The following is a 111,439-nucleotide window of genomic DNA, read 5'->3' as shown; positions in this document are numbered from 1 at the left end:
AGACATGCCATTAAAATCGCTAGCCATAAGAAAACTGATAAATTGGACTTTATTAAAATTAAAATCTTTTTTCATTAAAAGACATCATTATAAGAGTCAAAAGGCAAGCCACATATTGGAAGAATATATTTCCTATACATGTATCTAACAAAAGACATCACATCCGAAATATATAAAGAATGTCTATAAATCTGTAGGAAAAAAAGAACCTATTTTAGAAAAAAATGGACAAAAAATAGGCACTTCAGAAAGTACATTCAAATGACTAAAAAGCATAAAAGGGAGGTCAACATTATTACTTTTCAGGGGAAAGCAAATTAAAACTACAAGATACCACTAGAATGGCTAAAATTAAAAAGATGAAGAAACTAAATATTTACAAGAATGCAGAGCACTTCAAACTCTCCTATAATTATTGGTGGAAGAGTAAGTGGGCACAAACACTTTGTAATATGTTTTGACAGATACCTGAACATACATATACCCCATGATACAGCAATTCCACTTTTGGTTTCAATATCCAACTCAAATGAATGCTTACGTTCACCAGAAGACGTGTACAAAAATGTTTCTAGCAGTTTTAATGTTCAAAAACAGAACAAGCACACTAATCGATGATGATAGAAGTCAGAATAGTGGCTTTCTTTGTGGTGGCTAATGACTAGGGTGGGGCATGAAGTAGTTTTCTGGTAATATTGATCCGAGTGACAGTTAACATGGATGTGCTCACTTTGTAAACATTCATCAAGCAGGGCACTCCAGATTTGTATACTTGACTGATACATTGTACACTCCAAAAAGGTTTCAAAAAAATTGTCCCCCAACTATCCTTATTCTAATCCATTCTATAAAGAGACAATGGGTAAAGACCATGGTAATGTCCGGCAGTGTGAAGCGCAGCAAGACTGTTTCCTGACAAGAAGGCAAAATATCTTGCGAGGGCAGTCTTCAGAAGGTCAGCAGAGACAGAAATGTCCTTGGAGAAGGTAATACAATATAGAGTGGGTCTGCAAACTTCTTATAGATAAGATTTATCTTTATTTTTCTCAAATAGAAAAAAACTTACTGACTTTCCACTGGGGCAAATCAACGAGTTTCTAGTCACCAACAAAAACAGCCTATGCGACAGCTCGCTGCTTTCAGGAGGTCAGCAGAAACTGACATTGTTTTTCTCTCACACTAGGAAAGTTCAGATTAAAACAAGCCAGGCATGGTAGGATTCTTGCATAATTTGCTACTGTGGCAGTTTCTCCTTGGCAGTGTGAATCTGAATCAGAAGAACACATCAAATGTCTAAAAGTCTTGAGTACTGCCAAGAAGATGTCAGAGTTGAAAAGGCATCATTTGGAAAAGGAAAGGTAAAAAAATGTCCTTTCTTCTGTTAATATCATTTCTTGTGTTTAGGATTTGCAGAATAGCAGTATATCTCTAAAACAAATCTGCAGGGTTTTCTTAACAACCCAAATTCTAAACAGCTTAACAGTGGTAGCTTTGTTAGACGACTACATTACAAAGCAAATCCCATAAAGTGGTACCACTGTGAACTTCCCATCAGGGTCACTCAGTCAACAAAGCATTTATGGAACAAGTCCTTCCAGCCAGACACTGTGTGTAAAGTTTTAGGGATGCAAAATCAAATTGCCCCTTTCCTCAAGCAGCTCATGGTCCACTGGGAGAAACTGAGCCGTCACTGGGGCTTTTCATCTTCAGCAATAACAAACGAAGAAGAAAGCAAGGAGAGTTGGGGAGATAGAACCAGCTATTCTAGGGGGGGTGGGTGTGGTTACCACTTGTTTAGTTCACACTGCTCTATTTTTAGTACCTTTAGTAATAGGTTTGGAAAAAAATTTAAATCAAAATGATTTTAGAAGGTTTTTACGTGGGTTTCAGTTCTCAGAATAAACAAGTAGGTGAGTTTTGCATGTTGCTACTTAAGACTTTGGGGGACAGGAAAAAGGTGATGCCAGCTTTAGGCTCAGGCTAGTAAATTGCTTACTTTAGGTCCAGAAATTAGTTAGGCTTGATGAAACTAAGGAGGCATAAAGAGATAGAGTACAGAAAAACACATTCTCTGGAGTCAGGCTGGCTGCCTTTGCATCTTGGGCAGTCACTTTACCTCTTTAAATCCTGGTTTCTCATCTGTACATCCTGGACCCAGTTCCCACAGGGCAGGATTATTTTAAGGATTAGGAAGAAAACATGTAACCTTCACATAGTAGACACGCAATTTATGGCAGTTACAATAATTATTAGACACTTAACAGTAATCCCTAAAGATTCTCTGGAAATAAGCCAAAGATGTCTGGTTTTCTGTGCAGTGTATTCACATCAAGAGGCACAGAGAGCAGTGCCTGTGTCCCATCCGTCACATGGTGTGAGGCGCAAACCAGTCTCTGATGACAGCTGGGCTCTACACACTTTAAAAAATAGTCATTAAATTTTTATAGATACATAATAGTTGTACATACTTATGGGGTAACTACACACTTTTTTATCTAGGGGGTCACTCCATCCGCTGGGGAGAGCAAATCAACTGCCACTTACGGGTCGAGGGCACGGTCTACACCCAACAGGCTCCAAGAGGCGCCCAGCCTGAAAGTGCTGATCTACAGCAGGCTGTAAACCCAGTTCTAAAATTCTTACATCTAGTGCGAAGGGCGCTGCATGGGGCATTTTTGCCTGCTTTTGAACCCTGTAGTCAGACACTAGAGCAATTCAGGGAACAGAGTGGATAGGGTATTTTTGTGGCAACAAAGAGCTGTTTGTTAAAGGCCTGCTTGGTCCTTGCTTGTTTTACTAGACCTCAACACAACAGTTCTCTGTATTTTTCTTGGAATAAACTGGCTTTTGCACTAGATGCAAGGAAATGTGCCCCCAAGCTTTCTAAATATTAGTGACTTTAACTTGATTAAGTATTTCCATTTCCTATCCTATCACTTTGTGAGGCTCAAGTTCTGAGAAAGGCTGCTTTTTTTTTTTGACCATGAATCTTTAGGTTGGTTATGTTTCAGGTCATTCTGTTCTTATGATCAGGGTAAGTGCTAAAAACCTTCAAGAAACTTTTAACGAGTCTTTAAATAGAAATGTTTTCAGATTTCCAGCACAGCAAACGAGTGTTAAAGGGACTGCAGATTCAGATATCCTCACAGATTCTCAGTATAAGGTTTTGTCAGCATTTCCCTCCCCAAATCCTGTGTCAACTTGCTGACCTCTTGCCTTTTTGGTTTAGTGCCATCTTTTTGTATAGTCTCAGCTATAAAAATATGCTAGCTCTTGCAACATTTCCCTCTTAAGAGGAATGAAAATTAACTATGTTGGATTCCCTTCTTTATGACTACTCTAAATGAGGCCAGTGAGTCATTTTTACCTTAAAGTCCTCAGACACGAAATCAGAGGGATGGCGTACCCTGGTCTCACTTGAGGTTCTAGTGCAAGTGTGTAATTAACCTTAGATCTCTGATGTACTTTGACTGTTACATCTCATATTTACATCAGTCATTTTCTCCTAGCAACTTCAAAAGTGTCTTCTGTGACTTTTATGCTATTTATGTAAAAATGTCAACATGGGATACAGCTGGACCTAAAATCTGGAGAGAAAGTACATATTTTTGACATGTTTTGTAACATTTACTCAGCACTAGCAGCTAGGATTTGCTTACTTTTCATTTCTTAAGCTTTTGACATTTTTTGTATTTGTTTTCATCGAGACATTTCAATTCTAAAACTAATTCTTTTTTAGGGTTTCTCAGATCTAAATTTACAATATGTGACATAACCAGGGTTTTGAAGTCATAGATCAGAAAAAATTTGACAAAATTAACAATTCTTTTAAGAAAAATTATATGACTGAGGCAGTGGCTGCTATTTTACCATCAAATCTATACCTACCCCCCTTTTACTATAATAATGCATTCATTTAGCTGTCTTAGCTGGGTACATGGTCACCCATATTAAAGACTCTATTTCCTGGCTTTTTTTTTTTTTTTAAATAACCAGGTGCAAAGTTCTGGCCAATGAAATGTGAATAGAAGTTGTGCACAATTTCTGGGTCATCTCTCCCCTCCCCACCATCCTCTATCCTGCTGGTTGGAATGTGGTTATGTTGCTCAGTCCTATTGGACTGTGCAGATGAGAGTAACACCTTAAGGACTGTGCAACATCAAGACACCTAACACCTAAAAATGGACACCTACCAGTCTTGTGGGGCAAAGCTGCTGTGCCAGCTCAGACTTTGATGTGTCAGAGAAATTTCTATCTTGTTTGAATCATTGTTAGTGTAAGTTTTCAGCTGTACAAACCAAAACTAACCTAATACAGAGACTAAATGACTCTTTACCTTATGAGAAGTCAATGTTTTTAATAGTAAAATGTAGTCTCTAGGACATTAAATAAGGCCTGGGTAAGTAATTTATTCTGTTAAAAAGGAAAAAAAGGAGGGCCGGGCGTGGTGGCTCACGCCTATAATCCTAACACTCTGGGAGGCCAAGGCGGGAGGATCGCTTGAGCTCAGGAGTTTGAGACCAGCCTGAGCAAGAGTGAGACCCTGTCTCTACTAATAATAGAAAGAAATTAGCTGGACAACTAAAAATATATAGAAAAAATTAGCCAGGCATGGTGGTGCATGCCTGTAGTCCCAGCTACTCGGGAGGCTGAGGGAGGAGGATCGCTTGAGCTCAGGACTTTGAGGTTGCTGTGAACTAGGCTGATGCCATGGCACTCTAGCCCGGGCAACAGAGTGAGACTCTGTCTCAAAAAAAAAAAAAAAAAAGGAAAAAAGGGCTAAAACTGCATTAGAAAGTCTTCTGCTTTAGAAAGTATCTGTGGGGATCTAAAACTGCTGCCCTAAGTATACTTATGTGTGGGGTTGGCTGTTTTAAAAAAAAAATGCTCTGTCACACCAAACCACAGTATTACTGAAGCTGCCTTAGGACCAAGAACTCCTGCTTGTGCCAGGACATGTGGAGTCAGGAGTTCTGGGGTCTGCTTTGGAAGCAGCTCACGGGATCTCCACCAGCACTGAGCTGATGTCAGCTATGCGAAAGAGTAGAATGGATGATTCCAAAGACTGATAGTTTACAAGACCCTTTACTAACAATGGCAAACACTTAAATGTGATTATACGCACTTTACATATATTGACTCTATTATATCCTATGACATAGGGTCTGTAATAATCCTTGTTTTATAGATGAAGAAACAGGCAGAGGGAAATTTAGTAACTTTCCCGAAGTTCCCCAGCTAGAAAGGAGCAGAGCCAGGCTTTGGACAGGTGGTTTGCCTCCAGAATCTAGGTTCTTGACCACAACCTATTCTGCATTCCAGCAAGAATAACAGTAATTATATATTGAAACTTTATCACATGCCAGATTATTTTCAATGCTTCCATTTACTAATTCATTAAATACAACACTTCAATGAGGCAGGCACTATTATCATGCCCGTTTTACAGAGGAAGAAACTGAGGCACAGGGAGAGTATATAAGTTGCCCAAACTGGAGTTTAAACCCACAGCATGGTGCACAGTCCGCACCACTACTGCTATGCTGTACTGCCTCATCAAGCAGAAGTTGCTTCCCTCAGTGACGGAGATGCTCTCCAAGAGATACGAACTTCTGCAAATTGTCCTCTCTGTCTATGTTCCAGGCTGTCCATCTGCCTTTCCCCTGTCTCCTACCCCATATCATCTCCAGTCCTAATCACTCGGCATTTTCCTTTCTCCCATTGATTTTGCACCTGATTGTCTCTCATCTTTGGCCAGTTCCTCTAGCTACAGCTCTCAGGGCTTAAGTTTTGCTCATGCTGGAGGACTATTTTAATAGTTTCTTGGCCTGTGTTTTCTCTTGTCTCCCTATAGTCCATTCTCAATATAGCAGCCAGCATGATCCTTTCAGCAACGAAAGTTTTTAAAGAATCTTCTGCTCAATACTTCCAGTGGCTTCCCAGCTCAGAGAGAAATCTAAGTCTCAGCATGGCCTAGAAAGCCCTGACCCACTGCCACCCCTGACCTCGGCTCCCACTCGCTCATTTTGCCCACGCCTTGCTGGTGACCTCGCTCCTCCCAGAGGGGCCACGCAGGGCCTTTGCTCGCCCTCTGCCTGCCTATGTGGGGAGAGGAGCTGCTCTCCACACTGTACCATCTGCTTGCTAAGTCTCTGTCCAAGGTCACCTCATCAGAGGTCTTCCTTGACTTTATCCAAATGGCACCCTACCCTGCTCGCATCACTATCTCTTCACAATGTTATTCTCATAACACTCATCACTTTTCATAAAACATTTGTTCATGGCCTACTCTCACAAGAAAATAAACTCCACAAAAGCAGAACTACTGGCACATCAAGGGTACGCAACGTGTTGAGTCAATGAACAGTTAATCTGCTTTCATCTTAAACTCTTCCTTGGCCAGTCTGTATGCTTTTTGCTCATTGTCCTTTACCTCTTTCAGCTCATAGCCAAGCTTTTTGATCCCTCTACATTTTCCCATCTTCTCAATTCCCTGTAATCTGGCTTCGGCCCCTGACAATGCCTGGGTATAGCTAGGGGCAAGGTATAAGTTCCTAATTGCTGGACCCAATGGGCAGGTTTTGGTCTTTCACTTGTGTTGACCATTCACTACTTCTTCAATGATGTCTTTGACATCTCTTCCCTGGTTCTCCTTCTCCAGTTTCAACTGTTCTTTCCGGGTCCCCACCCCTTAATAATGGGGTGTTTTCTGGGACCCAGCCTTTCTTACTCTGGCACATAGTTGCTCCTTTGGTAATCTCAACCACTGTGATGGGTAGTCTTCTTGTACGTGGCTTTTTCCATACTTCAGACTTCTTTAGATTTCTGGAAAGGGGATAACAGGCCAATACAAACATTTTTATGACTCTCTGAAAGGGCTGTCCAGTCTACAGTGCCCCTTTAAAAATGATCAGAGTTGCTAGTTTTCCCTCCCACGAAAGACAGAATTTGAATAGGCAAAATAGGTTAAAAACAAAGAGGCAGAGAATTCCAGAGTTCTATAAGAGGCAAGGAAAAGAAAAAGAGGCCTGAGCAGAAGCTTCAAGAATGGAGGATGAGAAAGGTTCCAATTGTTGTAGCCCTTGAATATTTGATAAACAGTGAGCCACAGGGACACACTGAAGGATTCTAGCAGTTAAAGCACAGGATTCGGGGGACAGCTTGGAGCCAACCGGACACGTGAACATCACCATGTGGTAGGTCACCCTGAAATGGAAACTTGGTGAAACATGTACGTTAAGTCACGCAATCAAGAAACCATGCCTGAAACTGCCTGATAGATGAAAATAAAAATGCCCTGTGGGTCCTATAGCTTCCTATCACACAGGACAAGGGACCTGGGAAGCCCATTTATCTCCTAAATCTCCTATAAGACAATAAAATAAATGTTGATGAATGGAAGGCCCTCCACTCTATTGAGTGACTGATAAAGAATCTTGTTCTCCTAAGCCTGTTGGACAGTAGTCCTCCTGTCTGCAGTAGAGACCAACCTTCCCCAAGGGAGACTATCTTCTTCCCTTACATTGGCCTGAAAATCAGCAGAGGCTGGTAGTGTAGACTGAGCTCTAATCTGGGATGACAGCAATTAAGATCTGCATTGAGTCTTTATAATTGTCTACTATCAGCAGTTGTCAACTGACCTGTGAGACCAAGGCTGCAGAAACGGTCTCAAAGGGTGGCTTTAGTGAGTGATACATCTGTTAACCTGACTTCCTATCCTTCGACATGGATTCCTGTTTTTAAACTTACGTGCTATGCAGTAAAATTCAAGACAAATTCCCAAGCCAAACTCTCATCCCCAGATTATTTCTCTGCATAAATTTTCTAAATGTATTTAGGTCATTAAATATGAAACGTTTGATTCAAATCAAAAGCGTAGTTTATTATATCTCAAACAAGAAGCAGTATAATTAATCAAAGTATGTGCCTAAACTATCAATACAGTTTTGCCATCTTAATGGTAGCTTATTTATGACAGCAGCTAAGAAGCTTTGAGAGTGAGTGGTGATGAAATCGAAAGGTGGCGTTTCCACAGCTTGTTGAGAGTTGATTATTTTTCCTTGCAAGAAGTGGTCCAAAGCACGGAAGAAGTGGTAGTCAGTTGGTGCAAGATCTGGTGGATGACAAAGAGTTTCCAAGACCAGCCTTTGTAGTTTAAGCAGCGTTGTCTGGGCGACATGTGATCAAGAGTTGTCTTGCAAGAGGACTGACCTGTTTCTATTGACCAATCTTGGCTGCTTAGTTGCAAGCGTCCTCATCATTTCTTCCAATTAGTTGCAGTAGACATCTGCTGTAATTGACCAGGTTTCATGAAGTTGTAGTGGATAATACCAGTGCTGGACCACCAAACAGACACCATTAGCTTTTGTAAATGAATATTCGGTTTTGGACTGTGTTTCGGCACTTCATCTTTATCCAACCATTGTGTCAAATGCTTGAGATTGTCAAAAATGATCTATTTTTCATCACACATAACAATACAGTGTAGAAAAGGTTCACCTTTGTCATGACAGCAAAGAAAGGCAAGCTTAGAGACGATTTCTCTTCTGATGCTCGCTTAATTCATGTGGAACCTATCTATCCAGCTTCTTTACCTTGCTGATTTGTTTCAAATAGTCCAATATTGTTGGAATAGTAACGTCGAACTAATTCACCCATAGGTTGTGATGGATTTGTTTCCACTACAGCTTTCAGCTTATCATTATCTACCTTGGTCTCAGGTCACCCACGTGCCTCGTTTTTGAGATTAAAATCACCAGAACGGAACTTCTCAAACCATGGATGTATTGTGCGTTCATTAGCCACACCCTTCCCAAACACTTCATTGATATTTTGAGCTGTCTGCGCTGCACTGGTTCCACGACAGAACTCATACTCAAAAATAACATGAATTTTTGACTTATCCATGGTTTCACAAAAATTGCTCTGAAAAATTTTTGAATGATAATCACAAGTCAAAATTTGTGTTTGAAAGACTGAGGATGTACCTGCACAATAAAAAATAAGAAATGTCAAAGTGAAATGTCAGAAATATCTACTAACTTAGTACTTAAGAAAATCAGACATTTCATATTTAATAACCTACAAGAATTATTGGGTTAAGGGTATGAACTCTCAAGGCTTCTGATTATGGCCAATTTCCATACAAAAAGGCTATACTGGTTTATATTCACCTCAACCTTAGATAAGTAATCAAATTCTATGCACTCTAGCCCATACTGACACATACACACATGCTATTTGATAAGCAAAATGGCATTCTATACTCCAGTATACAGCAGTGGTTAGGAGTAGACCATGTAAGTTCAGGATGACCATGTGACTTATTCTCTGAATCTATTTCCTCATCCTAGAAAACAGGTATAACAAAGGTGCCTCCTTGACAGACTCGATTAAATGAATATACACATATAAAAGCACCTGGTGAGACTAGGAGTTCGAGACCAGCCTGAGTAAGAGAGAGACCCTGTCTCTACTAAAAATAGAAAACTTAGCCAGGTGTTGTGGCACATGCCTGTAGTCCCAGCTATTTGGGAGGCTGAGGCAGGAGGATCACTTGAGCCCAGGTTTGAGATTGCAGTGAGCTATGATGACGCCACTGCACTCTAGCCTGGGTGACAGAGTGAGACCCCATCTCAAAAACAAACAATAAATAAAAATAATAAAAGCACGCAGAACTGCTTTACACTAGGAAAGCACCACTGTTGTTTTTATTTGAATTTTTTAGTTACTACTGAAGATGAACTTTTTTCATTGAGCATTAGTATTTCTTCTTTGGTAAACTGTTTTTACCATACTTTCCCCCTTTTCCTATTTGACTGTAGCTATATAGTTGTATAATTTTCTTACTCTCTATAAATTTCTTACATTTGCACTCTTTAATCCATTTGGAATTTATCGTGGTTTGTTTTGGAAGGAATCCCCTTGCCCTTTTCACAAATAGGAATTTGGTGCTGGTAAATTGGCTTATTAAACAGTCTATCTTTTCTTTTTACCTTAATCTTACTCTTTGGAAATGCTATTCTATCACATATTTAAACACCTGACAGTTATTAGGCTTACTATTTCTTTCAGGCCAGTATCCTACCAGTTTAATTTATTGTACCTTTGTAAGATGAAGCTCCTTTATAAGGAACCCTCCTTCATTTCTATTTTGGACCCACAATGTATATTCTGTCCATGAACAATTTTAAGTTCTGCACATCAGTACAGTTGTAAAAGATTAGCTTCTAGTGACAACTATTATGAACACCAAGCAGTGAGCGCAGCAGTGGTCCTTGCACCTACCTCAGACCAGCTTGCCAGACTTCTTGGGCTCTCCCACTGAGTCTCTTCCCTTCTGTGGCAGTGCCTCTGTCTCCTTCAGGCCCTTGAAGCCTACCTTCAATAAGTAATTAAATGGAAGTGGAGAACATTTGCACTCCTACCCTACTTCAGGACAACAACGATCAGAAAGTTGCAAATTTCATTTTGTGCCTTTTAAGATGGCCACTAGGCTAGCTGGCAGTGCCAGTGTGGTGTACTTGATGCTTGAAAGGCTAAGGAAATCAAACTTCCTGGACATCCTGGAGTCAGGGACTGCTTACTTCTGTATTTTCTTCCCCACGGTCCCAGTCAGGAGCATGGTAACTCAATGTTTGTTTGTTAGGAGCCTAGGACAGCCACCAAGTGCCCTATACTCAAGAGAGACAGGTAGGGTACCTGACTAGGGAGGCTCAAACAGGACAAGGTTTAGCTATCAAGGAAAATCTCATGTAATTTTTATTTCAAATCCAACTTTAAATTAGCTTTTGTTGCAGATAAAATAAAAAAGCTGTTTTGAACAACAGCTTATTAGGAAACAAAGTTTCCATAAAACCTTCCTAAGCCCACATTTCTCTCCTAGTTGTCAGCCTAAAATCAGTTTAATCTCTGCCTCACTAGTTACATCTGCCCCAAAACAAATACCAGAGAAAGAACTTTACACAACTTTGGATAATGTGGACAGTGTCACACAGCGTAAGAACTATATCTGCATCTTACATTAACAAATGAGACATTTACTAAGTGTTTATGCTAAAATTAGACTAGAAATACTAGCTAGAGACTTAATAGAATATTACCTCTTAATAGTAACAAGAGATCAGTTTGAGGTTTTCTGTGAAAGACTGAGTGAAAAATGATCAACTGTAGCCTTTCTTTTCAGAGGCTATTCAGACAGCAGAATTCCAGAAGGGCTAGTCACAGACCCCACAGAAGTTTGGCAGAACAAAGATCTAAGCTGGTTGCAGAGGTCACTGATGGAAGCTGTGAAACCTCTTTTCTGGAAGGCAAGTGTAAATTCATCTGGCTAAGCACTGTGGTCTCTCCATACACTCTGTGACCCAGTCACTATTAGCACACAGGAGCCACACTCACTCTGAATGGATAGATTTTGTTTTTCTCCATGGAATTTTGTAGAATAAGCATTTGCATCTGTACCCTGAATTCTCAAGAGTTTGGAAACATGTTTGTGGATGATGATAAACAAGAGAAGAGCCTTGAAATTATTTTTAGTTCAGGGAAAAACATCCCATAAAGGCCTGTTTTCCAGGAATCACATTTTGTTGGCTTGTGGAGAAGCAAAAGATTCCTAGTCTAACATAAGGCCTCTTCCTAAATATGGACTCTCATAGTCACTGGTTAAGAAAGGGATGGTCTTTCTTAAAATGCTGAATGCTAATGAGATGTTAAATCAAAAGCAAAAAATTAATTTTGAAAATAATTTGGGACAGCTATAGTTGCTCTCAGTTAATAATCTTATAATATTTATCTCTGCAGCCACTATCAAATTGCTAAACTGGGTAGTATAATAAAATGGTATGGGGATGTATGAGTTTATAACCTGATGTAGTTATGCATTCAACAGCTGATTTGTTATATTTTGATTAGTTTCTGTTATCATGTGTTTTCATTCTTCGTTGTCAATGACCTCTGGGAATCAGGGCTGGAAGAGGCAGGAAATGTATTTCATAAAAGACCACCTGGGAATAAAGAGTGGCCATCAGTCTAGACTACAGAGAGAAAAAAAAAATCTCTGTTTCAGTTTATATATTTGATTTAATGACAGCAGGTCACAGAGAGAACAATGGACCATGAAACCGAAGCCTTGGCTCCTCCACCTATTAGCTTAATTGATCGGGGCAAGTTCCTTCTTTGGTGGTTCCTGATTCCTATCTGTAAAGTGGGAAAAATGTGGATCACTATCTATCCAACATAGCCCAAAAGCTGTCTGAATAATTAAATGGAAATGGTTATGAAGCACTTCACATACTCAAACATACTTAAAAAAAATAAAGGTAATAGGAACGAAACAAGCCACAAACCTTAAATGTAACACCACCTCAAACACCAGAAGAGACAAATCAAAATTTGTGATGTTAAGGGAGGTAACATAAAAGTATAATTTCCCAGTTTATATGAAAATGGTTTAATAGTGAAACTTGAAAACTGGTAAACTTAACAAAACATACTGGCTAAAGCCTATATACTTTTTCCAACCATGGCAAATATTATGTAGTCACTTATCAATGTAAAGCTTTTAATTCCTTTATCATGTACTCTGAATCCTACCTACTTACTATTCAGTGGGCAACAGGATACAATCAAAGGTTTCTTTGGCAGACATAATCATATGCACCAATATGTCAAACTCCAAAGACTTTTCTCCCTTAAACTTATCTGATAAAGGCATCTGATCAAAAGACTAAAGTGAACAATTTTAATGTACTTCAGCTTATCAATAACAGTCTAGAAGGCAACAAAAAAATGCAAAGATAAATCTTTTTAAAAATTTATATACAACAGAAATAAATCTTACATTTTATTAAATCAGTAAATATAATCATCTGGGTATACTTTTATTAGGAAAGGATGATGATACTGATGATAAAAAGAAAGAAGGAAAAAGAAAATAAATGCACCTCAGACCAGAATACCATAACAAAAGTTTTGTGGAAGCTGCATTTTATTTGAAAATCCACCCATTTTGCTAACATACATTTTAATATTGTAAACAAAAATAGAATCTGCAGAGACAATGCAACAAGTATGCTTAAACTCATGTACAGAATTGCTTTCCTACAATGAACTGTCCTTCTTAAGGCCCCTCTCAACCCAAATGTTAAGATGTATTTACACAAAGCACCGATCAACAGTGCAGTTTAATTCTTTGTTTACTAAACTCTTGGCTAGGCATTAACTTTAAAGATACTATTTCCCCTTATTTAAAAGGTACATGATCATAACATGGCACGAGCCAAATAAAGGGTTCAAGGATTTTGTCCCCCGTCCCTCCCCCCGTAACACCTCCTAGAGTTTTACTGAAAAGAAGGAAAGTCTTGAAGTGAAAGCAATTCCTCACATTCATTTTGGAAAGGCCCTAATGTCAAATGGAAAGTAATGACATGCCAAGCACAAAGCAGTAAAGATCCTTCCCAATGCACTAATGCTGAATTTAAAATGTAGTGCTTTTCCTAGTCAGTGAACTGTTCCCTGGCAAAATCCTAGGCACAGAATTGACTATAAGGATTAATGCATTTATATAATGCTTCCCTAAATCCCACAGAGACTGAGAATTCTTAAGAGATTCAGACCTATGGACTTGCCTTAAAATATTTAGTGCTCTGTATGTCAGCTGAGAAAAGCATTCTGAATCTGATTCATTCTTGTGGATAAAAATCAAACATACTGTGTACATCCATACTCATTTTCATAAGGAGGTTCGATACAATATTAATGTTACGTAAAATTGATAATCATAAATAAATACAAATACTTAAGGAATGTCTACTGCAAACTGAATATAAATTTTTTTAAAAAGAAAAGTTAATTTCAGTTACCATTTCTAGACCTGTGAGGACTGGAGAAAAGAAGGATAATACATAATTATGATTTTGATCCCCCAAAGAGTCCTGTTGAATTATAGTAAAGGACACAACTCTTCTCTCCAGGCAGCTTTTCCAAATACAAATTTCACACTTTCCAAATAAGGGCTTTTCTTGGTAGGTTACTGATTACGGGAATTAACAGGAGTTGAGAGAACTGAAGGGTTAGTCACCAAAAAGACAGGTCTTAGTCTTAAATCATGGCAATTCTTGGCTTTATAAACTGTATTGATACGTTCTCCTATTAAACTAGTCCCAAATTCCTTCATGGGCCTTCACTGAGTTACTGTAGCATTCTAATGGAAGAAGAGAGTTTAACAGACAGCAGTTCGGATTTTGCTGGAAGTAAGGATTTGCCATTTGAGCGCTTGTCTTTTTGGAATAATTCCATTCTCTTCCATCTAGTTACATAAACTGTATCTGAAAAAAAATAACAAGTGTGTAAATTAATTCATTGCACTGTAGGATGTCTTTTCCAATTAAAAATGCTTTGTGACCTTTACTGCTTAATTGGCCCAGAAATGATCACAACGTGCTTATCACAAACCATGATTACAAAACAAAGTCAGTATTATCAGCTTATCATGTGCCAGAGGCTCAATATTTGAAGCATAGCTTTAGGGACTTCCAAATATCTTTCTAATTACTAAAAACAGGGGGGTATTTGTGGGTGAGGGAAAGAAAGAAGACCAATGACCTATTTTTCCATGGTAAGTTTGGAAAAATCTCTCCATAAAGCATAAATATTCCATATGTAAAACCTCATTTGGGAAAACAAAACTTAAAGTATTATTTTCAACTGACATAAAACTAGAGATAATACAGGTAACTGTAATATTATACTAAGTCATTTCTTCACTAATATAAACCAAAATCTGAATGATCTATAAAGAAATGCTTTTCAATAGGGTGTTACTGTTTACTCAAAGACACTTCAACTCGTGATTTCCCTTAAACTGCCCATTGAAAGATTTATTACTGAAGTAGATGTGCTAATACAAACTTGCCAAATCACAAGAGTGAAAACTCCCAAAGGTCTAGAAGGTATATCTGAACTGAGGGCCAGAGCACCAAGAAGAAATTACACTTTACACTGTCTTCTAGCAAACAGAGGCAGAATCCTAATTGAAAGGGCTTAAGTATTCACTGGCCCTTAATTAAAAAGCAAGCTTTTTAAAAAAAGTTATTGTTTTTAAGTGAAAAGGCATACATAAAAATATAGCCCTTTAAAGAACCAATGAATTTTTCACAACTAATACTGGCCATTATACTAAAACTAAAGAGGCTCCTGGTCACGCTCTACATGCAATGGGTAATACTGCGTAGTTCTCTACAATTATTTTAAGATTGACTAAAACACTTGGTTTTTAAGGGTGGTATTCAATCTCATCCGTTTGTTATGAGGAGTGGATGAAATTAAGTTAAATAATTATGTAAAAGATATTTTCCAAAAGTTGTTCTTCCTTATGTCCTATCTTGACCTATTTTTATTCTTCACATAAAGAAGAGAGGAGGAGGAGAAGGATGAGATGGAGGTTGATGAGGTGGAGGAGAGGGAACCTAGAGTCCCTTAAAGAAACAAAGAAGGAGAAGAGTGAATTGTGCTTAATGTTTGGTAATTTTTAAAAAAGTATTTAAGTCCCCATCTCCCCCAACAAGCAGCAATACCTAAAGTGATTTATAAGAAATCCTCCAAAGAGAGCTCTGCAAAGGGGTCCTTTCCTGAAGCTCTGTGAGGACTGTGACTGGAGGGGCTGGATGCTGCCGACAGCTGGGGGGAAGAAGACAGAGAGAGGGAAAGAAAAAAAGATCTCAGAATGACAGAACATGAAAGCAGAAAATGTATGAAAGAAGAAGTGGTTTTTGTTTTGTTATCTTTAATAAAGGCAGCCTTTATAGAAAATGGAACTGTTAAAACAAAAGTTTTAGTCACATGTCAACTCAAAAGGTATCCAATGGTATGTGGTTTTCAGAAAACAAATTCTTGTTTCTGAAATTCCAAAGGAATAAAGTCTTTTACCCAAAAAGGTCGATATAAGCTGACCCATGGTTAAGACTTTTTTAATGTGTGTGCATGGAGGGTGAGGGGATTATAGAGGAGGGGACACATAATTATGTATTCTTTTTTCAAATGGAGGAAAGATGGTTTCATGTGTCCAGGCTATCTGTCCAAAGCTGTGCAAACTGTGACCTCAGTCCAGACCCAACACACATCTAACTGCAATATTCTTTCCTTTCTTCTTCATAAGGGGCAGAAAGTCCTGTCCTTAACTCACACACCTTTTTTTTTTTTTAATATGGAGCTGTCCCCCTGCTTATCTAGACACATCCCAGCTGATGCACTGTAGGAGGTGAAAGGGACCTTAGGTCACCTACTGTAACTGTCCACATACCGCTCTGAATATGGGGAATACTTAAGATCTTTGATCCTGCTTCCTGTTTGAATATATTTGCTTGGTTTTAAGAATCTGCTATCATTTAATTTGAATACAGCATAAGGCAGGTTGACCACCGAACTCAGTAATATATCTTTAATATTCTCCTAAAGAAAGACAGCTCCCAAAGAACCAAGATGTTGATTTTCATACATGTATCTCCTTCACCAAGTATTTCAAACACAACATGAGGCATTTTACTTTGGAACAAACTTTTAACTCTTTTTTCTCCCTCTGGATAAAACTGCAGAACATGCAAACACAGGGCTGTTGTAAAATGAGCTATCCTTTTAGGGATGTTCAATTAAGTATTAAATCAAAGTTGACTAAATGAAAATAGTTTCAATTCATACTCAAATCTTATGAAGGATTTCAAACTGCAAAATCGGTCTTTGCTGGTCCAGAGTGATCTTATTGCTTTCTACCTCTTTCTTTCTTTTAAGAAAAGCACTATAGAGAATGAATAGCCAATGAGCTTCAGCAAATATTACATTACCAGTATATGCAATTTGTTGTTCTGGACGCCAAGATCAATTTACAGGTTTAGAAATCACCATCAGCTATACTAGTGGTTGAGCAGTTTTCCTAATCCATATCTTGTTCTCAGAAATAAATGTGCAAAGACAATGGGAAGAGTCAACGGGAGGGATGGTGGAATCACACAGGTGGCTACACATAGGAGAACAAGGTAGCATGCCCAGTCTTGAGGTTTCAAATATCAATCATGCAGAGACAGATTAAGGTAACTTTATTGGAAAGATGCCCCTCTTTCTCCCCCTTCAACCTAACAACAGATAACCATTCAGAAACAGATTGATTTCAAGTAAAGTGATCATCAGTCACTGAGCTAGAGAGAGCCCAACATCCACATTTATCAACAAGATTAACAGGGTTTTTCTCCAAAGCAGACTTACTCTTTCACTTGAAGTTAGAACAAACTCTGCTTACTGCATGTAAGGTTGCAACCAAAATCTCAAACTTCCTATGAGAGCCCCACACTAAAATGTCTTCTTAAATCTGTTTTCATGAGGATAACAGTCTGAAGACCTGACAGTCCCAAAGGAAAATGCCCCTGAAGAATACAAAAGAGACACTTCTATACTTCTCAAAACGTGAGCGTACTGCTAGAGAAATCCCAGAGGCTTATGATGTTGAAAAGGATCAATTTTCCCTGGGAAAAAAGTGCCAGTTTTTAACTAAAACTTCTACAAGTCTCTTAAATTGGTAAAATACATACACATGTCTTATATCTATAAATATATAGCCAAATTAAAACATGACAGATACCACTAATGAGAAAGTAAGATAATATTCCTGGAATAAGTTTCTTATCATCAATATCCATATGTAGCAGATGAAAGTGCAGCCAGCACAGGCTGGCTGATCTGGCTGGTTGCACACCTCCAAGGATTGGCACACTCCTCAGCTCCTGATCATCTGGTCCCCCCACTTCCCAGCACCTGCACCAAGGCATAGACACACAATGCAGTGACAAGGAAGTAGTCAGCCCAGAGAGAAAGAAGGAAAGGAATTATGCTGTAATAGCCCAATTACTGCTCAAGGAAATCAGCATGAACAAAAAAGCACGAAGGCGCAATGGAATCCTGGCAAGTGAAAAGCCGCAGGATTTTAAAAGTCTCAGAAATCACCTCAAATAATAAGAACTGACCCTCCCTCTACTTATAATTTCTGTGAATAAATTAAAGAACATAATGTAAGACTTCTGAGGAACAGAAAAAGGCAAGGTTAAAGTACTAGAGAATAAAAAAAAAATGAAAGGTAAAAAAAAGAAACTATGAACATTTATCACAAAAATCACCAAATTTTACAAGCCAGCCCAAGACAAATCATGATCATTCAAGTCAAATCCTACTAAAAGTATGTCATCACTAGAAATCTATAACAAATTAAAACAAAAGCAAAAAAATAGCCTTTACTCCATTTATAATAATATTATCTATCCAAAAATTCCCACGGTGTTTTAAAAAAAACTCGTGCAACACCTATCAGTTTGTTCAAACTAAAGTGATCTATATCACAACAGAAGATGTCTTGTGAACAAACTGGTCAGTCTTAATGGTCCAGTCCAGATATACTTACTTACTTAGTCTTCTTTTCTCATTTATAAGAAAATGAAATATTGAGAAGAGCAGCATATAAGTAAAAATACTAAAATTTGCAAGTAACTGATGATGGTAACTTAGTTGAAATCCCTCCACCTTTCCTTCAAAAAAGTTGAAATGAAAAAAAAAATTCTAATGTTTACCTCCAGAGCAAAGATTTTTTGGTTGTGCAGTGTGAGGCTTTTTTTGTTTGTTTGTTTTTTCTTTTGGGTAAAAATTTAAGAAAAAAATTTTTGTAGACACAGGGTCTCGCTGTGTTGCCCAGGCTGGTCTCAAACTCCTGGCCTCAAGTGACCCTCCCACCTTGGCCTCTCAAAGTTCTGGGAATACAGGCATGAACCACCAGGGCCAGCCTAGTAGAGTGTGCTTCATATAGTAAAAACAGAGTAGAGAAATCGTAAGTTATTAATAACTTTAATAAAAGACAAACATACCTAGAATAAAGAAATTTAAAAAAATTCTATCAGTAGACTAAACATCATAAAACAAAAATGGTTACTCTTTCATTATACTCCTGCTTAATACCAAAGAAGGAAAATTTCAGGTTAGAACAAGAAAATAGCAGCAGTCTCAGAAAGTGAGGCTAGTGCAATTAAAAGCTTATGAGAAAATAAAAGATTGGATATTTAGGGAAAAACTTCTGACATGTATCATTAGCTGTACTTAAAATTCTTAGTGAAGCAATTTTGCTACATCTTTACATTTTAATTTTTCAAAGTCTGGATGACTGAAAAATAACATTGCATATAACAGAATGCATCTCCACAGCAAGTAACAATGCTGTACAAACTCCTTTTGTCTTCACTGGAGAAGCAAAGTCAACACCCTAAGAGAAAAATGGGTATACTTTCTTTGCCTGGAATGACAGGGCAAGAGTTTGTAGAAAGATGGAACTGAATCTAATCCTGGCTCTCTTATAAAATGGGGTCCAGAATATCGAGGCCCAACACCTGTATCCCCCTCTTTATGACTATTTCGAGGATTAAATGAACATAAATACCCAGCATGTTGCCTGGCATGTATTAAGTAGCTCAAATATTAGTTCGACCTTCCCTACCACCTATTATTAAATGTTCACCTATCCTTATAAGAGGCCCAGCTCAAATGTCATTGAATCTGTGTTGCTCTTGCTCTTCTGCTGTGCCCTCAGCATTCTTTGTCTCTCTTACGAGGGCTCTCATTCTACCATCAACCAGTCACTTGTGCTTCCATATTATACTCAACTTTTAGGATCCTCAGGTGCAGAAAACATATTTTACCTGTCTCTTGTTCAGAAACCAGCAGTGACTTACACATTGTAAGCATTCTAAAGTGCATTAAATTAAAATGCCTATTGGTGATTAAACAAGCTCTATGTAAGAACAGTCTCCAAAATGGGATGTTAAGAAATTATTAGAACTTCTCTCTTAATTTAAAAAATTTATATTTTTAATGTACATGGTGGTTTTTTCATGTACCTAATATATTGTAGGAATATTATGAATATAATATATAAACATACACACATTGAGGGCACATGCTTGCTAGAGTCTGAATGTTTGTCCCCTCCAAAACTCATGTTGAAAGTTAGTTGCTATTGTACACAGTATTAATATGTGGGACCTTTAAGAGGTGTTTAGGTCCTTATCAAGGGAGTGGGTTAGCCCATTCTTGTTCTACCCATCCCCGCCATGCCTTCTGCCATGTTACGATGCTGCAAAAAGGCCCTTGCCAGGTGCCAGTGCCATGACATTAGATTTCCCAGCCTCCAGAACTGTAAGCCAATAAATTTCTGTTCATTATAAACCAAGACAATGCTAAAATTATATTTTCTTAATAGTGCTGTGCAATCAAAACATTTAGAGACCACAGCACTACTCAATAGGATTCCATAATGACATTAGCCATAAAACTGAGTCACAGAGCAACAAGTTGCTTTTGAATAATGTTTAGAACACAGCCAGGCACTAGTGGTATATCTGAATCCAGCTGCATAGGGATATAAACATACAGTGCTGCATTTCATTTATTTTATATTAAAGATAATGCTATTCCTTAGCTGTCTCTGTGAGATATGGGTAAAAGAAAGGATTTCTCTACTGTATACATGTAAATGGTCTGTACTTTAGGTTGAGTCTAATGCCATTAATAACTGCAACTTGCACCTCATCTTGGGCTTCTGCCCACCAGTAACATCACAAAGTTATGCTAACGTTAACCCTATACCTTCAAAACACTACCCATCTGGTTTTAGGGGATGCCACAGTGACCTCAGAGCATTCCTCTTTGAAGGTATGCTGAAGGTATCTGGACCTCTCTAACACTGAAGACTACCGCTAGAGTCTACAATAACTTAAAAATGTTAGCAAAGAAGCAATGTATCTGTTATTAAAAAATGGCATCTTAAGTCATCTCATTAGAATCATGGCAACCTAAACTGACAAAGAATTAAAGAGAACCAAATTTAGAGGAAAAGATCACAAGATTTCCTAAATTCATAGGAAGAAATATTATTAAATGATCTGAGCTCAAAATAAACATCTTCCATATATAAGGAATATTTCCAAGGATAAGAGAAGTCCTTTTGAAGTTCCATTTGATGGATGGAAATCATAAAAACTGGCTCAGCTTATCTGAATCAAATGTTTTTTGCTGATTCACAGAGATTTCAATTTGTGATCCCTCAAAAACCAAAGAAAATGAAAAAGCTAAGGTTTATGTCAACCGGTACTATAACACAAAATAAAAATTAGATGCATCTAAAATGTATCACTTATTTGCCATTTATTAGAAACACGGCACTTTTGCTTGGTTAAAAAGAAAAAAAAAACAAACCTCTAACTATGTTCCATGTGCAATTTTGAGGCTACCTGCTTTTTCCTGATTATATAGTGGGCTTTCACTAAAAATGTCTAAGACAGGTTCATAATTTTAAAAGACGCTGTCAGCTGTCAAATAACAATGAGTCATAATTAAGATTTCAAAAAGTGAACTACAAATCAAGAAAAACTGTAATGCATGGAAAAAAATATAAAATTGTAATAAATTAGAAGTGAAAAATAAGCACATCAGGGACTAGGGACAATTTCTGAAAATAAGGCAACCTTGTTAAATTTTCTTCTAAAAACAAAAAATGTTCCTTATAATCATCAATAAAAAATACAACAAACCTCTATTTTCCTAAATCAATTTCAAATATTTTCATTTGATCCTTACAGCAAACCTATAAAGTACAACAAAGCAACATCATAATTTTACAGATAAGGAAACTGAGGCTTAAAGTTACATAGACAATTTTTCTCTCAAACACATGGTGAGAAATCAAGTTGAGACTCTGATGAATTGTATCCCCCCCAAAAGATATATTGAAGTCCTAACCCCTGATGCCTATGAATGTGATCTTATTTGGAAATAGGGTCTTTGCAGATGTGATCAAGTTAAGATGAGGTCATTGGTGTGGCCCTAATCCGATGACTGGTGTCCTCATAAGAAGAGGCCACATGAAGGCAGAGACAAACAAAAAGAATGCCTTGCAACTGTCAGATTAAAGGGCTACAGCTGCAAACCATGGAATGATTGGGGATACCAAAAGCTGGAAGAAGGAAGGAAGGATCCTGTTCTAGAGGATTCTGAGGAAGCACTGCTCTGTCAACACCTTGATTTCAACTTCCAACCTCCAGAAGTAAGAGGAAATAAATTTCTGTTGTAAGCCATCAAGTTTGTGGTATATTTTTATGGCAGCCCTGGGAAACTAACATAGACTCTAATGCAGAGCTGCTGACTCCAAAGCTAGTGTTTTCCCTCTCGAAAATCTGCTAACCCAATTATTTCAACTCTGCTAGAATTTATGGCTATATTTAACTTACAGGAAAAAGTTAAAGTGAGAGTAGAGAAATACTTTTTAAAAAGGGACTTTTCTAGTAAATGTTATATAGTCAATACATTCCTGTGCTTTCTATATACACAGTGATGAACATGGTCATTGATGTGTATCATGAAGATTCTGTAGAACTTCACAGTCACCCAAGATTTTAAGAATACTTTGTTTTACTTATTAAGACAAAAATTAGATCTCCACCTTTTAGAAATAATGTCACCAGCAAAAACCTAGTAAGTAAGCTCTTATTCTCCAGGTTATCTTGTTAACAATGAAGGTCAGCAGATAGGACTTCTTGCATTTTTGTTTTGACTTTTTCAGGCATGCACTGGGGGCTACAGAACTAGCTTTCTCACCTTTAGTACTAAATCCCAGTTCTCAAAGTAAATTCCCTCATGGCAAGGATGAATGAACACAACACACTGCTGTCCAGGCAGAAGGCCTTCTTCACAGAAATCCAGCTGGGCAGATCAGCTGACAGAAGAGGCAATGCCAATACCCACAATTAACACATCAAGAAAGTTAAAAAAAAAAAAAAAAAACCACTAAGCCTAAAAGGAAAGAGCCATTAGTTCTTAAATACAAGAAAGTCATTAAAAGGGGCATTTTTTGGTAAGACTTAAATTATTCCAATATCTAAAGCCAACAGTGCCTCCATTTAGAAGCGTAAAAAGCACTCACAACCAGCCATTGTTTCCTTTCAGACTCTTAACTGGTGTCAGAGTTACTTAAAATTGGACACTGCAAACAAAAATATAGCAGCCATTTTACATCTTTAGCCATATCCTCCATAAACAAAATTGGCAATCCTCCATTCAAAATATTTTATATTTATTTTATAAAGCACCAGTAAGATAAAGTCTAAGAGTCCCCATTCCCCCTAAGTTACTAAACAGACACTCTAGCAACCTGTAACAAGCAATCAAACAAACAGTAAGACTGTGAGGAAGCACCGAAAAGTCAAAACTAGAGAGACCTAGCATTTCATTTTCCATGAAACATCCAGGAGGATGCACTTAATATAGAACACATTAAAAACAGCCAAGTTAGGCATGAAACAGAACAACATAATGCACATCTTTAAACTAACAATGCCATGAAAATATCTAAAAAAAAAAAAAAATACAGAACAACGATGTAGCAAGAACAATGGAGAGAGAACTGGGTATGTGTATAGGAGGGCATAATTTCAAAATTACAGTGTAGTCTACTAAAACCTATAATGATAGTTTCCTAAAGAACAATACAAAGTCTGAGCTAACAGCCATCTGGAAGGTATTAACTGCTGTCTCATAAGCAAGCACTAATGTAGCACTTGGAGTAACAAGTACTAATGTAGCACTTAGAGTAACCTAGATATAAAGGAGAACCGCAACACACTGTTTGTAATGTCTCACTAAATGGCAACATGATAAACATATCCGGGAGGGCTGGGGTACTGTCGAAAATATTAACGTGGCTTAAAAGTAATCAGGCAAGAGACCAGCAGCAACAAGTTATGCCCTAGGTGAGTAATGGCTCCCAAAAGAAATTATTTCAAGGAACAAGAAAGGATTTTTGGCAATAGGTGTAGAACTGAGACTTGATTAAAAGATTCCATTTTGATGAAATTTCATTTTTCATTTAAATTACCATTTACTTCAATGTACAAAAGAGATGGTTTCTGTTCTCAAGGAATTTTAAATCCAATTGGAAAAAAGAGACCAAAACAATGAAAGAACAATTAAAAAGTAAAAGAAAAATTATTTTGGTTATAAGCTAACATTGTGTGGACAAAATTAATCCAAGAGACTGGCTAAGGATCATTTAACATTAAAGCATGAGAAAAATGTCATCTACTTCAAAGATAAACAGTTTAGTTTTTAAATTATTAAAAATAATCATAAAGTCAAAAGTGTCTTCAATACTTAGGTAAGCCATCTAGTATTTTAGCTTATAGTAACTATTAGCCCACAAATCAAACCAATTTTGAATACGTCTATAAATTATTAAATGGTTATAAGTGAAATGAGAGATTAAAGAGGCACAGAGTAAATTATGAGATGAAAAAGGTAAGTTTTTAACGAGATTCATTCGTTTGACAAATAATGTCCCCAAATTATTACATGTCAGGCACTGTTCTAGGAACCAGGGACACGTAAGTAAACATGCCACGTAGAAGCCTGCCTTCATGAAGCTTACAATTTAGTGAAGAAGTCTCTTGCTAGATTGTATGGCTAGATGGATGCCAGGTAGTCATAAGGTCTATAAAGAAAAATAGTGCAGGATAAAGAAATTCCAGATCTCATAAGGACTTGAAAGGGATACAAGATGACTGAAGAATGGGAAAAGAGTAAATCCACTTCATAGCAGATGAAGGACTTTTGGAAAAGACAAATTAACAGCAGAACACTGGATACTTATGGGATTCTGTTCACTCATTATTACTCTTAAAAATAGGGAGGCTTCATGAGGTAGTTTTAAGATGGAGGGAAGCTAAGGGCATGTTTTAAATGTTCATTAGATTCACCTCCTTAGATGTTTGAGTATAGAGATAACATGTTACAAAGATTGTCTACAGAAGATTATTCCAGTATCTACGTAAAGGATTAAATCAGAGAGGCAAAAAACATGAGCCACTGTTGCAAAACAAGCGTGAATAAAGAGGTTCCAACCTGGATAAAGGCTGTAGAACACAAGGAGAAGGACCTAATAGCAGAGGAACAATTAGTGGGACTTTGTGATTAGATACATAAAGAACAAAGGAAAAAAGGAATTAAAAGTAACATCAAAAGATTTAAGATTCTGACTCTTAAATGATTCAAAGGACTGTATGAAGAGACCAAAACTTCTTTGAGCTACTTCCTTGCCAGCTGATTTTTTTTCTAGTTACCAATTTGCTTCCTTCATTTACTTTTTCAGTAAGTAATATTTAGAATTAAGTACTCCAAATTTTATCTCTCAACAAGAAACTTAGTACCCTAATGTTTTCATTCACTTCTCTTCTGGCATAAAGTAATTATTATAGGAAAAGGCATTTCAGTCACTGTTTCTTTTCATGCACATGATAATTCTTGCACATTTTTAGTGTTTCAATGAAAGGGTTATGTTGATTTTAGAAGGCAACAAGATATAAAACCTGGGTCAAGAGTAGCTGCTGAGGGGCCACAAATTTTTTTAAAGATAGATTTTTGTGAAGATTTTTTTTTTTTTGGAGAGAGAGTCTCCCTCTGACTCCCTGGCTAGAGTGCAGTGGCGTCATCCTAGCTCACTGCAACCTCAAAACTCCTGGGCTCCAGTGATCCTTCTGCCTAAGCCTCCCAAATAGCTGGGACTATAGGTACGTACCATGACGCCTGGCTAATTTTTCTATTTTCAGTAGAGAGGGGTCTCCCTCTTGTTCAGGCTGGTCTCCAACTCCTGAGCTCAAGCAATCCTCCCGCCTCAGCCTCCCAGAGTGCTAGGATTACAGGCATGAGCCACTGTGCCCAGACTTATTACTAAGATTTTTAAAACTTTTTTTTTTAAAGAGAAAAACTCATATACAATGTTTCAAGGTTGAAAGTTTTACCCCAAACTGTAGAGGATGTTCTTGACAGCTATAGTAGTTACATCCTGAATATTTAAATGTGGTTTATAATCCAGCAGAAAAACACAAGGAATTTACGGAGTGGTTCAATGCTGACGAAAGAAGACAGTGAGCGCTCCTATAGTGGCCATGAGGGCTTAGTTCCACTAGCAGAGAGACAGACAAATTAGCACTGGACCAGGAATCAGGGATACCTGGGAATAAGTTGCATTTCTCCGCTTACATGGCGGAAAAATCTTTCCAAGTCTCAGTCATCATCTATAAAATGTGATGGTGACAGAAGACCTATTTACCCTTAAAGATTATTTTGGGAATTGGAGAAATTAATGTATGTGAAAGTGCCTGGAAACTGTCCACTGGTATTCAAGCTTAAGGTAGCAATATATTCTGACAGAAGCCTGCAAAACAAGATGCAGACTGGGTGAAGGGTTTAAGTACACATCAGGAAAAAAACTTCTGTAGTCAGTGGTTCCTTTAGCTCTGGACTACAATTGGTTATTTTTTTTTTAATATGTTGACTTATGCATTTAGGTTCTTATTGCTTAGTCCTTTACAGCAGAAAACTAAATTAATTTCAAAAAATAAATGATATATATCTGAAGTTAAAAGTATGAATAACAAAAAATTAAAGAACATGAGGAAGATTTATAATCATATAATCTCAAGAAAACATCTACATTGATAGGGAAATCATCAATATACTTCTTGAAAGGTAGTATCAAAATCTACTTTTCTTTAGCAAGTTATACCAATAATCAGAACTATTGCTGGTAAAAGACAGAAGAGAAAGAGGGCTGTAAATATCCATAATCCATTTTATAAAAACAAATGCATAAAAAGTAACTGACTTATAAAAGTAATGACTATGTCAATTACCCTAACCCTAAGCTATAGTCATTGTAAATACTTAACTGATTAAAGAGTAGGAAGAAAATGTCACTTTAACATGGACAAAAAAAAAAGAAAAAGAGGCGTGTGCAGTCCAGGTGAGGTGGCTCATGCCTGTAATCCTAGCACTCTGGGAGGCCGAGGTGGGAGGATCACTTAAGGTCAGTAGTTTGAGACCAGCCTGAGCAAGACCCCCGTCTCTACAAAAAAATAGAAAAATTAGCCAGGCATGGTGGCGCGTGCCTGTAGTTCCAACTACTCAGGAGGCTGAGGAAGAAAGATTGCTTGAACCCAGGAGTTGGAGGTTGTAGTGAGTTATGAGGACGCCACGGCACTCTAGCTGGAGTAACAGTGAGACACCCTGTCTCCAAAAAAAAACAGGCATGTGGACAAATGTTTGACTTGCAACCAACATGGATTTTACCTCCTAATCAGAACTAAATTCATTATCCACTGTCAACCAATAGAAATGTCAATTTATTAAATGATTTCAATACTCAAAAAGGCTGAAAAATGAAAGGATCTCCTATGCTTCACTAAGTCCATGAAATACGTCCCTTCTTATCTGTGGTTTTGCTTTTCGTGGTTTCAGTTACTTGCAGTCAACTGTGGTCTGAAAATAGGTGAGTACAGCACAATATGATATTTTGAGAGAAAAAGGAGGGAAGGAGAAGGAGGTTATAACTGTTCTATTTTATTATTAGTTGCTGTTAATCTCTTACTGTGCCTAGTTTATAAATTAAACTTTATCGTAACTATGTATGTCTAGGAAAAAAACATAGGTATATAGGGTTCAGTGCTACCCATGGTTTCAGGCATACACTGGGGGTCTTGGAACATATCCCCTAAGGAAAAGAGGGGACTACTATACAGAGACTAGATTCAAACTGGATCAATACAAATTAATTTTGGCAATGTAACACTGAATGCCTTGGTGAATAACAAATCCATTACCAAATGCTCACTCAAATGTTTTCAAATAAGCATTAAATACAGGAGGCAATTAGTTGGTACTGCAAACCATTTAAGAAAAGGAAGGGTGCTTTAATAATTGCGTGTAGTCAACTATTTCTAACTGTTAATAGTATGAACAGAGTCAGACACAGAAGGATAAGCCATCCTGTCACTTCACAAGGGTCTGATCCCACAGTATGCCACCAGAGAAGTAAATAACAAAGGAATTTCCTATTTCTTTTCCTAACCATAACAAGTAAAAGCTTTAAAAAAATGCAGCTTCCTCTAAAGCCAACAATAATGAAATAAAAACAAAAATTGAGTATGTAGGGTGAATTTTCAGGAACTGGGAGAGGGAGCCTTAGAAACATCTGAAGAGGAAAGTCTCTCATTTAAAGAATTTAGGATGACATGACACTTCAAAGTTTTTTGCCCTTTTTTGGTTTGTTTTTGAATATGATCTTCAGTGGCAGAAAGTTATCTAAGGAAAACATAGCATCCAAAACTTTCTGGAGACTTGCCAAGAGTTTTACAAACATCTGAAGGGCAACACCCTTGTTGTAGCATCATTTAAGTCATTAGCCAAGGATCTGAAAGTCTGAGTTAATGGTTTTGAGGGTTCACAAAGGATAGCATTCCAGAATCATGAAGGGAGAGGTTCCTTAACCTCAGAAAAATCATCCTCTGGAGCCACCAACTATAAGTTATCAAGAATTTTCCATCTTTAATATCTGTAATCTACTTGTCCTTTCCTTCCAAATAATCAATATTCCTAAAAGCTCTTATATGAGAAAGATACGATGCAAGCAGCATCTATGATGAAGGGGAGAAATGCTAATAACTTGTTTCTCCAATCGTATAAGAGTTTTTAAGTATTATATCCCTTCCAAATCAAGCACATTACAACAGTTACACGTAGCACGTAATACCTGTGCTCCCGATACAGGACCAAAGGGGTTTGGTGGTCTCATAACAGGCTGGCTGTATATTAAGGTTGGTTGTGTCATTACAGGTACACTTCCCATCTGTGGAGGCTAAAAAATAGAAGAGTATCAAGTTAAAGGATACTGACTTGCATATTCCTTATTATGACTAAGTAAACAAGAATGATAACAGGAATGAAAGGTCCTAGTATATTTGCTTTGACTCAAGGGGAAGCTTTCTCTGAATGCAAATAAGAATAGCTATAAACTTTTAAGTGTATATTTTGGTATGAGAAGTCTTTAATATGCTCATTTTTAAAAGGTGGTAACAGAGCCTAACTTTTTCTCTTCAATAAGCTGCAACACTTAAACTACTGTAGTACCACAGACAAAATGATTTAGCCCAAAAAACTTCCAAAACTTCCAAATTTGTCAGGTTTACACATAGAGAAATCGTTAAGACTACATGCATTAACCGCTAAGACATTTCTAAGTAAACTGCCTTTGTATATCAAAACAAGTTCTTATGCCATTATGCAAGTGATCACAAATGAAGACAGTTGATTCTCTGAAGAACGGTTTACTCTCTATAGTTCTTTCATTTTATTTCAGGTAATTTTAGGGAGATTCAAGAATGGGCTTATTCATACTTGAGTGACTGAAAATAGAATCTCAACCAACTATCTGTTTCTTTAAAAACTACCACTCCAAAGTATGAAATTAACACAGTAAGTGACAATACCCAGTGTGAAAAGAATGCACATAAAGACAACTATATTATTTTTGTTAAAATGCAATGCTCTAAAATTGTATCTTTTAAGGAGTTCTATTTGACCTTTCAAGTAGACCATTATTTGCATCTGGAACTTTACGGCCTGAGTTTTTGTGCAGACGTTTTAATGCAATGACCACCAATATAGAAGCTGTGGAATTTCTCCACATATACGAAAGGAGCTATTTCCGTATCATATACATAAAGAAATAGTAGGGCAGCCACAGAAGCAATACCCAAGGGACATAGTGCTACCTTCTACCAGAAACAGTTCATCAAATATATACCAGTGGGTTGAAGCTACTACCTTCATTTCTTATCTAAACAAGTCTATATATTGAAAGAGTTGGGAGAGTAAGAGTAGTCTAGAATGTGCATTGTGGGCAAGCTTAAAAGGCTAAAAGACTGCTTTGGCACTGTAACAACCACTGTCATAGAACAATTTCTCTGGCCTTTACCAGATAAATTTACTCCTATACAATTCAAGAAACGTTAATTCCTCCCCTCCCCTACAATATCAAGGTTATAAGACCTCATTAGTATTTAATACAAGGTCACAGCAACAAAGGTTTAGAGTTAACATTAATGTTTCCGTGAGTCTGTAATTAAAATATAAAATGCCTAGCAAAGTTATGAGGATAAAAATAAGTAATACGAGAACATTAATGAATAATATCTCTTACATAATGATTATTCTAAAAATACTTATGAAACCAATGCTGTGGTTTACTATGTTAGGCACTAGGGCTAGGAATATGTAGAAAATTCTTTTCTAGGTTAAGTCTGTAATAAAAGCATGTTAAATATGAATCAATATTTTTTCTAAAAGTTGTACCTGGAAAAATACTTACAATTCCATATCCTATCATGCCTGTTGGTGTAGTAGCAGGATAGGCCATTACGGGGGGTGCCTGACATGGTGAAAGGAAAAACAAACAAGGAAGTAAAACTCCTGTGTCAAATGAGTTCAAGGAATTAATAGCGGTAGTTCTACTAAAAAGAATTGCTAGGACAGCTGTGATTAAGTGATACTTGTGATCATTAATAACTGTCAATTAATGCTCAATGAAAAAGTGTCATGACATTAGCAGAAAAGCAGACTTATTAGACAAAAAAAATACCACTTAGATACAACGATCTAAGATTACAACGTGCTTTTACAGCTTTAAAAATCCCTACATTTAAAAAATTATTTAAAGTTCTAAAATTTAAAGTCTATCACTATCATAAAAAAATGTTCACCCACAAAAAGTATTCCTAAATGTTTTCCTAGGTACTTCATTTCTTTAGCACTCAAAGAAAAAAAATTAAAGTTCTCAAATCAATTAATAACCTGATCTTCCAAAAAATAGTTTCTAAGGACGTCTTTCACTCTTTTCAAAGAACCCCAAGGGATTCAAAATCACTATTGAGTATGACTATTTCTATGAACCATAGTTCTTACATAAAGAGTATGTATGTTGGATTTCTTTCTAATTTATTCTCAAAATTATTTAAGAGGAACAGTCAATCTTTAAGCCTGTGTTTCTCATAATGAAAACTGAAACTGAATACAGGTGAAAGACCAATAACACTGCTGGAACATAAAATAATTTGAAATTATATGGCAATTTGAACATATGCATGGAGAAGTTAAATGAAGCATAACTTTTAAAAAATAACACTAAAGTGAACAGTTAAAAGTTTAGCATTTGGGTGAAGGCTATAGGGCTTATTGGTCTCCCCCTACTTAAAAATCAAGATCTGCAAGAGCAGTAGACAAACTGCCAAGTACAGCAGAAGCCTGTAAGATTTCATGCAGTTGTTACTTTAAACATTACCACAATCAACATTTCCCTTCATTCAGAAGTCATCAAGTGCACAGTGGCAGCACAGATACACACACAGACACCCAGCCATCTGGCAGCAAATGGCAGAATATTAAGCAAGGAAAAAAAATTGGTATTTCCCATGCCACCATCAGAATCGATTCTGCAACACACCCATGAAATCAGTAGATGCTAGGAAGAATTTCTGCACATTGAAAATCTGAATGTGAAAACAAGTAATAGCTGAAAGGTTATGAGATTCTGCTACAGCAGTGGTTAATAGCATGCCAATTTATTGCAAAAAGGCTAGTTTTTGGTCACTTACGTATTGTGGAAAATGCATGCCATTCTGTTTTTCCCAGGGAGAACAATTACATAATGCAATAACACTGGATTAGAACAAGTACTTACACAACAGAAAATACACAGAGAGCATTTTAGTTCACATGTACACTCACTAACTACCTAAAATCCCTTGTATTTTCAGTATCTAATGAAAGAACATCTATACTAAAACACTATCAAGGTTGACAAGGGAAATTTAGTCCTTTGGTCTCATCTCTTTACATACACAATAGCTCATTACAAATATCATTAAAATATAAAATGAATCAGTAGTGTCAATAGTGCAAAATTCAGTGCATCCCATAAACAGGATTGCATCAGAGGTCTACCACAAGAAAAAAATCAAGCATTAATTAAAAGAATTTGTAGTATAACATATATTTTAATAGAATTCCAATAAATTTGTTACACTAAAAAAATTTTAAAAACCTTGACAGTGTTTAAGGATTAATAAAACGGTTAGAAATGTAAAGAAATGTCAAAAGCAGTAGTTTATCTTAAGTAGTAAATCACATCACCAGCCCCAAATGTTAGCCATTAAAAAGAAACTCTATAAAATACAAATATTTTAACAAAACCCTCAAGAGATGATACACATTACCATACATAACACAGCACCATAGATTACTGCTATCTTATCATCAACTTACATACAAATTCTACATGGTTAGATATCTGTTACATTTTAGTCAATATTAAGTCAAGTGCTATCTAGAAACTTCTAATATTTTATATAGATTAATACTAAATATAAGAAAATAAAGAAAATATTCACTGTATTTTAATATTAGCATTTGTATTTATATTATTCCCTACACATTATCAATGTGTAATTCACATTGGAGACCATAAAATCCACTAGCCTAAACTTTCCATCCTACTCTGCATAGTGGGAAAAACACTGGTTTCAGAGTCAAAAGGGATAGATTTCAGTTTATTTATTTATTTATTTATTTATTTTTGAGACAAGATCTCACTCTGTTGCCCAGGCTAGAGTGCCGTGGCGTCAGCCTAACTCACAGCAACCTCAAACTCCCGGGCTCAAGCAATCCTTCTGCCTCAGCCTTCCGAGTAGCTGGGACTATAGGCATGCACCACCATGCTCAGCTAATTTTTTCTATATATTTTTAGTTGTCCAGCTAATTTCTCTCTATTTTTAGTAGAGACGGGGGTCTCACTCTTGCTCAGGCTGGTCTCATACTCCTGAGCTCAAACAATCCTCCCACCTCGGCCTCCCAGAGTGCTAGGATTACAGGCGTGAGCCACCGCGCCCAACCTGGATTTTAGTTTAAATCTGCTTTTCAACTGCTTTGCACTTGGGGAAAAACAATCACATAGTTTTATCTTTAAAATTGGGATGACATGAGCTCAAACTCTCCCAGAGAGCACTGTTTACAGGCTTAAGATAGTGCATATGTGCGTGTGTGTATACGCGCATAAATACCTAAACATGTCGTATTATTAGTGATGGTAGTAAACACTATCTGTGAAAAATTACTGCCTTAAAAAAGTAGCTAAATTTCAATATTATTTCCTATTTATGAAGTCTGAAGCTAATAAAACTCACAAAATGTTATCAACATACTATTTTTAGCCCAGCCTTATTAATTTTAACATACGATTAACCCAAAGGAATCTGGACAATGCTATGGAAGTGGCTATACCAAGGACAATGGGGGTCTCTAACAATAGGAAGGCTATAACATGCAGCCTGTGTAATCAAAACACTGCTACTGACCCACTGTTAGAAAAATGCATGTTCCAAATTTTTTCACAAGTAGGTGTTTTCTCTGACTGAGAGAGACTTGTTGGATTGCTAAAATATCAGCTGACCAAGGACCGAGGAATAGCCACAAAGCTACTTTGGGCCTATTCGTAGCTTATAGTAATTAAAAACATTACTAGAACCTCTTCAGTAACAGATGCTAACTACTTAATTGGCAAATACAGTTACTACTTGTTATTCATGGATTCTGTATTTGCAAATTCACCCAATTGCTAAAATTTGCAACCCCCAAATAAATACCTGTGCTTAAGTCATTCCTGTACATGTGTAGAGTGGCAAAAATCTGATTCACCCAATGCAGCTCATTTCCAGCTGAGGTAGAACAGGTGACATTCTGCCTTGTTTCAGCTCTCATACCAGACCAGAAGATGGAGAAGGTAAGGGGGCAGTCCATCGTACTGCAAGAAGCTCTGGCTCTGGGGCCAGTTTGGACAAGGCTAGCAAGGCACCAGTTAGTGGGATAGCCTCAGGCAAGTCCTTTAACACTTCTGAACCTTATTTTTTCTTTTGTAAAATAAAGAAAATACAATCTTCCAGAGATGTTTTTAAAAATAGGACTTAAAATTATAATGTATATATGTGTATATATGTATGTATTTCCCCTAGTAATAGTTCAGTGTTCACTAGTTCAGTGTTAGGGGGGACTTTAAGTACTTAACTGCCACAAATAATGAGAATCAACTGTATAAATTTTAAGATAATATTAACAAACCAAGCAAGTATAAATTTCTTCACCAATAGTGATATCAGAAGAAAATTAAAGATTTTATGTTTTAGACAAGTAAGTAATAAATTTGAGACCAGTAGTATAGTAACTAAGAGCATACACTCTGGGTTAGCCTGCCTGGGCTCTAAAAATCTACTTAGTCACTTAAAAACTCTGTAACCTTGGGCACATTACTTAATAACTCTGTGCCTCCATTTCCTCATTTGTAAAATGGGAATAATAATAGTTGTTAACACACAGGGTTAATACAAGAATTGTCCAAAATAAAATCACATTATTATTTATTAAATGATGCCTACCACAAAGTAACCCTTTAATACATGTTTAGCTACTAAAATCTACCTGGCAAATATAGTCAACCAGCTACCTTTAAGAGAAATACAGGCCGGGCGCAGTGGCTCACACCTGTAATCCTAGCACTCTGGGAGGCCGAGGCAGGAGGATCACTTGAGGTCAGTTCAAGACCAGCCTGAGCAAGAGCGAGACCCCGTCTCTACTAAAAATAGAAAGAAATTAGCCAGACAACTAAAAATATATAGAAAAAATTAGCTGGGCATGGTGGCACATGCCTGTAGTCCCAGCTACTCGGGAGGCTGAGGCAGGAGGATCACTTGAGCCCAGGAGTTTGAGGTTGCTGTGAGCTAGGCTGACGCCATGGCACTCTAGCCCCGGCAACAGAGCGAGACTCTGTCTCAAAGAGAGAAATACAAATTACTCATACTTCTAAAACTCAGTAACAATCTTTCCATTTATGCCTACCACTTTAAAAAATGTTTTCACATTACACATTTAACTAAATTATTCATGTGTTAGTGTATGAGGAGCTTTTCCAACTCACCATTGTTGCAGCATTCCAAGCAGTTGTTGGTGCAACCTTTGGTTGCCAATTAGATCCTCCAGTTAACTTCTTTTCACCTGGCTGACTCCAATTTACATCACTTTAAATAAACATAAGTGAGAATAGTAAATGTTTCTAACTATAAAGTTTCTTTAACTATATATAAAGCATATAAGATGCAGACTTGACATCTCTATACATACATTGGAGGTGAAAGCCCCATCAACCTCTAAATGACACACAGGGCAAGAATACCAATATAAAACACTCACTTCTTAGTGGTTCCATTTCCAATGCCAAGATCTAGGAAAGGAGATTTAAAAAGCATTTTAAAACTAAACTCATTTTAATAAAACTACTTATTTTAAAGAAGATTAAAGAATCCAAAGATTACTTACTGCCCACAAGGTTGGCTAAAGATGAATCCAGGTCATCAGATACTAACTTGTTAGGTGGGAGTTTGGCAACAGGAAGACTCTGGTTCTGAGAGGCCACTGTTGGTTTGAGAAGTCCACCTAGTTCATCAAAGCCTTAAAGTTACAAACAGACGAAATAGAATTTGTAAGGAACTTTATGGTGCTACAGCTTTCTAAAGGAGGTCTTTGCCTTTTCTCCTTGTTTGTTCACTGGAAAAGTTCTCCAAAAAATAGGCATAAGTAAACGCCTTTAGATGGAAAAAGGAATAATTCACCTGTTCATAGTGAACTGAGAAAGCTATGCTTGTCTTGACAGAAATCATTTCTCTTACATCATAACAAAATTATACTAAGGTTAAAGAGTATTAAGAGAAAAGCATTATGAAAGGGAAGAAAAACAGAATATAATTCCCCCCCTCAACAAGCAAAACTTTCTGAAGACTCCCTTATACTTAAAGCAATATAGGCTGAAAATATATCTCTGCAACTCTGAAAAAAATTCCTTTTATTTTAAGAAGTAATATTTTATAGACCTTTTTATACTCTTCAAAGTGCAGAATATGAAGAGCTAATCTAAATTATATCTAAGAAATTGCTAAACAACTCCAATTGCATAAACTCATCTAGCAAATGAAGATATTTCTTAACACTGAAAATAAAACATTCAAGGTTCTTTACTAAAGGGTAGAAGGTAAAAAGCAAGTGCAACCAAACCAACCCTCTAAGGCTGCAGTCTCCAACCATCCCTCGACCCCCCTGCTGGGCCACACCCCGATAGGGGACCCAGCCACAGTGGTCTCCATACCCCACCCCACCACCCCTCCCCCAGAAAATTTGTCTTCCATGAAACTGGTCCCTGGTGCCAAAAAGGTCAGGGACCATTGCTCTAAGGGACTCAATAGCATGATTTAAAAATACTACAGAGTTTGAAAAAGCAAGTCACCAAAGATGGTAATTTAAAAATATCAACAATTGGTCTCTATTTCCTTTTTCCCAGGTAAAACAAACTCAAAAGGAAAAACTCAAAATGCATCAAAATAAGTGTAATTATAAACCTACTAGTATAAAGATAAAAAATAAATTCTTAGTCCATACATATTCTTTATAAGTTTGAGTCTTACTTTTTGGATAACTAATTATTATATGCTATGAAGTTAAGAACACCTCAATATATTCTCTTTACATGGCTAAAATTTAATTTTTAACCAAATCAAAGGCCATCCCATGGTAAGAATAGAATTAATGAGCATCAGAGTTTTCTAGGAACTTCAAATTAACAAGGTACTAACAAAAACACAAGGCGAAAACCTGGCCCTACAGATTTATAAAGGTTTTTTAAGATAAATGAACTATAATAATGATCATTCTTAAAACAATAAAAAGCCCCTCTAGCCACAGGTTTGATATTTAATATATTCTAGTTGTTTATATATAGACTATCTAAACAAGTCAGCGTACCACAGGTTATATGTTATCCTAGTTTTCAAAAACAGCCAATTTCATACATTAAAATAATAATGTTATTATCCATTTCCATAAAGGTAAAAATTATATGCCTTTTTAAGGCACAACACTATAAATAGTTTCTAGCAACTCAGCACTCTATTAAGTCTCATTTTCTCCCTTTTATTTTACTTTGAGACAAACAAAAGCTTCCCAGAGTCTACACGGCCACCAGGAAAAGGATAGTGACTAATAGTTCCTTTAAGAGTTCTCACCTGGTGGTTGGGGAGAAGGGAGGATGATTTCTTTGGCTACCCCAACTTAATCTACTTACACATACTAGAAGCAACATTATCTTTCCTTACACAGAATCTAAATTATTAATAGAACATTTTAGTACTTTTAATAAAAATTTTTCTTACCCCCAGAATCTACAATAACGTTTGTAGATTTATTTCCAAACACAGATTCAAAGTCAACATTAAGGCCAGTTGAAGGATGTGGCTGTGCAACTGGAGAAGGAGTGAATCCTGAGAAAAACCAAAATGGAAAAAAAGCTCAATTCTTTAAAAACTCTACACTTAAAGCTTTTTAAAAATGATGACAATATAATGGAGAAAACAATAAATTCCCAAAACAAAAACAGCCAATTCCTCAAACAAAATGTTTTCTACACCACATTTCCTGTGGTGATTACATTTTCCATAACAAAATCATCCCACCAATAAAACTAGCAAATGAGCAACTGATGTTGAACTGCAAGTTTTGCTTCATTACAGAAACAAAATTTTTGCTTATCTTTTCTTAATTTTGTATGCTGATAATCTTCTAAAAACTAAACAAAAATAAAATTGCAAGATTTTGCATGCAGCAAAATATATATGCAATGTAAGGGATCATTTGATAATAAAATAAGAATTCTATGGTGCTTAAAAATAATATGAACCTTATTAGTACGTCCAAGATAAAAGTCTCTCCTGCTACCTACCCATTTTCCATATTTCTCTCTCCTTCCTTCTTTTCTACGTTCCTACCTTCAATAATTAATCAAAAGCTAAATGGTTTAAGGTTCACCTGAGAAGTGACAGGATTCTGAAAGCTGTAACCTATCAATAATTACATCCACCTGTACAAGTGCTTTCAGAATATCAAAAAAATATATACCATTGTCAACTCTCAACCACTCTCTAAACTTCAGCTTACTACTTCCACCAGTGGGGCTGACAAGTATACTATCAAACATGCTAATTTACCTACCTCTAGCCTAAAACACCAAACTATAAACAGGAAACCTTATTCTTTCTAGCCTGTGTTACACTGATGCTAGTGGTATAAAGCAGACATACCAGGCTCGTATGAACCATATAAGGTGGTACACATCAAAGATACTACTTTAAAAGTAGCATCTTATGTCCTATAATAATGAATACTCTGTAGGGCACAAATTTTTTGAGAATGTACCAGTTTGATCTTATTCCATAATTACTTAACCCTTAAACTACTCTTAATCAAAGACACTGGTCATACAATGAGAACACAAACACTATCAAAATACAAAATAATCTAGTATATAAATCTCCTGGCTATTCATCAAAAGATTCCTAGAATTCCAGACTTACCAATTTAGTAACATTTTAAAGTGTACAAGCTGTTTAAGAATTAGACCATGGGCTTACTGGTTCTTCTCATAACTCTTTACCTAAAAGGCCAATGTATCTACTCAAAATGCTTAATTATGTGCTCATGCTACCACTCCAGTGTAAGTAGTATATATATTTTGTTCTTTAAATCATTCTGGTAACAGTCTTGGCTATGATATCACTAACTTTTAGATCATACATGAAACAATTTAAAACTGGACCAATATATCATATTTCTATTTTCTATTTTTGTCCCAGCCTTCCAGAATATGGCTGATATCACAGAAATAAGCCTATCCTTCATAGTAATATAGAAAGGACTTCATTTCTTTCTATGAAGAGAGGAGCCATCTCCTGAGCCACCTACGGGCACCAATCTGTGATATTACAGTATTATTACCTGAAAATACAAAAGATTAAAAGAATATAAAGTAATCCAGAGCTCGTATCCAAAGTTTTAAAAGCCTCTACATAGACAGGGAAAAAAAGTAAAAAGGATATGTTTAATAAATTGCAATAGCTAATTAGCTACCAAGGAAGGAATCAGCATATTTCCAAAGTAGCAATCTTTTAAGTAATTAATGAGTGCTTGTAACACACACACACCATCAAGGTAACAGTTTTGCATTATTGTTTCAATGAACATCATCAACTTAATGGCCTTTTGTCTGGAGTCACTTTTGGGAAATAGGACTGTCAACATTTAATTTTTAAAAGTTACTTAAAACAAAGATCAAACTAGTATCACTTCAAAGGGGAAAATTTAGAAACAAACAAAAAAAATGAACAGGCTCTCTGAGTTAGGGTTAACTTTATGACAGGATCATTACATTGTCCTGCCTACTCTTTCATCTCACCAAGGCCCAGAGAACACTTTGTCACTGACCAGCACCAGTCAACAGATGAACATTTAGAAACCACTGTCCTGAAGGGTAAATCTCAAGGGACAATAATAAACTAACTGAAAGGTACAAGACTGTCAAGCTTTGGGGACAGAAAGGCATTCCAAACACCTTTAAGAAAAATTAGATGGGGCTGGGCGCGGTGGCTCACACCTGTAATCCTAGCACTCTGGGAGGCCGAGGCAGGAGGATTGCTCGATGACAGGAGTTTGAGACCAGCCTGAGCAAAAAAACGAGACCTTATCTCTACTAAAAGTAGAAAGAAATTATCTGGACAACTAAAAATCTATATAGAAAAAATTAGCTGGGCATGGTGGCGCATGCCTGTAGTCCCAGCTACTCGGGAGGCTGAGGCAGAGGGATTGCTTGAGCCTGGCAGTTTGAGGTTGCTGTGAGCTAGGCTGATGCCACGGCACATTAGCCTGGTCAACAGAGTGAGATTCTGTCTCAAAAAAAAAAAAAAAAAAAATTAGCTGGGCTGTTAATGGTAGTTTCACAGTAAATTAAGCTTCCTACTTTTTTGTAACAGTAACTGCTATCATTTATTAAACCCTAATAAACACTATGCAAGCAAGGGCTTTATAAACAGGATATTATTTAAACCTCACAAAAGCCCTACGAGGTAGTTATTACCAGATTTCATAGATGAGGAAACTAAGATTAAACAATTTACCCAAGGTCAAAGTTTTAATAAGTGGCAGAACCAAGACTTGAACCACAACTTGCTTGATTCTCGAATCTACTAGTAGTTTTCATTTTAATCCTAAGTATTTTGCCTTAAATAAACTACTATGTAGAACAATAAATTTTTATTATAGCTATAATAATTATTATTAATTTAAAAAGATTCAAGTTTTATAAACTTCTTGAGCTTTGCATTGCTAATGCTAGGCCAAAACAGTGAATAACCCTTGGAAATTTTAAAATCCAAAAGCAATGCCAAAATAATCAATGTTCAAAACTCTACCTGATAATTAAATAATAATTTACGTTAAAAAGTCCATCCTAACTATCAAGTGGCCCACATATACAAGATGAGTTTTAATAGTAGTTTAAATGATAATTTTATGTGACAGGCATAGTGCTGTTATATAATCATATACATAAACCTCATGACAACCCTGAAAAGATACTTTTTTTTTTTTTTGAGACAGAGGCTCGCTCTGTGACCCCTGTTAGAGTGCTGTAGTGTCATGATAGCTCACTGTAACCTCAAACCCCTGCGCTCAAGTGATGCTCCTACTTCAGCCTCCCAAGTAGCTGGGGCTACAGGTACAGGCCACCACACCTAGCTAATTTTTCTATTTTTTGTAGAGATGAGGTCTCGCTCTAGCTCAGGCTGGTCTTAAACTCCTGACCTCAAGCAATCCTCCCGCCTCAGATTCCGAGAGTGCTAGGATTACAGGCATGAGTCACTATGCCTGGCCTACAAAGCACTATCATCAATCTTCACAGGCTTTGAAGGGTTAAATAAATGCTTAAAGTCACACGGTTAATAAAAACAAGAATTCAAACCCAAGTTCATTTGAGATCCAAGTATACTCAATAAAATACTCTTATAAATTCTGTTTTTAAATAAATTTAGGCATGTCCAATTCTGTCGCACACACTTCCTAATGCCAAGTTAAAGGAATAACTACTTCGCACACACACAAAAAAATTGAGTAGACTTTGAGGTTTTATTGCTATTGTACTAGCCTAAAATATATTTGGAAAGACAGATGAATACACAAAGAACTTCAAATTCCATAAGTTTGTAATATTAAAATGTATATACTTTTCTAAAAATTTAAAATCCTGACTGTGAAGTAAAGTAAGAAGATGACCACGTTTAATTAGAGGTAAACAAAATTAGGCAAAAACTGGTGTGTTCTTCAAAAGCAAACAAGTACATATTTTTCTTACCAAGTTTATAAAAAACACATTTTAAGAACAAAAAAAGAAATCCTTCCTACATAAACAGATAAATTTTAAAGATACTGTTACCTACCTCCAAAAAAGCCAGCTACAGCAGAAGTAACATGGCACATAAGGGTAGTATTAGGATAAATCTGAGTGCCACAAAAAATCCTGGTAAGGCATACAAGGCACAAGGCACAAGGCAAAAGGCACGAAGGGGGTGGGATGGGGGGAAGGAGGGAGGCAGGCAGGGAGGGTGGAGAGGAAGAAGAGAAAGTAGAAAAAAGAAGGAGAAGAGGAGGAACAGTTAGGAGTAGGATGGGTAACTGAGAAAAACAAAATAAAAAACGGGGAGTCTAAGCACTTGGCATTCTTCAAATTGTAACTTACTAAAGAAAGAACTTAATGCTCCATTATAAGCATTCTATTTTTTAAAAAAATATATATTATGTTTACAACAAAATTTTTTAAAAAACCAGCACATTATTGCATCTCATCAGAAAAAGAAATATGATGCTGTTGGATTTTTAACCAATACTAACCTGTCCTATAATGTGTGGTTTTACAGATGAGGAAGCAGGCCTAGACCCTTTCATAGACACTCCCATATGTGGCATAGTTAGGACAACCCACTTCTCCACTTACTATTCAGTGTTCTTGAAGCTTCAATGGGGACAAGCTACCTATTACACTGATCATCATGTGAAATACATGTCTTCCTTCTGGCACAGTTGGAGGGTACCTAGACGTGGCTATTCTATGAATTTACTGCATTGTTCTTAATCCTATAGAGCAGGAGTTGGTGATCTTGTTATTAAAATGACATGAAGGAATTATTGCAATCAATTATTACACTTTGAGTGTATATATATGGTTTAAGCTATTAGACTAGTTATATATAATCAGGACACCTGACTTGGAACTGTCTCCAATCTCCTTCCACTATTAAATTGTTTTCTAGATATTTCCCTCCCTTCTTTCCTGTCTAACAGAATATTTACCATGTGTTCACATGATCTGTTTAGGGTACATATATGACTTTCTGCATGTTGCTTTAATCAAATATTTAAATTCACATAACTTTAAAAGCTGTTTCTCAGAACTGAATAAAAGCAGTTTTACCATCTTTTGAGAGGCAGTCAGCATCTTTTCTGGCAGGATTCAAAAACATTTATTTCAGTTTTAGTATATACTTAAGAACTTATTATTCCCTGTATAAGCTTGGTGTGAAATTTTGCCTTTTTATGGGATTTTATGCTGCAATCACAGGATATTCAAAAGTCAAGGTGCCTGCACATGTGTTGCCTTCAGAAAAAAAAGAAAAAAAGAAAAGAAAAGTCAAGGTGCCTTCTCATTTTACTAGTTAAAAGGGAACATACACTTCCTACTTTTCATCTATCTCCAGGCTAACAATAAAGTGAAACCCTTAAGAATGAGATGATGGGTATGTATGGATTTTAGACAATAATTTAGACAATAAAAAATAATTTTAGACAATAAAAAAAATTGCAATGTGCAACATTTAAAAAAGAAAAAAAAAGATTAACGATCACTGCTAAAAGTGATAACCACCATCTCTCCTAGCACCAAGGAAAAAATTAAGCACTTATGAACATGTAAGTTTAAGAGATGTTACTTTTCAACCAACTTTTCAAACTAAAACAGGATGCTGCATGTGATGTTAGACAGCTAGAGTATTGCACTATAACTTGATAGAGAACAAAACACTAAAAAAAAAGTTCAACATCAAAGCAAATTTTCTTTCCTAAAAGCTTGTTTTAAATAAAATTAGGGATGCTAGTGTCAAAGAAACCTCACTACATTATTGCTGTTTAGTTTATTTTAGACTTTGATATTAAAATCTAATGTAATTATTGCAGTGCTTTAAAAGTAATTAATGGATACGTAAAAGATACTTAGGCAGTATAAACATTAATTGGAAAAAAAAGGTTAAATGGTACTTTACCAACAAACATTTCATGAGTAGGTGTCCTAGTAGTAAAAGTGGATACATCTGAAGAAATGGGAAGGTGAACATCACCACTACTTTTTGTGAGGAAAGGATTTAAGCTTGGAATGGCATCATCAACAGCATCTATAGTAGCAGAGAAAGGATCTGTGCAGTCCAAATGTATTACAGCAAAATGAAGAAAGGAAGTAAATAAATTAGTATTGTAATTAGTCAAAAGATGCAAAGTGAAAAGTTGTAGCTATATTACTGTTTATTAATCTTAAATGCAAAAATATCTAATCACCAAGATGAAAGAACTGCATTTAACATATTTTAAAATGAATCTTCAGAACAAAACACTAGGAAGTCAATAGTCAAGTAGTTTAAAGAGAGAGAATAATAACCAAGATGCTTTCATAAATAAAGACTCACCCACCCTGCACCCATCTTCCCTGCCTCAGGTGGGAGTATATTGGCTTTGCTGGTATAGCTGTTTACTCAAATAATTGATATAAATAATTGGTATGTGTGTGATATAATCAAACTTTCAAAAAAAGATGGGAGCAACCACCAATTAGGGGCAAGAAGCTGTTTCTAGTATATACAGATAACTCCTGTACAGGTTGTTCAAAGGTAGGAAATAAAAAACAAAGATCTAAGGATGGGAAAAGAAATTTGACAATTAAGAACAGAGATGGAAGACTGTCCATTTAATAGACTTGGAACAGCACTGAAGGTCTGGCTAAGAGCTTCAAAGTCTTTAAATGATTTGCTAAAGGAACAAGTGCTGTTCCCTACTAGAATGATACCAAATATATACTATTATCAAATCCTATATTTAATATTCTAGAATCAGATAATTTCTGCACCTATACCTCATTCAAGATAATCGTCATTCTAATGACTGAAAGCTGTTTTTCCTACCTTCTTAAGATTTAGAGTTAACTGAACAGACAGAGGAATACAAAGCAGCAAAAATACAGTGTCATAATTTTTTCATTGTAAAAGAAGTACAAATGAGAAGATACACCTATAATTCCAACCAGCAGCCTATTCTTGTCTATACTAATCTAGTTCTGGGCTGTCACTGAAATATACTGTAGTACCTTCACAGTATTAGGCTTTGTATTTTACTCTTAAGACTATCACTGACCAATAAGAAGGCAACAATGGCCTCAGGACCAGCTCATTTACTATACGCACACTTCCCTAAAGTCAATAAATTCAAGGCAAGTGTTCCAACAAACCCAAATACAAATGTTTGAAAAAGGAATACATCAAGAAAATACTAAAATCACGGTTTAAAACATAATTTTTTCTTTATTTCTTGAGACAGAGACTTGCTCTGTTACCCTGGCTACAGTGTAGTCGCATCATCATAGCTCACTGCAACCTCAAACTCCTGGACTCAAGCAATCCTACTGCCTCAGCCTCCCAAGTAGCTGCAACTACAGGCACGTGCCACCACACCTGGCTAATACATCTTTTAAATAACTTTAATTTTTGTATCACATGAGAGCTTTTCTAGGAATTAAGCATTCCTATGGAACACCAATTCACATTCAAAAAACAGCATCAACAAATGTACCAAAATTTGGTGATTATACTATTCAAACTCAAATGGACATGTTTTAACATCTTTCCCACTCAAATCCCCAAAAAATGGAACACTGGGGAAAAAAGGATCCGAAAAAATAATTCAGAAATAAAAAGTAGAAAACAGTGAGATATACGAAGTTGATTTTTTGTACTAAAATAAAAATGTACTGATGTCCACTCTAATTCCTTCTTGCATAAGCCGGGAACTGCATTAAGTTTAGAGCTGACCAGTTAGGTTGAAAGTGCTATTTTTAAATATGTGGTAGTGGCATTGAGTTTCTAAAGGACATTATATTTTGTCAGATATGTAAGTAACACAAAGCAAATCTCTAGTCTTTCATGCAAAAAAAGCCATGAAAAAAATCATTTTTATAAAAGGACACACATTTGTATAACAGATCCATTGGTTTATGATGAGCAATAATCAGGAAAGGTTACTAGTTATCTGCTGTTTTATCAATTGATACTGCTTTATCCAAGCACCTAATTTCAATCATTCTTATTACATAACAGCCTAGAGAAGAATACGTAGAAACACGTACAAGTGTATCTATATTTAGATCAATCAGACAATAAGGAAAATCAGCTTCTAGTCTACTTGACAAAACACTATGTAATCTAGATGATGTTAATATATTAATGGAAATTATACTGTAATAACAAAAACAAATGCATTAAGATATGATGATAATAATAATGTTCCACCTATTCCAACTTAAACTTTATCTACTAGACTGGCAACTCTACTGTAAATATCTTAAAATTTTTAAAATAGTTTTGCCCATTGTTTTTATCATTACTCATTTGAAAGTGTAATTTTATGTTATACTAGAGTCACGGAGAAAAAAAATCCAAAAAAGTTAAAACAAGCACTAAAAATAGTACCACAGTGATATAGTCTTGAGGTCCTAAACAATTAATATCTACATTTACACACAGAAAGGTGAATCTTTTTATAAAGTGTTGTATGCTTCATGCCAGCTAAGAATAAAGTAAATTAAACTTCAGAATGAATAATTCTTTTACACTAAAATTAAATTTTGAAATCTTGCTTCAAACACTCAACAGTGCACTGAGCTGATAATATTGTATATTTTTAGATCTACTATAACTCGAAGTTTTCAAGTGATGAAAACCTAAGTCTTCTCAGATATTAGTATTCAATACCAAGTGCTTCTTTAGACTCCAGACCATTTCTTGAAAAACCAAAGCCTCATTAATAATGCAATGAGGCAAACAGGAGAGCTTGTATCCTCTTTCAATTTCATTTTTAGGTGGAATCTTAAATGTCTTTCCTATAAACACACAAACTTTTCTTCCCCTTAATTAAACCTTATTACTAACCAGTCTCTGACTAGAAATACACATCACTTCTGTGATGTTTGTAAGAAAAAAATTAAATATCGGGTCTGTTAATGGCATCCATTTTTAACTAAGGGAAGCAAGAGAAGCATAGAGCAAGATTTGGGGATTATAAAAAATCATACCTTTGCTTTATCACATACTATAAAAGCAACATGATATAAAATGTTACATATTTAAAGTGTTCAGGTAAAAGGTTAACTTCAAAATATCTCAAGCATTTACTGTTATGATCAAGTCTTCTAATATCTAAGATTTATTTATCTTAGGCTAAAATTAAAAAAAATTCTCAATCTGAACATCATGGATATGAGCTCTGAATGAATTAGGAAAAATTGAAAGTTCTTGGGTTAAAATACTCTTCACTTATCCAATCATGCAGAAGCCAAAATCCTGAAATTATCACCAACTCAGAAGCCAAATATCTTTGTATAAAAGTCAAGACATGATTTAATTTTGCTTAAATTGAGGGGCTCAAAGTTAAGATCACATTCCTTCCCTCATATGTAACAATAAGCTTTTAGAAAATAATAGTGCGATTTCTATTGCCCCTGTTCCCACTGTACTTGATTTTGTACTTTTAATCTCACTACTTGTATACAGTAAGTTGAATGTTAAAATATGGGGGAAATTTTTGTGGAAATAGCACACAAAGCAAAATAACCTAAAATAGAAAAATAGAACACTATTAAATGTATTCCAACATACTGTATTCACACACAGACTTAGAAAGAATAATTTCTTCTAACAAGATATAGAACAATTCTTAGACTGAAATTACTTAAAATTAGTCTCCCACAGTAAATCTATTTGCTTTCATATATGAGTTCAACAAGTTCAAGTAGAAATCTTAACTTGTCATTGTTAGAATGAATTGTACATGGTGTCCAGATAAAACAATTAAGAATTTCACAGTTCGGTTTCTTTGGAATGTTAAATATATTAATTTCATCAAGCTGACTGTAAAACTTTTATTTTATTTAGAAAAACAACTCCTCAGCCATAGTTTTAGAAAGACAACTACATTTTTTTAAATAAATCACAACTCCTTAAATAGTCATGTTAATTCTACTAACCTTAGATAACACCCTTGAAGCAATTTACAATAAGGTAGAAAATAAGCACATAGGTTTGGCTGATTAAAAACCCTAAAATCAGGACTTATTAGGATATTTAAAAAGTCCTTTCTTGGTTGGGCGCAGTGACTCACGCCTGTAATCTTAGCACACTGGGAGGCCGAGGCAGGAGGATTGCTTGAGATCAGGAGTTCGAGACCAGCCTGAGCAAGAGTGAGACCCCCCCGTCTCCACTAAAAATAGAAAGAAATTAGCTGGACAACTAAAAATACATAGAAAAAATTAGCCAGGCATGGTGGTGCATGCCTGTAGTCCCAGCTACTTGAGAGGCTGAGGCAGAAGGACTGCCTGAGCCCAGGAGTTTGAGGTTGCTGTGAGCTAGGCTGACGCCATGGCACTCTAGCCCGGGCAACAAAGCGAAACTCGGTCTCCAAAAAAAAAAAAGTCCTTTCTTAACCTTAATTTGCTGCCTACTGTTCCTTATGAAATAATTCTAAAATACTTTTTGACTTAAACTATCTTATCACCATTGGAAATTACTCTAGGTCGTAAGATTTAGCTGTACCTTGTAACCTGGCCAGAAGAAGAGAAAATGTTGACTTATTCTACAAACATTTACAAACTATCTATTATATACCAAGAAGTGTTCTAGGCACTGGGGATACAGCAATGAACAAAATATTTTAAAATTCCTGCCTTCACAGAACTTACATTCTAGCATAAAAGTAGCACCTTAAAATAATAAATAAAACAAAAAATGTTCTTAAAATTCAAATCATTAAAATTAAAAAAGCTCACTAGAATAATTAATTTACCTTGCTATGAAATGTAAGCCTATTAATTCAGATTTTACATGTGAGCCAATAATAAATTTTATGGTATCTTGCCATTCTCTATTTAGACAGTATCCTTCTTAGAATTATTTCTGTTCCCTCCCTAGCAATTTTTTTAAGTGTCTGTTTGTAAAATAGTACTTACATACATACAAATAAAAGCACCAAAATCAACCAAAGGAGATGATCTGAAAACATACTAGATGTCTAAGCAAAGCTATTTAAAAATAGACATGGATTAAGTTCTCTCCTCTTTCAAAGATGCCAGGCCATGGTCAAGATCCCATTGTTGTTACCATAAGATCAAATAACTGGTCAAGGGCAGCAAACATTGCTGTTGGTACTAGGGGAAAATTCTTTGAATACCAAAATCTCATAGGCCTGAATTAAGTCAACATTAAAATACAAGCAGCACAAAGTCTGTCATGAGAATCCTGGTCACAATATAGTTCACTGCCTGATAATACCATCTGAGTTTTACTAGCACCTTACTATATACTTACACAAAGATGAATTTTTTCCCCCAAAAGTAAAAATTTATTTTTCTATACCAAAGGCAAGATAGCTACTAAGCATTTTCTGATTATGGAATAGAAATTCAACATTAAAAGAATGATTTCATATTTATACATTTGGTCTTTTCCCATACATTTAATTTCATCTTCATTAAACTTGATTTCATAATTTAATTGAACATAAATTCCAAAATTACATTTATAATAAGTGAAAATGTCTTCAAGGGATAAAATTACCTCACTGCCATTTTAATATTTCTCAAGTTATCACGTATCAAGTGTAACCAAAAACTATATAAATAAAACACCACAGAATGGGAGGAGAGATGCCTATTATATAACATCATAATAGACTTCATTAATACTTACCTCCCCATGTACTTGCTACCTGAGAAGCAGTTGACATAGGATGTACAGATGGGTGAAAAGTTGGCTGCTGCAAATCAAGCAGATCATTTGGCAGCTTTGATGTGCTAGGAAGATATTTTAGAAAGGTGTTTTATTTACTAGATAAACTTTGCTACATTAGTCACCACCCCCCCACACACACTGAAAATAAAAGCATTCAAAAGACAACTGAAAAAAAGCCCAATAATGGAAACCTCAAAAGTCTGAAATAGTTTCAGCAAGATAACAGTTGCATGCCCCTCATATAACAGCATATTACCAAGGAGGCTTGGAAAAATCATCAAACACCATATCTTAGGTTTATATGGGACTCAAATAACAATAGCTCTTCTGGAAAGGACCAATGGCTTCCTCGGGAAAATACCGATTTCCTTATTGAAATGAACCCAATCTACAAGATACATCATGGCAATTTTAATTTTTTTAAGGAAAATTTTTTCCTATTTTTAATCGTCAACTTAAATCAATTTTAAATACCAATACCAATACCTACACAAAGTTAGCCTCACCGTACTGCCTCAATATCCAAACATATCAAAGACATAGGGAAAAGATTTTACATGCATGTAAAAACTTAAAACAGAGCCACCCCACCACATTCCAGGAGGCACTATTTACATAATGTATTTCTGACCACAAGCATTTTATATCATTTTAAGGAACAACAACTCAAAAAAAGATCCTAGAGTTTCCATGAATGGAGGCATTATGTCTACCACAATATAATTTTTTTCTTTTTTTTTTGAAACAGAGTCTTGCTACCTTGCACAGGCTGGACCAGAACTTCTGGGCTCAAGTGATCCTCCTGACTCAGCCTCCCGAGTAGCTGGTACTACAGGCACCTGGGTCCTACTTTTTACCTTACACGTTCTCAAAAACAGAAGTTTTTTCCTTATTTTTAAAATTGATATGCAAAACCTGTAAACATTTATGGGGCACATGTGATATTTTGATATTATGCATGCCATGTGTAATAATCAAATCAGGGTAATTAGGACATCGATCATCTCAAACATTTATTATTTCCTTGTGTTGGAAACATTTTAAATCTTCTCTTCTGGCTATTTTGAAATATACAACAAATTACTGTTAGCTATAGTCATCCTACTGTGTGTGCTATCAAACACTAGAACTTATTCCTTCTAACTGTATTTTTGTAAAAAACAAGTTTTGAAGACATGTCTTTTAGATGTAAAGTGGTTTTGTAGATAGTAGCTATACATATAAATAAATTTAATGCTTTGGGGAGAAATAAAGAATATACATTAAGCATTCTGTAAATGGGCTGTAAGATTTGTCCTTAATTACTATTAAAAAGGTGAAAACTTTTAGTATGAGATAAAAATCTGGTGAAATTAGTTCTTTATCCAATAATTTGTTTCACCCTCAAACACTCAAAATTCTTTCCATTTATCTCTCCTAAGACAGACTTCTTTTCAGGGTCTCCAAATTGAGAATTTGCCTCTTAAAAAGGTCAATATTATTTTATTGGGGATTAAGGCAGGCAGCATACATAAGTAAATAAATAAGATGCAAGAAAAACGCAGAACTAAATTCAACACCTACTAAGATTTTAGGGAGCAGGTAGCAATGGAGAATGCATGAAGCAAATAGCAGTTCAGTTATCAAAACCTAAAGTGAGCTTGTTATAGGAGTCAGTAGGCAAGAGGAAGACCTTTCAAGGATAAATTAATAAAATAAAATAAATAGCAACAACTACAAAACGAAAATTCTTGGGCCCTACCCCTACCTAATGAATCAGACCTCTGGGGTTGAGACACAGACATCTGTGGTTTAATGAATTCTCCAGAGGATTTTTATGCTTGCTTAAGATTGAGAACCACTGATTTATACCATCTCATTTGGAAAAGGGTTTTTAAAAAAAGGTTAAGAAATAACAGATCCAGGATCTAAACCAGAATCTGACTTCTAAACTACCTTAAACTACTCTCAGGTAAAAGACAGAATAGATTTAGAAAAAACTAATTATTCTAATTTGCCTGGAAATATATTTCCATATTAAGTAGCTTAAATTTAACAACAAGGTTTATTAAAGTTGGTCTGACAGGCGTCAGTACCAAGAAATCTGGCAACCAAATTCTATTACTGTGTTTCACATGGCAGAATTTAACACCAGGAAATAGTAATGAAAGACATTTAACAGTCAATGAAATGATATTTTGAAATACATATCATAACATACAAGAGCTATCAATGGTCTTAAACATTAGATGCTTCATAATTGTGTTTAATCGTAATTTTTATACAATGAAAAATTTGCCCAGAGATTACCACTTTATTCCAATTAGTATAAATTAGTAATTCAACAATCTTCCATTTCCTAAATATACAAAACATAAACTCTCATCATTTTGTATTTAGGTATTATACCAATACCACCATTTATCACCACATCTTTTGTGTGAATCAATGATTATAAAATCACAAATTAAAGTAAACCTAAAAAATTTGAACCTGAAAACCCCTGCGATATTTCTATTAGAAGTCTTAAATATTCAAAGGTAACTTCTTCCCCTACCTGTTAGAAGAACTAGGGGTAGAAAATATGTCAATGGCTGGTGCAGTCATTATCCCCCCTGCTGAGGTGGACACAGGAGAGGCTGCAGTTGTTAAAGAGGTATGAGGTTTCTTTGCAAGTTCTTTTAGGCGCTGTTCCTGTTGAGAAAGGGAACTACCATAAGGATTCCAGAAACCAGATTTGTTTGTACAGCCTCTGAAGAAGAGTATTTTCTAATTTTGTTTTGATAGCAGAAAGATATTCACTGCTTTAGCCAAGTCATTCTATGTCAAGATGAAAACAAGACTGAGTTTCAGCCCATTAAATACTGTAAGTCTGTGTAGAGGCCCCATTTGCTTTATGAACACTTGTACCTGTTTTTCCAAATAAAGGGAATTCCCACACTTACCTTTAAAGCTTTTAAACGTGCCTGTTCTTCCTCTAATGCTGCCTGCTTTTCCCTTTCATCCACTTTGGTCAGAGATAGGCCAGTGCTTGCCAGGGAAGAGACTGCATTGGAAAGTGTTGTCGCCCTAGGATAAATGGACAGAGGTAATCTGGCTTTTTGTTAAGCACTTCAAATTACATCCATGTCATAAAATGGTCTGGCAACCCTGCCATGGATAGGTATTGTAATCACGAACTTAACTTATGGACGCAAAACCAGTACTTCCGATGAAATATTCTACTTAGTTGCCTAGAAGATTACAGCAATTAAAAGAATGCTGACTTACATGTCCACTGCTTTTAAAGTAAGGGTTAGACTTTGGAAAGGGTTCACAACAGAGTGGGTCACATTGCCTCTTCCAAGCCCCAAGAGAGGGAACCAATGCAACTGGGAAAGAGCCCACATATTCTCAGAAAAGCCCTAGTAGGAAAAAGTGTTGAGTTTCTCACAGGGATAGACCCTCTGTTAATTTACAGCCTGGGTTTTGATAGTGCTACTACAGGAACACCAAAGGATGAGTACTAGTAATAAGAAATGTTTGTCCAGGTGTTTTCTCTGTAACAACACCCAAAGATGTCATCCTAGAGGACTTCTGGTTTCTTCAAAAGAAGACAGGTTTCAATCCATTCACCAGTCCATGTGGCACTTCCTTCCTATGTGCTGCCCTTTTGTCAAACTAGAATTTCCTTTTCAAACATACTATACATGCACAATGCATCATCTCTCACTGGCAAGCCACTTCCTTTCCCTTTTACCAAAAACTTATCCATACCATAAACCCCAACATGAAATTCCCAAATGTTAATTCTAGGCTAAATAAAAACATGTGGTAAAGAATTCTAACCTGAAGAACTACTCTGACCTTTATTAAATTTCCTTTCGGCACACACAAAACATCATTTATTTCTACTCTAAGCACACAAAGTGGTAAAAACTACCATTTAAATTTTACGTAAAATCAGTATTATAAATGAGCTAATAAAAAAATACAACTCCAAAGACAAAGTAAGAATAATATAGTTGTGATAGAAATGCAAGGAACCCAACAAAATTGAGGTAAATTGGTGCACCTAAACTACATGGCTATAACTTTTAAAACTCTATTAGAAAATTCAAAGTGCAAATCTGGGATTAAAAATAAGTATTAAAATCCAGTAATGGCATTATCCTTTAAAAATCATTTAAATTTATTACTAAAAAAGCGAAGAAAGTTCTAAAACAACTATCAAAAAGTCTAAAAAGAACTAAAGGAAGGTTCTCATTATCCTTTATACAAATTCTTTCTTCATGCTGTTAAAAGGAAATCTTCAGAGGAAAACATGAGAATTACTAAACCCAATGCAAAAATCATGTTACAAGACTTGTGAGATAGTTGTGTGTTATTTTCAATTTGCTAGGTTAACTGGGTTTTAGTCTGGGAAATTAGCTGAAAACTTTATTAAATGGTTAAAGTATAACATCGATAATCAACCCCATGAACTGGTGTAAGAGAAAGATGATGAAAGTTGATGTCAGATAGTCTACGTTTGAATCTCAGCATTACTACTACATACTTCACAGGGTTATTGTAAAGGTTGAGCAAATTAATATAAAAGTATCTTATAAAACACCACATAAATCAATGCATTATCATCTTTAAGAGAAATTTTGACATTATAAACACAATTCTAAACCAACCAGTATTGTCATCATCTTAACAGATGCTGGCCTTTCTTGAGGGTAAGAAGTATTCTAAGAATTTACATTATTAACTGACTTAACCCGGCTATTAATTCTATGAGGTTGATACTATGATCAAACCCATTTTATAGATAATTAAATCAAGATAAAGAAAAATTAAGTGGCTTAGAACTTGAGCTGGATTCATCTACTCCCTCAGAAATATCACTCCTCCTCATTTTACAATGAATAATGTACCTGCTTGCAGCTGTAGAATCTTTGATTTTCTTTCCTTCCAAGGAAGCTAAATGTTGTTCCAAAGCATCAAGAAGACTGCTGGGGGCCTGAAATTGTACAAATATTAAGAATTTCATGATAATCAGGCCTCTGATTAAAATAAATGAAGTATCACTTAACATACGAGAGCAACGAAAATAAATAGGTATATTCCTCATGCACTAATTAACAGTAGAGTTTTAGTTACTCAATGAGAATGATAATCTTATTTTTGTTACATAAATATGACCTAGTCGGAGGTATTAATAAACATTATAAAAAATATACAAGCTAAAGACCATGTAAACATGAAATATTAAAAGGATCCTACAAGTACTTTAAATGATTTTATATTTGATTTATTAGGATTTTAAGCAAAAACATACTCCTAAAAGCTAGACACATATTATTGAGCATGCAGCAGGTACTTAGTAAGTACCTGCTGAGTAACAAAGTTTCTAAACATTACTCTCAAATAGTTATTGATAAATGATACTGAACACTAGCATCAAAGAAATGCAAATGACAATCACAATGAGATATACCTTTTCACCCACTAGAATGGCTAAAGCGAAAATAAATGAGCAACATCAAATGTTGGTGAGGATATGGAACAATTGGAACTCTCATACACTGTGGTGGGAATATATCATCACCTTGAAAAAGGATCAGTTTTTCTAACAAGTAAAATTAAATACACACCTACCTTAATGATCCAATTCCACTCCTATTTACTCCAGAGAGAAGATAACTTATCTCCACAAGAAAAGACTTAAGAATGTTTTAAGCAGCTTTATTACAATAGGCAAAAACTGCAAACAATCCAAAAGTCCATCATTTGGAAAATGGATAAACAAAATTGTTGTAAATTCACATAATGGAATACTATTCAGCAATAAAGAATGAATTAATGGCACATTTAACATGGACAGATCTCAAAACATTGTGATGAGCAAAGGATTCCAGATACAAAGGCAAATATCGGTATGATTTCATTTATATTAAGCTCAAGAACCAATAAAATTATGCCATTAGAAGTCAAAATGGTGAACTAGTATGGAAAGGAGCTTAAAGAACGAATGGAAGGGGGCATGAGGATTGCTGTGATGGGCGTGATCTATGTTTTGAACGGTGTGTTGGTTACAAAAATGTTTGCACTTATCAAACCTCATGGAAATGAATATTTATCCTCGTTTTTTTTTTTAATGGGAGACTAGTTTTAAACTCTCAGGCTATAGGTCAAATCTCAATATGAAGAAACAGTTAATTTCTTTCAAAAGGAAACCTTCTCAGTGTGCAGAGCAAGAACTGTTCACTATCTTTAAGTGAAACAAATGTATCAGTGGCATTTATTTACCCCAAATATTCTTTAGGATTTGAGATACAGTTTCTACATTACAGGATCTAAAAACAGAAGAGGCAATATTTGGCTAATTTCTCTATCAATTAGGACTTAAACAATTTCTTTCACTCAGTATCTTCTCTATATAAACCAAGACCTTAGCACAAAGGGACATATAGTAGAAAACCATTTAAAACCAAATACGAGATTATAAGATTGACTTCTATGTTGAGCGGAGAACACATGTACACTTCCCACAGCCCCAGGAAAATGTCTGCTAGTCAGCAGGCAAAGCACTGTCTCAAGAGCTTTCAGAGGAGATCATGAGGATGTTGATGATAGCAGTTAACATTTAAAAAGCTCTTCTAACACAATGGGCACTGTGCTAACTACTTTGTATGTTACTACTGAATCTATGAGGTAGACACTGCTAATATATCCATTTTACAGGTAACCTGAGACAGTGAAAATAAAATAATTTGTTCAAGATCACACATCTGATACACAGCAGGAGCCAAGATAGGATCTAAGGTATGTCTGACCTTAAAGCCTAGATATTTAACTACTATGCTACCAAATCCTAGACTGAACTGTGGTCATTTAAACTGTACTTTACTTTTTTCTGAAGGACTAGCCCCTGAAAAGGCCACAATTTCTAAAATCCCTTCTAAATATATCTGGCTCTTCTTCAAACATCAAACCCACATTACAAAGAGTGAAGAAAATGTGATGCTTCACATTTTAAAAGAACAATATATAGCAACGACAACAAAAAATACTTAATTTCAAGTTTCCATTCTTCTACATTACACCATCTTCCCTAAAGTGTAAACAGCTTTTAGTTCACTTTTGAACATTTTCTGAAGTTCCCTTTGCTCAGAGATCACTAATAAAAAAGGAAGGGGGAAGGAGGTTGACCAACACTACCCAATTACAATGTCATGAATATTAAAGTACAGACACAGGAAGACAGCCTGTAACTTCTACATTTGGCCAGAGGATGATGATTTTTAAACAAAATATAGAGCATGTTGGCATGACAAATGGGTTGGAAAATAGGGGAATCTAAAGCTAATAAATCATTTTATACTATACATTATTGAAGCAATGACTCTTCTATATTCAGCCTAGAATAATTTGCTCGATCTTAACGAAACCAATTTATCTCAAGTGGACATGTGTAAGAATACTTTATATACATATAACCCATAACTAGATTTATTGCATATTCTTAACTTTGTGAGAGAGGGATGAATCAGAACAAGTAAGTACCATTAGCAAGAAAGTATTTAAAAGATGTCCCAGAACAACTCAAAACAAGGTAAAAGAGATTCCAACTCTTAAGGAGAGAGTTGATACAAGTGTTATAAGGATAGTTATGCGAAGTACTTTTATTCTTAATACTCAGTTGACAAAACACTGAGAATAAGCCAGAAAAAACTGCAAGTATGAAGTTTATTTCCTAGAAGTATTTTTGAAGATGATGATGATAATAAAGACAATGTAACAATGTATAGCTAACATTAGTTGAGTGTTTAATGCTCTAAATGTTTTTGTAGGTATTAACTCATTTAATTCCCTGAACTACCACCTGAGGTAGGTACTATAATATAATATCTCCATTTAACAAATAATGAAACTGAAGCACAGAGAGTAACTTCTCCAAAGTAACTGGTTCCAGCTAATGGCACAGCTAGGATTCAAACTTTGACATCTCACCCCAAAGCCTCCTCTATTAATCCAATATTATGTTTTGAGGTTTATTCCTATTTAATACTTCTACCTGAGTCAAATAGTCAAAATGGTTTAAAACAGGAAAAATGAATCCTGCATAATTCCCTACCAGTAGCACAGTGAAAATTTTGTTTTTTAAATACCATTCTCTAAGTTCACTTCCCAAAGTTTTCTTTTTCTTTTTCCTCTTTCTTTTTTTTGATAATGATGATGCTATGAAAGCAAGATGAAAGGGAATAAAAGAATGGTATAATAGTGGGTAGGGCCACCAACGTAAGAGGTGAGCAGATCATTTTATGCGGTCATATTGTTAGAACAATCTCCAGCAAATATCAAAATGCTAAAATCTGTCAATAAACTACACTGATCTCTTGGACAGCAGGGGCTATATATTACTCGTCTTAGTACTCTTCACACCCAACAGTACACAACAGAGAGTGAATTGACATATTAACAATATACTTACCTGTGATAGGTCTGGTATATCACCTCTGTCAATTCCAACTTGCTATAAGAAGAAACACATTGTATTTAACAGATCAAATTATAATAAAGATGTTTTATAAATAAAATTTGAAAAAATGACATTTATGGCTAGTACTGCTAATATTTTAAAGAGACTTCTTAAAAATCAGAAGAATATTTAATCTCTAAAGATATTCAGTATTTCCAATGGCTTAGATATTATTTGATGGCTCTAAAAGTTGTAACAGTTGGCGAACTAGCGTACGAAATTCAAGAAGCCTATTATAAAGATACCATCCTTTAACACCTATCACAATCTGAAAAATCCATCTCTTCTATGTGTCATAAGATAAAAACACTATGGCAAGAATGAGAAAGGCTAACGATGAACAAGTTCTCTCTGGCATAAAAGAACTTAAGAAACAAGCCTTAACACACTGACTTTGTCTCTCCATAAAATATGCTTTCCTTGGCAATGACCATGTATAATACTTTTTAAAACCTATGTTCTGTCAGGCCAGGTTTTATACAAATGTCAAGTGATACCTAACAAGGATATGACTATCTCCACAAAGCAATCCCAATACATTTTCATGATGCTCAGGCCCTAGGCAATTTCCAAAAAAAAAAAATAGATAAAAATGGCTCCTGCCTATTCAAGCACCCAAATTAGAAAACTTTTCTCCCATGGCTATATTTCATTTTCTAATCATTTTCTCTTCCTGTTTTCAACTTCTTGGTGGCCAGTCCCAGAATTATGTCAGTAGAAAATCTGGGCTGGGCGAGGTGGCTCACGCCTGTAATCCTAGCACTCTGGGAGGCTGAGGTGGGAGGATCGCTTGAGCTCAAGAGTTCGAGACCAGCCTGAGCAAGAGCGAGACCCTGTCTCTATTAAAAATAGAAAGAAATTCTCTGGACAACTGAAAATATATATAGAAAAAATTAGCCAGGCATGGTGGCACATGCCTATAGTCCCAGCTACTTGGGAGGCTGAGGCAGAAGGACTGCTTAAGCTCGGGAGTTTGAGTTTGCTGTGAGCTAGGCTGATGCCACGCTACTCTAGCCCAGGCAACACAGCAAGACTCTGTCTCAAAAAAAAAAAAAAAAAAAGAAAACAAAGTCTAATAAATTAATTCATACTCAGATGTTAACACCTAATAGCTAATCACTACTGATACATCTGTCCCCTTTAAAACACATTATAATAGGTTACTTTTGTCTTTCTTCCAAGAACTAAGGTCTTTTAATGAAACTGCAAACCCAAAGGAAATCTCATTACAGCATATTTTAGGGTAAGGAGTCTTTACATTTCTTAGATCATATGGAACAGTCTATCTATCTCAATACAAAGTCAGAACAGCAGATCTGGTGTTAAAGAAGGGGACTTAAAACTTAAGTCAGTAACTACCACTACAAAATGCAAAGAATGTAAGAGGCCAAAGGGGAAAGTCAACAAATTAAATTCATTTAAAGAATGTACTGGAATCACAGCATAAACACTATCTTCTTCTGGTATCAGTATATGACTGACCCTGAAGAAATGGAAGAAAACCATTGATTCTCCTTGAAAGATCCTTAAATCCAAAATAAATCTCAGTAGCCTTGATAAAACAGCTGATTAATAACAAAGCTATTTTCTTGAAAAGTCTCATCATCCTGTTCTATCCTATTCCGTGTACTACAGAATCATATATCACTACAGTAATAGAGCCATCACTAACTTGCTAGCTCCAGAGTAACTCCTTTGATGTAATGGATCAAATTATCCAAGGAAGACATCTCTGGAAGAGATGGGAAGAGGCTGGAGAAAGGAAAAACAAATAAAAAAACCTTAAGAGCTGCCTCTGTGCTAGCAAGATAATGCCTGCAAGAATTACCACACTGCCTTCTGTGACAATTTCAGAAAATTATTTTTAAACAGATCTGCAAAATTATATTATCTTATAATCTACATTCATAGCTTTCATAATCAATGATAATAAATATATAAAATTTCTTTCTGTAGGGGAACAAAAACATTTTGAACTATATGGCTCCAGTCTCACTGGAAGAAAGGGACTTGCACATTCCCAGCCACATTTAACAGAATAAACCTTCTCAAATACATGGTTCACTCTAAACATAAAAATCTCTGCTACCACTGTATGCCACCTACTTAATTTTATAGAGAAATAAATAATTTAGAAATAGAGTACCTTTCAATATTCAATATTGAAGTAAATATATTGCACATATTTTACCCAATATTATATTCATATTTCACAGAATTCAATACAGTATATATTAATTCAATACAGTATATATTGAATCCCTTACTATATTTAAGACATTTCTTTCATTTGGATAATAAGTGACTTCTTCAAAATCCATATTTAGAGACAAAAAAGCAAGTTAGGAGACATAATAGTCACTTAAAGACACTTTACCTCTGCAACTTTGAGAAACTCTGAGATTCTTGTCATCCTAGTCAGGAACTTCTTATAGATGTCAAGACCTTCTTTGCACTGGTTCTTTTTCATATCAAAATATTTTTCTGCCAAACAGTAATACTTTTATTCACATCAAAATATGGTACTCAAAAAGAAAAAAGATTAATAGCTCCAAAGAGATTTTATAGGTCTCTCAAAGAAAATACAAACCCTACTAGAAAAATACCAGTGTTAAATTAGCCTAGATATTTAAGGCAAATTAGAATAGAGGTACTATTATATTAAAAATAGAAAACTTACTTGACTTTATACTCCGATTACTAGTTTGTTTCACAATACTTCTTCCCTCATAATTCTCTAAATGTATCTTTGTGTGTAAATACATATCATACTTTACTCCATTTAAAATAGCATTAACATCTATCTTAAAATATTCTTACTGGTAACGTGTTCAAATGTCACTTGGAAAACGTATTTACATTTAAAATATAAACAGTGCAAAGAGGTTAACTTATACTAATCATACGGTGGAAGACTATGGCTTCCAAAGTTCTTTAGAAAAGGAAATCCTCATTTTCCGCTTGTGAAAAAATAAGCCAAATTTCTCTATTGCCATCGGTTAAAGCATCCTGAATAAATTCATCTTACCCTAGACTATAAAAAATAAGAAAATGGGGATGGGGTGAAAAATGAGGAGAGAATGAGCCACTAGAGTACACATACTTAAAATCTGACACTTGATACTTCAGTATCCTTTGCAGACAGTTACTTGTCTACTCCATCCAAATCCCACTACAATAAATGATTATTTCTAGGCAAAATTAACTACATTCCATATATACTGAATACATAATAAATAAAGCACCTAAATTCCTAAAATGTGGCCAGGTGCCATGGCTCATGCCTGTAATCCTAGTAGTCTAGGAAGCTGAGGCAGGAGTATCACTTGAGAGACCAGCCTGAGCAAGAGTGAGACCCTGTCCCTACTAGAAATAGAAATATTAGCCGTAGCCTGTAATCCCAGTTACTCAGGAGGCTGAGGCAGGAGGATTGCTTGAGCCCAGGAGTTTGAACTAGGCTTGAGCTAGTGCCTGGGCACTCTAGCCCAGTCAAGAGTGAGATTCTGTCTCAAAAGAAAAAAAAAAAATTCCTAAAATGCCTCAAAAGTAAAAGGCACCGTTAAAAATAAATGTTTAGAAAAAAATACCGATTTTACAAAGTTCATTATAGGGTAAATTATGAGAAAATAAGATTTTCCAGGGACAAAAAATTTTGGTTCTTTTCCATTGTTTTTTATTATGGTGAAATACTTATAACACAAAATTTACTGTCTTAACTCAACTAAATTTTTAAGGGGTTTTTATATTTCAAAATATTAATAAAATGGATAGAAAAAACATATCTAAAAAAATAAAGTTCATCTAGCTGAACATTCTATTTATAAAAATAAGTATTTAATCAGTTGCATATATAACTAGGCATAAATTTCTTTTCCCCAAATTAATTGTTACAATGAATGAATAATATCATAATGAATTTTTCAGTAGCTTTAAGTAACAACTCAGTCAATATTATTTATTCATATGACACAAAATAAAATGTCATTAGGCTATAGCAGTACTTACCCAACAGGTTAATAATTCCTTCATTGTATGCTGCAAACAGTCTAATGGCATCTTTAAACAGGAGCATGAAGGCAGCATTTATTACCCCATTTGTAAGTTCATTGCTATTAACCTGGGGAAAAATCAGAAAATAACATGAGATGACCTTATGCTTTAAATGACACTGACAAAAAGACTAACTTCAAACTGACAGAGAACAAAGCAGAACTAGTTCCTGCTCTGAAGAAGCTTAAAGCAGTTAGTTCAATTTAAAGGAAAAATTAATTTCAGCATGAAATTGTCACTGTTCCATTCACTAACTGACACTTACAATCTCTAAAATAAAACATCTTAAGACAGATGCCAAAAAAAAAAAAGAAAGAAAAGAATGGAGTTGAAAATGTTAACTTCTAACATATTACAAACAAATGATAAAGCTGGCAACTGGTTCAAGTAATAGAATCACTTTTACAGAAAATCCTCAGCCAAGGAGGATACTAAAGTGAAATCTACAGTCTATGAAATTTGAGAATAAATACTATTATGAATTATAATAATCTAATTTTAACATCATAAACATAAACAACTTACATTAAAATCAAGAAGTGCATCCATTTGATTTTGAATAATTGGTACAGTTTTTAAGAGTTTTTCCGTGTTCATTGTTCTCATAACTCCATCAGCCCTGTTATTAAAAAAAGGAAACAATTGAATTTGCTATTAAGTCTACATTTTTAACTACCATCTGGTTCTCTACTTCAACAGAGAACAAAGCTGCCATGAAATGTCACATATTTTTAAGTCACTGAATCTGAAACCTCAAGCAGAGATTATACAGAAAAAACAAAAATAGGCAACACTGTATTTCCAATATCAAGGTACTCATTTAAAACTAAAAAAGAATAAGAAGATGTAAAGCATGAGACACAAAAACAAAAGTTTACGTTATACAGCCAGGGAAATAGTGTACTTTTCACATGAGGGAATCAGCTGATCCTCACAACCACTCATGTGTAAAAAGCAGCTGTACTGATCTTTTTAATTACAAATAAAAAAAATCATTTGCCTCAAAGTCACATTACAGTTAAACACTGTACAGTCAGAAGTTGAACTCAAGTCTTGGAGCACTGCTTTATTTAAAGTATTTTATTCATGATTCAAGCAGCAATGGCTTGTAATACAAAAAATTATAACTAAAACCACTTCATTACAAAATAAAGAACAATTTTATCAAGTCATTCTAACCTTTCTAATCTGGCTATTAAACAAGGACTGGTTTTTCGTTTGTTTAAAGAGACAGGGTCTCACTCTGTTGCCCAGGCTGGAGTGCGGTGGCATGATCACAGCTCACTATAGGCTCGAACTCTTGAGCTCAAGCAATCCTCCTGCCTCAGCTCTTCCCAGGAGCTTTTAAAATTTTTTGTAGAGGTAGGATATTCCTATGTTGCCCAGGCTGGTCTCTGATTCCTGGCCTCACGTGGTCTTCCTGCCTCAGCCTCCCAAAATGCTGAGACTACAGATGTTCAGCCACTGAGCCCAGCCAGAGTACTATATTTAATACTCTGTTAAATATTTCCAAACAGATTAGAGATTTCTAAAGATAAAGAAATACAAGAAGTATCAAATAAACTGGAAATTTTCAAAACTGATACCAAAAAACACTAGATAAAAGGTATGTTAAGTGCTTACCATGTAACAGGCTTGGTATTATATTAAGGATTTGAGGTAGGTTTCTTCTTTACAACACTTTCTTTATTCTCGTACACATCACACTCTCATTTTGTCAGTCACTATTAGTTACCTTCTAATTTTCCTTCTCTCTTCTTGCTGAAGTCATTTTTTGACCTCTGGTCACTTCATCATCACAGAACACTTGAACACTGGCTCAGTCTTTCTTGGTTAACTTCAACATCTACATGGCTCCGATACTAAACTTATTGACTCCAGAAACTACATCATCCCATCTCTCACCAATAAATTAAAAAAAGACAAATTCAACTTATACAGACACCTTACTCTCCTATTCTTTTAACCTTCCAACTGATTTGGTCAAATATTCCCATAGTAAAAACTATTTGATGTCATCCAAAAACTTCAATTTAACAACTCTACCACTACCCACGTTGATCTCTTCTCATTTTTAAGTTTCTTCATCTAGCTTAGAATTCCACAGACCATTATTATAATCGCTGCTTTGCAAATACCCTTAACTTTATTGCACCTCTCTTTTTCCCTTTCAGTCATCTGGCAAATTCACAATCCTGGCTAAGCAAAGATTTAATTTATCCATGCTTGTACACACACAGTTGAGTGCTAGTAAAGAAAACCATAAAAATGGGCAAACTAGCAAAACTAAAAATTCATGACCATCAACCTCAATTGAGTACACAATATGGCCACCAGCATTTTAGCCTTCTCTAATGAACTTCTCTCCTAAACATCTTCAAATCTCTTTCTTCTAATCCTCCATCCCTGACTCTCCACACCCAACACACAAACTCTCAGCTCATAACTCTCAAAATATTTCATTCAGCAATAGAAAACAACAAAAAGAGACTGGCATTCTTGCCATCCAAACTACATCTATCTGGTCTGCTCCTGTTACAATCGAGGAAACATTTCTATCAAATGTATCACCTCGCACAGGTCTTCTGGATCCCACTCTGTCACAGCCATCTGCTTGTCCTTCCTTTCTATAACATGGCACTGTCCAACAGAGCTATCTGCAATACTGAAAATGTTCTATATCTGCAGCATTCAATATGGGAGGGCTGGACTAGCCGTATGTGGCTTTTGAACATCTGAAATATGATGCAACAGAGGAACTGTTTTTTATTTCATTTTAATCATCTCAATAGCCACACATGGCAATTAACTGCCACACTGGCCAGCACAGCTCATTAATCTCTTCTTTTATACTAGATTATTCCCATAAACATGCAAGCACAGGCTCTAGGAGCACCATTCTTTAAAAACGCACGCACACACACACTCCACTTATTCCCACTTTCCATCCAGCTACCACTTCCCTTGCAGAGCCAAATATACTTTTCAAAAGAGTTGACACTTCCTCACTTTCCATTCATTTTTCAGTTCATTCTGATATGAGCCCCACTCCTAACACCCCAGTTAAACTTCCCTACTTTAATCTAGAAATTCCATATTGCCTCTCCAATGGGCACTTTACTTTATCTGACTAGACTTATCAGCATCATTCAAAAGTTTCCCTCATTTTTAAACTACTCTCTTACCATCCACTATACCTCTCTTTCATTTTCTTCCCACCTCACTATCATTTGTTCAGTCTCTTTTATTGGCTCCTCATCCTCTACCCATCCTCCAAAATAGATGTTGGTATACCTCAAGGTGTTTCTGGGCCCTCTCCTCTCATTCTATACTCACACTCCCTGAGTTATATCTGTCATTCTCAAGGCCAAAATTACCAAAATGCCATTGACATATTTCTATTCCCATACTAGAACTCTCAACTTTCAAGTTAATATATCTAATTGCTTACTTGATATCTCAGCCTGTATTAATTACAGGCATCTCAAAACTAGTATTTCTAAATTAAATCCTTAGTTCTTTGTCACTACACCCTATACAACCCTTAGAACTCTCACCAGTAAAAGGTGCTACCTTCTTGGTAACTTATGCCGTCCACTTCAGAAACATTTTCAATTCCTTCCTCTCCTTCCTCCCCACTAGCCTTCAAATCATTTCTTCTCAGAAAACTTTAAATGTCTCAAATTAGAAAAATCTTATCATATGCTTATGATACCATATGCTCATATCAAAATTCAAAAAAAATAATTTACAAACTCAAATACTTGAATATGATTCAGACCAAATGCATGACAATTCATATACTCTATGTACAGGCTTTTATGATTTCTTAAATGGATTATAATTAAATTTAGATACTTGCTTCCCAAATACAAGAGAACAATGGATTAAAGGTTTACCTTCCATGTACTTATTCATAAACAATATCTGGATCATTCCTGCTTTTTCTTGTTATACAACAATGTCTTATCACTTTGGACTGTACAAATTTAGAACATAAGGTAATTCTACATGATGAATACTACCAAAAAATGGAATGTTAAACAAAAAGAAAATGAAGGGACCAGTGTTTAACAAACAAATGAAAAGATAAACCCACAGGCAATTTACTCAATCTATTCTTCACAGAACCATGTAATGTGCTGTTTATGAACTCATCTAGTCATCTTTTCAAAAACTATTAGGCATATACTATGTTTAGACACTGTAACAAGTTCTGAAGATATAAATATGAGCTAGAGTATATTGTCCTCATGAAAGTGACAGTGTCAGATACAATCTAACAACAGAAATAAGGCTTTCTCAAGGAAACGATGTTTAAACAAATTCTTGAAGAATGCCTAAGAATTTGCCAGAATAACAAAAGAAGGCTTTTACAGAAAGAAGGAACTGTATGAGTGAAAAGCCATCTAAAAGGGCCAGGCAGCGGTGACTCACGCCTTTAATCCTAGGACTCTGGGAGGCCAAGGCAGGAGAATCATTTGAGCTTAGGAGTTTGAGATCAGCCTGAGAAAGAGCAAGACCTCTTATCTCTACCGAAAAAATTGAAAAAATTATCCGGGGTGTGGTGGCGCTTGCCTGTAGTCCCAGCTACTAGGGAGGCTGAGGCAGGAGGATCCTTTAAGCTCAGGAGTTTGAGGTTGCAATGAGCTGTGATGACACCACTGTACTCTAGCCAGGGCAACAGAGTGGGATTTCATCTCAAAAAAAAAAAAAAGGGGCCATTTAACCATTATCTGATAATAATTCATTTTGATTTTTCAATATCCTATATTTCTATTTAATGACAGTTGGCTTCTACCTCACTTTTTTTAACCAAGGTAGAGTAAATCAAAGATTAAAATATAAGACACTGAATCCATAAATATATCTGATGAAAACATCAGCAGGTAATTGAGCATTCTAAGGTAGCTCACTCTGAGCTTGCTTGAAAGATAAAAGCCACAATTTTGATCACATAACGTTTTAAAAATTTCAACAATGTTAAAAAACAGGGAAAAATACTTGTAACCCATGATAATTTACTTTACTAATACACAAAGAGCTAATTTGTTGAGTGTTTACGTGTTGAGCATTACATATAATATTTCATTTAATTCTCACGATCATCCTAATAGATAAATACCATTAATATCATCATCATTTTACAGATGAAGTCACTCAGAGCTTAAATTGAGGCTTCCCAATTGTGCCACAGTATACAAGTATGGTAGAGAAGTGTTTTATGTGTTCCGAGATACTGATCCTTTAGCCCCAAGGTCCCCAACTCCCAGGCCTGTTAGAAACCAGGCTGCTGTGCGCATCACTGCCTGAGCTCTGCCTTCCCCTTCCCACCCCCTGCCCCCATCTGTAGAAAAACTGTCTTCCATGAAACCAGCCCCTGACACCAAAAAGGTGGGTGACTGCTGCTTTAACCATTAAGCCTCAAGCACTCTTCTCCATTTATCCCAGTATCCTGTATAAATAGTATCAGTCTGTGTACCATGTGAAAAAAGTTAGCAAGCTGATGGATATGTAATAAAAGATAGTTGTTCTTAGGAAATATGCACTGAAGTATTAAGGGATATAAACTATAAAAAGGCTGGAGGTATATAACCCGCTCTTAAATGGTTCTGGGGAGAAAAAAGTGTGTGTGTGTATGCCAAAATGTTAAAATGTTAATGGCTGAGTAAAGTGTATGGGAAATTATCTGTAATATTCTTACAACATTTCTGAAGTGAAATTACTTCAAAATAACATTATTTTTTAAAAGTCAGAAAACTGGCTAAAGTATGTCTAAAGTCCCTCATCTAATTGGAATGAAGCTAGAATTCAAACTTAGATTCATCTGACCGAAAAAGCCTGTGAGTTCTTACCATTTTTCAAGACAACAAAAAGAATGAAAAACCCAATAAAGAAATGGGCAAAGGACATCAAAAGACAATTAACAAAGCATGAATGAATTTTAAAAAAGAAAGAGAAAGGCTCAGTATCACCATTTATTCAATTATTCATCAAGCAGTAATAAAATGAACACCTGAGATCCATTTTCCATGATGATGGAAGAATACAGAAAAAGAGGTATTTATAACTTTATTTAAGTCAATAATTTGGTATAACTTTTAAAAGGGGTAATTTGGTGTTTTCTACTAAAATGTTAAATGTATACGTACCTTATGACTCACCAATTCTAAATTTATTCTACAGGAAAACTACTTTAGAATGCAATTATATGTAAAAGAATGGTCAATCCATTCTCTTTGTAAGATAAAAAATCAAATGTACATCTGAAAAAATTCTATAGTCACTCGTAACAATGAGATGGATCTATGTGTACAGATATCTGTCTGTGGTGGTGGTGAGTAGCATTCAAAGAATGTGATCCAATTTTTACATAATTTTTATTTCTATTTACACACAAAGAGAAGATTAGATACATTGAAATGTTAACATTTCCTACAAGTTAGGTTGCTACATTGCCTGAATTTTTATTATTTTATGTTTTTACATTTTTTTTTTTTTTAGACAGAGTCTCACTCTGTTGCCCAGGCTAGAGTGCTGTGGCGTCAGCCTAGCTCACGGCAACCTCAAACTCCTGGGCTCAAGCGATCCTATTGCCTCAGCCTCCCAAGTAACTGGGACTACAGGCATGTGCCACCATGCCCGGCTAATTCTTTGTATATATTTTTAGTTGTCTGGCTAATTTGTTTCTATTTTTAGTAGAGACAGGGTCTCGCTCTTGCTCAGGCTGGTCTCGAACTCCTGAGCTCAAGCCATCCTCCTCCCTCAGTCTCCCTAGTACCTGAGACTACAGGTGCACACCACCACACCCAGGTAACTTTTTTCTATTTTTTGTAGAGACGGAGATCTTGTTATATTGCACAGGCTGGTCTTGAACTCATGACCTCAAGTGATTCTCCCACCTTGGCCTCCCAAAATGCTAGGATTATAGGCATGAGCTACTGTGACCAGTTTGGAGGCCATTACCTTAAGTGACACAACACAAAAGCAGAAAGTCAAATACCACACGTTCTCACTTATAAGTGGGAGCTATTAATAAATAATGTGAACATATGTACATAGTGTGTACAAATGATGGCAGACTAGGAAGAGTTGAGGGTGGGTGGGGCGGTAGATGATGAGAAATTACTTAACGGGGACAAAGTATATTATTCAGGTGATAGACACACTAACAGCCCAGACTTAACCACTATGCAATATATCCATGTAACAAAACTGCATTTGTACCCCTTAAATTTATACAAATAAAAAAAGAAAAGAAATATGAAGTTCTTTTAAAACTGGCTAAAATTTCATAATTCAAAATCTAATAATTCCTGTTTTATATTTTTCAATATTCAAATCCATTTGATATCAAAAAAAGAGAAAGCTTAACTCACCCTCTCTTCACTTTTGTGAAATCAAATGCAACTTGTCTGTATGAAACTGCTTTTTCATTTAAGTATCTACTATATCGCCTAATAAATGTAGACATGTCATATCCTGTAAAAAAAAAAAAAAAAGGAATAAAAGTTTTCATAAATGATGAATATAACAATTTGTCCAAAAAAACTTATTTTATCCAATGGCAATAATGTTTTGATATTCCAACTCAATTTAGTGATGTAAATTAAGTAACTAATGAATAATATCATATATTAAATTCTCTAAGACCACAATTTTTAAGTGGGTTATGTTGCATATGGTTTTAAAAGATCTTTTCCCTTAGGATTTCACTAAAACAGGAAGTCTCTTTTGCTTCTGATCAACATTCCTATACTTTATTCATCAGAAATTGGAAAAACATGTTTTCTTACACAACTTAACCTCACAACTCCAATTTAACATTCTAAGGAACTATTAATACAATCCCATTCCTCAAATCAGCAAGCAACTCTATATAATTTTCATATTTAATACCAATAAAATATTTAGCTGTGTACTATTTAGAACCATAACTTACAGATGCCAACCTTATAAAAAGTATGGAAAATTATTGCCTACTATAATGAAAGAAATGGCAACATGCAAGTTTTAACACATTGACAGCCACACTAGAAAAAAAAAATTTTTCCTTGGGGCCACAGTGTTTTAGTATGAAAACAGAATAAAAACTTCAAGAACAAAACGATCCTTGCTAATTTAATGAAAAATTTGATATTTTTTATTGTTTTCTGTGCATGAGTTATATGCAATTAAATTGTCAATATTAATTGTAACAATAAGAAAATCAACAAGTAAGATTTTCACGAACCAACTACAGTTACATATGCTTCTCAAGACCCTGGGCTCAAAATTAGTGTTAGTTAAATACAACTCACATGGCAGTTAATTTGTTAAGGCATAACAAAAAACAATTATACAAATGTTTTCAATAAAACTTTCTAAGTCAATACAAAAATCATTCTAAGATTTTGTTTCATCACAATGAGATTTAAAAACTTCAACAACATTAAGATAATACTATTTTTAAAAAACACCAAAAACCTTGTATTTTAATTATCACCTGGATTTGCCCCTCATTGAAAAGTGGGTCTATTTCATTTTAACTCATCTTCATCTAACAAAGTCAACTTTACTTGATGATCTCTACTACTTTAAAGTGAGAATACCTACCAAAGCAACCAAAAACTATGAATGAAGTAACTGGACTTTAACATCATCACCAGTTCGTTTATTCAGCAAATATTTACTGAGTGTCTACTAAGTACCGCTGGAAAAAACTCAGTAAACAAAACAGAAAATAATTACTGCTTTCATACAGCCTCATACCTACTAGTACACTTTTATCATGTGTTACATACTCACATTCCTCAGCTCTTTGGTCCACATTGTTCCCACTATCCACTCTATCCCATCCACTCTGATAGAGGAAATACCTCTCTCTCCTTCAAGGCTCAACCTCTTTGAAACATTCCTTGAACCCTCTGTGCTCCCATATTATTCATACCCCAAGTACAACTCCAAGCTATTAGTTGTACACAATGTCTGCCCCACTCACTAGATTATAAGTTTACTTATGTGTATACACATTCAATATAATATCCAATATGTATGTAATGTGCCAGACTCCATCCCACAGAATACATCAGCAATCAAAATTATTTTTCAAAAACACCATTGAATTATATGCTTTTAACTACTGTTTAGTTTTATCTTTATAATCTCTTTAGAATATGAGCTTAAAAAACAAAGCCCTAAAAACTGTCCTTTACATAAAAGGAATGAAATTCTTAAAATGGTATCACTGTAATAGCTTAAGAAAATGGGAATCAGCTTAATCAAGACACCATCTCTACTAAAAATAGAAAATTAGGCACGCATCATGGTGCACGCCTGTAGTCCCAGCTACTTGGGAGGCTGAGGCAGGAGGCTCGCTTAAGCCCAGGAGTTTGACATTGCAGTGAGCTACCATGATGCCACTGCACTCTACCCAGGGCAACAGAGCAAGACTCTGTCTCAAAAAAATAAAAAAATAAGAGAAAGAAAGAACAGAGTAAGAGAGAGGGAAAATGGGAAGAGGAGGGGAGGGAAGGGTAGGGAAAGAGAAAGTGAAAGAAAATGGGAAATTATAAGTTAATAAGACACAAAAAACCTACTTAGACATAAGCAAAAACTGCTCTGGAGCAGTGCTTTGTATATTATTTTTCACAGACTTTTAAAGTTCAAATAATTGAGTAAGGAGGAAGAAAGTAGAAATAAAAGTCTGAGCAGACAGTTTCTTCCATGGCCCTGAAAACAGAGAAGCTCCATTTTTATTTATTATGTGTATATATATGGCTTCTGTTTAAGATTTTATTTCAAAAAAGGGCTGGGGGCCTAATGTTTAATTTTTTTTTTTTCTTATTTAGACCACTGTAACTCTCGTTATAATGAATTTTGTAACACTGAGTCCTAAGTATAGGTGACTGGCCTACTAGATGTCTGAAAGATAGGCTATGAAATTCATTCTAGATAATAATTCCACCTGCCAATATGAGACAAGGATTGAACTAGACAGCTCCTAACCCAAAGGCGGCCAGGCACTAAATTCCATTGATTTTACCTCCACAAGAACCACAGTTCAGTCCCTCATTACCTCTCCACTAGATGACCAGAATGATGACTAGAACAGTCTCAGCATCTTCAGGACGTGGTTCACTGGGATGCAACTCGACTGAGCTATGATGCTTTCTTTGTAACACATACTCCCTCCCTCTCCCCTCTTCCCTCTACTCAAAACTTTGATAGTTTCCCAAAGCATTACAAAATCCCAACTCTACCAAAATCTTCTTTGCCTGATTTTTTGGCTCTGAACAGCTTCTCAAGGGCTATCTGCCACTACATGTTCTCTAATATACCATTCATACATTCTATTCATACTCATTTGCTCTATGAATCTTAAATATTCCATGTACTTTCACACCCACGTCTATCTGTGTTCCTGTGCTTAAGCCATTTCATCTCCTCATCGTTCAGAGCCCAGCAAATCTCACCTTCTCTAACGGCATTTATTTCCCAGATTGAGCCTCGCTGTTGAATATTCCCAAATCATTTGGTACATCCTTTATGACTGCAGTACCCCCCCAACCCACAGGGGGCACAGAGCAGGAGGTGAGTAGTTTTATTTGTATTTACAGCTACCCCCCATTGCTTGCATCCATCACGGCCTGAGCTCTGCCCCTGTCAGATCAGTCACTGTCTCCCATCAACCCCAGATGGGACCGTCTAGTTGCAGGAAAACAAGCTCAGGGCTCACCGATTCTGCATTATGGCCAAGTTGTATAATTATTTCATTACATATTATAATGTAATAATATATAGAAATAAAGTGCACAATAAATGTAACACATCTGAATCATCCAGAAACCATGCTCCGCCCCCCCGCCCCTCCCCCCCGCTGGTCTGCAGAAAAATTGTCTTCTGTGAAAGTGGTCCCTGATGCCAAAAAGGTTGGAGACCGCTGCTTTATGAGGTTCTTCCTGAAGCTGACATTCTATAATGCTAACAGCCTAGTTCTGGAACTAAGTTCAACAGACCCCATTAAGACAGAATGTGCATAGATGGCTACAATCAGATTATGGCAATTTCAAGTTACTGAAGTAAAAGTAAAGTTTTTTTAAAAAGTAACAGGTATGGGTATCAACGAGAAATTCAGATAAATAAACTATATTCACCTTAGTTACTAAAACATATACTATTACAACTACAGTTCTTGAAAGGAAGCATAAAATAATATAACAATAACAATGAAAAGTAGACACTTACATAGTGTTTCTTATATGCCAGGCATTGTTCTAAGCACTTTATAGTAATTAACTAGGTTTGCCTTCATGAGAACCTTATTGGGTAGGTACTATCATTATTCTAGTCTACAGACGCAGACAGGTGAAGTAAATTGCTCAAGTTCACACAGCTGGTAAGCAGTGAAGAGGGGATTCAAATCAAGGCAGTCCAGCTCCAGAGTCCATGCTGTCATATAACTAACCTGTACTGCCTCTCCACAAGCTTTGAGCGTCAAATAGTAAAATCAATTGTAATCTTCAAATTAAGACAGTTTTTTCTTTCCTACAACTTTCACTAAAATATGAGGTCTAAAAGAGTTCAATTCGACAGTAATCACCATGAAAATCACTCTTTTGGTCTTCAATAATGAATAAGTTATCTTTACCTTGCAATCCACTCTTATCCAAAAAATTGCTTAAGTTAAACAACGTGTTTCTTGAAGCCAAATACTGAATAAAACGCTGGAAAAAAACAAACAAATAATTACATCAAATTAAGGTACTGCCATCTCACAAACTCTAATTTGAAAATTAGGAGGAAAAGTTATGGTTAACACATTCCATTGAGCTTATCTAGTTTAAATTTCTCATCCTCACTCCTCCCATGAACTAAATACCAAACCTAAAAGCATAATACACATTCTTCACTAGCATGAGAATTTATAAAGTCAAAATTTTAAAAGAGAATACACACTTTTAAATTGGAACCAGTAATTTTGGTTTCATTGTAGCATATTAGGACTACAGCAGATAGGTGGTATTTGTATTTTGTTTTATTTATTTATTTGTTTGTTTATTTATTTTAAAGTATCTTGCCAGAGGAGGCACCTGTATCTTAAACAGCTATCTGGTGTCCCAAATTTTTATGACTTTTTTGTAAACAAAATACTTTTAACCGCATAAGAGAGCAGTATTATAGAGATCATCTTACCGCTTGCCCAGATTAATACATTAACATATTCACTTCAGATCTTGTTATAGAATTAAAACATGACAGACTCCTCTGAAGACACACACCTTCAATTTCATTCCCCTCCCTCCCCCTTCAGAGGTGACTACTCTTCTGAAGCAGGTACATACCATTTCCACACATTTTAAAAATTTAACTAGATGTATAAGTTATCTATAAGCCATACTGAATTTTGTTTTCTAGTTTAATTTTACAGAAATATCACAGTATATTCTTTTGCAATGTACCTTTTAACTCAACTTTTTCCCAAGATTTATCCATTTACTATATGTTAGTCTAGTTCATTCATTTTAAAACATGTTTTAGTATTCCAATAGACTAATACATCACTATGAATTCATTTATTTATGGATAGTTAAGTTCTTCCTAATTTTCACTATTAATAACAATGTTTTATTGACATTTTTGTTCTTGGTCTCCATGCACAATTATATGAGTTTCTCAGGATATATACTTAGGGGTGAATTATTAGGTTGGGATGTAAGTAAAAAGTTCATCTTCTCAATACTGTCAAAATGCTCTCCAAAGTGCTTACCGTAGTACATTATCTTAACTTTCTTTTACAAACAACCTCTAAAACAGCCACAGAAAGACCTTTCAACTTCACTTCTCCTTAGGATTCCCTTTCTTTTTTTTCAAATGCATGCAGAGGCTTACTATCACCTAGGATGTACACCATCACCCTAACAACTCAATCTTGTTCACCTGAGATCACCCCAAACCAACAAACCAGGATTTTGAAAACCAGTTGGTAAATTGAAGGCTCATGTTCTGTCATTATTCTAAAACAATCTGTTTCAAAAAGGTATTAAAATATAAGACAACATTCAGACTATGATTTTATAGGCTTTGATACGATGATTCTTCTTAACCTCTGCATTCTAGGAATAAATGTAAATACCAGGCCATTTCATCCATGACTTTAGAGATAATAAACCTAAATTTTCCTTTTCATTCCTAATATTTAGTAAGACATATGGCTTTAATCAAGTTTTGATTTTGTTCTCAACAGCATCCTAATGATATTCAAAATGGTATTAAGCACCATGCCACAAATCTGGCAAGTAATAAAGCTTCACAGGTCACCATTTTGGGTCATAAGAGGTAATTAGGAATGCTATCACCCTAAAACTCTCATTTAAAGAATGGCAAAATGCTGATAAATGTTGAAGCTGGGTGATAGGTACACAGACATTTGCTATACTATTCTCTCTACTATTGTGTATGTTCAAAATTTTTCATAACAAAATGTTTAAAGATTATAGTTTAGATTATTTTGTCCAAATACTTTATAGTATTTATAAATCCATGTGTGGCTCTACATTTTCCTTTTTTCAATTTCATCTATTAACTCTACATTTTCATTTACTGATCACCTGCAACTTTTCATGTTGTAATATAGGAGCCTTGATCAATTCTATTCACTCATTAAGGTATTATCATATTATTGATAAAGAAACTAAATCTCACAGAAATGACTTGCTCAAGTCACCCAGTCAGCAAATGGGCAATGGTATAGGATCTCCTAGCAGCCTGACATCAAGGGCCTATGACAAAATGCCCACTTGGCCTTAAGCTTTTGAGATTTTTCTCTGTGGCCAAGTTGCTTAACCTTAGAACTACTGACAGTTTGAACCAGATAATTCTTTGTTGTTGGGGACTGTCCTGTACATGACAAGATGTTTAGAAGCAGCCCTGGCCTTTACTAAGTACCAGTAAGCATCCCTTCCAGTTGTGACAAATGTCCCCTGAGAGTAAAGAAATCATCCCACCTTCCCCATATAGTTTGAAAATCACTGCTCTATGGTATTCCCATTACCATTGCATAGTAAAATCCCATGCGTGCCCTTTAAAAGACTAATGACACCTGCCAATGGGAAAACCTGAGAGTTGTACAGACCACCATAAAAAACAAGCCGAGTATGGGATTTCCCTTAGCTGCCTAAGGGAAGCTAAACATGAGTTCATCAGGCCTGGCATAGTGGCTCACACCTGTAATCCCAGCACTTTGGGAGGCCACAGTAAGAGGATCAGTTGAGACCAGGAGTTTGAGACCAAGCTGGGCAACATAATGAGATCCTGTCACTAAGAAAATATTTTAAAAAATTAGCCACGCCTGGTGATGTGTGCCTGCAGCTGGGATCACACCACTGCACTCCACCCTGGTAACACAGTGAGACCCTGTCTCTTTAAAAAACAAAAACAAAAACAAAAAACACACATTTAAAAATAAATAAAAACATGAGTTTATCTAAAAACCACACTAAAATGCTATCTTCCTCTGCCTGTGAGTCAATTCTATGGAATGACAGTCAACTCTGTTTTGCCTTTATCAACATTTTGCCTGTAGTACTGTCACCTTATATTTATAGCCTCTGAAAGCCACCATGGATATTTTGCCTCTTTATCTGGAATTATAATTGGTTTCTTTTCAAAGAATAAACTACACACAAACACACACACAAGAAAAATACATACAAACCTGAAATTCTTTAGAATAAAATCACCACGCTCTTAGTAAACACATTCCTGATAAGAGCAGAAACTATATCCTAGTTAAGATCAAAATGTTTCAAGTTACACTTAACCTAGTATACCCAAACATTTCTACTAGTTCTGTCAACTTGTCGTAACAAATTAGAAAGCAACTGAGTAACATATGTCCTAAAAACAGTCATATCTGTTGACTTAATAATCACATTTCAGGTAACATTTATGTTAACCATTTTAAAAAACTAGAAACTACAAATAAAATCACAACATGGTGGTATTAACATTGAATAATCAAAAAACTAAATTTCCAGCAAGGGGAATAATTTAAAAAATTGGACTATATGATCAATTATGTTATTATTAAAGATGATAAATATAAAGAGAATGCAGAACATGGTGAAGTTGATATTATGATAGCATATAAAAAGCTAAAGATAATATTTTATCTAAATTATGATTATAGCTATTAAAAAATTCAAATACTTTTGGACAAAGACCAGAAGGGAACACCAAAATGTGCCAATAATAAGATCCGTAGGAATAATAAAGTTGTAGGTAAATTCCTGCTTCAATTTTGAACTTTAATAATGCTGTATTAGCAGCTGTCAAAGAAGAGAGTAGAGTCTCTTACCTGAAAAGCTCAAAATAATGAGCGAAATGATGGATGTCAGAAAGTCACAATATGCTCAGAAGACTAATACCAATGACTAAAGTCCCTTTTTATCTCTATAAGGGCTATCTTCCTAGGCTGCATTTTTCTAAGGCACATACCAATGTAGATTTACCTAGTTTTTACAAATAAGTATTGAGCAGAAGAAATATTTAAGGTTAAGAACCAAAATATTAGCTGCTAGACCATCATGGAAAACAAGAGGATTCTCTCTAAACAGAAAACTGCAAAGCTTACATGTCTTATTTTTTACCCTTTTGGACAACAAAGAGTTCAGACACACCTCTCTGCTACAGAAGGCACGCTTCAATCAGTTCCTCTCAGCAAAATGTCATCAGAATCCTCAGTATCACAGCCTTGAACTAATAAAGCAAAGTGCTTCCTCAGACAACTATATGAGATCCGACAGAAATCTGAGTGTGCTATAATACAAAAGCAAATGGATATAGACAAATACATAGTCTATAAACAAGGCCTACAAAGAGTAGTGTTATTATAGGCATTAATCTTTTCTTCTTGATCCCATTATTAAAGTCCTCTGTGTTCTGACCCATTTTCTGCTTTCTGGCTTACAGGCCACCTTTCCTCAAATTACAGGGTCTACAATTATATTTCTGGCTAGGCACCTTGCCCTTTTTACCTGTATTATTCAGTTGCTGAAGCTATTCCTGAAATTTCAATGAGAATTGACCTGAATAATCAGTTATCACACCAGTATACTTATAAACTAAAAATTCTGCTTACCTCATTTCCATACACCATCAAATGATGAGTTGTAATAAGAGACTTGAAGACCACCACCCAACTACTGTTAGTAGTTCTTTCAAATAAACTGTCTGCCAACTGTGGGATGTTCACATTCATCTCATTTGTGCACTGAATTAAGTCTGAAATTAAAAATTTTAAAAACATTAATTTACTCTCTGGTTTCCATTTATTGTTAATGCCAGATTAGCATAATAACAAGTGAAAGATCTAACAAAGTAAAGTAGCAACAGATAGTTTGCAAAAGTTGTTAAAAATCTCTCAGGAGAGCAATGGAGACCACCGTAATCTACCTGAGAAGCAGGATACTAATTAGGATCACATAAATGATTAATAATACCAGAAAGTAAATCAAACTCCCTCAGGATATAATTCATTCTGAAGTGCTTTATTCACCCCAAAATGAATTATTTCAAGGCGTCAAGGAACTTTTGGTCTTCTTACTACTCACACAGAGTTACAATACTGGTATTATTCATCTCTTTGAAATTGAATTTAAAATTTTTCTTTAAATAAAATCTGTTTAAACAAATCATACACATTAGAAGCACAAACAACCTGAAGGTCAAACTACCTTTATTAATATCTACCCTAGAATGCTGTGTTTGCACTAACAGGAAGATAACAGAGCAGAGATATGGTCTGTGATTGGGTAGTATCTCAGTTTGTACACAAAAAATATTTCTCCTTTTTCTCTCCCTATAGTTCTACTGACTAAGCTCGGATATTAGTTAAATATCAATGAGGTAATACTGATAAACAAAACTGAAAATGGACTGAAAATTCTTACTGCATGAATTCCAAATCAGAAATGACCCAGGAACTCTATTACCCAGTAATACTCTTAACACAGTTACAGCAATGTAACTCCCAACTTTACATTTCAAAGTCAAAAGTATTACTATAAAATAGTCTAATATACAACTATTTCAGCATCAAAACTGAAAAAAGTTAACAGACCTGGAAGTTTTACCTACAATCTGCTTAAGAGATATCATTGGCAGATTCAGTGAAAAAAACACAAAATACAATTTAGAGAATAGAGAAGACAAAGAAATGGGTTGTCCTACTTTTAAAATAGATACAAAATATAATGTATAAATATCTCAGCTATAACTACCATAAAGGAAAAAAATTAGTTATTCATGACTCATTAGTAATTTGTTCACTTTTAATCTTCAGTGTATTAAATACGAATTCAAATGATCTAACTTGGCCTTGATTACCTGCAAGAAATGACAATGTAACTATGAACATTTATCTGCTTATTATCTTTCAAAATGCGTGCTTTAATAGGTCCAATTATTATACAAAGTAACATTTGATAAGCAAATGCATTTTAGATAAAAGCAGCTACCCCTGGCCAACACTGCCTTAAGAACAAGGAACAAAACAGTCAAATAGAATGCCTCATGAACCACAGAATGCCTCATGAACGACAGAATGACAGAAGGCTTTCACAGTTAAGACTACTTGAAACAAAAATTAAATAGTATGCTCAACTTGGGGTATATCATTCAGCTTCTGATAGTAAAAAATGGAATTTGATTTCTGCCTTCTCTAAATTTTCATAGTACTTTATACTTGTCTTATGGCACTGAACATATTCCAAATATAATAATATAATATAATATTCCTCATTCCAAGTATAATCCACTCAGGGCAAGGCCTATTTTCTTCATTTTTTAATCCTTTAGAACTTCAAGCACAGTAGTAAAGTTCTGAACTTAATTATAGGAAACTATATTCCTAGCTTCCTTTCCTTCCATATTTATCTTTATATACCTAAATTTTTCTTCTCTACCCTTCTAGAAACTGTCTTGATAAACTATTCAATTCTTAAATATAGTAGGCTACTTCCTCATAATGGCATCAATAATAATTTTACTCTTCTGAATCTTGCTTTTCAAAAATCAAACCTGTCACAAAAGTTGTCACAATACTGCCCAAAGATGCACCTACTTCTGTGTATGTCTATACACATAATATACAGATACATACACACACACACACACACACACACACACACACACACACACACACACACAACACCACATCTTGATCTCATCAGTATCCAAGTCTTTTTGACCTCCTAAGCCTACAGTAAATCTGCCTTTTTCTCTCCATCCCATCACTGGTGCCAAAGCCAAAGTTCAAACCATATTTATTTAACTAGGCTGTGCCACCTATCCTGGAGGAATTCAGAAATTGGAGAGGGGGATTATCATGCTGCTTGATGGGTTTTATGGGTTTTACTGGCATTTACTATCAAGGCAGAGGAAGATTATCCAGCAATGCGCAATCAGTACTCCACAATTAAGGTTGTCCCCAATGAGATCTGATTGGCCTCCTCACTTCTGATGATACCTGAAGATTGGAGTCTCACTCACCCTACACCCAAGACCATTCTCTAAAGTGGCCACAGAATGATCTACAACACTGTCATTGCCTAACTTCAATGATGTCCCCATTGCTTACAAGATGGGGAAAATATATTCCATCGTTGCCCATATCTTCCTTTCTTGCATCTTAGCCCCCAACACAGAACCACTTTACACTTTTCTGTGATACACCTTGCTGTTTTATACCCAAATCTTTCCATTCCTGCTCATTCTTCAAAAAGTACTTCCGCAGTGAAGTCTTCCACAGACTAAGGTACCCTCCTTAACAGTGACTAAAATTGGCATATAATTCTACACTACAGAATTATTTCTCTACATTACAATCATTTACTTCCAAATCATTCTCTTGTACTAGAGAGACCTTAACAGGAGTCTGCAAACATTTTTGTTAGCAATTCCCATATCCTTCAAGACAGAGATAAGTAAACTGCTAGGATTAGTCAGACAGTGCCTGATCTGAAATGAAGCCAAGGGTACAGATTTCAGTTTCAACAACTACATTATTTTACATATATACACACACACACACATATATACAGGTATTATATCTTTATTGTATTCCCTCTATGATCTGTTCTCCCTCCTGCATGACTGATGTCTCCTTTGCAATGCCTCCCATATGCGAAGCACTCTTACCTCAGGTGCTTAGCACTGTTCCTTCTGTCTAAAATCCTCTTCTACATACCTACACTGCTTGCTCCCTTCACTTTCTTCCTACAGATTTTTCCTCAAGTGCCATCAACAAAGCCTCAGGATGCTCCCCTACCTCCAAACCCTCATTACTCTCCCTTACTCTGCTTTATTTCTCTCCAAAGCATTTATTACCACCTCACTCATCTTAATTTGTTTAATGTCTTTCTCTCTCAATAAAATGTTAAGTTCCATGTGGGCAGGACTATTTTGTTTTCTGTCATAACCTCAAAGACCTAGAATAGTGCCTTGCATACAAGTATCACTCACAATATTTTCTGAATGCATTCTTTTTTATATGTACATTGACACTCTTAATGACTTTTTTTAAAAAGCATGCAAAATGGTATTTCTTACATGGATTAAATTCTACAACTATTTATACAACCTGTTATTCCCAAAAGGTTGAAAAGCTGAGCACAATACATGTGCAATTTTTTAAATTTCAACTAAAAGAGGATCTAATAAAGGTTTTTATTGTAAGGCTTAATAAAAATTATAGTATGACTTAGAAATGATCACATAAAAACTGAAGGATAGCTCCAGAAGATAAAAAATAATTCTTTACATCTAAGAGGAAAAATGAAATAAGAATTCAGGCTGAGATTATGAATACAGATAGAACAAATGTAAAACCAAAGCTATACAAATATTACTTGGGGGGGGAGGAACTATAGAATAAAGTCACAAACTCTGCAGTATTTACTTCCCCATAGTATTTTAACTCAGCCATTTTCTCCATGGAGTAATTTTCCTCTGCACAATGTTTCTACTATAGTAGTAACTTAAAATGCTTCCAAGTTTGAGCTCCAAGTCAGGAAGGAAAATGTCTTCTCCACCTCTGACTAACCAAAAGCAAAATTGCTTCAAACAGAAGTCACGCATATCACAAGAATCTCAATAGCTGCTGTTTTCCCCACTCAATCCAAGAGATACTATTTCTTAAAAAGCAAAAACTCTGAAACAATTTCCCTTACCAATCAAAAAGGTATCAAAACGAGGACACATTCTTTTAATTATTTACCTTGAGAATATAAGAACCAATGTGCCTTCTTCTTAAATGTTTCCTTTTTAACAATTTCTAAACTTCACACTCAAAAAAAACAAACAAACAAAAAAGGAGTACCACACGGCATGTAGTTCGTCGCTTTAGGTCTGAGTGAGAATTCATGTGGATTTCTAGCATTTAAGGGGAAGAAAATAAGCCTACCACAGAAATGAAAATGACTTTTCCAGATACGCAAAGTGGATGGAACCAATATACAAACAAAAATGCTCTCATTTTTATTACTTCATATGCTCCTCCAACAAACAATGTCTGAGTAGATAATGTTAATTGTATTTACATAGGTACAGCTCTTCCCACAGGTAAGGTTACAGGAGCTCACTAAGTGATAGATTTATGACTAGAATTAAGTTTTTGTAAAGGATAAGGATACTTTAAAACATATACCAAGTAAATACCCAACTGGCCAATTTAATCCAAGTCCTCAATTTAGAACTAATTAAAAACAAAAACAATAAGAAAAATAGTGAAATATGAAACAGTATTTTTGTATTCTGGGGAAACTGTTCACCAATGTACCAAAATATTTAGAAGTAACTAGTTATGAAATGGTTTCATTAACCTTATATTCATATTCCTTGTACAGGCCGCCAGCCTGTATAGACTTCCCAAAGGCAAAGTTCACTCAAATTAGGACACTTAGGGTTCACTTCTATAGCAAGTCAGACAACTCAGCCAGTGGCCTGCACCATTAGAACACAGAGGTATAAAGTTCCCATCTAAACAGGAACTCACTAGGCTATACCAAAACCATGCTGATACTCAAGTCAGATTTTCTAATGAACTTAACTAAAAATATTAGGTTTTTAAAAAATAAATATATAATCACTTAGCCAAATGTTACCATCCCTTTCAAAAGGGTCATTTTGAAAGATATCCTTTCTTGCAACTGCTCTCACAATCAATTTTTATAACATAAGACTGTTTTCTTCAATCTAGAAAACTGGTGATACATTCAATTTGTTAGGCAAATTAAGTGGTTAACCAAATGCTGCTTCACTGATCAAATCTTTAAAACTTTTCCTGGGTGGGAACAGAAATATAAACAACAGATAATCACCAAGAAATAGTAACTAGTTTCTGAACTAAACTAAAAACTAAACAGAAACTAAAAAAGTTTCTGAACTTTTGATATGAAGTATTAGCGTCAGCAACATTTTTTTCATTTAGCAAAAATGTGAAAGTATTTAAAAAATATGACAGTTGAAATTAGATTTAAGCCAAAAGAAATTATATACACATAAGCACATTTGCCCTAGTCATAAGTGTCCAAATGTCTGGGAATTGCAATGAACAGTTTTATGTCTTACTGTATCCAATTTTTTGTGTAAGGGATCACAAAGTATGGTCCAAAATAAGATGTAACTGCTAAAATTTTATCTTTAAAGTTTAGGGGGTCCTCTGTGAAAAACACGATGTTGTATTTTTATATGATTTCCATTAGAATTAACTCAAAAATATGTTCTTGCTTGAGGTCAGGAGTTTGAGACCAGCCCGAGCAAGAGCAAGACCCTGTCTCAACGAAAAATAGAAAAAGTTAGTTGCGCACAGTAGCATGTGCCTGTAATCCCAGCTACTCGGGAAAGCAAGAGGATCTCTTGAGCCCAGGAATTTGAGGTTGTAGTGAGCTCCAATAATGCCACTGCACTTTAGCCAGGGTGACAGGTTGAGACTCTTATCTCCAAAAAAAAAAAAAAAAACTTCACTGATTCACTAAAAGGTGGCCTTACTAATAACCTACCTAATAGAGGATAATAACCTATCTAACAGATAGTAAGGGAAATAAACTCACAACACAACTACCTTGTTTAATTAAAACACCTGTGACCTAACTTGTTATTTCTAAGAGTTCTTTTTCAGCCTTGAAAAGCCCTAAGTGGACAGTAGGGGTGCGAACCCCCTGTTCCAGCTATCTCAATTCCTGTCAAAAAACCAAATTTCAAGGACTCACAAAAAGTAAGCCTCACAGAAAAAAATAAAGAGCTCCCTGACATCTCACCACTCTTTCTGTTATCAGTCTTGTTGAAGCAGAGACAAACAAAAAAAAAAGCCATTTTTACCCTTTAAAACAACAAACAACTTTCCCTCAGCTGCCTAGCACTACCTTCTACCTTTTCTTCACTACTATAGCCACAGTCTCTTTCCCTATATCCCTCTCCCTCTGTTTCTTCTTTCTTTCTTGAGAAAGTAAAATGAAAATTCCTAAAACCATTCTACTCTTGGTGTGAGAATTCTTTCTCCAACACACTGTGAGCACCTAATAAGTTTCCACCCTAACATTCGCAGACTGATTTACACCTTAATAAATCTAACCAACATATTAACTGGACTTTAAGGTAATGATTAGGGACTCTTAAAGATAGAATATGTAAGGCTCAGTAGAAGTGACAGGGATTGAGTTAATTTGAAAAGAGAAAAGAAGGGGGCATTCAGGGCATTAAAAAGAAATGACAAGATACCCAGATGGCTTTTATGAAAGTACTAATGAAGCTAAGGGACCTAATTCATAATGTAAGTGGACATGTCCAATAATGGAAAATTAGTTAATGAAATGACAGTACACTCTGATAATGAAATACTATGAGGCCAACAAACTCATGACAAAAAAAAAAAAAACTGTCAGGAGAAAATGCTCACCACATATTAAATTAAAATCCACTGTAAAGAAAAATACACAGTAAGATACCATTTTAAAAAATTATATTGTTGGGGGGGGGGCATGGGCAATATATATAACCTGAACTTTTGTACCCCCATAGTGAGCTGAAATAAAAAAAAAATTATATTGTGTAAGTGTATAGGTCATTAAATATGAAATCTCTGATTTTGAATCAAAAGTTTAGTTTATTGTATCTCAAACAAGAAGCAGTACAAAGTATGCCCCTAAACTATTGATGCAGTTTTGCCATCTTAATAGTAGCTTATTTATGCCAGCAGCTAAGAAGAACGGAGAGCAAGTGGTGATGAAATTAAGAAAGGCATTTTCCACAGCTTGTTGAGAATTGAATATTTTTTCTTGCAAGAAGTGGTCTAAAAGTGGTAGTCAGCTGGTGCAAGATCTGGTGAATGTGGTAAATGACAAAGAGTTTCCAAGACCAGCCTTTGTAGTTTGAGCAGTGTTGTTTGAGTGACATGTGATCAAGCACTGTCTTGCAAGAGGATTGGCCTGTCTCAATTGACCAATTTCAGCTGCTTAATCCTAAGCATCCTCATCATTTCATCTAACTGGTTACTGTAGACATCCACTATAATAGATTGGCTAGATTTCATGAAACTGTAGTGGATAATAACAGCACTGGACCACCAAACAGACACCATTAGATTTTTGTGATGAATACTTGGTTTTGGACTGTGTTTCAGCACTTCACCTTTATCCAAACCATTGTGCCCAATGCTTGCGATTGTCAAAAAGAATCCATTTTTCAACACACATAACAACACAGTGTAGAAATGGTTTGTCTTTATGTCATGACAGCAAAGAAAGGCAAGCTTTAAGATGATTTCTCTGCTGACACTCATTTAATTCATGCGGTATCCATCTATCCAGCTTCTTTACCTTGCCGATTTGTTTCAAATGTTCCAATATGGTTGAAATAGTAATGTCACACCTTGCTGCTAATTCACACATAGGTTGAGATGGACTCACTTCCACTACAGCTTTCAGCTCATTATTATCCACCCACCTTGGTCTCAGGTTCCCCACATGGCTCATTTTCAAGATTAAAATCACCAAAATGGAACTTCTCAAACCATTAATGTACGGTGCATTCATTTGCCACACCCTTCCCAAACACTCCATTGATATTTCGAGCTGTCTGCACAGCATTGGTTTCATGACGGAATTCATATTCAAAAGTAACTCGAATTTTTGACTTATCCATGGTTTTGCAAAAACTGTTCCAAAAAACTTTGAAAGATAATCACAAGCCAAACCATGCATTTGAAAAAATGAGGATGCATCTTCACAATAAAAATAAAACAAGAAGTGTCAAAGTGAAATGTCAGAGATATCAACTGTCAAACTTAGTACTTAAGGAAATTGGACAGTTCATACTTAATAACCTAACTTTTTGTTTTTCTTATATGTACTATATTTGCCCAAATCCAAGGTGATGCAAAAAGAAGTGAACACTTCTAAAATGACTCAACAACTAAGTTGTATATGAACAGTCAAAACCAATTTGTTTTTGTTTTTGAAAAAAAATTAAATTTTAAAATTTAGGTCTGTATAAATTCAAATAATTTAATGTGAAATTCAGAATCAAACTTACTATGTAATGGTGACCTATAGAGAGGACTCAGTCTACCTATGGCACTGAGCAGGACCCACTCAAAACCAATTTGTAAAGAAACTATATCACTATTATTTCTATAACCTCACAAACCTTAGTAAGTACTTCTCATGTCACACAGCACACACCAATTCTGTACCATAATTCATCCCACACTCTTTGGAACATTATCCTGATGCACAACAGAAAAGATAGCTATAACACATTTCTTTATTTCCTCAAGGATGTGAGCAAGAGGTGGTACAAGAATAAGAGTTGCATGGTATAACAGCTGAGAATTTGGTGGCCACCATTCAAGAAGTAGATCAATATTTTGAACACAAGTTCAATCTCTCACCATGGTAGATGAACTTTAAGGAATCTCCAAACCCCGCAATGAAAGTAAGTCAAAGTCCCATGTCACTAAAAAAACAAATTGCAGCTATAGGAAAAAAAAAAATCGGTGTGTTAGCACAACTAGATATGCTATTTCTGTCACTGTGTCTCAGCAAAATGAATGGACTAAGACTCACACACATAAAAATTAAGAAAGGAGGGCAAGGTGGTATGTATCTGTAGTCCCAGCTAATCAGGAGGCTGAGGCAGAAGGATCACTTGAGCCCAGGAGTTCAAGGCTGTAGCCATTGCACTTAAATGTAGGTAATATAGTGAGACCACACCTCTTAAATTAAAAAAAAAGAAGATAATTCTACAATTTTTTAAACTGTCATGTAAAACGAGATGGCTTATTCAACTGCCATGAGTCTTCCCAAATTCTTTCCTTATGTGACTTTATATTTTAAACAAAGTTTTTTTTAACATATATTACCCTGAAAACATCTCTATCAATGCTAGTTTCAGGTACTTATGAAGGTCACCTAAAGAAATCAATTTAAAAAAAAAAAATTTAACATAGATGTAGCAAGTATTCCTGGGTAAATACCATATAATTGCAAGAATTTCAAGTGTTGGGCATCTTCAGAACACTTTAAAAAGCAACAAGATAAAAAGTTATGTTGCAGAGATCAGAAATATACATGAAGAATGAAAGAAAAGTCTTGGTATTACAAGAATGTAAGACGATGGCCTGGGAAAAAATTTCCAGTGCAAACTAGAAAAGTGCTTCACCTGAAAGATCTCACATAGAAGGAAAGACATAACTAAAAAAGGAGGGCTCTGGATGACCAAAAATCACTACTGTCCAAGATGTACACAAATGTAGAGTATGAGTCAAATTTTTTTGAGATGTATAGATGAGTGTGGGAATAAACCACTATTTTAAAATCATATATTATTTTTTATAGTCATCTTTACTGGGTATTCTAACTAATGAGTTTTAATATTACGAGGCTGATTGCTTCATCTATATCCCTAACATTTATAGATTAAATAGGTAAAATAAATAGAACTTTAGGGATTATGTCATTGGGAAAATGAGGGCTTGCTTTACATTTGGGTTGCCTCACATTCAGGTACATACAGTACATCAAGTATATACAGTAAGTGTGTGTATGTATTCCAAAATACATGTGAGACAAAGGATAGTGCCACATACTTTCAGAGCTCTGTTGTATTTATTCTATCCCTCTTGCTGGGAATGACCTGCATACAATTCAAATGAACAACTGTTTGATTCATCTGATAGAAAATACCTAGATATACAAAGCTGTGAAGACATGAAATCTCTCCCCTACTAAGATATAGCTTCACAATACATTGTGGTGATTGTAATCTATACACATGGGGTTCAGAAATGGCACAGAGGAGTGAGTGATTATTTTGGAAAGGAAAGCAAATTTTCCCTGATTCCAACTTCATACTCCCTTAACTCATTATACCACAATTATAGCAGTTATCACACTTCATTATAATTACAGGCTTATATATCGGTCTCTCCCATGAGACTGAGCTCACTGACAGCCACACCATGTTACTCTTCATCCTTATACTGCCAGCATCTAGCAGCATAGGCCCTAAATATTTATTAAATTAAAATTAATAAATGAAATGTAACTTAGAAAATGTCTATAGAAAGCAATTCTATTTACTGAGCTGTGGTGCAATGATAATTTGGAAAAAATGTGTTAGCAACCTGGAATAGCATAATTGCTTTTTCAAGTTTATACCACCCTACATTCCTTCTCCCTGCCCCCCCTGCCCCTCTGCTACTACAGTGAGGTAGTATGAACTACCTCAATAGGAAGCCTCTACTTCAAGAACAGAACACAGAATGTTTTTCTTTAAGGCATTTTCCTGGCAAAGAAAGGGTTAATATCCTTTTTCTCTCTAGCAAAGGAAAGAAGAACAACTGAAAAGGGGTATCTAGAGAAGAAACAATTCAGATGAAGCTAGATACATAAAAGCCAGCCCCTAAGACACTCTACATTAATGTTTGAAATTTAGCCTCTTATGTCATAGTTGAAACCAAAGCCAAATTTACTGAACTGTCCAAACTTTAATCTTTAAAAGTGCAAGATGTTTCAGTTAATGAAGTCATTACGTAATTGCCCTAAAATTTTAGTCCACACACAAAACACCTTTTTCAAATCAGCCCAACCTACTGTCTCTTAAATTTCTTCATTTCCCTCCTTATCCATTCATATGTTATAAATACAAAAAATCTTACAACTAAAACAGTAAGTTTAGGTTATGAAATTGCTCTACAGAAAAACATATACTCTTGGAACACTCTCAGAATTCACTGCCACTGACTCATATTTCCAAGTAAAAGAGTCATTTCCCCACTCCCTTCATTATCAAAATGTTTAGCCTACAACGTAAGCATTCCTAATATAAGAAAGTCTGAAAACCTAGAGCTTCTCCTTCGTGGTCTGTAATACTCTGCATTCCTGCCACTAGATGGCAGACTGCACAGAGAAACAGGATTCTGGCAAGAACAGAGATGGGTTCAGGCTCACCTATAAGCAACCTCCTAAAATTTGAGATTGTTTAGCATTCTATTCCAGTACTACAAAGTGGTGATTTCCAAACCTAAACACCTTAGTTCCATCCCAGATTGCCAATAAGAATCTCAAGGACGACGAAAAGTATATTTTGGTAAGCACCACCTCAAAGATTACTTTTATGTTAATTTTTAATTTATCAGAAAATACAAGATGTAGAGTTACTCAATGGAATAAAAACTCATCACTTAATATAAGAATTAAAAAATTTATTTAAACTGAAAACAAAATGAAAGCATTACAGTGCTCCAACATCAAAAAATAATGTTCTCCTCTTCTTTGAAGATCCAAAATTTCATAACTATAATCCCACCTATAGGAAAGAAAACATATTAAGTATCAAGTAATATAAGAGAAAGTGCCAAAATTACAAACCGTTTTTTGTATTATATTGTAAGAACTTACTTATTAATAGTAAGTTCATTAGCCCAGTTAAGGAGATATCACCAGGATTCTCAAAAACAATCTATTACTGGATCAAAAACACACAAAACTTGACTTCCTAAGCAAAATATTAAATAAAAAGTTGACTAACAACTTATATATTGTAAGTACTGTACTTACCTCTACCAATGCTGTGAACCAGAACAGTCCTGGGAGTGGGACAGAAAAAATTGAAAGAATTCTTTCATTCCAACAATGACCAGGGAAAAGGAATCAAGCTTGAAAGGCCCTGCAAATACAGACCAGAATACTATAAAGGGGGCAAAAAAAAATCTGAAGAGGTTAAAGGAATTGAGACTAAGTCTGAAGAAAAATATGTTATTAATTGGGAAAGACCAAGTGTCCTGGTTTACCTGTTGTCCCAGTGTCCCACTGGTATAGCATACCCATTCACTCTTTTTTTTTCCCCCTTACTCTGTCACCCAGGCTGTACTAAAATGGCATGACCATAGCTCAGTGCAACCTCAATCTCTTGGGCTTAGTGATCCTCTCACCTCAGCCTCCTGAGTAGCTGGGATCACACATGCATGTCATCACACCCAGGTAAATTTTTTAAATTCATTTTTTTTTTGTAGAGGTGAGATGTGCTATGTTGCCCAGGATGGTCTTTAACTCCTGGCCTCAAGTGATCCTCCCACCTCGGCCTTCCAAAGTGCTGGGATTAAAGGTGTGAACCACCACACCAGGCCCCTTCCACTCTTAAAAAGTGACCCAGTTGGACATTAAATTATATGTCACCCTAGTTATAAGTGAGCTAATAAAATTTATGTGTAGCTAAGAAATTAATACACTACCACCATCTACTCCTGGCGTATTTGCATTTTTCTTTTATGAGTACTTATCCCGGTTCCCAGCCTTCCTAAAACACACACATGCTTTTATTCTATCCACTTTGTCCTCTCACTCCCTACCCATAAGCATTTTTTAACATTAATCTCTGGTCCTATTTTTTTCACACTGGGAAAATCATCTAATTTCTTACCTTCAAAGAAAACCTCTATGCAAATGTTTCATAAATTTCTTCTCAGAAAATCAATCTAAAATCTTCTGGGGAGCTGGAGATATTATTAACAGAATTTTTCACCTCTATGTCCAAAATACTGCATATTTAAAAAACAAGAACATTGTCTCAACTGTAACCTGAATGTTCCATTTTTATTTTAATCAATAAGACTAATTCTTTACTTTGTTAAAATAAATTCTCAGGAATCTTCTGTCTCCTTGCATTTTCCACAACGGGTGACATAGTGCCTTGTACGTGTATGCATATGATGGTATAAATATTTGCAGACTTACAGGTGAAAATAAAAGCCCATTTCTCTGCTTATAAGATATAGGGAGAGAAGAGAGAATAACAGAGGGAAAGTCCTTCCTGTAGCTACGTTAATGTTATTCGGTAATAGCTAAGCCCATGTCTAAAAAATAAGCAGGGATCTAAAAGAATTTTCATGCTTTCTGTTAACAATTTAAATTCTGCCTAGTCAGAGGTAATAATGGATTGCAGTTAGCTTCTCTACGAGAATCTCCCTCACCCAGAAAACACAAGTTTCGTTTCATGTCCCCAATGCACTTAGAACAATGAGAATCTTCATATTTCACCTTCATGAAGCTTTGCAAACCTCAGTAAGAACAAACAGAAATCCTAGTTACTCTACAAATATTCACTGCTTATTATAATATGCCAAAATAGTGCCTTAAGAGTTAGATATTACAAATATATAATAATGGACAAAGTTTCTGTTACCATGAAACTTATATACTAGTGGGAGGTTGCGAAGTACAGTCAGTAAACAAATGAACAGACATATGTCAAATGGTGGTAAGCGCTAAGGATCTCTTAGCTCTTAGAAGGGATGGGGGTATGTGTTTGGGGGAGGTTGCTATTTATACATGATAATCAGGGAAGGAGTACCAGATGAAAAGACTTTGAGAATTATGGCAACAGTGGTACTGTGTCACCAGTGGCCTGGACACCAATGAAACTGATCACCCCAATCAACTACTACAGAGGCATGTAGGCATTAAGATGTCCCTCTAAGCCACTGAGTAACAAGTGAAAGCCATTTCTGAAAAACCTTTTTTCAAACTGCTGTAAACAAACTGCAGGTATGACAGCTGTAGCTGGAAATAGTAAGTGCCAAATAATACCTTATCTACATGGCTTTAAATTTTGAAATAATGCTCCATTAATAGAAAATATGAGCAATTAAATACATCATTAATAAATCACTATAAAATAAAGCCAAAGTATTTTTCCTAATAAGTTTAATAAGCCTTTAAGTTTCTACAGGAAGGAATAATCGCTAGGATGATTTCACAAGAAGCACTTCATAACCACACAACTATTCTTATAAGATTCCTAGCCAAGTGTAGTGGCATGTACCTATAGTCCCACCTACTTGGAAAGCTGAAGTGGGAGAATGGCTTGAGCCCAGAAGTTCAAGGGTGTAGTGCGCCATGATTGAGCTGATGAATAGCCACTGAGCTCTAGCACAGGCAGCATAAGAGGACCTCATCTTTAAAAAAATTCCATATAGCCCACATTCACCTATTTCTCAGCACAACCAAAAACTGATCATTTCATTCCTTGACAAATACCTTCCTTAAAAGACATTATTATAAAATATCTCCTAAGATAAAAATCTGCTTTAAAAGCTGCCACAGTTCAAGTGATGTTATTTTTTTAACTTAAAAATTCTGTGTAAATTATACCTCAATAACATTAAAGGAAAAAAATGTATTTGAATCTAAAAATCCAACCTTTGGCTATCAAAAAGTGCTTGTTAATCTGAAAATAACTTTTTCAGTCTATACACAAATATAAAGAATTTGGTATGTTTTATTTAAATTCCAAAATTGAAAAAAATAATTATTACTTGATTCACTGTAAGTTTAAAAGCTATCAACTTATGTATACTACAGCAGAAATTTAAGGGGACTCAATATTTTCAAAAACATTGAAAGAACAGCAAATTACCTCTCTTCTATTAAAAGTCAGACACTACAGAAGCACTGAGAAAAGAAACAAAAAAAAAGGTCAGACATGATCACAACTTATTTTGCACACTATACTGTTGATTATGAACTTATTTTCCCTAAATATAGGTTTAAGTATCTCTCAATACAAGGCATTTTGATAAACAGACCTCTGCTGCTAATAAATAACACTTAATATATATTGTACATAACACAGCAAGTTTTTATTTAGTTCTTCTGCTTCTACATACCACAGTAACAACTGTAGTAATGCTAATAACAAAAGACCTTAAGAATAAAAAGTTGATTACCCCACCTCTGCAAAAAAATTGAAAACTTAGCCAGGCGTGGTGGCTTGTGCCCGTAGTCTGTAGTCCTAACTACTCAGGAGGCTGAGACACAAGAATTGCTTGAGCCCAAGAGTTTGAGGCTGCAGTTAAGCTACGATGATGCCACTGTACTCTAGCCTGGGCAATAGAGTGAGACCCTGTCTCAAAAAAAACAACAAAAAAAAAAACGCTTTTTCTTGGCTTATATGAGAAAGTAATATAAATCTTAAATGGTCTAGAAAAGTAGCAAGGAATATTTAACCACCTTTCTCCCATCATTCTACAGTACAAGTCTTTTATCAACTTCTTTTTGCTGTGATGCCAAAGGATCCTCAAATGAATCTTTTATCCAACTAAAATGCTACTACTGTAAATACTACTACTTCTCAAGTTAATCCCTACCTAAATTTCACAAATACTAGAGAACATTAGCTTTCTCTTTCACTGCTATATGAGATAACTTAGAGAAGACTGGTGTTGGCAGGGGGTGTTTTGTTTTTAGCTCTTTCTATGAGATATTCCTTTAAAGTTCATTTCTCCCTATTAGAAAATCTTTTGGCTCACACTTACTTGACAGCCTGTCCTAAATGCTATCCATTTCCAATATCTGCTTCAAACAATGAGTAACAATGAGGATGCTAATTTCACTATCACTGAAGTTCTGCTCTAGGCTTTCCTTCTGCTTCAATGCATGGTCCCATCCATTTCCACGTGCTAGTATACAGTCCTAAGTGGACATATCAGAATGAGCAAAAGATCTAAAATCAAATTCCAAGTTTACTATTCACTATTATGATGTCAGGCATGTTATTTAGCCATGCAGTTTCAATTTCTGTATTTCAAAAATAGGAATATTAATACTTGCACAACATTCTTGTTTGATTCAGGTCATATACTTAAGGTACTTTATAAGCCTTAAAGCACCATTACAAATATACAATATTTTAATTTTTACTTAGCATCATTTGATGAGTTTTCCCTCATTTTAGAAGACTATTCTTCCACCACTTTTCCAATACAGTATTATGAAAGTACCTCAAACTCAATGACTTCTATAAAACCTCTCTGAACCCCAATTTCTTCATCAGCTGGTGGTGATACAGTTTGGATGTCTGTCCTCTCCAAATCTCATGGTAAAATGTGATCTTCAGTGTTGGAGGTGGGGCCTAGTGGGAGTTGTTTGGGTTATGGCAGCAGATCACTATTAGTTCATGCAAGAGCTGGTTATTTAAAAGGGTGTGGCTTTTCTCTCTCTCTCTCTCACCCCCCCCACCTTCACTTTCTGCCTTGGTTGGAAGCTCCTTGAAGCCCTCACCAGAAACAGCTACTGACACCATGCTTCTTGTACCATCTGCAGAACAGTGAGATAAAGAAACCTCTTTTCTTTATAAATTATCTAGCCTCAGGTATTTCCTTTACAGCAGCACAAGACAGACTAACACAACTGGAAAGTGTAATTTAATGCCATAGTTACCTGCACTCAATCTTAAGAGTGGCAAAATCTTTACAATGCACACAGGGATTTCTTTATACATTACAAAGTTCTCTCATATCTTAGTCTTCTGATTAGTACAACAGCCTAGTGACAAAGCAAGAAATGTTATCTCCATTATAAAGACTTAAATATTTGCCTAACTGAAGTAACACAAACTAATGGTTGTGTTGGAACTAGCTTCCTTTTTTTTTTTTTTTTTTTTTGAGACAGAGTCTTGCTCTGTTGCCTGGGCTACAGTGCCATGGCGTCAGCCTAGCTCACAGCAACCTCAAACTCCTGGGCTCAAGCAATCCTCCTGCCTTAGCCTCCTGAGTAGCTGGGACTACAGGCACACACCACCATGCTTGGCTAATTTTTTTTTTTTATTTTTAGTAGAGATGGGGGTCTCACTCTTGCTCAGGCTGGTCTCAAACTCCTGACCTCAAGCGATCCTTCCGCCTTGGCCTCCCAGAGTGCTAGGATTATAGGTGTGAGCCACCTTGCCCAGCTGGAACTAGATTCTACAAACAGTCTTTGCAGTAGGGTAATAGATGGAGATAGACACACACACACACACACACACACACACACACTCTCTCTCTCTCTTTCTCTCTCTCTCTCTCTCTCAACTCCCTTCCTCTCTCTCTCTCCATTCCAAGTGGTACAAGATCACATTCTCTAATTATTCTAAAATCCACCTTCTCACAAATCCAATGCTTAGTTCTCATGAATCTAATTCCTTAACATGTATAATAAAATACCTCTGGTCTGGTTTAGTATGTCGTTCTCACTGGCATCATCATCTTCATTGTGACTACAATGAACTAAAGTCCACAGAACATAAAGAAGGTAGCATCTTATTCAACCCAAGTTCACAAGGAAAGGTTTCAAAAGGTCTGGGCATTCTGGGGCATAATGGGGACTCTAAAAGGAAAGAAAAAAAGGTGCTGGGTATTCCTCATCTCCAAATGACTCAAACCACAAGCCTTAATTTATGAGCAAGTTTAAAAGAGGCAAGAATGTCACAGAACAAAGTTAACTCACTAGATGTTAGGTGAACAGGTCTTATGTGATTTTATATGACAAGAACACATACAGCAGTTTTCCAGTCATCTTTTGCACCAGAGATGTAATCATTTCCAATTCAAAGTAAAAGCAGGAGGGGCCTCAATAGTTACAACACATTCTTGGTTAGTCACTAAGTTAGGAAAACATAACTCTGATGAAGAAAGTCAAAGGAAAATCAATTCTAGGTTAAGTCTATAACTCCAAGGATAGGAAGCAGCTTAAGCTTCTCTTAAAAGGTTTCAAATCTCCTGATGGAAGTATTTCTCTCCCTGCACATCACTTTTAGGCAGTCAGTGAAGTCTCAGCCTCCTGAGCTGCTCTATAAATAGCTTTCTAACTTAGCTACCAGTTACAAATCCACAACTAATTTTTAAGTCAGCATCTATGGTTGTCCTTTATTGCCACTCAGCTGTGTTATGCAGTGTTTCTGGGATGAGCTACAGAAATCACCTGAAGATAACGTCTTGATCCACTCTAGGTCACCAAGTCCAAACAATATTTTGCAAAAGAATATGAAGAACAAAAGCAAATGAGGGTTTATAGTTTACAAAGTCTAAGATGTTATATTAAATTAATGCCCAATACAAAATCCAAACCTGATCAACACACAACTGCATAGTTCCGTGAAAAAAAGTTACAAAAGCTAATCTTGAGAAAAGAAAAATAACCAAGGAAATACTGCCTGCTAAACCTTAACTTCTCAGTCATTAAACAGCTGGTTTTGGCCAGGAACACAGTGGCTCATACCTGTAATCCCAGCACCTGTGGGAGGCTGAGGCTGGAGGATCACTTGAGGCTTGGAGTCCAAGACCAGCCTGAACAAGAATGAGACCTGATCTCTACAAAAAATATTATAACTATTTATTGAAGTTATATTTCTCAAAGAAAAGCTCTCTCCTAACCATATCCCACTCCCTAAAAGTTTTCTGTGAGCTAAGAGGCTCTCCCAGATTGTCTGACTTCCAGGCAAAATTCTTCACCACCATCTAAATGTTATTCTCCATTTCCTCTTACTAACAGCATCTTAGTTTAAGTATCTGTAAAACAGTGCTAACAAAACCATCTAATAAATAGGTTTTTTCTAAGTGTTCTGTTAATAATATATGTCAATTGCTCAAAACATAGAAAGGATTCCTTAACATACTGACTGCCACATTAGAAAAAAAATTTTTTTCCTTGGGGCCACAGTGTTTTATTATGAAAATAGAATAAAACATTTGAAAGCAAAATGATCCTTTCGAATTTAACAATTTTTTTTAAATTTTTTATTGTTTTGTGTGTGTGAGTTATATGCAACTTGAAATAGTTCGTGTAGCTTCCAAGGTGAAGAGACATGTGAGTTACATATGCTGTGAGAGGCCTCGGGCTCAAAACTAGTGTGAGTTAAATACAAGTCACATGGCCGTTAATGTGTTAAAGATTAGCTGTTCTCATTTTGTATATGTCCTAACTAAACTAATTTTATGTAACACTGAAGACTGAAATGTTTCCTTAAACTTTACAAAATCTCTACCTTAAGATAAAAGTTAGGTGTACATTATTTCTGTTGAGAAGACTTTTTCAATGATTTTTGTGCAATCTAGAGATTTAGAAATCCCCCAAACCTCAGTTAATGCCACTATCCAGTCTATAATAAAGTTAATATATAAAAAGCTTGAAGCAGCAAAATCTCACCCTCAGTTTCAAGATCAGCAAAACTCCTTGTTCTCTCTATTTTCACACTGGCAGGAGAAAATGATGATATGGGGTAATTTCGAAAAATTGGCTAACGATGGTCCAACATTTTCAAAGTAGCCAAAAGCTACCTGGTAATAATCTGTATCTCAAGGCCATATGATTAAAAGTCATCATACTTTCAACAATCTAGCCTCAGACAATTGCTCCAACTGTACTTATTACATACAACCTGTCCCTCTCATAGCCCCAAAGCACTCCATTCACAAACAGATTGTTTTGTTCACCAAACACCATTCCAGCCTTCCTACCTAAAAATGTTTGCCCATGCTCCTTCCTCCACCTGAAATGCCTATTGCTCCTAACTACTTATCATTTAAGGTCTAGTTCTTCCCTTATCAAAAGCAGTATCTCTCATCTCTGATTTTTAATGTCATTTGATCTGTACTTATCTCACGTAGCCTGGCAATACAGCTATCTGTTTATTTCATCTTCCCTGCTAGACTGAGGACATGATCAGTGATTTTACTTCTAAGATTTCCCAATTATCTCAACACAACAATTTGGATATATAGTAGACAGTGTTAAATTAAATTTGGCCTAACGCTGCCTCTGTAAGCAGTGAACTGCAACTTAGTATGTAAACAAACTACAACCTAACTTAAGAGTATATTCTTGTAACAAGTAGTTAAGTCTCAGCCAACTACAGCAGCCAAGCTTTCACCTAATCACAGCTTGCAAACTGCTCAGACATGTTCAAATAAGGCAAATGCAGAGCTGTAACCAATAAGGCTATTTCTGTATATAATCTTTTTCTATCTATAAATACTGCCTGCCCACATTGCTGGGTAGAGCTCTCTGAACTTTTACTGGTTCAGGTGCTGTCCAATTCATGAATTGTTTCTGAGCTCAAATAAACTCTACTATTAACAAATTTAACTTGTCTACAGTTTTTCTTTTAACACTCAATATGTAACTGCTAAGGAGTATACTAATTTCCACAAGACTAAGTAAGTTTTGTTGGGTAGAGATCCAACTTTAAAAATGTAAGAATGACTAATAACTAATGAATGCATCATTTGCAGATAAACAGATGTCAATAGTTAAACCACATGTCAGTCAGGCCATCAAGATTCTTACTGACTTTAAATTGGTTTAACAAATCTTTTTTATTCATACTATCATCTGATAATGAGATGACAGTATAAACAGTTTGTGTTTAAGTTTATAAACTTGGAAATCAAAGCTCAATTTCCAGACATGTCTAAAAAGCCATCAGATCATAGTATACCTGATTTTATTTAGAGACCCAAACCACGACATATAACAATATTCAGATGTCGAATTTTGGGTGCTAAGGCACATTTAGCCCTCTGCACACCTGCCAACAGAACTGTGCATTCCTTCCCTATTATTCTCAAGAACGCTCCTACAAACTACCAGGGAAAAGGAAAAAATACTTCCCCAGTTTCATGGCACTGGCATCTAAAGCTAGGAAGGAAAGCAGCTAAAATAAGAGAAAAGGGGACTCTAAAATGCAGATTTGGGGAAGAGGTGTGAAGAGACCAGAGTCTACCAAGGTAACTCCTGCTCCTTCAAGATCTCTAAGGGTTCCCTCTCCAATCTTATCTCCCCTTACTCCATTAACACTTTGCATTCCACTGTAAAGAACTATTTAAAGTTTACCCCAAACACACCATAAGGCTCTTTCTTGCCTCCGTGTCACTGCTTATGCTAATTTAAAAGGAACTCATTTTGTCCATATGCAAATCACTATTTATCCTTAAGATTCTCATTTTTCCACTCAGGCCTTGTCCAAGAAAAATAAAGTCTTACAAAATAATAAACTCATGGGTCTTTGTAGGTCTCAAAAAAAACAGTGTGGAGAGTGGGAAAGAATGAGCATAACTGAAGTAGGAAGAAGCCCGCTCCCCCTCATTCAATATAGCTTATTAAAGGTAATACTTCACTTCTTACTATCTTCATTTCCATTTTAAATTCTTTGCCAATGTCCTCAACCAAAACACGCAAGCAGTTGGCAAATAAGGCCTTATAGCATCCTGCCATAAGACGTGGACTATGTGGCCAGGCATGCTGACTCACACCTAAAATCCCAGCTGGGAATGGGTGGCTGAGGCAGGTGGACTGCTTGAGCCCAGGAGCTCAAGACCAGCTGGGGCAATACATTGAGACCTCATCTCTACAAAAAATTTAAAAATTAGCCTGGCATGGTGGCATGTGCCTGTAGTCCCAGCTACTTGGGAAGCTGAGGCAGGAAGATCATCTGAGCCCAGGAGTTTGAGGCTCTAATGACCTATGACTGTGCCACTACATTCTAGCCTGAGTGACAGAACCAGACTTTCTTTAAAAGGGGTGGGGGGAGGCCGGGCACGGTGGCTCACACCTGTAATCCTAGCACTCTGGGAGGCTGAGGTGGGTGGATCGTTTGAGCTCAGGAGTTCGAGGACCAGCCTGAGCAAGAGCAAGACCCCCATCTCTACTATAAATAGAAAGAAATTATATGGACAGATAAAAATATATATAGAAAAATTAGCCAGGCACGGTGGCGCATGCCTGTAGTCCCAGCTACTCGGGAGGCTGAGACAGAAGGATTGCTTGAGCCCAGGAGTTTGAGGTTGCTGTGAGCTAGGCTGATGCCATGGCACTCTAGCCCGGGCAACAGAGTGAGACTCTGTCAAAAAAAAAAAAAAAAGGGGGGGTGGGGGGGAGCTTGTGAACTATCACAGATAACACAAACTCTAAAATCAAGGACTGTCAGGAATTGACTTTTAACAATCACACATTACCAAAGTAATAATAATAATAACAATAACAGAAAGAAAGAGAAAAGCAGAAGAAAACCCCAAGATTTGACAAACAAACTCATTTGTTTTACGTCAAATATACGAACAATAGTTAGGCCTGGAATAAATATGTTACTGTGACAAATTACCCTAATTGTACACATCCTAACTCTGGAAGTTTATTTCCCAACTTCCATAATTCTTCACATTTTCAATCAATACAGAATAAAAATTTACTTAATCATGAAACACAAAGAAGTCTAAAACCACTACCCACTACTCACAGCAAAGACTATCACTCCTATAGTAATCTTCCTCTTTCTTTATATTAAAGATCCCAAACATTGTTTGATAACACATTAGAAACCCCCATGAGAAATTAATTCCTCCTTGATTCATTTAGCATCTTTTTATTTAATACTTGTTATATGCTGCATTTAGCATGGTAAAGAAGACACACAAGAGCCCTCTATACAAACACAATTATAGAAGCTATTATATAAAGAATTATAATATATGAGGCTGGGTGCAGTGGCTCACACTTGTAATCCTAGGACTCTGCGAGGCCGAGGCAGGAGGATTGTTTGAGCTCAGGAGTTCAAGAGCAGCCTGAGCAAGAACAAGACCCCGTCTCTACCAAAAACAGAAAAAATTAGCCGAGTGTGGTGGTTTACACCTGTAGTCCCAGGTACTCAGGAGGCTGAGGCAGGAGGATCACTTGAGCCCAGGAAGTTTGAGGTTGCAGTGAGCTGTGATGACACCACTGCACTCTACCGAGGATGACAGAGCAGACCCTGTCTCAAAAAAAAAAAAAAAAAAAAGAAACAGTCCCATTCCCCATAATAAAATAGCATATAACACATTAAAAAAAAAAACAGAACCCAAGAAACTAAAACTGAGAAGTTTAAAAATATTAATTCATTTTAAAATAATACAATTGTTTCATGAAAAATAACATTTCCCCCCCAAAAATTATAAGAATGGCATTGTTTCACATTTTTGCAAAACTCTTTACTATGTGGCTTAATAGGAAACAGTTGAATTCTTATTATCCACTACTGCAATCTGTTGCAATATCACACATTACATAGCCTCTGGAAAACTCCATTGTACATTGGTGAAAGAAGGAAAGTGGAAAAGGCTCAGTACACAAATATAGTTTTGACCTCACAAACTTGCTGAAATAGTCTTGAAGACCCTCAGGAGTCTCTGGCCCACACTTTAAGAACCACTGCCAACAAAGGAGCAAAGGCAACACAGTGGAGCAAAGATAGTCTTTTTTCTTCTTTGTAATGAATGGTACTGGCACAAGTGGAAATCTACAAGCAAACAACTAAATCTAGACACAGGCCTTACACCCTTCACAAAAATTAACTCAAAAGGGATCAGAGACAAAATGGATTACAGACTGATAAAATACAAAATGCAAACAATAAAGCTCCTAGAAGATAACACAGAAGAAAACCTAGATGACCTTGGGTTTGTTGATGACTTTTTAGATATATCACTGAAGGCATGACCCATGAAAGAAAAAACTCATAAGCTGCACGTGATTAAAATCAAAACTTTCTGCTCTGCAAAAGACACTGTCAAGAAACTGAAAAGACAAGCCACAGACAGGGGGAAAATATTTGCCAAAGATACATTTAATAAAGGATTGTTATCCAAAATATACAAATAACTATTAAAACTCAACAAGAAAACAAAGAACTTAACTTTTAGTACAAGCCAAAGAACTTGACACCTCACTAAAGAAAATACACAGATAGCAGGCACATGAAAAGATGTCATATCTTTTAATTTGCATTTCATGTCAGGGAAACAACAATGAGATACTACTATACACATATTAGAATGGCCAAAATACAGAACACCTCAAATGCTGGTGAGGATATGAACAATAGCATTCATTGGTGGGAATACAAAATGGTATAGCCACTTTGTAAAACAGTTTGGAGGTTTCTTAAAAAACTGAACATACTCTCATCAAATGATCCAGCCAAACAAACTGAAAGCTTATGTCCACACAAAAAACACACACATGTTCACAGCAGTTTTATTCATAAATGACAAAACTTGGGAGCCCCCAAGATATCCTTCAGTAGGTGAATGGATAAATAAACCATGGTACATTCAGAGAATGGGAGGTTATTCAACACTAAAAAGAAATGAGCTATCAAGCCATGAAAAAACAAAAAGGAAACTTAAATGCATATTACTAAGTGAAAGAAGCCAATCTGAAATGGCTACATACTGTATGATTCCAATTTCATAACATTCTTGAAAAGACACAACCATAGAGACAGTAAGAAAAAAGATCACTGGATGCCAGGGTTCTCAGAAAGGGAAGGATAAATAGGTGGAACACAGAGGCTCTTTAGGGCAGTGAAAACTACTTTGTATGACAGTGGTAGATACATGCCATTATATATTTGTCAAAACCCATCCACATGTACAGCACCAAGAGTGAACCCTACTGTAAACTATGAACTTTTGGTGGTAAAGATGTGTCAGTGTCGGTTCAATTGTAACAAATGTACCACTTTAGTGGGGGATGTTGATAATAGCAGAGGCTATGCATGTAGGAGGGGTGGAGGGTATACGGGGAATCTCTGTAACTTCCATTCAATTTTGCCATGAAACTAATAAAACCGCTCCAAAAAATAAAGTCTATTTTTTAAAAACCCACTGCCATGAATAAATGAATATAGTTTATTCACTTTCTGGAATAAAAAATTATGTAAAAAGTCACACTAAGTTAATAGCAGATGCCAGTGCTACACTACTAGAGTTCAAAATCCCAGTTCCCTTCTTCCCAGCTCTGTGACACTGGGCAAATTACTGAACTTCTTACTGCCTTAGTTTCCACTTCAGCAAAATGGAAACAATAGAATCTCTCTCACCAAGCTGTTAAAAGGAAGTTAACAAATATAAAGTGTTCAATACAATACAGTGCCCTGCACAAAATAACCACAAATATTTGTTAAATATAAAATCCATCTAGGCAATCAGCACAAAGAGTACTCCTACTCCTACCTACATACCAATTTGACTTGAGAAATCCTTAATTTTCTGATAATCTGGCAAATCATAATTCTGAACATAATTTCTAATATATAAATGTTTAGGTTCATCAAGATTCCCTTTTAAAAGAATATCATTAGTCAAATATAACTGCCCAGAATGATCTTCCACAAAAAGAACCATATACACAATAAACATACAAAATTCTAAAAGGTCAAATCCAAAATTTTGATTCTCTAGACATGTATTAATGCAGTTTAACTCAGAACATACTGAGACAGAACACAAAGTAACGGAAATGCCACTGTAGCCACCAAAAGAACAGGAAGAACAAATACTAAGCCTTTACTTTAAAAGTCTAAGGCTAACTCTTCCTGGTAGGGCTCTACCCTCTTGCCAGGATGCCTTTAAGTTTATTTTTCTTACTTCTTTGATTTTGACAAATCATGAAATTAAGCATTTTGGAACTGAACAAAAGAAAAGAGAAGTGACTTTCTATACATTATGGTGAACTTTCACATAAAATATTCTAAATGATGAACAATGGACAATTTTAAATTAAAGCAATTCTCACTATTAAAAGTCCCAGTTACCTTATTTCTAAACAAAAGACATCCTGGGACAGATCTTCCACTTTATATTTTCCTTACATGCATCATCTTAGAAATCAGATCCCAATTATCAGATACCTTCTTGACAATATTCAAACTAAGCACCTCTAAGATATCATTAACTAAGATATTAAAAACCAATACATATGCTTAAAAAGTAAATTAATTCAGGGACATTTCAGTATTTTATACCTTTTCTTTTCTTTTTTTTTTAATTTTTTGCAGGGATGGGGTCTCACTATATTGCCCAGGCTGATCTTGAATTCCCAGCCTCAAGCAATCCTCATACCTCAGCCTCCCCAAGTGCTGGGATTATAGGTGACAGCCACCTCATCCAGCCTATATATTTTCAATGGTCATAAAAACCACTAACCCAAATACAAATCCCACCTTCTACATATGCAAAACATTTACAAATCTTACTTTTTAAAAAATTGTTTCCACAATTAAAATTAAGCAGGGTTGGCAGGGCGTGGTGGCTCATGCCTGTAATCCTAGCACTTTGGGAGGCTGAGGCGCGTGGATCGCTCAAGGTCAGGAGTTCGAGACCAGCCTGACCAAGAGCGAGACCTTGTCTCTACTAAAAATAGAAAGAAATTATGTGGCCAACTAAAAATATATATAGAAAAAATTAGTCGGGCATAGTGGTGCATTCCTGTAGTCCCAGCTACTCGGGAGGCTGAGGCAAGAGGATTGCTTGAGCCCAGGAGTTTGAGGTCGACGCCATGGCACTCTAGCCCAGGCAACAGAGCGAGATTCTGTCTCAAAAAAATAAAAAAATTAAGCAGGGTCTAGCTTTGGTTCAAAACATACAAATACCGATGCTATATCTACCCAAAAAAGATATGCTTATAATGGATGCTTAGTAAGAAATTAATCTTGATTTTATGTTAGAACAGATAAGGCAGATTGTGGTTGAAATGAAGTATCCCTGGAAATTAATTGGGAAAAATATTGATTAAAAAATTAAGACATTATAGTCATTAACATAAATATTACATTTCAGTGAAACATGTCAAAAAGTAAATGTCTGGGCAGGAGAAGTAGCTCACTCCTTTAATCCTAGCACTCTGGGAGGCCAAGGTGGGAGGATCGCTTGAGGTCAGGAGTTCGAGACCAACCTAAGCAAAACCAAGACCCTGTCTCTACCAAAAATAGAAAAAATCAGCCAGGCGTGGTGGTGCCCGCCTGTTGTCCCAGCTACTCAAGAGGCTGAGGCAGGAGGATGGCTTGAGCCCAGCAGTTTGAGGTTGCAATGAGCTAGGCAGACACCACTACACTCTAGCCAGGGCAACAGAGTGAGACTGTCTCAAAAAAAAGGTAAACGTCCAAGGATAGTAAATTAAACTAACATAGAAAAAGAAAGTTAAGAATTCATATCAAAAACAGGATAAGATTAAAAGGTTGTGAAATCAGATATGTTAAAAATAGTATTTTCCCTATACTTCAATCATTATGAATGTTTTAAGCATTCTATACCCTTTAAATGGACTTAGAAACTACTTTTTATACATAGGAATTACCCCCACCCATCACCTATGAGAGAGGATTAAATGATATAAGTGCCTGCAAAACTGAAGTTCTTCAAATATAAGTGCTACTAAACAAAAAAAAAAAAAAAAGGAAAAAAAAAATACAAGTGCTACTATTCTTCTACCTTGATTATGGCCATTAAAAGCCTGAAATTTATTGGAAATCATGTTTATTTTCACTAATATGTTTCAAGTTTGACAACTCTTTTCACACTAGGGACACTGGTCAACATTATTATCCACTAACATCTACTGTATAAGCAAAGCAAAAAGACCTTTTTTCAACTAATATATAATGTAGTATGAATTAAGCCATAATTCATAGATTATAATAATCACTTCCTGCTATGGAAAGATCTTGGTAAGGAAATGCACAGAAACTACCTCCAGTTCTAAGGCCTATAGTTAAAACAACAAACCTAAGCATATTTTTGTTAAATGCTGCCATTTTAACATAAAATCGTTTTCATTAGGTTCTTATAAGTAGGTGTTAGTTGTTGGGGACATTAAAAGGTACAACAGAACTAAGCTTTCACTATAAAGAAAAAATCTTAAAAAGAGGAAAAATTACTTGAAATGACAGATCTCTATATTAAACCCTAAAGTTCATGATGTCAACACTAAGAACCTTTTTAATTTTCTTAAAGCATCTTAGTGTGGGGGAGGTGTTTGTCTAGTAAACCATTCATTGGTCAGACTTTACTTAAACTTATTTCATTAATGAGAACTGGTTACACGGGCATTTTAAGCAACAGTACAGAGAAAATAGTGTCACTGTATTTTAAAACCTTACTGAAAAGAAAGAGGCATAATGTTTACACATTTTTTTTAAAAAGTCAAACACTACCAGGTATATTCAAGCTTTAAAAAAGGTAAGAGCTTATAAAAACAGCAGTGGCAGAGAAAAAGAACCACAAATGTGAGATTATCCTCCAAACCTAATCCCAGCTGGCATCTGCAGTAGAGGCTTTTACAAGAGAAAAGGCCAATAACATTTATAAAACCATAAGCAAATATCACTCCTTCTAACCCTATCTAACCTATTTTCTACCCTTTTTGGCACTGTGTTAAAAGAACCACTGCTACATTTGAAATAAAACACAATATGTATAAAGACTTTTAAAAGCTTTATCTATTCTTGTTATAATTTATCATTTTGAGTGAAAGGAGAGAAAAATAGTTCACACAGTCACTTCTTACCCCCACATCCAAAAAAAAAAAAAACTAATAAAAGAATTAATACAGTGGTAGGGGCAAACTGTAAGATGTGGTAGGGCAAACCAAGTAGTCATTGGAAGAGAAGAGTAGAAATGCCTACTCCCCATATCAAATAATCAAAAAAGCATTTACAGCTCCATGATGCAGTTTAAAGAATTTTCTGTGCGTAAGTGTCACCATTTAAATGTAATCTCCGTTCTCTAAACAGGCAAGGACTGGTAAGTTAAAAAGTAGCCTGCATGAGCATCATCACTGAAAACCAAGCACTAATGATTTTTTAAAAACTTTTCCACAGTAGAGGAACAAATCAAAATGAATAATGGGTTTGTTCACAGCAATAACTTGTTCTAACAGCACTTCAAGAGCAAATATCTTGGAAGAATTCACATTTTGTACATTTTTTTAAATGAGCAAACCTTATTTATGGCCAAAGTCCAGATGAGAAACCATAACAGGCCTCCTGACAAACGAATTCCCTATCAAGACATCTTCATTCTTGCTTCAAGCAGTAAAGCAAAGTAACTTTACGTTTAAGTCAGTCAGACTAATGTGTCCACTAGTCATTTAAAAAGGAACTTACTATTGTGACTATTTTCCTATTTTTCCCTGAAAAGTTTCAGGTCAAAGCTCCATTGACTCAAAGCCTGAGTGATCCACTGAACTTTGTACCCTGAGGTAAAGGAGCATAAACAAAAAGGAGGACATTAAAGGTGGCTTCCAGGTTTCAAAATAGTTGGGAGGAGTTAGTTCTATTAATTGTATCTAAGTTAGTGAATGCAGCAATACTATGCCGTATAAGAAAATCTAGTTCCTCAAAAGATAATTGACATATTCTGTTCAGTTCAGACTTAGTTTAAAAAATAAATAAAACTACAAAGATGTATTGGCATAAATTAAAACGTATCCAAACTCAAGCATCATCAAACGTCGTTGTAAGCTATTTGTAGGTAAATTTATTAAGCCATTTTGAATTCCAACAGTCTACGCTTCACACTTAAGCTTCTAAATTCAAACCGCCAGGGTTAACAGTTCCAGGAACGGATACCAATATCAGCAAAGCCTTTTTCCATATTCCCATTTGAAAGTGCGGGGCGGGGGAGAGAGGCTAACATTCATAACTCACCCCAGTCAAAAGTATAGACAATACAATGATTAAATTCCACGAGAGGCAAATAAAAATTCCAACTTTCCACAAAGCTTCCCCTACACCCACGAAGAAGGATAAAAGTAGAGTACTGGGTATGGTGCTGAAAATGAGCCGAAGGAACTTAAGCTACACAGGCCAAAAAGGTAACCCAAGTCGGGGAGGAAAGACGGAAGAGAAAGCCTGGAAGGGAAGGGAAAAGCTAGTGCAGAGCAAAGGATTTGGGAATCACTTCAAGGGAGGCAACCCTGACGGTTACAGAGCAGCAGGGATGTGGGTCCAAGGAACCCGGCATTTACGGAAACCCGAAGGCGGCTAATGGGGAAACAATGGGGCGGTGAGACCCGGAGCAAGCGGGAGACGCTCAGGCGAGAGCAACGAGGCGGCACCGGACGGGTGGGATGGAAGAGCAGAAGGCTGCCGGAGAGGGGCAGGGGGACGAGAAGCCAGGTGGGGAGGCGAGTCGGCCCAGTGTGATGGGGTATGGTGTCGCACTGGGCGGTGAGGCGAGGGTCCCCTAGGAACCAGGAGGGGAGTGGCTTGTCAGGGATTTTTAGACAGCGAACGGGGGGAACGGAGGCCGTGAAGGCTGATGTGATGGAAGCAAAAAGAACACAGCTCAACGGGGAGAGCCGCCGTGCTAGTAAGACGCAGGGAGAGAACAGGCAGCTGAAGGGGGAAAGGAAAGAATGAGGAAAGGAACCGGGTGGCATGGGCAGGGAGTAGGGGCCGAGGCTGGCTTCACTCACAGTCCAGGTGCTTTTTCTTGGGCCCCATGATCTCGTGGGTCGTGGCCTTGCATACTGTCTTGGATACCGCGGAGCCGGTGACACTGTGCTGGGCGGCGGTGATTCGGTCCGTCAGGCTCTGGCCGGACATCTCTGCGGCTCCTCCGCCACCCCTCCCGCTCGGCAGCCGGCGGGGACTGGGACCCCCACGAGCCGGAGGACCCCCGCCCCCCACCGCACCCCCTACCCCCACCGGCTCCTTCCCCGCCTGCCGGCCTGGGGCGGGGCTCAGGGCCGCGCGCTGCCACCTAGCCCGGAGAGAAGCGGTTCGTGTCACCCACGGGGTCGGACACGACGTCGGGTACTCCTTTGCCCCCGCCTCAGCTCAGCCCACCCCTTCCCTGGTCAGCTGGAGCCCGGCAGGGCAAGAGGGACAAGCAGCTGCAGGAAAATGGCGGCGCCAGGCTCCTCCTCGGAGCTTTCCGGGCTGCCCCCGGGTCACGTGACTAGGGCACCGCCCCTCCTCCCTTCTCCCGCCCCTTTTCCCTTCCCTTTCCTCTTCCACGCCCGCCCTCCCTCGCTCGGCGAGGGCAGAGCGGGGCGGCGCCCGCGCGGTACGTGATGGAACCCGCCCGGCGGGCGCAACAGGAGGCCCGCCCGGGGGGAGTGCGCGGCCCGCCGCGTCACGTGACTTTCTGCCAACAGGTCGCCAGAGGCCCAGCCTGCGGGGGTCACAGAGGGGGGTGGGGCGGGGGCGGGGCGGAGGGCTTCTCCCCTCTCTCCCCACCCCCGGGTGTCCTCGTGTTTGTGGTTGAAACCAACAGCTTGACAAAGAGGAGGTGCGGCTGCCTGAACAGCTTCCCCTGAGAAAGAGGGTGTCACAGCTCTGGTTCTCCGAGCTTTCCTAGCGTAGTCAAGCCAGAATGCGTTTGGAGACGCCCCCCGAAGTCGTCCTCTCGGTTTAAAGGAAAAGGTTCCAGTGGGCTTATTTTCTGAACTTGCCAGCAGGCCTCTCTCTATTATGGAACTGTTGAAGCTTTCCCTGTTTTCTTACCCCAGAAAGGTTTTTTACTCCCTTTCCTTGAGAGGCCTGGAAATGTCACCTGGTTTTGTTTATCTCCACTCCAAAAACTCAACACATCGCTGCCAATCTAAATTTAGTTACTAACCAGCCAGTATTCACTCTCTAGGGTGTCAAATAGGACAGGAAACACATAGTTTCACTGGAATTTGAAAAGGGAAGTAGTAGGATGATGTCAACAGAGATTAGCTTGACCCTACAAGGCTGACTGTTGTGGTGATTAAAGGTCCAGACCATAGAAGGAAGTGAGAGGGTGGTAAATGGAGAAGTCCCATTCAAAGAGTGGAGACATCACTACCTGCCATCTCCCGGGTTTAGTCTTTCTTCCCCTTGGCCTCTTTTCTCTTATTGGGTGAGCCAGATTTCCACGGAAAGACATTGACACTGCCTGTGGGCATTTTAGAGGAAGTGTTATACCCTGAGAATCTGTTCTATGAGATTCAGAAGATATACTAACAAAGCCTTTTAAAATGTTATTAGGGCCCTACATTTAACCTAGGGTTAGGGGTAAGTTTTAAAATCTCTATGAATGTATTACCATGTAATCTTACTAGTTTCAAATGAAATGCTAACATACTCAGTCTGTGTACGCCATCTGCCAGCCATATCGAAAATACTGTGCCTCAATCTGGTGACTCTCAAAAGATACAAAACTCATAGATATTTAACATTTTATGTATCATATCAGGAATTTTGTGGTCTTCTCCCATTCCCTTTCCCTCTACACCTGCTCACCCCCTTTTTTCCCCACTATGGCTGATGAAATTGTGTAGCACCATGTTTTTGCCAAGAACACAGTTCTTAAACCAACAGCCTTCATCTTTGTAAAGCCAGCCTCAAATTTCATAAAACCGTAATGACTTCCTTCAGTGCACTGCAATCCATCTGTGGTTTGGTGCCGAGTTTGCTGCCCCGTGTCCATCCAGCAGAGGAGTTACCCAATTCTCAAGACATGTTGTCAGTCATCATTACTACTGTCCTATGGGTTCCACTGCATAAGTTACTGGTTGGCCTGGGCCTCTGTACTGGTAAAGCCCAATCTGAGATCAACATTATCATAGTCTATCAGTGGCTAAATATTTTATCCTTAGGGAAACATTTTTATGCACTACTGTAAATGACATTCTAGGAAGGTATTTCGCTGTTACTTTTACCAAAGAGGTTCTTTCAAGCCACCTTTACAAATAATTGTGGACATGTTTACTTCATTTTTTAAAAAAATTTTTTTAGAGACAGGGTCTTGCTCTGTCAGCCAGGCTGGAGTACAGTGGCCCGATAATAGTTCACTGCAACCTTGAACTCCTGGCTCAAAGGGATCCTCCCACTTTAGCCTCCAGAGTAGCTAGGACTACAGGCCCACGCCACCACACCTGGATAATTTTTTTTTAAATCTTTTGTAGGGTTGGGGTCTTGCTACATTGCCCAGGCTCATCTAGAACTCCTGGCCTCCCAAAGTGCTGGGATTGCAGGCATAAGCCAACACACCTGGCCATGTTTACCTTAACAAACTAACTTCTGTTAGAAATATCATTGTACTTCTATTTTAAGGGTACATTTTAGAAGTTTCTAAATATGTAAACAATCAATGGTCATTGTAAAGGTTAATGTACAGTTGTGATCTAAAAAGATATGGAGAAATTTAGAAGATGGGAATTGTTCTAAGGATAGGAATTACTGACCTACCTTATTTTATATGCTTAAGTTTTCTCTCTGTTTCAGTTCCCTAGTCTATTCAAGAAATATTTCTACTGAAATTCCACAGATGCCAACTCACTATGGCCAAAACTGAACTTCTCTTGTCCTGCCCACCATCCCTTATCCTTAATCCATACTGATCCTCTCCTTTGTTCCCTGTTTCCATCAATGGCCTCACCACCTGCCCAGAAGCCCCTGTCAGAAAACTGTGATTCATTCTGAGCTCTCCTTCTTCTCTTATTTCCCTCATCAAGCCTAATCTACTTAGATCTCTCAAACCCATCTTCTTTTTAATACCACTTCTGTTGCCTTTGTTCCAGCCTTTATGATTTCTTTCATACTGAGACTGTTTAAGTAACTTTTTAGCTGATTGCCTCTCATACCCCGACCCTCCAATCCAGATCTTTCTGAACCTAAAATGTATTGTCTTTTTTTTGCATTAAAATCCTCCTGTAGCACCGCCCCCATCATTACTCTAAAGGATAAAACTCAGGACTTTCACTCTGACAAAGCTCTTCATGATCTGACCCCTACCTAACTACTACTTTTGTTTTTAATTTTTTTTTTTTTTTTTTTTTAAGACAGAGTCTCA

The 111,439-nt window shown here is 36.1% G+C and overlaps 1 protein-coding gene across 23 annotated transcripts; it reads right to left on the bottom strand.

The window, feature by feature from the left end:
* Positions 1–12,953: 12,953 nt before the first annotated feature.
* PICALM (phosphatidylinositol binding clathrin assembly protein) lies at positions 12,954–108,707 on the bottom strand. Of its 23 annotated transcripts, XM_045557198.1 has the most exons (22): positions 108,093–108,182; positions 89,610–89,718; positions 77,633–77,775; positions 73,142–73,217; positions 68,892–68,994; positions 62,038–62,131; positions 61,468–61,579; positions 59,840–59,946; positions 57,415–57,456; positions 53,855–53,940; positions 51,899–52,022; positions 51,511–51,647; positions 48,933–49,036; positions 43,194–43,343; positions 37,209–37,316; positions 35,326–35,457; positions 35,200–35,230; positions 34,928–35,027; positions 31,557–31,580; positions 30,275–30,334; positions 28,658–28,762; positions 14,284–15,675 (listed from the first exon to the last, which is right to left on the bottom strand). In XM_045557198.1, exons 3-22 carry the CDS (start codon positions 77,750–77,752, stop codon positions 15,583–15,585), a joined length of 1,908 nt encoding a protein of 635 aa, XP_045413154.1. In that variant the 5' UTR covers positions 77,753–77,775; positions 89,610–89,718; positions 108,093–108,182; the 3' UTR covers positions 14,284–15,582. The 23 variants fall into 23 exon arrangements, with proteins under 23 accessions (XP_045413147.1, XP_045413149.1, XP_045413150.1 ...); XM_045557191.1 differs by lacking the exon at positions 89,610–89,718 and having other exon boundaries at positions 12,954–14,324; positions 108,093–108,707; XM_045557193.1 differs by lacking the exon at positions 89,610–89,718 and having other exon boundaries at positions 12,954–14,324; positions 35,326–35,442; positions 108,093–108,707.
* Between the last annotated feature and the right edge of the window lie 2,732 nt (positions 108,708–111,439).

The sequence above is a fragment of the Lemur catta genome, chromosome 7, assembly GCF_020740605.2.
Source record: "Lemur catta isolate mLemCat1 chromosome 7, mLemCat1.pri, whole genome shotgun sequence".
Lineage (NCBI taxonomy): Eukaryota > Metazoa > Chordata > Mammalia > Primates > Lemuridae > Lemur > Lemur catta.
This window is presented reverse-complemented; position numbering and strand designations above follow the sequence as displayed.

Coding starts and splice junctions, on each gene's coding strand:
- PICALM (XM_045557183.1), bottom strand. CDS start 108,222: ATGTCCGGCCAGAGCCTGACGGACCGAATCACCGCCGCCCAGCACAGT. Junction 35,231..35,325: donor TTTAGCCAACCTTGTGGGCA/GTAAGTAATCTT, acceptor CTCCTTTCCTAG/ATCTTGGCATTGGAAATGGA. Junction 28,763..30,274: donor GCATGATAGGATATGGAATT/GTAAGTATTTTT, acceptor TCTATTTTTTAG/CCTCCACAGATGGGAAGTGT.